Genomic DNA, 144179 nt, shown 5'->3' with positions numbered 1-144179 from the left:
TGAAACTGACCAAGCTAGACTGCCCCGCCCTCTAGCCTTTTAAAAAATGTATACTTTTGTACAACAGTAGTATCGATGGATTGCGCCATGGAGCAAAACTTGAAATTAAAAAAAGGTGGTACATATAGAGAGTGCTCGTCGCCAAATTATGCATATAGTACTATTAAAAAGGCTAGTCACAATAATGGTGTCCAGCACAACCCACCCCTCAAATAAAACTAAGAGGGTGCTTGGATATGTTTTAGTCCCATGACTAAAAGTAGTGGGACTAAAACATGCTAGCCTCACCCATGCTTGGATCCAAATACTAAAAAGGCTAAAATCAAGTTAATGAGCATTTATTATCCTCCAAACCCTCCAATCCAGAACTCTCCCGTGTTAAAGGAGAGGAGTTAAATGAGTAGAGAGAGGACTAATCCACATTTTAGTAGGGGTACCCCTGACTAAAAAAAATTAGTCTCAAGACTATTTTTAGCCCCTCTTTTAGTCAGGGGTGCTTGGAACTTTAGCCTCTTAAAGAGACTATTTTTAGTCAGACTAAAATAAGTCCCTTGGATCCAAGCACCCTCTAAGCATCCTGGAATTCTTTGACAACTAAACTGCTGGCTATATGATGTTGGCCATATATATTGTACGTATATAATGTGAAGAAACGAGTGGTAGTACTATACCAACTAAAAGATGAAATGTAAGAAATACTAGTATGTACGTACTGAAGAGTTAAAGTAACGAGAAGAAATATAACATAGTTCTGCTGGGGCTCAGCACAACACACCCCTAAAATTAAATTAAGCACACCTGAAATTAAACTTTGCAACTATTCCGGTAGTCACTGCATTAGAACCACCGTGAGCAACGACACTGCCACCTTACTCGGAATCCTCGTCCACGTCCTCGACTTCGTCCTTCTCCCTCTGCATCTTGGCCGATACTTCTTTGCTTGAATCGCACACTTGGTTGTTGCTCTTCATCCAACCCTTGTAGATATTAAAGCAAAGGTAGCCATCCATTGCAGTGTAGTGGATGTGGTCTATATCTAGTACATTCTGCTGCCATGCATGACGATGGAACGTGTATGGAGGTTTCTCCAGTTTACCGTACGAAGGATGAACCATGGATCCTGCCAGGGTCAGCATGGAAGGCTGATGAGAGGACACCAGCCGATTCTTCTGGAGGTCGAAGGGGTTGCCTACAAAGAAACCTATCCGACGCAGGACATCCTTGTCGTTCTTAAAGTCTACAGCAACAAATTTCACTGTTTTGTTCTTGAGGAAGTTCTTAAAATCCTGGCACTCAACATCGGCATGGCATATGTGGTAGACCAAGCAAACATTATGTACGCAAACCTGGATCACGGCGGGCTTCTTCCTCTCTTCGTCCTTTAGATCCTTCTCTGGTCCCAGGACTGTGGTGTACTCAACATCTAGCCCAGCGACCCACTCATCATCTGTGTTTTCGAACATGCGTCTGAAGCGAGAAAGGCATCCTTTCACCGTCGCGGAAGAACAGGTGTAGATGACGTCGAACTCATCGCCAGTGATGGTTCTAACCTTGTACTCACCGCCGATCGTGGAGATTTGGGACGCCATGGATTTGGGAGGAGGGTTAGGATTAGTGGAACTGCCGTAATGTGAATGGACGGGACGACTAGGAGTGAACCGCCGTAGTATTGAAGGACGTGCGGGGATGAGTAGGAGCGAACTACCAGCGTGCGAACGGTAGGGTAGTGGCTTTCCATTCTCCCATGATACGGGCTTCCGAGAGCCCTTGGATCTGAGATCGAACGGTTGCATGGTGTGATTCTAGACCTATGGGTGAATATCCTATCCTGGAGGGTTATTCTGCAAATTTTCAGCAACGTAGCATGCGACCGTTTGATCTTAGATCCAAGGGCTGCCAGCAGCCCATATCATGGTCGTGCCTACCACGACCATCGCATCGCTCGCGCAGTCGCGCCCATGGAGATTTAACACGCTGCGTTAGGCCATCTGATGTTGGCATGCCATACATAGTCATCACTTAGTCACTCATACTACAACAAGGTTGGCTATAAGGTTGGCTATAAGTGTATTTTTTTACTCCTCTCTATCTCTTTCTTCGTAATGGAGGTGGTCAGGAATCGGGAGACTCACGCCTGTCGTAGCGCCGCAGTTAAAATGATAATGGCAAGTCAAATCACGGGGCCCCACCTGTCCAGCAGTAACTCGCTGCCAAATCACACAGCCCTATGTTTGCAGCAGCCTACTCCATCTTCTTCTCGCGTCTCCGTCGAACCGACTAGGCGGAACTGTCCCGCCGCCTACCGCGCAGGAAAAGCCGCGCCCTCGACTTTTAAATAGTATACAGTATACTAATTTTGTATCCATGAATTGCACCCGCGCCATGGAGCAAAGCGTCTAGAAAACGGCGGTACACATGTATGGAGGATACAGCATGCCCGCCGCGTTTGCGTCGCACCCCAGACGGTCAGTCGGTCTAGCACGCTACTCTCCGAATGGAACGCGCGTCATATAGGCAGGAGCCTCCGCGCTTGCTTGCTAGTGTTGCTCTCTTCACACTGTCTCGGCCTCTCCAGATCTAAACACGACAGCGGTGGCCACACTCTCTCTCTCTCCTCACCGCTGGTCATAGATCCAGTCGGATCCTCTCCGCTGGGGAATGTGAGAAGGTGCAACGTTCACGCGGTCGTCCTTGGCGACGGCTCTTACCCACTTCTAGGCGTGTCCCGATCAGCTTGCCTTGCTGTTCTCTCCCAAGCACCGCTGGCGAGGGAGGGCCTCCGACCCCTTCTTCCTCACTGCCGTAGTGTGGGCAGATCCGGCCTCCCACCGCCCAGCTAGCGACATCCCGGCGACCATCAGGTATAACTTCCTTCGAAACCGGCCTTGCTCTACTTCCCGGCCTCCTGACATCGCTGCATTTGTATCTTTTACTATTTCTCAGTCCCCCTCGTAGATAGGATCGATCGGCTATCCAAAACCACCTAATATTTTTTACGTTTAAGAGGTAAAACTAGTTCAAGCACTCGAATCTAGTACTACTTGGTTCAAACAAGGAAGAAAGGGGGTGGGGGTGGGGGAGGATTTGTTACCTGAATCTAGGACTTGGTCGAAAGAGGAAATAATGGGGGTGAAAAGTAGCAGAGACTGGCTATCCAACTGGTCTCTAGGTCTAATAGGGAAATAAAGGGAAACACAGTACAAAATCAATATAAACCCGATCTATTGGTTGAAAAAGGAAAGAAAGTGGGGACTGGGGGACAAGTCAATAGAGTAAGTCCAGCACTAGATTTGCTAGCCTCACACAGTATAAGGTGGCTATACCGAACAAAAATGGGACCAACCCAGATATCCGTATCTGATGTTTGTTGCCCCGAGCCACTCTTATGTAATGCCACTGGTAAAATGTAGCAGTCGCACTGTTAAAAGTAAGGACACGTTAAACCAATGTTGTTTTCAATGTAATGCCTCCAGTAATATGAATCAATGGCACTACTTTACATGTCCTGCTAAAATTTCCCATTAAGATAAGTTGGTTCTTTTCGTTAGAAATGCAACTGTCCTGGTCCGCCTACTCTCCCGTGGCCAAAGTAATGTCGTATTTAACAGTTGTCACAGTTAATCCTAATGCCCACACTAATATCTAGCAATGCCAGTGCTTTAGAAATTGCTACTGTCCTTGTAGGATTGCCATTCAGATAAGGAACATGCTTCTTTTTATTTGGTGCATGTTTCATCACTTGTTAGTCACCCTCCTTTCCACCTTTTTTTGCAAACGGAGATATACATTTGACGCTCGATCTTAGTTGAACTGCACAAATGATATCCAAATTATAGTTGAGCATTCCAGGAGCTTCACAACCAACCTTGATGTTGCTCAATTTTATTGCAACTAATGAAGAAGAAGCTCTGTGGGTTTCGTTTTCTGATGGAAATGGAACCGGGGCTGGAGCCCTTTTCTTAAAAAAATTGAAGAAGAAGCTGCTAGCTCACGGGACATTGCTTCATTTTAGGTGAACTGCACCAAAAGGTCCCATGAATTGAATCATCCATGTTGGTGACTGAAAAAGCCAGCTTCAGCATCCCAGTCTAAGCACCCCCGGCCTCGATCCTTGCGACGCACGGTATACCTCGTTTGTCACCTGCTCGCCCCTAGTGTCACTGATAAAATGAAGTAATAATACAGTTAAAATAGAGCGAGTGTCATCTCTATCATTTCATTTCCAATGTAGATAAAGAAAGTGCTTCTCTTTGTTAATGTATGTTTCATCAACTAGTCCCATTGTTAATGTTTAAGCGTTTCTGCAAACTGGGGTGCTTAATTTTAGTTGATATGTACAAAAATAGAGATTTGAATGTCTCAAGGCGCCTCATTTTACTACCGATGTACACTGATGTTCATCACTGGAAGAAGGTGTATCTGGGAGACTTGGGACGATGTTCAGTATGAGGCATACCGTATGAGGCGTCGCAGGGCCCATCTCGCCCTCGTAGCATGGCATACTATGATACTATCGCAATATTTTCTTCTATTTATTTTGTGTGTTTCATCAACTAGTGCCACTATAATGTAATCACGCTTTTTCATTATCTGTGCAAACAGGGTTATTCAGCTGCATTTTGGTGGAACTGCACAAATGTATGTATGGAACCGGCATATATGCAGAGTGCGAGGTGGTTTTGCAATGGAGAAGATCAGAAGAGGGAGAGGCGAGACGGTGGTTATGGAATGGAGATGATGGAGAGGAGGGGAGGTGGTTTTGCAATGGAGAAGAGGGAGAGGAGCGTGCGGCAGCGATTTAGGATTGGACGAGAGGGTCGGTGCGCTTGACTGGATCAAAATCAAAATCAATTTACCCTTCAATTAAGAAAGCGACCCCACATTAACTAGTCTCCCTTTTATTATGGGTCATAATTGACCATGATTTTCGCACATAAAATATATGTTATACGTTGCAAAAATAATATAATTTGAAAGTACATTCAGATACGAACCAAACGATACAATTTTTGGTGACATGCATTCACATTTTGCTTGTCAAATACAGTACGTGGTCAAACTTTGACCCAAAATACGCAAAACAACAAAAAAATACATCCAAGACCAGCGCCGCTCTTCCGCTTTTCTCCTCTTAAACCACCGCCGCTTCTCTCCTGTTCCAATCTAAATGCAGCGCCGCTCCTCTCCTCTTCCATTTCAAAACCACCACCCCTCCTCTCCTGTTCCAGTCCGAAACCAGCGTCGCTCCTCTCCCGTTCTAATCCAAAACCAGCGCTGCTCCTCTCCTCTTCCATTCAAAAACCACCGCCGGCGAGTGAAGGTGCTGTGGAGAAGTAGATCGATGGAGGAGTACAACTGATACGTGAGGATCGCAGACGGCGACCCTGTGAAGCTAGCTAGGACGTTGGAGATACAGTCTTGGTTTGACAACAAGGACCAACTAGCAGCGACGGCGACATCCATAGCCAAATATCTGCAACAGAGCGAAAAGGCGGCGATACTCCCGGAGGGAGTCGCGCCGGAGTACATAGAGTTGCTCCTCTGGGCCATGGAGCAAACAAATTCACCCAATCCGATCATGAGGGAGCGGTGGTGGGAGTATCGATCCCAGATGGAGCATCCACCAGAGATTGAAGGATCGAGCATCTACAGTGTGCCGTATGTGAGGGTGTCCTGCCAGAGCGAGCCAGTGGAGTCTTCGTCGACTGAACCCAACTGCAAGAGGAGAAAAGTAGTTGGCCCGACGATGCTTCCCCGCCATCGTCTCCCTCGCCGTTCACATCGTCTCACAGGGCGGCTGTCTGCCGCCAAGGAATAGGAGGGGGCTGCCCCCCAGCCCAATAGTCGGGCAGGTTGTGAATTGTCAGGAGGAGCTTAGGGTTGTCAGTATTTGCAGGTTGTGAATTGTGTTTTGTGTTGTGTATTTTGATAGTACTTTCAGATATGAATGTCTTTTGAATTTCAGATTTGCAGTATTGAGCATATGAAGTATTTTATGAATTCTAGAGATCTATTTTTAGCACTTAAAAAATGTAGTTTCATAGGAGTATAAAAGTGCAGACAATGTGATTCTCAGAGAAGAAACTGCAAGTTTCAGTTTCAGATAAGAAACTGCAAGTTCAGTTTCAGATAAGAAACTGCAACTTTCAGAGGCAGAGCATTTATATTAACACAGCCTTTTCAAACAGGGTTAACATCATGTTGGAAGTTCTATTCATGGTCGAAAATGGAACTACCAGCCAGCTAACATCATGCTGATCAACATTCATGCATAGCACATCTTCATATGATGCACAGTCAAAATGCCCACACAATGTCGAGTGTGCGAAACACAGAGAAAACGAGGGACGAAGTTTTCGCAAGTGTTGGACGTGGTTTTGGGCTGCCCCATCTAGGCTTTCATTTTTAACATGCGCAGCCCACGACCTCGGATGGGAGGTCCATAGGCCTGTTTGTATTTTCTTAGGGCCATCATGTATCGACTGGCCTATGGACCTCCCATCCGAGGTTTTATTTTTGGCAGCCGAATTTATGTATATTTTTTGAAGAAAACGCAGAGGTCTGTTCTATTTTTCTATATAAGAATAGGAACGCCATGTCCAACTTATGTTTCCCTTCTAACTATATTATATATATTTAAATTATTTTATATGTTATTATATATTATTTTTATTGTCATCATATATTTAACAGATACTTACATATGTAAGAAAACAATATCCCACACCTTATTAACTTATAAAAATAATTTCTTAACAAATAAAATCCTAGATTGTTTTGGCACGAAAATCCTAGTGATTGTGTACAAAAGCTTGGTAAGATTTAAGGATGAATGTAATAATATCACTTATTATTTAAATATATTTATAACAAAATTCTCAGCCCCTTTTTATTTTTTGATAACATTGCTGGCCCAACCCAACATTATAATTAGAATCGGCCCAGTAAAATCGTGTATTTCGAGAAAGTGCAAATGGCCTGTAATTTTTTAGGAAATAAAATAAATGGGCCGCATGGACGCTACATTATTTGTTCACCCTTCCCAGCTAATGGCTGTAATTCAAAAAAAGATCAAATTGGCTATAAATTCTACCGCACAAAAAAGACTGTGAATTCTGAAAAAATGGGTTGAATACATGCCACATTTTTGGAGGCTGAAGTGTGGGCCAATAGGTCGAAGCCAACGCAAGTCGTTGTCAATTTAGTCAACAAATGATTCTGACATGTTAGTCGTTGGATTTACATCCAACGACCGGCGTCCATCTTCAATCTCTCGTCTTCTTCCTCCAGCGCCGCCGGGACCACCTCCTGCCTCCTGCTGCTAGCAGCTCTGCTTAGCACGCTTCGCTATGAAGCGCTACTCCACCGTTGGCCAGGCCATCCCTCCACCCCTCCACACCTCCTGTTCTTCTCCACCGACTGCCGAACCACACCGCACTAGAACCAGTTAACCCTCATACACCTCTTCGTCTGTGACTCTACTCCCGCGTCTTCCCATCTCCGGCTCATTGTTGTCCGGGGCCTCGCCGTCGTCCACCACCTTAGATGCGCTCGGCGTGGCGTGGTCAACGTGGTCAACGAACGACACCATCGGAAGTAGATTGTGCGTGGAGAGGCTGGCAGCTGGGTCCACGGCCGCACATAAGGAAATGCCTCGTTATTACGCGCAAAATAATGATTCCTCCACCTAACATCTTGGACCCATCGGAAGGGCCTCTGTATTTCGCGAAAATAATGTGCCCCCCGCTGACATGTCGGACCCTCCAGCTATCTTCGCACGCAAGGAAGTGCCTCCTTATTACGCACAAAAAAATGAATATTCCCCCTGCCAGCTGGAACCCAGCATAGTGGGAGGCTAACTTGTGGGCCTACCAAGTTGACGGGGACGGAGGGCTTTGTCAACTTAGTCAATATGAACGATTCTAGCTCCTGTTACCATACGATGTTCATCCAACGGCCGTAGTGCTTCTTCAACCTCTGGTCTTCTTGCTCCAGCCGCCCAAACCAGCGCCGATCATGCCGCGTGCTCCTGCCTCCCATGGCCGGTTGTGATGCCGCGGAGGCCTCACAGCCCCCTACGACTCCCACCGCTGGCCAGGACATCCCTCTACTCACCCACACCCCCTGTTATTCTGCGGCGACAACAACCTCACACCCCAGCCGAACCAGTGAACCCTCGTACTCCTCTTCGCGTGGGCATCCACTGCTGCGTCTTCCCCGGCTCCGAGTCGTCCCCTTCCTAGTCCTCACTGTCATCCACCGCCGTGGTGCTCTCGGTGCGGCGTGGTCAACGTGGTCAAGGAACGACTTCCATCGGACGTGGACTGTATGTGGAGAGGCTGACAGCTGGGTCCACGGCCGCAGCAAGGAAGTGCCTCCTTATTACGCGCAAAATAATGATTCCTCCAGCTGACAGCGGGGACCCACCGGATGGGCCACCGTATTTCGTGAAAAAACATTTCCCCCTGACTGCTGGGACCCACGAGCTACATCCTCGCACGCAAGGAAGTGCGTCCGGGCAAAAAAAAAAACAATTCGCCCCCCTGACTGCTGGGACCCACCAGCTACATCTTCGCATGCAAGGAAGTGCCTGATAGTCGGGACCCACCTGATCGAAGCGTACGTAGCATTGTCATTCTGGTCGTGAACGTGTACATACATATATACTGGTGGATGTAGAGGCGCGCACGTGTCGTAGTAGAGGCGCGCACGTAGCATGTACACGTACGTACAGCGGCCAGGGTGCAAGAAAGAAAATACGGCCACGTATGTGTACATACGGGCAGGGTCTCGAACGCCTACTCGCGCATATGTACGGCGAGGGCTCATGTACATGGCTGGGTCGGAATGGAGAAACAGCGTCGTCATCGTGTTCATGGGGAGGCAACGGAATGTGTCGTGTTCATGGGGAGGCAACAGAATGCGCCGTGTTCATGGGGAGGCAACGGAATGCGTCGTGTTCATCGGGAGGCAACGGAATGCGTCATGTTCATCGGGAGGCAACGGAATGCGTCGTGTTCATCGGGAGGCAACGGAACGCGTCGGAGCCAACCAGCTGGGTCGGAACGGAATGTGTGGTCGTGTTCATCGGGAGGGCTTGGACGGAAGAGGCGATGGAAACGAGGCCTGGCGTACTGCAGAACGGAGGAAACGGACCTCCTATGGTCGAAACGGGGGTCTTGTTGATCGGGAGGGGTGTGGCGTACCGCAAAGTGGAGGAAACAGACCTCCTACGGTCGAAACGCGGATCCTATTGATCGGTAGGGGTGTGGCGTACCGCAAAACGGATGAAACGGACCTCCTACGGTCGAAACAGGGGTCCTGTTCATTGGGAGGGGTGTGGCGTACCGCAAAACGAGACTCCATGGGATACTGTTCATCTCCACCGTCGACCTCCTCCAGCCTCCACGGGCTATCGTCGACCTTCCCCAGCCTCCACGGGCTCCTGTTCATCCAGCCTCCACCGCGCGCTACTCCACCGGCTACTGTTCAACCACCCCTCCACCGTCTACTGTTCATCCAGCCCTCCACACCACGGGGTCCTGTTCAACCACCCCTCCACAGGCACCCCTCCACCGTCTACTGTTCATCCAGTCCTCCACCACACCACGGGGTCCTGTTCATCCAGAGGCAACGCAACCGCTCACTGTTCATCCAAACCACCCCACAACGCTCACTGTTCATCCCACAGGCAGCATCGATCGGCTTCAGTTAGCAGCAGTAGCGAAGGAATCGCTCGATCGGGTCCAGTTAACAACCATCGATCGATCGCTCGGGTTCAGTAACGCGTAGCCTGCAGTGCAATCGCTCGGGTTCAGTTAGAGCCCAACGCCTCACTCGGGTTCACTTAGAGCCAACGCCTCGCACACACGCGCGTACGTGTACAAGAGAAACGCGCATCGCTCGGCCCCCGACCTCCAACCGTAACCGGGAACTCCTCGAAATTTTCCTCGCCGTCGCTTCTACCACGGTTTTTTCCGTCATGGACGGCCCAAAGAATGTCATGCAGCTGCGTCTCCAGCCCGCCCAGGACGAAAAGCCCATTTTCTGTCATGATTTTTTGTCATAGAAGTAGGAGCCCACCACATCTATGATGATACCGGGTTTTGTCATGATTATCGTCATAGGAGTGTCATATGTATGACAGAAAAAAATTTCGTTTGGCCCAAAATGTCACGGATGTGCCTTTATTTTGTAGTGGCAATAGTTGGTGAGACGACAATGATGCTACGATGGAGAGTAAGGTGTCAAGCCGGTGACGATGCTGATCATGACGGTCCTTTGGAGATGAAGATCAAAGGCACAAGATGATGATGGCCATATCATATCACTTATTTTGATTGCATGTTATGCTTATCCTTTATGCATCTTATTTTGCTTAGTACGACGGTAGCATTATAAGATGATCCCTCACTAATTTTCAAGGTATAAGTGTTCTCCCTGAGTATGCACCATTGCTACAGTTCGTCGTGCCAAGACACCACGTGATGATCGGGTGTGATAAGCTCTACATTCACATACAACGGGGGTAAGCTAGTTTTGCACATGCAGAATACTCAGGTTAAACTTGACGAGCCTAGCATATGCAGATATGGCCTCGGAACATTGAGACCGAAAGGTCGAACGTGAATCATATAGTAGATATGATCAACACAGTGATGTTCACCATTGAAATCTACTCCATCTCACGTGATGATCGGACATGGTTTAGTAGATATGGATCACGTGATCATTTAGATGACTAGAGGGATGTCTATACAAGTGGGAGTTCTTAATTAATATGATTAATTGAGCTTTAATTTATCATGAACTTAGTCCTGATAGTATTTTCATATCTATGTTGTAGATCAATAGCTTGCGATGTAGCTCCCCATTTATTTTTGATATGTTCCTAGAGAAATATAAGTTGAAAGATGATAGTAGCAATGATGCAGACTGGGTCCGTGATCTGAGGACTATCCTCATTGCTGCACAGAAGAATTATGTCCTTGATGCACCGCTAGGTGACAGACCTATTGCAGGAGCAGATGCAGACATCATGAACGTTTGGCAAGCTCGGTATGATGACTACTTGATAGTTTAGTGCACCATGCTTTACGGCTTATAACAGGAACTTCAAAAACATTTTGAACGCCATGGAGCATATAAGATGTTCCAAGAGCTGAAATTTGTATTTCAGACTCATGCCCGAGTCGAGAGGTATGAGACCTCTGACAAGTATTTTGCCTACAAGATGGAGGAGAATAGCTCAACCAGTGAGCATGTGCTCAGAATGTCTGAGTACTACAATCACTTGAATCAAGTGGGAGTTAATCTTGCAGATAAGATAGTGATTGACAGAGTTCTCTATTCACTATCACCAAGTTACTGGAACTTCGTGATGAACTATAATATGCAAGGGATGACGAAAACTATTCCCGATATCTTCGCTATGATGAAATCGGCGAAGGTAGAAATCAAGAAAAGCATCAAGTGTTGATGGTTGACAAGACCACTAGTTTCAAGTAAAAGGGCAAGGGAAGGAAGGGAACTTCAAGAAGAAAGGCAAGCAACTTGCCACTCCCATGAAGAAGCCCAAAGCTAGACCCAAGCCTGAAACTAAGTGCTTCTACTTCAAAGGAAATGGTCACCGAAAGTGGAACTGCCCCAAATACTCTGCGGATAAGAAGGATGGCAAAGTGAACAAAAGTATATATGATACACATGCTATTGATGTGTACTTTACTAGTGTTCATAGTAGCCCCTAGATACCGGTTCAGTTGCTATGATTAGTAACTCGAAAAAGGAGTTACAAAATGAATAAAGACTAGTTGAGGGCGAGCTGACGATGTGTGTTGTCAATGATTCCAAGGATGATAAGCTCACCATCACATACTCCCTCTACCTTCGTGATTAGTATTGGAACTAAATAATGTTATTTGGTGTTTGCGTTGAACATAAATATGATTGGATCATGTTTATTGCGATACGGTTATTCATTCAAGTCAGAGAATAATTGTTGTTCTATTTACATGAATAAAACCTTCTATGGTCTTACATCCAATGTAATCGTTTACTGAATCTCGATCATAGTGATACACATAATATTGATGCCAAAAGATGCAAAGTTAATAATGATAGTGCAACTTATTTGTGGCACTACCGTTTAGGTCATATTGGTGTAAAGTGCATGAAGAAACTCCATGCCAATGGGATTTTGGAATCATTTGATTATGAATCACTCGATGCTTGCGAACCATGCCTCATGGGAAGATGACTAAAACTCCATTCTCTGGAACAATGGAGCGAGCCACTGACTTATTGGAAATAATACATACTGATGTATGCGGTCCGATGAGTGTTGAGGCTCGCGGTGGGTATAATTATTTTATGACCTTCACAGATGATTTAAGCAGATATGGGTATATCTACTTAATGAAACACAAGTCTGAAACATTTGAAAAGTTCAAAGAAATTCAGAGTGAAGTTAAGAATCATCGTAACAAGAAAATAAAGTTTCTATGGTCTAATCGCGGAGGCAAATATTTGAGTTACGAGTTTGGCCTTCATTTAAAAACAATGTGGAATAGTTTCACAACTCATGCCACCTGGAACACCATGGAGTAACGGTGTGTCCAAACGTCCTAACCGTACTTTATTAGATATGGTGTGATCTATGATGTCTCTTACCGATTTACCACTATCATTTTGGGGTTATGCATTAGAGACGGTTGCATTCACGTTAAATAGGGCACCATCTAAATCCGTTGAGACGACACCATATGAACTGTGGTTTAGCAAGAAACCTAAGCTGTTGTTTCTTAAAGTTTGGGGTTGTGATGCTTATGTGAAAAAGCTTCAACCTGATAAGCTCGAACCCAAATCGAAGATATGCGTCTTCATTGGATACCCAAAGGAAAATATTGGGTACACCTTCTATCACAGAGCTGAATGGATCCTTCCTAGAGAAGAAGTTTCTCTCGAAAGAAGTGAGTGGGAGGAATGTAGAACTTGATGAGCTAATTGTACCTTCTCCCAAATTGGGAAGTAGTTCATCACAGAAATCAGTTCCAGTGATTCCTACACCAATTAGTGAGGAAGCTAATGATGATGATCATGAAACTTCAGATCAAGTTACTACCAAACCTCGTAGGTCAACCAGAGTATGGTCTACACCAGAGTGGTACGGTAATCCTATTCTAGAAGTCATATTACTAGACCATGATGAACATACGAACTATGAGGAAACGATGATGAGCCCAGATTCTGTGAAATGGCTTGAGGCCATGAAATCTGAGATGGGATCCATGTATGAGAACAAAGTATGGACTTTGATTGACTTGCTGGATGATCGGCGAGCCATTGAGAATAAATGGATCTTCAAGAGGAAGACGGACGCTGATAGTAGTGTTACTATCTACAAAGCTCAAATTGTCGCAGAAGGTTTTCGACGAGTTCAAGGTGTTGACTGTGATAAGATTTTCTTAGTCGTAGCGATGCTTATGTCTGTCCGAATCTTGTTAGCAATTGCCACATTTTATGAAATATGGCAAATGGATGTCAAAACTACATTCCTTAATGGATTTCTTAAAGAAGATTTGTATATGATGCAACAAAAAGGTTTTGACAATCCTAAAGGTGCTAACAAAGTGTGCAAGCTCCAGCGATCCATCTATGCACTAGTGCAAGCATCTCAGAGTTGGAATATACACTTTGATAAGGTGATCAAATCATATGGTTTTATACAGACTTTTGGTGAAGCCTATATTTACAGGAAAGTGAGTGGGAGCACTACATCCTTTCTGATAAGTATATGTGAATGACATATTATTGATCAGAAATGATGTAGAATTTTCTGGAAAGCATAAAGGAGTGTTTGAAAGGAGTTTTTCGAAGAAAGACCACGGTGAAGCTGCTTACATATTGAGCATCAAGATCTATAGATATAGATCAAGACGCTTGATAAGTTTTTTCAATGTGTACATACCTTGACAAGTTTTTGAAGTAGTTCAAAATTGAACAGTCAAAGAAGGAGTTCTTGCCTGTGTTGCAAGGTGTGAAGTTGAGTAAAGACTCAAAACCTGACCACGGCAGAAAATAGAAAGAGAATGAAAACTCATTTCCTATGCCTCAGTCATAGGTTCTATAAAGTATGCTATGCTATGTACCAGACCTATTGTGTACCTCACCATGAGTTTGTTAAGAGGGTACAATAGTTATCTAGGAGTGGATCACTGGACAACAGTCAAAATTATCCTTAGTGGAATAAGGGCATGTTTCTCGGTTATGGAGGTGATAAAAAGTTTGTAGGAAAGGGTTACGTCGATGCAAGCTTTGACACTGATCTGGACTCTAAGTCTCAATCTGGATACATATTGAAAGTAGGAGCAATTAGCTAGAGTAGCTCCGTGCAGAGCATTGTAGACGTCGAAAATTTGCAAAATACACACGGCTTTGAATGTGGCAGACCCGTTGACTAAACTTCTCTCACAAGCAAAACATGATCACTCTTTGGGTGTTAATCACATTGCGATGTGAACTAGATTATTGACTCTAGTAAACCCTTTGGGTGTTAGTCACATGGAGATGTGAACTAATCACATAAAGATGTGAACTATTGGTGTTAAATCACATGACGATGTGAACTAGATTATTGACTCTAGTGCAAGTGGGAGACTGAAGGAAATATGCCCTAGAGGCAATAATAAAGTTGTTTTTTATATTTCCTTATATCATGATAAATATCTACTATTCATGCTAGAATTGTATTAGCCGGAAACTTAGTACATGTGTGAATACATAGACAAAACAGAGTGTCCCTAGTATGCCTCTACTTGACTAGCTCATTCATCGAAGATGGTTAAGTTTCCTGACCATGGACATGTGTTGTCATTTGATGAACGGGATCACATCATTAGAAGAATGATGTGATGGACAAGACCCATCCGTTAGCTTATCATATAATGATTGTTTAGTTTTATTTCTATTGTTGTCTTCATGACTTATACATGTTCCTCTGACTATGAGATTATGCAACATCCGAATACCGGAGGAACACCTTGTGTGCTATAAAATGTCACAACGTAATTGGGCGATAATAAAGATGCTCTACAGGTGTCTTCGAAGGTGTTTGTTGAGTTTGCATAGATCGAGATTAGGATTTTTAACTCTGTGTATCGGAGAGGTATCTCTGGGCCCTCTCGGTAATGCACATCACTATAAGCCTCGCAATCATTGTGACTAATGAGTTAGTTGCGGGATGATGCATTACGAAACGAGTAAAGAGACTTGCCGGTAACGAGATTGAACTAGGTATGATGATACCGACGATCAAATCTCGGGCAAGTAACATACTGATGACAAAGGGAACAACATATGTTGTTATGCGGTTTGACCGATAAAGATCTTCGTAGAATATGTAAGAACCAATATGAGAATCCAGGTTCCGCTATTGGTTATTGACTAGAGATATGTCTCGGTCATGTCTACATAGTTCTCGAACCCGTAGGGTCTGCATGCTAAATGTTCGATGACGATTTGTATTATGAGTTATGTGATTTGATGACCAAAGTTTGTTCGGAGTCCCGAATGAGATCACGGACATGACGAGGAGTCCCAAAATGGTTGAGAGGTAAAGATTCATATATTGGAAGGCTATATTCGAATACTGAAAAGGTTCCGAGTGATTCGGGTATTTTTTGGAGTACCGGGGAGTTATGGGAATTCACCGGGAGAAGTAATGGGCCTTATTGGGCCATACGGGAAAAGAGGAGGCAGGCCAAGGGGAGGTGGCGCCCCCTGCCTTTTCCTACTCCCTCTCTCTTTCCCTCTTTCCTTCTCTCCAACTCCGAAAAGGAAAGGGATTCCTACTAGGACTTGGAAGTCCTAGTAGGACTCCATACACTTGGCGCGCCCCTAGGGGGTGGCCTCTCTACCTCCATCCTTTATATACGTGGGCAGGGGGCACCCCAAAGGCACACCAAGTCTTCTCTTAGTCGTGTGCGGTGCCTCCCTTGACAGTTGCACACCTCGGTCATATCGTCGTAGTGCTTAGGCGAAGCCCTACACGGTAACTTCATCATCACCGTCACCATGTCGTCGTGCTGACAGAGCTCTCCCTCATCCTCAACTGGATCAAGAGCTCGAGGGACGTCATCAGCTAAACGTGTGCTAAATATGGAGGTGTCGTATGTTCGGCACTTGGATCGGTTGAATCGCGAAGACGTTCGACTACATCAACCGTGTTACTAAACGCTTCCGCTTTAGGTCTATGAGGGTACATTGACACACTCTCCCCTCTCTTTGTTATGCATCTCCTAGATAGATCTTGCGTGATCATAGGAATTTTTTTGAAATACTGCGTTCCCCAACACAAGGTACGATAAAAGGCCTCAAACTCTGCCGGCCTAGGCTCAGCTAAGCTCCCATCAGAAGTGGTATCTGATGGGTTTCAGCATATAAATTAAACCGCACCTCAGGCGGATTATTCCTAGGAAGGAAAGTAAAATTTTGAACAAAGATGTTTGTGAGGAGATGATACTATTCGCATTCAACTACAATGAAGTCGGTGAGGCCGGCATTAGCAGCATATTGTGTGAACTCCTAAAGGATTCCAGACTCTTCCATGAATGGGGTGTGCAGCCATTCGCATGGCCGTACTTCCGCCAACCTCCGGGAATGGAGATCACTGTCAGACGACTCCCAAATAACTCCCTTGGAGTTCTTCTTGGAACCAAACTTCCTAAAGATATTCATGTTTTTCCTATGAACAAAAATTCTGTAATTTGTAGTGCACAAAATTTTCTCAACAAAACTTCACAAGAATGATACCAACTACTCATAGGGATACATAGAGGCCATAGCAAGCATTCAAACTACTTAGAACTCTAAGAATTCAACATGCAAGGTCATCTACAGCAGCACCAAGAGTTGCTAATTATTCAAAATATAAACCACTAAAACAAAAACTAATTGGACAAATGGTGGAGTCACATACCAAGCAACAATCCTCCGAAACAGTTTCAGAAATAGAGCTTCGAGCAAAGAGATCGAAATCCGCAGGTTTGAGAGCAAGAACACGGGACACATAGCAATGGAGAATTTTTCCTGGAGGTAAGTGATGATGTGGTGTGAAGAGATAAGTGAGGGGGCCCACATGGGCACCACCATCCACCCGGGTGCGCCTAGGGGTCCTGGCGCGCCCAGGTGGGTTGTGCCCACCTGGTGCACCTCCCTCTGGTATTATTTGCACCAGAAATTCTTAAATATTTCGAAAAAATCGTATTAAATTTTTAGAGCTTTTTGAGAACTTTTATTTTTGGGTCATTTTTTATTGCACGGGAAATTTAGAAAATAGGCAAAACATGGCATTTTATTTTATTTATCTAATAAAAATAGAAAACAAAAAGTAGGATGAAGGTAGTGCTTACTAAATTCATCAACTTCATACCGCTCAAAAATGATCCATTAATAAGGTTGATCAAGTCTTATTAACAACCACTTTCAATTAGCATGAAATCGAAGAACTATGTAAATTACTAAGTTACCTCAACGGGGATATGAATGTCCCCAACAATAAGCATTTCATATTTCTTTTTGACAGTAGGTAGAGGTATTTGAAAACTTCCAATAGTGATTGTCAAAGATTTTTCAATAACATTAATACCATTCACTTGGAATTGTTTCTTCGGAAAGTGCACCATATGCTCATTACCATTGATATGAGAAGTGACCTTGCTTTTATTGCAATCAATAACAGCCCTTGAGTATTCAATAAGGGTCTACCAAGGATAATCGACATGTTGTCGTCCTCGGGCATCTCAAGTATAACAAAGTCAGTCAAAATAGTAACATTAGTGATGATGTCTTTCATATACTTTACATAAGGAGGCATTTCCAAGATATCAGTCACGCGAGTACGCAAAATAACTGGCCTTAGCATTTCAACAAAGCGTTCAAATTCTTCATCATCTTTCTTTTTAGTTGACTTATGTAACACCCACGATGCGGCTATCTCCCACGTGTCGGAGCATGACTTAGAGGCATAACTGCATAGTAGGCATGTCGCAAGAGGGGTAATCTTTACACATCCCATGTACTGAATAAGAAAGAGGTACAGAGTTGGCTTACAATCGCCACTTCACACAATACATAAATATATCATTACATCATCAGATACAATCAAGGTCCGACTACGGAACCAAAATAAAAGAAGACCACCCCTAATGCTAGATCCCCGATCACCCCAACTGGGCTCCACTACTGATCAACTGGAAACGGAACAACACAATGAACAAGATCTTCATTGAGCTCCTCCTTGAGCTCGGTTGCGTCACCTGCAGGGTTTCGTCGGCACCTGCAAACTGGTTTTGGAAGTAATCTATGAGTCACGGGGACTCAGCAATCTCACACCCTCGCGATCAAGACTATTTAAGCTTATGGGTAGGAAACGGTAGTGAGGTGGAGCTGCAGCAAGCACTAGCATATATGGTGGCTAACTTACGCAAATGAGAGCGAGAAGAGAAGCAAAGCACGGTCGAGAATCTATGATCAAGAAGTGATCCTAGACTACTTACGTTCAAGCATAACTCCAACATCGTGTCCACTTCCCGGACTGCGCCGGAAAGAGACCATCACGGCTACACATGCGTTTGATGCATTTTAATTAAGTTAAGTGTCAAGTTCTCTACAACCGGACATTAACAAATTCCCATCTGCCCATAACCACGGGCACGGCTTTCGAAAGTTCAAAACCCTATAGGGGTGTCCCAACTTAGCCCATCACAAGCTCTCACGGTCAACGAAGGATATTCCTTCTCCCAGGAAGACCCGATCAGACTCAGAATCCCGGTTACAAGACATTTCGACAATGGTAAAACAAGACCAGCAAAGCCACCCGGATGTGCCGACAAATCCCGATAGGAGCTGCACATATCTCATTCTCAGGGCACACCGCATGAGGAAGACGTCGGGTTGGCACAAACCCTGGTTGCCCAGGGGACGCCGGACATCGCTCAGGTTGGACCAACACTTAGAGAAGCACTTGCCCGGGGGGTTAAAATAAAGATGACCCTTGAGTCTGCAGAACCCAAGGGAAAAAAGGCTAGGTGGCAATTGGTAAAACCAATGTTGGGCCTTGCTGGAGGAGTTTTATTCAAGGTGAACTGTCAAGGGGTTCCCATTATAACCCAACCGTGTAAGGAACGCAAAATCAAGGAACATAACACTGGTATGACGGAAACTAGGGCGGCAAGAGTGGAAAAAAACACCAGGCATAAGGCCGAGCCTTCCACCCTTTACCAACTGTATAGATGCATTAATTAAAATAAGAGGTATTGTGATATCCCAACAAATATCCATGTTCCAACATGGAACAAACTCCATCTTCACCTGCAACTAACACCGCTATAAGAGGGGTTGAGCAAAGCGGTAACATAGCAAAACAACAGTTTGCTAGGAAAGGTGGGTTAGAGGCTTGTCATGGCAATATGGGAGGCATGATAAAGAATGTGGTAGGTATCACAGCATAGGCATAGCAATAGAGCGAGCAACTAGCAAGCAAAGATAGAATTGATTTCGAGGGTATGGTCATCTTGCCTACAAAGTTCTCCAAGAAGACGAAAGTTTGATCCTCGTAAGCATACTCAACGGTTCCTCGAGCATGAACTCGTCTCTCGGCTCTACCCAAAGCAAGGACACAAGCAAAGGGAACGACAATCAACCACGGTGCAATGCGCAAGCAACATGATGCAAAACATGGCATGATATGCGGAATGTGATATGCAATGCATATGCGAGCTCCGGAAGGAAAAGATTGAACCAGGCCTCAACTTGGCAAACCAAGTGTGCCGCTGGAAAGATGAGTTGATTTCGGTCGAAATCGATATAAAGATCACCGGAATCAGATACACGGTTTGCAAATGGCAAGCAAAACAATAATGGCACAATTCTGCGATTAACAGCATGATGCCATCTAGAATGCAACAAGAAACTAAGCTACCGCATTCCAACATGGCAACAAAGCACATGGAAGTGATCCACTCAAGATGCTTGACAAAAGATGAACACTGAGCTACGGCTAAATCACGAAATAGCAGGTTCAAACAAGCATGGCAGAAGTGCAAAAGATATCAGGTTCACAGACTTAGTGAAAATAACAACATGCCAGGAATTAACATTAGGAAGCAATGTTTAGAGCAAGATAACAACATGCTACAGGATTAGATCATAGCAAAAAAAGGCATGGCATGAATCTACTCAAATCATATAACAAAAGTCCCTTAATGACCATAAGCCAAAAGGGACCAGAAGGTACAACGGCAACCATGTAAACATAGCAACTTTGGTTAACAGATTCAGACTTAGCAGAAAACTAGACATGGCATAAACAGAATTATGAAGGCATGTTCGCGAGCTCGATGCACTCACCACAAGGCATTGCATGACAAACTAAGCATACTACCAGCAAGAAGACATGATCAAGAAGCTAACCAAAGCAAGAACAATCTCATAGCAAGCATGGATCAACTAAAACAACCTCGGCAAAAAATGATTAACGTGTAAACTATTTGCCAGGAACATTTTATAGCAAAAGTAGAGCAAGATTGAGTCATGCTAGGGCACGCCATAATTGCAAACAAAGACATGGATGGATAGAGCATAACAATATCCCAAAATCATCCTTACTGAACATGCTCAAAAGAGGCATGGATCACTCTGTAGCGACATGAATACATGGCATAAAAATAACAACAGAGCAAAGACTTGGTGAAATTCTAAGTCCCTGAAATCAGCAACATCACGAGAGCTACTTTGCATGCTTGTGCTAGTCACCACATTGATCACAAAAATACATGGCATACACCCCTGTGAAGATGGCATGGCATATAACAAAACACATGTAGGGCTCATACTCATATGAAGCACACATTAATCATGGCAAAAATGACAAATGCTCATAAACTGATAAGAAACAACACCTAACATTACATAGCACTCTTTCAACAGCATTTAGGGCATCAAGATGGACTCAAATGAACATGGTGCAATAGAATGAAATGAAGTGCACATCCAGACGAACAATTTGATATGCTACACGCCCAAAACGGAGCTACGGATGGAAAGTTATGATACGATGAACATGGGCACATGAATCTGGAAACTTCAGGGACTTAGTGGAATTTTACCTCCGCGAAAATCAACGCGGGACGGAGAGAAGCGGGACGAAGAGATTCAGGATCGGGGCACCGTTTGGATCGGTGAGGTGGTGGATCTGATCCACCCGCGGTGGATCCGGCCGGGACGAGGCTCCGGCGAGGAGGGCGGCGAACTCCGGCGATGATTGGGGAGGTATGGTGGACGGCGGGGAAGCCGGGCGGCGGCCGGAGTAGCGCCAGCGAGCTATGGTAGCGCGGTAGAGTGCGGGCGAGGCGGCGGAGGAGCAGGCGACGACGAGGCGCGAAGGCGGCGTGGTGAGCGAGGCGGTGGGGCGTGGTGGCCGGCGACGGCGAACGCCGGCGAAGGGCGGCCTTGCGCACGGGCACGGGAGGCCTGGAGCCAGGCGGCGACAGGATGGGCCCCATGGGCCCGATCCGGGCCGCGCGCGCCGGCAGCGGGGACGGCAGGCGCGGGACACATGGCGCGATGCCACTAGTCAGGAGTCGCAGGAGGATTTTGTCTGGCGGGCGCGGACATGTCCGACGGCGTGCGGGGGGGATTTTAGGGTTTCATCTGCGGAAATCTCGGGGGAGAGGACATATATATAGGTAGAGGGAGCTAGGAGAGTCCAAATGAGGTGGGGTTTTCGGCCACGCGATCATGACCGAACGACCGAGAGGATAGAGGAGGTTTAGATGGGTTTTGGGCTACTTTGGAGGCGTGTTGGGCTGCAACACACACGAGGCCTTTACGGTTCCTCGGTTAACCGTTAGAGTATCAAACGAAGTCCAAATGGCACGAAACTTGACACGCGGTCTACCGGTAATAAACCAAGGCCGCTTGGAAAATCTTGGTCCAATCCGAGAACGTTTAACACCTGCACACGAAAAGAGGCAAAAGGAGGGTGCCGGAGGACATAGGAGCGCCGGATTGCAAAATGGAGAACGGGGAAAATGCTTGGATGCATGAGACGAACACGTATGCAAATGCGATGCACATGATGACATGATATGAGATGCATGACACGCAAGCAAATGACAAGGCAACAACAGCGAATAACTGGAAGACACCTGGCACATCGGTCTTGGGGCGTTACAACACTCCACCACTACGAGAGGATCTCGTCCCGAGATCTAGGATGGCACCGGAGGGGAAAACAGAAGAGAAAGAGAAGAGGTGAAACTAAGTTGCTTCTTTGACAACGAGTGAAAGCAAAGAACTTTGCGAGGTTGAACAACTAGAAAGAAAGAATACAACGGAGATGAACGAAGTTGAAAAACACTCCATCAGAAAAGAGGAATGAAGAAGAATAAATTTGTGTAGCACTCGGGTTGAAAAGTGAAAATGAAACTTGATAAGATGAAAAGTGCTTGAGCAGAGGGCACAACACTCCGGTTGAATGGATAAAATGAAAGAACACAATCCTCACCATTCGAGATGATGATAGAAGAGAGAAACATCACAATGTCTCCGTAAGAAGGAAGAATATAGATCATAGAAATGAAAGGATGGAGAAGAAAAGGTCAACTTATGCCACAAGTGAGCTTGAAGATCACCATTCCAAGCAAGTTAAAACGGAGTTGTTGGATTATCAACAGCAAAAGGATAAGCTTGATGTGGGCTTATGGAAGACATCTCAAAATTATGAGTTGAAATTCTGCCACTAACGAAAAACAATAGATTGGATTGATATGAGCAAGAAGACGAGAAACTATTTCCCCGGGAGGATAAAAGAAGAACTTGGGTCATTTATAAGCACCATAAATAGAAACAATCCTTCGGGAAAGCTCTAGGTGAAATATAACCCAAGTTAACTCCAATGAAGAGATTGATGGATTGAACAGATGTCTTGAACAAAGAGAAAATGATGGATTTAGATATGTCACTCTTGAAAACTTGTGAATCATGAGACACAAAGGGAAATTATCAACAATGACATAACACCAACTCAAAAGATAAGGTAGAAAGAATTGCACTTCGGAATGCAAGATGGAGAATGCTTAAGCTCCTCTGAAAAGAATCTTGATGAACTCTTCAAGAAGGAATTAAATCCTTGATGAACCAACATGTAGAACCTTCATGAAGAACTCCGGTAAGAAAAGAATGAACAAACGAAATGAAGGATGAAAAGAATAAGGTTGAAGCCTTGCAATGATTTAGATGGAGCTTCATGACGATATAAAGTGGAAACTTGGAATACCGGAAGAAAAGATAAAGCATCTCGAACCGAGAATGTGATATGATGAACCACTCCGGAAAGCAGGAATTAATCACTTGGATGAACAAAAATAAGAATTATGTTATGTGTATCCTTCACCCATTTAATTGATGACGAGCAAACGGATTTGGCATACTACTTATTTTCGTAGCAAGGATGAAGATAGATATAGCCCAACTTGAGAAGGTCTTCAACGAACCACCGGTAGGATTTGAAAGAATGAAAGAATTGATATGATAACAAGGTAAGAGAACATCTTGAACGAGCCACCATAATAATTAAAAAATGAAAGTGGCAAAGACACAAATCACCGGAAAGAATTGGAAAACGAATGACGATACTTGAGGGAATTTGATACTTGAGGACGAATAGATCGCGAACTTATTAGAGAATATTTGAATGACGCACCGGTAAGATTTGGAGGATGAGAGCTGAAAGCTGGAATGAATAATATTTGGAAAGATGGCCTTCGGAGGAAAGAAATGGAACCCACTCATGAAATGCTCCGGATGGGTGAAAAGAATTCTCATAATCAAAAACAATTATGAGAGGATGGTATCAAGCTTGAATGACGCATCTCTGAGAGAATGGAGCAAGATATGGAGGAGAACTCTTCTTCGGTCTTCAAATGTAGAGAATGACGATGAGAAACACCACCATGAATTGTTGAGATACTCCGGGATGAAAAATTAGAAAGGTTGAACCAATGATGAAAATAATTTGACCAATCTTGGAGAAAGACATATGACTGACGATAATTCATACTTACGTCAAACTTTGAATGAATTTGAAAATAACTCCGGGAAAATTAGAAGAGTTAGGTAAGATCCTGGGAAAAAACCTATGGGTTAGGGCCCAATCAAAAGAAACACCGTTGGAGAGATTGCTTGAAAGGGAGATTGCACCGGTTGAATTAAGTGACTTGAATGAGATAATAACCTCCAAATAGCTTGAACGGATCTTGAATGACAAGATGAGCCTTCTGAGATATCTTCGGCACTCCAGAACAATTGAATAGTGAGAGGTGAAAAATTTAAGAGGTGCAATGGAGTGAGAAAGCATTTGAAACAAGGAAAAGAATATGATCAACACTGAAACTTGAATTGAATCCACCGGAGAAGATAAGAAACAAAGAATGATAACTTGAAGCTCTGTTAGTATCTTCTTGAGAATCACCGGATAAGAACATTGACGGAAAGAATGGAGAGGCTTCCCATCAATAAAAGGATACTTGAATAAGAAATATGAGTCCTTGAAGAAACAAAGGGAGGGAGGGCGGGAAACAAAGACAATTTGGAATGGATGAAACGAACACCATTGAGAAAACTGAGATTGGATCTTGCAAATGTTAGAATGATCGGATCCACTTGAAGAGAAAGACATCGGTTGAAAAGGATTGACATGACAATCTCGATTATCATGAAGGATTAGTATTCACATAGGAGTATGAGAACATTGTTTAGGAAAGGTATGGAATCAACACTTGACTTCGAAGCAACTCGAATACCACAACTGAAAACAAAACAAAGGATTGGCTTGTAAAATAAGCCGGAACAAACATATGATAGAGATTTTGTCCGAAGTTTTCGTGGTGGGGCCCACACGGGCTCGATCGTACAGCACCATCATGTACAAGGCAGCGCACATGACATACGAAGCGTCCCCGAGTCAGCATAGCCAAGGACTCTTTAAGACACAACGAGACCACTCTAAAACCAACCGTGGATAGGCGGACCACTAGACGTCGAACCCCAATCTCATATCACACATCTATCGGAAAGATATCCTAAGACCTACTTGAATTCCCACTTATAAACTCCCGAAACTTTCCGGTTATGCAATCAGGTGTTGGGGATACAGGGGAAGCATAATATCTCACCCAAAACTAACAAATCCTACATCCAGCTGCATCCATCCTTCAACACATAACCAAGAAACCTTCGGAAATCATTTACCTCAACCTTCGAAAAGCATCCGTTATACGAGTTATGGAAATACTCCCGAACTCCCGCCCCAGTACTAGGTGGCATCGAGGTTATCTCACCAACAACTGCATAAAAGAGATTTTAGATGTCGACGAAACTCAGGTATTCCAGAACCGCAACGATAAAATTGTAACGATAACACCTCAGAGCTCAGCTCCCCGGGACACTGCCACAACCCCTAAATATCAGGAGGCACCAAGAACAATGTTCTCGTCACAAAACCATCGGAACGATTCCAAGATACCCGCGTGATCCTAAATTTTTTTTAGTGAAATTTGAGAAGAGAAGAGTCAAAACTCTACGTCAGGATGCCTCACCAGAGCGACGAAGGGACTGAGGAGTAAAAAGAATCCTACTCTCTGATATATATAATCCTAAAAGACTCAAAACATTTTTCTAGACTCAACAACGCCAGCGAATCGATCAAGCAGGTGGCTCCTAAGTTGGGGAAGGCTCTGATTACCAACTTGTAACACCCACGATGCGGCTATATCTCCCACGTGTTGGAGCACGACTTAGAGGCATAACCGCATAGTAGGCATGTCGCAAGAGGGGTAATCTTTACACATCCCATGTACTGAATAAGAAAGAGGTACAGAGTTGGCTTACAATCGCCACTTCACACAATACATAAATATAGCATTACATCATCAGATACAATCAAGGTCCGACTACGGAACCAAAATAAAAGAAGACCACCCCTAATGCTAGATTCCTGATCGCCCCAACTGGGCTCCACTACTGATCAACTGGAAACGGAACAACACAATGAACGAGATCTTCATCGAGCTCCTCCTTGAGCTCGGCTGCGTCACCTGCAGGGTTTCGTCGGCACCTGCAAACTGGTTTTGGAAGTAATCTGTGAGTCACAGGGACTCAGCAATCTCACACCCTCGCGATCAAGACTATTTAAGCTTATGGGTAGGAAAAGGTAATGAGGTGGAGCTGCAGCAAGCACTAGCATATATGGTGGCTAACTTACGCAAATGAGAGCGAGAAGAGAAGCAAAGCATGGTCGAGAATCTATGATCAAGAAGTGATCCTAGACTACTTACATTCAAGCATAACTCCAACACCGTGTCCACTTCCTGGACTCCGCCGGAAAGAGACCATCACGGCTACACACGCGTTTGATGCATTTTAATTAAGTTAAATGCCAAGTTCTCTACAACCGGACATTAACAAATTCCCATCTACCCATAACCGCGGGCACGGCTTTCAAAAGTTCAAAACCCTGCATGGGTGTCCCAACTTAGCCCATCACATGCTCTCACGGTCAACCAAGGATATTCCTTCTCCCAGGAAGACCTGATCAGACTCGGAATCCCGGTTACAAGACATTTTGACAATGGTAAAACAAGACCAGCAAACCCACCCGGATGTGCCGAGAAATCCTGATAGGAGCTACACATATCTCGTTCTCAGGGCACACCGGATGAGCAAGACGTTGGGTTGGCATAAACCCTGGTTGCCCAGGGGGCGGCGGACATCGCTCAGGTTGGACCAACACTTAGAGAAGCACTGGCCCGTGGGGTTAAAATAAAGATGACCCTTGAGTCTGTAGAACCCAAGGGAGAAAAAAAGGCTAGGTGGCAAATGGTAAAACCAATGTTGGGCCTTGCTGGAGGAGTTTTATTCAAGGGATTCCCATTATAACCCAATCGTGTAAGGAACGCAAAATCAAGGAACATAACACCGGTATGACAGAAACTAGGGCGGCAAGAGTGGAACAAAACACCAGGCATAAGGCCGAGCCTTCCACCCTTTACCAAGTGTATAGATGCATTAATTAAAATAAGAGGTATTGTGATATCCCAACAAATATCCATGTTCCAACATGGAACAAACTCCATCTTCACCTGCAACTAACAACGCTATAAGAGGGGCTGAGCAAAGCAGTAACATAGCCAAACAATGGTTTGCTAGGAAAGGTGGGTTAGAGGCTTGTCATGGCAATATGGGAGGCATGATAAAGCATGTGGTAGGTATCACAACATAGGCATAGAAATAGAGCGAGCGACTAGCAAGCAAAGATAGAAGTGATTTCGAGGGTATGGTCATCTTGCCTGCAAAGTTCTCCGAGAAGACGAAAGCTTGATCCTTGTAAGTGTACTCAATGGTTCCTCGAGCACGAACTCGTCTCCCGGCTCTACCCAAAGCAAGAACACAAGAAAAGGGAACGACAATCAACCACGGTGCAATGCGCAAGCAACATGATGCAAAACATGACATGATATGCGGGATGTGATATGCAATGCATATGCGAGCTCCAGAAGGAAAAGATTGAACCAGGCCTCAACTTGGCAAACCAAGCGTTCCGCTGGAAAGATGAGTTGATTTCGGTCTAAATTGATATAAAGAACATCGGAATCGGATGCACGGTTTGCAAATGGCAAGCAAAACAATAATGGCACAATTTTGCGATTAACAGCATGATGCCATCTAGAATGCAACAAGAAACTAAGCTACCGCATTCCAACATGGCAACAAAGCACATGGCAGTGATCCACTCAAGATGCTTGACAAAAGATGAACACTGAGCTACAGCTAAATCACGCAATAGCAGGTTCAAACAATCATGGCAAAAGTGCAAAAGATATCAGGTTCACAGACTTAGTGAAAATAACAACATGCCAGGAATTAACATCAGGAAGCAATGTTTAGAGCAAGATAACAACATGCTACAGGATCAGATCATAGCAAACAAAGGCATGGCATGAATCTACTCAAATCATATAACAAAAGTCCCTTAATGACCATAAGCCAAAAGGGATCAGAAGGTACAATGGCAACCATGTAAACATAGCAAGTTTCGTTAACAGATTCAGACTTAGCAGAAAACTGGACATGGCATAAATAGAATTATGACGGCATGTTTGCGAGCTCGATGCACTCACCACAAGGCATTGCATGACAAACTAAGCATACTACCAGCAAGAAGACATGATCAAGAAGCTAACCAAAGAAAGAACAATCTCATAGCAAGCATGGATCAACTACAATAACCTCGGCAAAATTGATTAACACGTAAAAAAATCTGCCAGGAAAATTTTATAGCAAAAGTAGAGCAAGATTTAGTCATGCTAGGGCACTCCATAATTGCAAACAAAGACATGGATGGATAGAGCATAACAATATCCCAAAATCATCCTCACTGAACATGCTCAAAAGAGGCATGGATCACTCTGTAGCAACATGAATACATGGCATAAAAATAACAACAGAGCAAAGACTTGGTGAAATTCTAAGTCCCTGAAATCAGCAACATCACGAGAGCTACTTTGCATGCTTGTGCTAGTCACCACATTGATCACAAAAATACATGGCATACACCCCTGTGAAGATGGCATGGCATATAAGAAAACACATGTAGGGCTCATACTCATATGCAGCACACATTAATCATGGCAAAAATGACAAATGCTCATAAACTAATAAGAAACAGCACCTAACATTACATCGCACTCTTGCAACAGCATTTAGGGCATCAAGATGGACTCAAACGAACATGGTGCAATGGAATGAAATGAAGTGCACATCCAGACGAACAATTTGATATGCTACACGCCCAAAACGGAGCTACGGATGCAAAGTTATGATACGATGAACATGGGCACATGAATCTGGAAACTTCGGGGACTTAGTAGAATTTTACCTCCGCGAAAGTCAACGCGGGACGGAGAGAAGCAGGACGAAGAGATCCGGGATCGGGGCACCGTTTGGATCGGTGAGGTGGTGGATCTGATCCACCCGCGGTTGATCCGGCTGGGACGAGGCTCCGGCGAGGAGGGCGGCGAACTCCGGCGATAAGCGGGGAGGTCCGGTGGACGTCGGGGAAGCCGGGCGGCGGCCAGAGTAGCGCCGGCGAGCTATGGAGGCGTGGCAGAGTGCGGGCGAGGCGGTGGAGGAGCAGGCGACGGTGAGGCGCGAAGGCAATGCGGTGAGCGAGGTGGCGGGGCACGGTGGCCGGAGACGGCGAGCGGCGATGCGGCGGCGAACGCCGGTGAAGGGCGGCGTGCGCACGGGCACGGGAGGCCTGGAGCCGGGCGGCAACGGGATGGGCCCCGAGGGCCCGATCCGTGCCGCGCGGGCCGGTGGCAGGGAATGCGGGCGTGGGACACGTGGCGCGATGCCACTGGTCAGGAGTGGCGGCGGGATTTCGTCCGGCGGGCGCAGACATGTCCGACGGCGTGCGGGGGGGGGGGTGATTTTAGGGTTTCATCTGCGGAAATCTCGAGGGAGAGGACATATATATAGGTAGAGGGAGCTAGGAGAGTCCAAATGAGGTGCGGTTTTTGGCCACGCGATCGTGATCGAACGACCGAGAGGATGGAGGAGGTTTAGATGGGTTTTGGGCCACTTTGGAGGCGTGTTGGGCTGCAACACACACGAGGCCTTTACGGTTCCTCGGTTAACCGTTGGAGTATCAAACGAAATCCAAATGGCACGAAACTTGACAGGCGGTCTACCGGTAGTAAACCAAGGCCACTTGGCAAATCTCGGTCCAATCCGAGAACGTTTAACACCCGCACACGAAAAGAGGCAAAAGTAGGGTGCCGGAGGACATAGGAGCGCCGGATTGCAAAACGGACAACGGGAAAAATGCTTGGATGCATGAGACGAACACATATGCAAATGTGATGCACATGATGACATGATATGAGATGCATGACATGCAAGCAAATGACAAGGCAACAACAGCGAATAACTAGAAGACACCTTGCACATCGGTCTCGGGGTGTTACAACATAGGTGGAAAAGGCATAGGGTTTTGAACCCATAGTTCTCTTTCTTTACCGTCTTTTCTAGCCACAAAGTCACTTTTATCATACCTTTTATTCTTAGGTTGTGGGTTATCAAGATCAACAGGTGGTTCTATCTCAGCATCATTGTCTTGTTCTTTTTCATTATTAGGTTGAGAGTCTTCATGAACATCAGCACTATCTTTTTCATTGTCAGAAGGTGAGTGTTCATTACCATACTAAGTTTCAGCATCAGAAATAGAAGTTTTATTATCATTATCAGGAGGTTTCTCAATTTCAGGTTCACTAGGAGCATGCAAAGTCCTATCAATTTTCTTTTTCTTTTTCTTTTTCCTTTTCTTTTTAGAAGAACTAGGTGCAGTGGTGTTGTTCCTTTGTGAATCCTGTTCAATTCTTTTTGGGTGTCCCTTAGGATAAAGTGGTTCCTGTGTCATTTTACCTCCTCTAGTTGCAACTCTAATAGCAAAGTCATGTGTATTATTATTCATTTCATCAAGCAATTCTCTTTGAGATTTAGCAACTTGTTCTAACTGAGTTTGAACCATAGAAGCATGCTTTCCAACACCTCTACCATCATTTGAGATTCTAAATAACAAGTCACTCAAGCGAGCAATCATATCAGAATTGTATTACAATTGTTTCATAACATTTGCATTGAAGTGATCTTGTTTTCTAATATAGTTTTCAAACTCATAAAGACATTGCTAGGGTGCATATTGTGAGGATTGTCATTGTCAGTGAACTTCATTAGAGAATTTACCTCTACAACCTTAGGCAGTGGTGGTGTATTAAGCCCATGTATTTCTTCAATAGGAGGTAAAAAATTTACATCCTCAACTTTAATACCTTTTTTCTTCATAGATTTCGTTGCCTCTTGCATATCTTCAGGACTGAGATATAATATACCCCTCTTCTTCGGAGTTGGTTTAGGCGGTGGTTCAGGAAGAGTCCAATCAACATAATTTTTCAATATATTATTCAATAATTCGTCAACTTGCCCAACAGTTCGTTCCCTGAAAACACAACCTGCACAACTATCTAGGAAATCCCTTGAAGCATCTGGGAGTCCATTATAGAAGATTTCAAGTATTTCATTTTTCTTAAGAGGATGACCAGGGAAAGCATTAAGTAACTGGAAAAGCCTCCCCCAAGCTTGTGGGAGACTCTCTTCTTTAATTTGCATAACATTTTCTCTAGATCATCTATATCCCTACAAGCAAGGATATTTCTAGTTATGTCATCATTCATAACATAACCTTCCGGTGCCTTAGGCAATTCATATCTAGGAAGGCTAGTTCTAGTAGGTGTTTCAGGAGTTTCAGTTTCAAGCTCATCATCAGATTCAGCAACATCATGTTGTATTACTCTAGCAATTTGTTCATCAAGAAAATCACCAAGTGGCACATCATTATCATCAAGCAAGGTACTGGCATCATCATAATTATCATTCATAGGAGAAGTACCATCATCAATAACTTGCGACATATGAGGATTAATAGCATGTGGTGGTGTTGCAAGTTTACTTATAACAGAAGGTGAATCTAAAGCAGAACTGGATGGCAGCTCCTTACCTCCCCTCATCTTAGAGGGAAAAATCTTAGTCTTAGCATCCTTCAGATTCGTCATAGTGATAAATTGATAATAATCCCAAGTGACACACCAAATATAGCTATGCTCCCCGGCAACAGCGCCAGAATTTATAGAGTATTTAACCCAAATTTATAGATTTGACACAAGGGGAGCCAAAGAATATTTAAAGGTATTAGCAGCTGAGGTGTCAATTCGACCACACCTGGAGATTAATTATCTGCAGCAACATGATCAGTTGAAAAGTAATATGATAGTTTTGATAATAGTGACAGTAGTAATAGTAACGGTAATAGTGATAGCAGTAGTTTTGTAGCAAGAACAACAGTAACAACAGTAGTAGTAACTTAGCAAAAACAATATAAGATAAATTCATAGGCATTGGATCAGTGACTTGTTGGATGATATTCATCATGAGACAGTTATAACCTAGGGTGATACGGCACTAGCTCCAGTTCATCAATATAATGTAGGCATGTATTCTGTAAATAGTCATACATGCTTATCGAAAGAACTTGCATGGCATCTTTTGTCCTACCCTCCTATGGCAGCGGGGTCCTATTGGAACCTAAGGGATTTTAAGGCCTCCTTTTAATAGAGAACCGGAACAAAGCATTAACACACGATGAATACGTGAACTCCTCAAACTACGGTCATCACCGGGAGTGGTCCTGACTATTGTCACTCTGGGGTTGCCGGATCATAACACGTAGTACGTGACTATAACTTGCAAGATCGGATCTATAACATGGATATAATGGTGATAACATAAACAATTCAGATCTGAAATCATGGCACCCGGGCCCAAAGTGACAAGCATTAAGCATGGCAAAGTCATAGCAACATCAATCTTAGACCATAGTGGATACTAGGGATCAGGCACTAATAAAACTAACTTGATTACATGATGAATCTCATACAACTCCTCACCGACCAGCGAGCCTACGAAGGAATTACTCACTCCCGGTGGGGAGCATCATGGAATTGGCCATGGAGAAGGGATGGTGATGACGAAGAACGAAGATCCCCCTCTCCGTTGCCCCAAACGGACTCCAGATCTGTCCTCCCAATGAAGAAGAGGAGATGACAGCGGCTCCGTCTCGTGGATCGCGATAATTCTTTCTCCCTGATTTTTGGAAAAATAGGATTTTATAGCGTCGGCTCAGGGTCTGCGGGGCCACCAGGTGGGGACAATCAACCTAGGCGTTCCAAGAGGGGCGTGCACCCTAGTGAGTTGTGCCCACCTAGGTGCCCCTCTCCGGTGGATCTTGGCTCCAGAAATTCTTATTTGTTGCATAAAAAATCCTCTCAAAGTTTCGTTTCATTCCAAGAACTTCTATTTCTGCACAAAAACAACACCATGGTAGTTCTGCCAAAAATAGCGTCAGTCCAGGGTTAGTTTCATTCTAATGATGCAAATTAGAGTCCAAAAAAGGAGGAAAAGCGTTAGGAAAAGTAGATACATTGGAGACGTATCAATGGGCTTCCTCAAATTGCCCTAGGTCTTCGTGAGCAAGCGAGTTGGATGCACACCCACTTAATTTCTTTTTGAGCTTGCATAAATTTATAACTCTAGGGCATCCGTTGCATGGCAATCCCTAATCCCTCACATTGATATCTATTGATGGGTATATCCATTGCCCACTGATACGCCTAGTTGATGTGAGAGTATCTCCATCTTTTTGTCTTCTCCACAGCCACCTTCTATTCCACCTATAGTGCTATGTCCATAGCTCACGCTCATGTATTGTGTGAAAGTTGAAAAAGTTTGAGAACATCAAAAGTATGAAACAATTGCTTGGCTTGTCATTGGGGTTGTGAATGATTTAAATATTTTGTGTGATGAAGATGGAGCATAGCCAGAATATAATATTTTGAAGGGATAAGCTTTCTTTGGCCATGTTATTTTGAGAAGACATAATTGCCTCATTAGTATGCTTGAAGTATTACTGTTTTTATGTCAATATTAAACTTTTGTTTTGAATCTTACAGATCTAAACATTCATGCCGCAATAGAGAAATTACATGGATAAATATGTTAGTTAGCATTCCACATAAAAAAAATTGTTTTTATCATTTACATACTCGAGGATGAGCAGGAATTAAGCTTGGGGATGCTTGATACGTCTCCAATGTATCTATAATTTTTTATTGTTCCATGTTATTATATTATCTATTTTGGACGTTTTATATGCATTAATATGCTATTTTATATTGTTTTTGGGACTAACCTATTAACCTAGAGCCCAGTGCCAGTTTCTGTTTTTGAGTTTAACAGAAAAGGAATACCAAATGGAATAAAACCTTCGCGATGATTTTTCTTGGACCAGAAGACAACCAGGAGACTTGGAGATGAAGTCGGAGGAGCCACGAGGTGGCCACAAGGACGGAGGGCGCGCCCCCACCCTTGTGGGCCCCTCGTGCACCTCCTGACCTAATTCTTGCACCTATATATTCCCATATATCCCTAAACCAATAGAGGCATCCACAATAACACTTTTCCACTGCCACAACCTTCTGTACATGTGAGATCCCATCTAGGGACCTTTTCGGGCACCCTGCCAGAGGGGGATTCGATCACGGAGGGCTTCTACATCAACTCTGTTGCCCTTCCGATGAAAAGTGAGTAGTTTACCTCAGACCTACTGGTCCATAGTGCACCTAGATGGATTCTTCTATCTCTTTGATTCTCAATACCATGTTCTTGGAGATCTATCCGATGTAATACTATTTTGCGGTGTGTTTGCCGAGATCTGATGAATTGTGGATTTATGATCAGCTTATCTATGAATATTATTTGAATCTTCTCTGAATTCTTTTATGCATGATTTGATATCTTTGTAATTCTCTTCAAACTATCAGTTTGGTTTGACCAACTAGATTGGTTTTTCTTGCAATGGGAAAGTGCTTAGCTTTGGGTTCAATCTTGCGGTGTCCTTTCCCAGTGACAGTAGGGGCAGCAAGGCACGTATTGTATTATTACCATCAGGGCTAAAAAGATGGGGTTTTCATCATATTACTTAAGTTAATTCCTCTGCATCATGTCATCTTGCTAATGCGTTACTCTGTTCTTTATGAACTCAATACTCTAGATGCATGTTGGATAGCGGTCGATTTCTGGAGTAATAGTAGTAGATGCAGAATCGTTTCGGTCTACTTGACACGGACGTGATGACTATATTCATGATCATTGCCTTAGATATCATCATAACTTTGTGCTTTTCTATCAATTGCTCGACAGTAATTTGTTCACCCACCGTATTACTTTCTATCTTGAGAGAAGCCTCTAGTGAAACCTATGGCCCATGGGTCTATTTTCCATCATATAAGTTTCTGATCTATAATATTAATTTCCAATCTACTATTTTTTTAATCTTTTACTTTCTGATCTATAAACCAAAAATACCAAAAATATTCACTTTACCGTTTGTTTACTTTTATCTATCTCTATTAGATCTCACTTTTGCAAGTAACCATGAAGGGATTGACAACCCCTTTATCGTGTTGGGTACAAGTTGTTTGATTGTTTGTGCGGGTATTCGGTGACTTGAGCATTGTCTCCTACTGGATTGAAACCTTGGTTCTCAAACTAAGGGAAATACTTATCTCTACTTTGCTGCATCACCCTTTCCTCTTCAGGGGAAAAACCAACTCAAGCTCAAGAAGTAGCAGGAAGAATTTCTCTGGTCACACAGGCGGGGGCAAAATAAGCTCGTGTGTGATCGGGCAAGGCATTGAAGCCCAATTGTTTCCGTCTGTATGTACATCCCACATAGTGAATCCCAGAAAAACATTTCCATTCGTACGTATATCACACATAGTTTTCTGTGTGCAAACGTTTGTGCAAGGTGGCCTAACGCCAACAGTACTTTGTCGAAAGCCGTGTGTGATTGTTAGTTGACCCGACATGCCTACTTTCTAGAAACCATGTGGGTTGTTTGAGTTCATCGCCCATGGTGTTGTCTGAGTAACCTATAGAAAACCCCAATAAGCAGGGTCATTAGCCTATTATTGATAATCCATGTAGTAATCAAATTGACATTTCTTATGAAGCACACCAGATATTTCATATCCATATAACAGCAACCAGGATTTCATAATCGAATTACATCAGATAGCTTCAGCACTCAGTTACACCAAAGAGGGATATAGGTAGCTACACTATTACACAACAGCACCAAGTTTCACATGCAACATCGAAAACATTTGCAAAAGTAGCATCATACACGGTAAATAGACAGATGAATCTCATCTAGGAAACTGCAGAAGCGGAAGGAGAATATTGAACCTTCAGTGATGTTGAACGTCCTTGCAACATTAGGCTAGTGGCTATCGATAATTGCCCGCCCAACCTTCATCCTCTTAAGGAAGACTTCAATGTGGGTGTTGATTGAATACCTTACTCGTCTCTTGACCATGTAGGTGGTTTGAGAGGTAATCATCGGTGAACTACTTTGAAAAGTACTGAAAACAAAGATATGCATAAATCACTGTTATAAATTTTGAAATGGCACAAGGGGTAAAAACAAGGTAAAAGAGCTAGTACCATCCTATAGTTGTGTGATGTCTTCTTCATTGTGAAAACAAAGATCTTGTTGTTATTTGTCGCAAGTTTCTTCATCCTAACAATCTTTCTGAGTTTCTTGACTTGACCGATATTCAAGGACATCTCATTTCCCCATATACAAAATGGGTCGAACAGTGGGTCTAAGCCTCTGACAGCAGGACCTACATGTGCAAGACCAAATTTTAAGAAACCTAAATATTAGAATGATTCCTGCAACTGCACAATAACGTGCTATTAGCGGAAGGACCATGCATGAGCACACCTCGATGGTAAACCACAATATCTCCCATTGTTTCGCTTCAACACATATAAGGATGATCTTGATCAGGTTAACTAAGAGTTGCCATACTATCAGTAGAATGTGTATTTAGTACATCCAAATTCGATTTATTTCTCACATGCATAACAATACAAAATTGTACCCACAACAAATGAAAATCAAATTGCAAAATTGAACCAAACAGTTAAATGGACAGTAGACCAAATAAACCAAAACAGTTAACTGAGCACGGCATTGTAGAATAGAAACATGTACTAGAAGATAAGATAGTTAACGAAACAAAGAATGCTTGAGAACGATATTACGAAATGTAGCAATTGTTGGACCAAACTGTCAACTGAACATTACATTTTAGAATATCAGATTGCATATTAACATTACAGAGGACAAATCACTAGAAGGCACTGGCGGTGGCATCGAGAAAACAGCACGAACTGTATTTTAAAGTAGAAAACCGCATGGCGGTGTCGACAGTGGCCTCGACGACGAGGTGCCACAACAAAAAAAGACACATCCATGACATTTTGGGCCAAACGTTTTTTTTCTGTCATGCTTATAACACTTCTATGATGATAATTGTGACAAAACCCGGTATCATCATAGATGTCGTGGGCTCCTACTTCTATGATAAAAAATCTTGATAGAAAATGGGCATTTTGTCCTGGGTGGGCCGAAGACGCAGCTGCATGACATTGTGTGGGCCGTCCATGACGGAAAAATGTGGTAGAAGTGAGGGCGAGGAAAATATCAGGGAGTTCCCAGTTACGGTGGGTGGTCGGGACCGAGCGATGCATGTAGGTTTGCACGTTTCTCTCGTACATGTACGCGCGTGCGAGGCGTTGCGCTCTAACTGAACCCGAGCGAGGCCCAATGCTCTAACTGAACCCGAGAGATTGCACCAGCTACGTTACTGAACCCCGATTGATCCCTTGCTGTTAACTAAACCCGAGTGATTCCTTCGCTAGAGCTGCTAACTGAAGTCGATCGATGCTACCTCTTGATGAACAGTGAGCTTTGTTGGGGGGTGGATGAATAGTACCCCATGGTAGTAGAGGCCATTGTCGCTAGATGAACAGGACCCCATGGAGGGCTAGATGAATAGGACCTCGTGGAGGACTGGTTGAACAGTAGCCAGTGGAGGGTTGGATTAATAGTAGTCCATGGAGGGGTGGTTGAAGAGGACCCCGTGGAGAGCGATGGCTAAACAGTACCAGGTGGAGGAGCGGTGGAGGTTGGATAAACAGGAGCCCGTGGATGAACAGTGGCTGGTGGACGCAGGAGGGGAGACGCCGTGGATGAATAGTCGCAGGTGGAGGCTGGAGGAGGTCGACGATGGACGAACAGTAGCCTGTGGAGGCAGTCAACGGTGGAGATGAACAGTATCCCGTGGAGTCCCGTTTTGCGGTACACCACACCCCTCCCGGTGAACAAGACCCCTATTTCGACCGTAGTGCTCCAACACAAGTCCGTTTCCTCCATTTTGTGGTACGCCACACCCCTCCCGATCAACAGGACCCCGTTTAGACCGTAGGAGGTCAAAGACAAATCTGTTTCCTCCATTTTATGATACGCCAGACCCCTCCCAATGAACAGGTGTAATGCCCCGAACACACCCACCGGTGGTCGTTACTCCTGGCGGGATTTAGATTGGACCCATAGATCAATACTAGTCTTTTCTGCGCACTTTGTCCTCACTCGAAAGCACCCGGGAGCAACTTCCCGGTCGGTCACCCATCCTGAAACTACTCCAAGATGAGCACGCTTAAATTTAGAGTTCTTTCCGAATGGGCTCCCGGAAAAGAAGGAATTCCTTATTGATATGAGTAGTCTACCATCCCTAATAAGCCAGGCTATCACAACAGGATCCCGTTTCGACCGTGGCCGGTCAAACACAAGGCCGTTTCCTCCGTTCTACGATACGCCAGGCCTCGTTTCGATCGGCTATTCCGTCCAAGCCGGTTGACTCCCGATGAACATGACGCATTCCGACCTAGTCGGTTGCCTCCCGATGACCAGGACGTTGTTTCTCCGTTCTGACCCAGCCGGTTCGCTGCCCGATGAACAGGACACCGTTGCTGCCGTCCGTTGCCTCTCCATCTATAAAATCCCTGGTCGTCTGTATATATATGCGGAGTACGTGATCGAGACACCGCCCGTATGTACGTATGTGGCCGTATTTTTTTCCCTGTGGATGTACGTACGTGTACAGGACTTAGACAGGACTGCGTGAACTGCTATGTTGGGTGCTCTACAACGACATGTGCCGCTACTTACTCGGCCACGGTTCATACTTGCAGAGAGACCGATCGACTAGTACGTACGTACACTGTTTGTTTATGTATTCACACATGTACTTAGTTTTCGATTAATACAATTCTAGCATGAATAATAAACATTTATCATGATATAAGGAAATATAAATAACAACTTTATTATTGCCTCTAGGGCATATTTCCTTCAATCCCCTCTTTCGTCTTCGTCTATCGGTAACTTTACCTGAGGCTATATTTTTATTCACCACATGATATGTGTTTTTCTTGGAGCGTCTTGTATGATTTGAGTCTTTGATTTTTAGTTTGCCACAATCATCCTTTCTGTGCACACCTTTTGAGAGAGACATGCATGAATCGTGATTTATTAGAATACTCTATGTGATTCACATATATCTTTTGAGCTAGGCAATTTTGCTCTAGTGCTTCACTTATATCTTTTTAGAGCATGGGAGTGGTTTTATTTTATAGAAATTGATGAACTCTCATGCCTCACTTATATTACTTTGAGAGTCTTAAAACAGCATTGCAATTTGCTTTGCTTATAAATTTAGTCCTAATATAATAGGCATCCAAGAGGGACATAATAAAAACTTTCATATAAAGTGCATTGAATACTATGAGAAGTTTGATTCCTTATGATTGTTTTGAGATATGAAGATGGTAATATTAGAGTCATGCTAGTGACTAATTGTGAGTTTGCGAAATACATGTGTTAAAGTTTGTGATTCCCGTAGCATGCACGTATGATGAACCGTTATGTGATGAAGTTGGAGCATGATTTATTTATTGATTGCCTTTCTTATGAGTGGCGGTCAGGGACGGGCGATGGTATTTTCCTACCGATCTACCCCCCTAGGAGCATGCACATAGTACTTCATTTCGATAACTAATAGATTTTTGCAATAAGTATGTGAGTTCTTTATGACTAATGTTGACTCCATGGATTATACGCACTGTCACCCTTCCACCATTTCTAGCCTCTCTAGTGTCGCACAACTTTCGCCGATACCATCAACCGACCATATACCTTCCTCAAAACAGTCACCAGACCTACCTATTATGGCATTTCCATATCCATTCCGAGATATATTGCATGCAACTTTCCACTGTTCCATTTATTATGACACGTTCCATCATTGTCATATTGCTTTGCATGATCATGTAGTTGACATTGTATTTGTGGCAAAGCCACCGTTCATAGTTTTTTCAAACATGTCACTCCTAATTCATTGCACATCCCGGTACACTTCCAGAGGCATTCATATAGAGTCATATTTTGTTCTAAGTATCGAGTTGTAATTCTTGAGTTGTAAGTAAATAAAAGTGTTATCATTTTCATTATTAGAGCATTGTTCCATGTGAGGAAAGGATGATGGAGACTATGATCCCCCCACAAGTCGGGATGAGACTCTACATGAAAAAGAAAAAGAAAAAGAAAAGAAAAAAAGAGGCCAAAAAATGAGACAAGGCCCAAATATAAAAAATGAGAGAAAAGAGAGAAGGGCAATGTTACTATCCTTTTACCACACTTGTACTTCAAAGTAGCACCATAATCTCCATGATAGAGAGTCTCATATGTTGAAACTTTCATATACTAGTGGGAATTTTTCATTATAAAATTTGGCTTGTATATTCCAATGATGGGTGATAACCCACAAGTATGGGAGATCGCAACAGTATTCGAGGGCAGAGTATTTTACCCAAATATATAGATTCGACACAAGGGGAGCCAAAGAATATTTGAAGGTATTAGCAGCTGAGTTGTCAATTCAACCACACCTGGAGATTAATTATTTGCAGAAATGTGATCAGTAGCAAAGTAATATGATAGTTTTGACAATAGTGATAGCAGTAACAGTAACGGTAACAGTGACATCAGTAGTTTTGTGGCAAGTGAAACAGTAACAATAGCAATAGTAACTTAGCAAGAACAATATAAGATAAATTCGTAGGCATTGGATCAGTGACTTGTTGGATGATATTCATCATGAGACAGTTATAAACTAGGGCGATACGGCACTAGCTCAGTTCATCAATATAATGTAGGCATGTATTCCGTAAATAGTCATACATGCTTATGGAAAGAACTTGCATGACATCTTTTGTCCTACCCTCCCGTGGCAGCGGGGTCCTATTGGAAACTAAGGGATATTAAGGCCTCCTTTCAATAGAGAACCGAAACAAAGCATTAACACATGGTGAATACATGAACTCCTCAAACTACGGTCATCATCGGGAGTGGTCCCGACTATTGTCATTCCGGGGTTGCCGGATCATAACGTGTAGTAGGTGACTATAACTTGCAAGATCGGATCTAGAACATGGATATAATGGTGATAACATAAACGGTTCAGACCTGAAATCATGGCACCGGGCCCCAAAGTGACAAGCATTAAGCATGGCAAAGTCATAGCAACATCAATCTTAGGCCATAGTTGATAGTAGGGATCAGGCCCTAACAAAACTAACGCGATTACATGATGAATCTCATCCAACTCCTCACCGACTAGGGAGCCTACGAAAGAATTACTCACTCCCAGTGGGGAGCATCATGGAATTGGCGATGGAGAAGGGTTGGTGATGACAAAGAATGAAGATCCCCCTCTCCGGAGCCCCAAACGAACTCCAGATCTGGCCTCCCGATGAAGAAGAGGAGGTAATGGTGGCTCCATCTCGTGGATCGTGATAATTCTTTCTCCCTGATTTTTTTCTAGAAAATAGGATTTTATAGTGTCGGTTTCAGGGTCTGTGGGGCCACTAGGTGGGGACAACCCACCTTGCGCGCCAGGAGGGGGCGTGCCCTCATGGGTTGTGCCCACCCAGGCGCCCCCCTCCGGTGGATCTTGGCTCCATAAATTCTTATTTATTGTATAAAAGTCCTCGCAAAGTTTCATTCGATTCCCAGAACTTTTATTTCTGCATAAAAACAACACCATGGTAGTTCTGCTGAAAACAACGTCAGTCCAGGGTTAGTTTCATTCAAATCATGCAAATTAGAGTCCAAAATAAGAGGAAAAGCATTAGGAAAAGTAGATACATTGCAGACGTATCAACTCCCCCAAGCTTAAACCATTGCTTGTCCTCAAGCAATTCAGTTGATAAACTGGAAGTGAAAAAGAAAAACTTTTACGAACTCGTTTGCTCTTTTTTGCATAAATGAGCTTAAACAGCACCCAGGTTTTCAGCCAACTTTATAACTAACCATGCCGACAATAACACTTAAAAATTATATGAACTCATATCAATAACATAATCATCTAGCGAGCAATAATAAAATATCTCAAACAGAAACACGTTGTCAAAACAACCATCATATAATATGACAATAGTGGTATCTCGCTAGCCCTTTCTAAGACCGCAAAACATAAATGTAGAGCACCTCCAAAGTCCAAGCAGCGACTAAACATTGTAATTCATGGTAGAAAAGATCCAGTCATGTTGCACCCAACATTAGCTACACACAATGCATAAGTCGTGATAGCAGTGCTCTCAGGTTCTGGCACTTGTTTTAGAAGGTGATGACACAACATAAAAGTAAATAGATAGTCCCTTCGCAGAGGGAAGTAGTGATTTGCAGATGTGCCAGAGCTCAAGTTTTTAAATAGAGGTAAATGATATTTTGAGACATGCACCCTTCTCATTTACTTCACGACCATCAGTTCTGAATATCTTCCATGCTAAGCATGCTAGTGGCGGTTCCCAAGTGATAAAAGTGAAGGTTTTGACTCCATTGGGAGTTTTTGTTTGATTATTTGTAAGGTTTTAATTTTTGCAGTTTGGGACTGGGCATCCCTATTACCGCCATTTTCTGGTGCGATGGCGAGTGAATAAACACTCGGCCTGAGAATAGCCCGCTTAGCATGGAAGATACCGACCACCTCATGTCGTTCCAAGAACGATCCAGTCACACAAAAAGGATATTTAATAGAAGCTTTTGGAGGTGGCACATGCAAATTTACTTAGGACGGCAGGGTAATACCGCATATAGGTAGGTATGGTGGACTCATCTAGAATAACTTTTGGGTTCAAGGTTTTTGATGTACAAGCAGAATTCCCACTTAGTACAAGCAAAGGCTAGCAAATATATTGAGAAGCGGCCAGCTAGAGAGCAACGACGGTCATGAACATGCATTATGCATAAGTAACATTGGACACTAGCATGAGTAGGATATGAACACCATGAACATAAATATCATAGAGGCTATGTTGGTTTTCATTCAATTACATGCATGAACATGTGCCAAGTCAAGCCACTCAAACATTCAGAGGAGCATACCATATCATCATACTACGTCACAATCATTTTAATGCAATGCTGATATCCAAGATATATCATTATCCACTCCTAGCTACTTATGCATGGCATGAGAAACTATAATCTCTAATTTTCATTGCAAACATGTTTAATCATAATGGGCTGAATCATGGATACTAGGTTAAACATATTTAAACAAACAGAACAAGTTGAGTTTATACTTGTTTCTCTCTACCACGGCCAGTTCATCGAATATCATCATTATTGTCTTTCACTTGCACGACCGAACGATGTGAAAATAATAATAGTGCAAGAGTGCCATGGACTAAGATGGAATCTGCGAACATTTTATTCAACAGGAGAAGACAAGGTAAAATGGGATCTTTATTAGATCAACAATTATTCATATGAGAGCCACTCAACGTGATGATCGGACATGGTTTAGTTGATATGGATCATGTGATCATTTAGATGACTAGAGGGATGTCTATCTAAGTGGGAGTTCTTAAGTAATATGATTAATTGAACTTTAATTTATGATGAACTTAGTCCTGATAGTATTTGCATATCTATGTTGTAGATCAATAGCTTGGGATGTAGCTCCCCGTTTATTTTTGATACGTTCCTAGAGAAATATAAGTTGAAAGATGATAGTAGAAATGATGTGGACTGGGTCCGTGATTTGAGGACTATCCTCATTGGTACACAAAAGAATTATGTCCTTGATGCACCGCTTGGTGACAGACCTATTGCAGGAGCAGATGCAGATGTTATGAACGTTTGGCAAGCTCGGTATGATGACTACTTGATAGTTTAGTGCACCATGCTTTACGGCTTAGAACCAGAACTTTAAAAACATTTTGAACGCCATGGAGCATATAAGATGTTCCAAGAGCTGAAATTGGTATTTTAGACTCATGCTCGAGTCAAGAGGTATGAGGCCTCTGACAAGTATTTTGCCTACAAGATGGAGGAGAATAGCTCAACCAGTGAGCATGTGCTCAGAATGTCTGAGTACTACAATCGCTTGAATCCACTGGGAGTTAATCTTCCAGATAAGATAGTGATCAACAGAGTTCTCTAGTCACTATCACAAAGTTACTGGAACTTCGTGATGAACTATAATATGCAAGGGATGATGAAAACTATTCCCGAGCTCTTCGCAATGATGAAATCGGCGAAGGTAAAAACCAAGAAAAGCATCAAGTGTTGATGGTTGACAAGACCACTAGTTTCAAATAAAAGGGCAAGGGAAGGAAGGGAACTTCAAGAAGAAAGGCAAGCAACTTGCCACTCCCATGAAGAAGCCCAAAGCTAGACCCAAGCCTGAAACTAAGTGCTTCTACTACAAAGGAAATGGTCACTGGAAGTGGAACTGCCCCAAATACTTGGCGGATAATAAGGATGGCAAAGTGAACAAAAGTATATATGATATACATGTTATTGATGTGTACTTTACTAGTGTTCATAGTAGCCCCTAGGTATTTGATACCGGTTCAATTGCTATGATTAGTAACTCGAAACAGGAGTTACAAAATGAACAAACACTAGTTGAGGGTGAGGTGACGATGTGTGTTGGAAATGATTCCAAGGTTGATAAGATCACCATCGCATACTCCCTCTACCTTCGTGATTAGTGTTGGAACTAAATAAATGTTATTTGGTGTTTGCGTTAAACATAAATATGATTGGATCATGTTTATTGCGAGACGGTTATTCATTTAAGTCAGAGAATAATTGTTGTTATGTTTACATGAATAAGACCATCTATGGCCTTACATCCAATGTAAATGGTTTACTGAATCTCGATCATAGTGATACACATAATATTGATGCCAAAAGATGCAAAGTTAATAATGATAGTGCAACTTATTTGTGGCACTGCCGTTTATGTCATATTGGTGTAAAGCGCATGAAGAAACTCCATGCTGATGGGCTTTTGGAATCATTTGATTATGAATCACTTGATGCTTGCGAACCATGCCTCATGGGAAGATGACTAAAACTCTATTCTCCGGAACAATGGAGCGAGCCACTGACTTATTGGAAATAATACATACTGATGTACGCGGTCCGATGAGTGTTGAGGCTTGCGGTGGGTATCATTATTTTTTGACCTTCATAGATGATTTAAGCAGATATGGGTATATCTACTTAATGAAACACAAGTTTGAAACATTTGAAAAGTTCAAAGAAATTCAGAGTGAAGTTAAGAATTATCGTAACAAGAAAATAAAGTTTCTACTATCTAATCGCGGAGGCAAATATTTGAGTTATGAGTTTGGCCTTCATTTAAGAGCAATGTGGAATAGTTTCACAACTCATGCCACATGGTACACCACGGAGTAATGGTGTTTCCGAACGTCATAATCGTACTTTATTAGATATGGTGTGATCTATGATGTCTCTTACCAATTTACCACTATCGTTTTGGGGTTATGCATTAGAGACGCTTGCATTCACGTTAAATAGGGCACCATCTAAATCCGTTGAGACGACAACACATGAACTGTGGTTTAGCAAGAAACCTAAGCTGTCGTTTCTTAAAGTTTGGGGTTGTGATGCTTATGTGAAAAAGCTTCAACCTGATAAGCTCGAACCCAAATCAGAGAAATGTTTCTTCATTGGATACCCAAAGGAAAATGTTGGGTAAACCTTCTATCACAGTGCCGAATGGATCCTTCCTAGAGAAGAAGTTTCTCTCGAAAGAAGTGAGTGGGAGGAATGTAGAACTTGATGAGGTATTTGTACCTTCTCCCGAATTGGGAAGTAGTTAATCACAGAAATCAGTTCAAGTGATTCCTACACCAATTAGTGAGAAAGCTAATGATGATGATCATGAAACTTCATATCAAGTTACTACCAAACCTCGTAGGTCAACCAGAGTACGGTCCGCACCAGAGTGGTACGGTAATCCTGTTCTGGAAGTCATATTACTAGACCATGACGAACCTATGAACTATGAGGAAGCGATGATGAGCACAGATTCCGCGAAATGTCTTGAGGCCATGAAATCTGAGATGTCATCCATGTATGAGAACAAAGTATGGACTCTGATAGACTTGCCCGATGATCGGCAAGCCATTGAGAATAAATGGATCTTCAAGAGGAAGATGGACGCTGATAGTAGTGTTACCATCTACAAAGCTTGAATTGTCGCAAAAGGTTTTCGACGAGTTCAAGGTGTTGACTATGATAAGATTTTCTCAGTCGTAGCGATGCTTAAGTCTGTCCGAATCATGTTAGCAATTGCCACATTTTATGAAATATGGCAAATGGATGTCAAAACTACATTCCTTAATGGATTTCTTAAAGAAGATTTTTATATGATGCAACAAAAAGGTTTTGACAATCCTAAAGGTGCTAACAAAGTGTGCAAGCTCCAGTGATCCATCTATGGACTGGTGCAAGCATCTCGGAGTTGGAATATACGCTTTGATAAGGTGATCAAATCATATGGTTTTATACACACTTTTGGTGAAGCCTGTATTTAAAGGAAAGTGAGTGGGAGCACTACAACCTTTCTGATAAGTATATGTGAATGACATATTGTTGATCAGAAATGATGTAGAATTTTTTGGGAAGCATAAAGGAGTGTTTGAAAGGAGTTTTTTCGAAGGAAGACCTCGGTGAAGCTGCTTACATATTGAGCATCAAGATCTATAGATATAGATCAAGTCACTTGATAAGTTTTTTCAATGTGTAAATACCTTGACAAGTTTTTGAAGTAGTTCAAAATGGAACAAGCAAAGAAGGAGTTCTTGCATGTGTTGCAAGGTGTGAAGTTGAGTAAAGACTCAAAACCCGTCCATGGCAGAAAATAGAAAGAGAATGAAAAGTCATTTCCTATGCCTCGGTCATAGGTTCTATAAAGTATGCTATGCTATGTACCGGACCTATTGTGTACCTGACCATGAGTTTGGCAAGAGGGTACAATAGTTATCCAGGAGTGGATCACTGGACAACGGTCAAAATTATCCTTAGTGGAATAAGGACATGTTTCTTGGTTATGGAGGTGATGAAAAGTTCGTCGTAAAGGGTTACGTCGATGCAAGCTTTGACACTGATCCAGATGACCCTAAGCTCAATCTGGATACATATTGAAAGTAGGAGCAATTAGCTAGAGTAGCTCCGTGCAGAGCATTGTAGACGTAGAAAAGTTGCAAAATACATACGGCTCTGAATGTGGCAGACCCGTTGACTAAACTTCTCTCACAAGCAAAACATGATCACTCTTTGGGTGTTAATCACATTGCGATGTGAACTAGATTATTGACTCTAGTAAACCCTTTGGGTGTTAGTCACATAAAGATGTGAACTCTTGGTGTTAAATCACAAGACGATGTGAACTAGATTATTGACTCTAGTGCAAGTGGGAGACTGAAGGAAATATGCCCTAGAGGCAATAATAAAGTTGATATTTATATTTCCTTATATCATGATAAATATCTATTACTCATGCTAGAATTGTATTAGCCAGAAACTTAGCACATGTGTGATTACATAGACAAAACAGAGTGTCCCTAGTATGCCTCCACTTGACTAGCTCATTCATCGAAGATGGTTAAGTTTCCTGACCATGGACACGTGTTGTCATTTGATGAACAAGATCACATCATTAGACCCATCTGTTAGCTTAGCATAGTGATCGTTTAGTTTTATTGCTATTGCTTTCTTCAAGACTTATACATGTGTGACGCCCCCAATTCGACCGTACACTAATCATACATGCAAACGTGTACGATCAAGATCAGGGACTCACGGGAAGATATCACATCACAACTCTACAAATAAAATAAGTCATACAAGCATCATATTACAAGCCAGGGGGCCTCGAGGGCTCGAATACAAGTGCTCGATCATAGACGAGTCAGCGGAAGCAACAATATCTGAGTACAGACATAAGTAAACAAGTTTGCCTTAAGAAGGCTAGCACAAACTGGGATACAGATCGAAAGAGGCGCATGCCTCCTGCCTAGGATCCTCCTAAACTACTCTTGGTCATCGTCAGCGGGCTGCACGTAGTTGTAGGCACCTCCCAAGTAGTAGGAGTCCTCGTCGACAGTGGCGTCTGGCTCCTGGGCTCCATCGTCTGGTCACAACAATCGGGTATAGAAAGGGGGAAAAGATGGAGCAAAGCAACCGTGAGTACTCATCCAAAGTACTCGCAAGCAAGGAGCTACACTACATATGTATGCATTGGTATCAAATGGAATAAGGGTATCATATGTGGACTGAACTGCAGAATGTCGGAATAAGAGGGGGATGGCTAGTCCTTATCGAAGACTACGCTTCTGGCCACCTCCATCTTGCAGCATGTAGAAGAGAGCAGAAATAAGACCACCAAGTAGCATCGCATAGCATAATCCTAACCGATGATCCTCCCCTCGCCGCCCTATGAGAGAGCGATCACCGGTTGTATCTGGCACTTGGAAGGGTGTGTTTTATTAAGTATACGGTTCTAGTTGTCATAAGGTTAAGGTACAACTCCAAGTCATCCTGTTACCGAAGATCACGGCTATTCGAATAGATTAACTTCCCTGCAGGGGTGCACCACATTTCCCCCATTGTCCGGACACACTTTTCTGGGTCATGCCCGGCCTTAGAAGATCAACGCGTCGCAGGCCTACCTAGGCACAACAGAGAGGTCAGCACGCCGGTCTAAATCCTATCGCGCAGGGGTCTGGGCCCATCGCCCATTGCACACCTGCACGTTGCGTATGCGGCCGGTGAGCAGACCTAGCCTCCCTTATACAAGAGCAGGCGTTCCAGTCCAACCCGACGCACGTCGCTCAGTCGCTGACGTCACGAAGGCTTCGGCTGATACCATGACGTCGAGTGCCCATAACTGTCCCTGCGTAGATGGTTAGTGCGTATAGGCCAGTGGCCAGACTCAGATCAAATACCAAGATCTCGTTAAACGTGTTATCTTGAAATAACCGCGAACGCCGACCAGGGCCAGGCCCACCTCTCTCCTAGGTGGTCTCAACCTGCCCTGTCGCTTTGCCACAAAGATCCACACTGAGGGCCGTCGCAAAGTATGTCCTTCCAGCCCCCAATTCGTGAATCAACCACGGGTACTCCTCTAGCCAACCCAACTTTAGTCATCACATGTATCATGTATAAAGTATATAGTATATACCCGTGATCACCTCCCGAGTGATCACGGGCCAATAGTATAACATGGCAGATGGACAAGAATGTAGGGCCACTGATGATAAACTAGCATCCTATACTAAGCATTAAGATTGCAGGTAAAGGTAACAACAGTAGTAGCAAGGACATGCTATGCATCAGATAAAATTAACGGAAAGCAGTAACATGATACACTACTCTAATGCAAGCAGTAGAGAGAAGAATAGGCGATATCTGGTGATCAAAGGGGGGCTTGCCTGGTTGCTCTGGCAAGAGAGAGGGGTCGTCAACACCGTAGTCGAACTGGGGGTCACCGACAATCTCGGGGTTTACTGGAAAGAAGTAACGGAGGGGGGACACAATAAATAATAGAGCAATCAAAGCATCACAAAGTGTAACATGGCATTACGCGGCGCTAGAGGTGACCTAATGTAATAGTAGGTGCTACTGGCGAAGGGGGAAAACATCCGAGAAAGTATCCCCGGTGTTTCGCGTTTTCGGACAGATGAACCAGACGTGAAATGTTTCAGGTTCGATATGCTAGGGATGTGTGGCGGACGAACAGACTACGTATACGGATTCGTCTTGTCGTTCTGAGCAACTTTCATGTATAAAACTTTTTCATCTGAGGTATGCATTATTTTCTACGAATTTTCAAAGATTTAAATAATATTCTGAAATTAATATTAATTCGAAAATAAACAGGAGATTGCTAGGTGCACCCGGTGCAGTGCACCCAGCAGTGCACCAGAGGATGACAGTGGGTCCAGGGGGGTCCCAGTTGACCTAGTCAACAGTCAACAATTGACTAGATCAAAATTACAGATGGGCCCAGGTGTCATTCACACACATTCAATATTTTCTTTCTTTTAGGTGATAATTATAATTAAAAGGGAGGGTCCACCTATCATAGACTGGTATTTTAATAGATTTATTTAACTTAGCTAAGTTAGCAGTGGAGACCCACACGTAATAGACTAATTAGAGGAGGTTAGTCTAATGAGGATTAGCACCTAAGCTAATCAAGGGCCGGCCCGTATGGGAACTGGCATTGGGCCATTGCTGGGGCGTGCACGCGCGGGGCATAAAGGCCATGACCAGGCGAGCGAGGCAGCAACGGAGGCCGCGGGCGCGCGTGATGCAGGAGCAGCAAGTGGCGGGCGGAGCCGGCGAGGCTGTGCGGCAGCAGCAAGCAGCAGCCGCGCTCACGACAGCAGCAGTGAGCAGGCAAGGGTGGAGGTGCACGGGGCGGCGCGGTCGCAGCCGCGGGCAGTGCTAGCGGCAATAGGCGGCTGCGGCAGCAGCTGCAGAAGGCATCGCGGGTGGCGCATGCCAGCGGGGCACGAGCGGGAGCGCCGGATGGGCACGGGGCACGGCAGAGAGCCACGGCGGGCGCGGACAGGAGCAACAGCAGCAGTACGCGGGCGCGCGCGGACATGCACAGGCGACCGTGGCGCTTTCAGGAGGCCTGCGAGCGTGCGTAGGCGCACGGGGGAGCAGAGCTCCGAGCGCGGCCGGCGCGGGGTGAGCGCGAGCGTGTGCAGGCGCACGGGGGAGCAGAGCTCCGAGCACGGCCATGGGAGGATGCGGGAGATGGCTACATCGACGAACCGAGGCGAAAATCAATGGGGAATGGAGGAGGAGCTCACAATGAACACAAAGGCGAGGTCGGGGAGGCCGGGGCTGGATCGGAGCAGCGGCAAACGACGACGGATGACGTAGATGTACGTGGTGAAGATGGCGGCGTTCGCGGGCGTACGAGCTGCCCCAACTCAGTTTTGTGCTCGGGAAGGACGAAGTGGACCGTGGCGGTTCTTCTGGGCATCTTCTTGCGGCGCGAGGAGCGCGGTGGCCGCGGCATCGACGACGACATGGTGATGACCGAGCTCGGGATCGAGTGGATCGAGCGTGGAGAAGGGGAGGAGTGAGCTAGGGTTGTGTAGGGTGTCGGGGTGTCGGCCTTGTCCTCTCCCAGACTCCCTGTAGCGCCAGACGTCGAACATCGGCGGCCATGGCGCCATGGATGGCTGCCACGCCATGGGTCTGTCTCCTCTGTACATGAAACTGAAGAAAAGGTTCACGTGGTGGGTTGGGTTGTTAACTGTAGACATAGAGCCCAAGTGTACAGTGGTGTTTAGCATTTTCCCTTTTTCTTTTTTTTGTTTTCTACTTTAACTATTGTTTTGTATTTAGTTTAGGTACTAAATGATTTTAGTTAAATGTCCAAAGTATCACATAAATTCTAGACAATATTTTCGGCTAGTCCAATAAGTTTCAACTATTTCTGAATATTTTACCTATTTATTTAAATCACATTATTTCAATAAAAAGCTTATGGGCCAGTTTCAAAAATCTTTATGGGCACTTATATATTTTGGAAAATGTTAACTCTTACATTAAAATTAGCTAGTAAATATTTTCAACCAACCTACATTTTTATTTTACCTTCTTAAAATTTTAATTATTTGACTTTACTTTAAACTTGAATTTGAATCGGGTTAGGATCAAAGTGAGGTTTAGAAAAATTAAATATGATGACATGGCACCATTAGTGTGTGATTACTGTAGATTGACTACCGGGGTGTTACAAATCTCCTCCACTACAAGAAATCTCGTCCCGAGATTTAAGAGGTGGAAAACGGGGGACAGGTCTGGTTACGAAATTCTAACGAATCTTCTCGGTCTTGGTTGCTCTTCTCGAAGAGGTTGATCCATAGCATTGATGTCTCCATTCCTATGCATCAATGCATCATGATGAAGTTGTCATCCTTCCTTCAGGATCTTCACCGTGCTTGTGAAAGGATAAGAGGGGAAAAACTCTATAAGGACAGACTCTAATAAAATTGAGCATCAGACGGTTAACTCAGGGGAAGAAGCATAAGTATCTCTTCAATTGAAACTTAAGAAGATATCGAGAGCAAAGTAAGAAGGTACCATGAGAAGTTTCAAGCGGGTAGGCAATCTTTCGATGCCTGAAACAGAGTGTGAAAGGGGTTCGGAGCAACGGGAATAAGTATTGTGTTTCATACCAGAATTGATGATCTCTCGGAAGGTGGATCGTGACTTTCATACAAAGCTAAGCGTGAGGAAAAACTTTGGAAATAGGTGGTGTACAGGAGAGTCAGGTTTCGATCCTGGGACCTGTGGGTTATGGGCCCACCATGTGAGTTAATGGTAGGAAGGGTGGTGACATCTTGTACGATCATGTAGGCAAGACATGTCATAGGATAGCCTGTCATTTATGTTGGCAACAATGTTGGTACCAATGGCGAGGGACGAAGAGAACCATCTTCCTGCTCGTTGAACAAGGCAGACCAATAAGCAAAGTTCTCGTCCATCGGTGGTTACCGAAATGTCATCAACAAAAGCAATAGGGTCTTACTGACAGAATTGCACACCGAGGTGTTTACATAAGCAGGAGAATATTACTGCTTAGATCATATAGACCACAAGAAAGGTTAAACCAAACAATGGAAAGGAAAATGTGATTATCAAATTAAACAAAACAATGGAAAGGAAAATGTGTTTAAACACATATTCCAAGGGTATATCCTTCCCAAGGATAAACAGAGCATGATATCCATGACAGGATATAATGTAGAAAACTCTTTAGGCAAGGGGGGAGAAATTTCATGACATTACCCATACAGCGGTGTTTGGATAATTGAGGAGGAAACATTTAGCATTGGGCTTCAAATGTTCTTGTTGAAAATCAGAGTGCCACCGACATGCATCGAGATAGCATTGACATGGTCTTTAGGTAAAGATCAGGCTATGGATACACAAAGGATCCATCAGGAACAACTTATAGAATAAGTCTTACAATTTCCTCATGGGAGAATGGATAACCTTGCCAAAAAAGGATAATATAACAATAGGTCCTCCGCCCAGGTGTGCTAGGCATGACATCACCTTACCGGGTTTTAACTCTTGGAAAAATGTTCCAACCATCAAATCTGACCGAGATTCAGATCTGATTGGTGTCAGGATACCTCAGACTCAATATGCATGAGAAGAGAAGTGCAACACAAATTGACGAGACGACATTGTAAGATCCTCGGGAAATGAAGTACGGAAGTGAATCCCGAAACAAGAGTTCATCATTAAATCAAGGAGAGGGTGAGGAGGTGGCTGATGGACTCAGCGCCAATTCATTGAGATTTCCAAAAAGATGGATTTCCACAATTACATGAACAAGGACATAACATTTGCCAGATCAAATGATATAATGATGTATGCTTGAGGAAAACAAACACAATTAACATTGGTTGAAAGTTGCACCCGAAATATGGGTTAGGTACCAGAATCAATGTTAGAATGGTGATTCAATAATCAATGGCCTAAGGATGTAATGTTGACCATCAACTCCAAAGCAATAGGGTTGATAGAAGGACAGAATCCAAACAACACCGTTCACCTGTTGGTATCCCGGTTAGAAATAACACAACAAAGAATGGTGATGGTGAGAAGTATCACTATACCAAGAATTCTCAAGAGGTGGAGCAATTCTCACAACATCCTTGATATAAAAGGTGGTAATATTCCAAGGTAAGGAAGAACAACTGCTGGTTAGCAAGGATCCCAAGGTATAACACAAAACACGAACAATTTTGTGTTGAACGGAAGGCAATAAAGTGGTCGATGATAACACGAATCATCGAGGGGTAAGGATGGTATTACCCATCAAGAATTCGATATACATAAATCTTGTAAGAGCTTAGGATGTTGATGATGATCACGACACAATTGTGGAGAGATTTCATGAAGATGTAATCGGTCGGCGATGACATCAGGTCAAATGATGATGAAGCGAAAGGTTATGGGAACCAAGGGTATGACATAAACTCGAAATCAAGTTTGATGTTCAAGGAGAAATGATATGACGAGGAAATTCTACGTAAGATTAGCTCATTGTCGAAAATTATGCTTCGAGAAGAAGGACCTGGTAGCACAGTTAAAATTTAACACGATAATGATATAGCTGATCAGGCTGGGAATGACTTGAAGGATTATTAAACTCATAGGCAACAAAATTACCTAGAGTTATTGAATCGGAGTGCGGAATCGATTCACTTATAGGTCTTCTCAATTGACAAACAACCCAGAACCCATGAAGTGACAATAACAGGGAAAGGTTCATAAGATGTAGTGTAATGGCATGATATCCTCTAGATACCGGGGTAATACCCGAAGGTAGATCATAATAGAGGTTGGTCAGGCTTATTGATCTTCAAAAGACAAGGGCTTTAACTTGTCTGGGAAATGAAAACAGGGGAGAACAATATGGTTGGAACCACAACTGCGAATGACTAGATCAAAGATATAAGATGAACTTATCTCAAGGGGGTAATTATTTTTATGAGAAGCTTTCATGAAAAGATCAACATCGTGTCCATGGGCATGAACGCATGTTTAAGATTGACTCCCACTTCTTCAATGTATAACCTTCCATTCACTTCTCGTGTTCGATGAAGTTGTAGTGTTGAAATTTTATCTCGCAAAATACCCTAAGAGTACGACTCGTGAAAACTTTCGAGTTCACATTAAGGAAGGCATAGGTTCAACCCATCAGGGCATCGTGGAAACATATACTACAAGCTTCAATAGTAAATAACATTAGCTCGAAAGTAGGGCATGGTTGATAAAGCAGAGGATACAATTTACCAAAGGTATTATATATCTGTGGAAAGGCTCACAAGGTTATTGAATATGAAGAACGCTGTCGGATGAAATCCAACAAAGGATCTGGGGGGTCCACAAGGGATCAGATGTGAGCATCGATACTCAACAAGAAGAAGAAGAATGTAAGGAGATCAGATGATAGAAACAACTGACTAATTCAAAGCTCAATTGCAAAGGAATTATGAATTCCAAGTCAAGGGATCAGAAGCAACGCTCTGATTAGGGATGGATAAGTTGAATAGCCTTAGGGGTACAATCGGCGGCAATTTGATTGGTCGAGAATCAGCTCCTATTCAAACGGCGTCTGAGCTGGAAGGATGAATTCTAGGATCTGATTGAGGATTGCGAGCATTCGAAACATATTGAATCAACGGACTCAAAATGATAATGACAAAGGATGAGAATAAGATTACTAGACTTATGGTTTTAACCATAATGCAAGCAAGCAAGAATTTCAAGAGAATAAGTGCTAAGGACTTTCGGAAGATCGAATATTACTTCGAAGACCTTAGTGAAACACATAAACAACTGGGGAAGGGCGAATACTCCGTAAGTGTGAGGAATTATCTGTAGGGGTATTCAGGTGGCTTAGAACTGCAAGGCAGTAGGCACAAAGTATTCTCGGAACAATAGAGAGAATTTTAGGCGTATCTTGTAATAACAAGATCAATGGGATTTGAAAGGGCAAGTGTATGTAGTTATCCATAATGATAAAATAGTGGTAGGGAATTTGCAAAGGCGGTGGGCACAACTGTCCTGAGAGAACATCAGAGATTATCTTCGGAATATTCTGGTGTAGCAGACGATCATCGGTAATAAAGTGCTCTCTGGGTGAAAGTGGTCACGAGATCCTAATGTTAGATTTAGCAAAATTCATTTAACCCGAATAGAAGAGTCATACAAGCATCATATTACAAGCCGGGGGGCCTCGAGGGATCGAATACAAGTGCTCGATCATAGACGAGTCAGCGGAAGCAACAATATCTGAGTACAGACATAAGTAAACAAGTTTACCTTAAGAAGGCTAGCACAAACTGGGATACAGATCAAAAGAGGCGCAGGCCTCCTGCCTGGGATCCTCCTAAACTACTCTTGGTCGTCGTCAGCGGGCTGCACATAGTAGTAGGCACCTCCCGAGTAGTAGGAGTCGTCGTCGACAGTGGCGTCTGGCTCCTTGGCTCCATCGTCTGGTCACAGCAATCGGGTATAGAAAGGGGGAAAAGATGGAGCAAAGCAACCGTGATTACTCATCCAAAGTACTCGCAAGCAAGGAGCTACACTACATATGTATGCATTGGTATCAAATGGAATAAGGGTATCATATGTGGACTGAACTGCAGAATGCCGGAATAAGAGGGGGATAGCTAGTCCTTATCGAAGACTACGCTTCTGGCCACCTCCATCTTGCAGCATGTAGAAGAGAGCAGAAGGTAAGCCCACCAAGTAGCATCGCATAGCATAATCCTAACCGATGATCCTCCCCTCGCCGCCCTGTGAGAGAGCGATCACCAGTTGTATCTGGCACTTGGAAGGGTGTGTTTTATTAAGTATCCGGTTCTAGTTGTCATGAGGTCAAGGTACAACTCCAAGTCGTCCTGTTACCGAAGATCATGGCTATTCGAATAGATTAACTTCCCTGCAGGGGTGCACCACATTTCCCAACACGCTCGATCCCCATTGTCCGGACAAACTTTTCTGGGTCATGCCCGGCCTTGGAAGATCAACACGTCGCAGCCCTACCTAGGCACAACAGAGGTCAGCACGCCGGTCTAAATCCTATGGCGCAGGGGTCTGGCCCATCGCCCATTGCACACCTGCACATTGCGTACGCGGCCGGTGAGCAGACCTAGACTCCCTTATACAAGAGCAGGCGTTCCAGTCCAACCCGGTGCACGCCGCTCAGTCGCTGACGTCACGAAGGCTTCGGCTGATACCACGACGTCGAGTGCCCATAACTGTCCCCGCGTAGATGGTTAGTGCGTATAGGCCAGTGGCTAGACTCGGATCAAATACCAAGATCTCGTTAAACGTGTTATCTTGAAATAACTGCGAACGCCGACCAGGGCCAGGCCCACCTCTCTCCTAGGTGGTCTCAACCTGCCCTGTCGCTTCGCCACAAAGATCCACACAGAGGGCCGTCGGGAAAGTATGTCCTTCCAGCCCCCAATTCGTGAATCAACCACGGGTACTCCTCGAGCCAACCCGACTTTAGTCATCACATGTATCATATATAAAGTATATAGTATATACCCGTGATCACCTCCCGAGTGATCACGGGCCGATAGTATAGCATGGCAGACGGATAAGAATGTAGGGCCACTGATGATAAACTAGCATCCTAAGCATTAGGATTGCAAGTAAAGGTAACAACAGTAATAGCAAGGACACGCTATGCATCAGGATAGGATTAACGGAAAGCAGTAACATGCTACACTACTCTAACGCAAGCAGTAGAGAGAAAAATAGGCGATATCTGGTGATCAAAGGGGGGGCTTGCCTGGTTGCTCTAGCAATAGAGAGGGGTCGTCAACACCGTAGTCGAACTGGGGGTCGCCGGCAATCTCAGGGTTTACCGGAAAGAAGTAACGGAGGAGGACACAATAAATAAGAGAGAAATCAAAGCATCACAAAGTGTAACATGGCATTACGCGGCGCTAGAGGTGACCTAACGTAGTAGTAGGTGCTACTGGCGAAGGGGGAAAACATCCGGGAAAGTATCCCCGGTGTTTCGCGTTTTCGAACAGATGAACCAGAGGTGAATTGTTGCAGGTTCGATATGCTAGGGATGTGTGGCAGACAAACAGACTATGTATTCGGACTCGTCTCGTCGTTCTGAGCAACTTTCATGTATAAAACCTTTTCATCCGAGGTACGGATTATTTTCAATGAATTTTCAAAGATTTAAATAATATTCTGAAATTAATATTAATTCGAAAATAAACAGGAGATTGCTAGGTGCACCCGGTGCAGTGCACCCAGCAGTGCACCAGAGGATGACAGTGGGTCCAGGGGGGTCCCAGTTGACCTAGTCAACAGTCAACTATTGACTAGGTCAAAACTACAGATGGGGCCCAGGTGTCATTCACACATATTCAACATTTTCTTTCTTTTAGGTGATAATTATAATTAAAAGGGAGGGTCCACCTATCATAGACTAGTATTTTAATAGATTTATTTAACTTAGCTAAGTTAGAAGTGAATACCCACACGTAATAGACTAATTAGAGGAGGTTAGTCTAATGAGGATTAGCACCTAAGCTAATCAAGGGCCGGCCTGTACGGGAACTGGCATTGGGCTATTGTTGGGGCGTGCACACGCGGGGCACAAAGGCCATGGCCAGGCGAGCGAGGCAGCAACGGAGGCCGCGGGCGCGCGTGATGCAGGAGCAGCAAGTGGCGGGCGGAGCCGGCGAGGCTGTGCGGCGGCAGCAAGCAGCAGTCGTGCTCACGACAGCAGCAGTGAGCAGGCAAGGGCGGAGGTGCATGAGGCGGCGCAGTGGCAGCCACGGGCAGTGCTAGCGGCAATAGGCGGCTGCGGCAGCAGCTGCAGAAGGCATCGCGGGCGGCGCAGGCCAGCGAGGCACGAGCGGGAGCGCCGGATGGGCGCGGGGCACGGCAGATAGCCACGGCGGGCACGGACAGGAGCAACAGCAGCAGTACGCGGGCGTGCGCGGACACGCACAGGCGACCGTGGTGCTGTCAGGAAGCCTGCGAGGCACGGCCGACGCGGGGTGAGTGCGAGCGTGCGCAGGCGCACGGGGGAGCAGAGCTCCGATGCGGGAGATGGCTACGTCGACGAATCGAGGCGAAAATCAGTGCGGAATGGAGGAGGAGCTCACAATGAACACAAAGGCGAGGTCGGGGAGGCCGGGGCTGGACCGGAGCGGCGGCAAACGACGACGGACGACGTAGATGTACGTGGTGAAGATGGCGACGTTGGCGGGCGTACGAGCTGCCCCGACCCGGTTTTCTGCTCGGGAAGGACGAAGTGGACCATAGCGGTTCTTCTGGGCATCTTCTTGCGGCACGATGGCCGCGGCATCGACGACGACATGGTGACGACCGAGCTCGGGATCGAGTGGATCGAGCGTGGAGAAGGGGAGGAGTGAGATAGGGTTGTCTAGGGTGTCGGGGTGTCGGCCTTATCCTCTCCCAGACTCCCTGTAGCGCCAGACGTCGAGCATTGGCAGCCATGGCGCCGTGGATGGCTGCCACACCCTGGCTCTGTCCCCTCTGTACATGAAGCTGAAGAAAAGGTTCACGTGGTGGGCTGGGTTGTTAACTATAGACATTGAGCCCAAGTGTACAGTGGTGTTTAGCATTTTCCCTTTTTCTTTTTTTTTGTTTTCTACTTCAACTATTGTTTTGTATTTAGTTTAGGTACTAAATGATTTGAGTTAAATGTGCAAAGTATCACATAAATTGTAGACAACATTTTGGGCTAGTCCAACAAGTTTCAACTATTTTTGAATATTTTACCTATTTATTTAAATCACATTATTTCAATAAAAAGCTTATGGGTTAGTTTCAAAAATCTTTAGGGGCACTTATATATTTTGGAAAATGTTAAATCTTACATTAAAATTAGCTAGTAAATATTTTCAACCCAACCTACATTTTTATTTTACCTTTTCAAAATTTTAATTATTTGACTTTACTTTAAACTTGAATTTGAATCGGGTTAGGATCAAAGTGAGGTTTAGAAAAATTAAATATGATGACATGGCACCATTAGTGTGTGATTACTGTAGATTGACTACCGGGGTGTTACAACATGTTCCTCTGACTATGAGATTATGCAACTCCCGAATACCGGAGGAACACCTTGTGTGCTATAAAATGTCACCACATAACTGGGTGATAATAAAGATGCTCTACAGATGTCTCCGAAGGTGTTTGTTGAGTTGGCATAGATCGAGATTAGGATTTGTCACTTCGTGTATCGGAGAGGTATCTCTGGGCTCTCTCGGTAATTTACATCACTATAATCCTTGCAATCATTGTGATTAATGAGTTAGTTGCGGGATGATGCATTACGAAACGAGTAAAGAGACTTGGCGGTAACGAGATTGAACTAGGTATGATGATACCGACGATCGAATCTCGGGCAAGTAACACACCGATGACAAAGGGAACAACATATGTTGTTATGCGGTTTGAACGATAAAGATCTTCGTAGAATATGTAAGAACCAATATGAGCATCCAGGTTCCTCTATTGGTTATTGACCATAGATATGTCTCGGTCATGTCTACATAGTTCTCAAACCCATAGGGTCCGCGCGCTTAACCTCCCTCCTTTATATACGTGGGCAGGGGGCACCCCAAAGGCACACCAAGTCTTCTCTTAGACATGTGCGGTGCCTCCCTCGACAGTTACACACCTCGATCATATCATCGTAGTGCTTAGGCGAAGCCCTGCACCGGTAACTTCATCGTCACCGTCACCACGCCGTCGTGCTGACGGAGCTCTCCCTCATCCTCAACTGGATCAAGAGCTCGAGGGACGTCATCAGCTGAATGTGTGCTAAATATGGAGGTGCCGTACGTTCGGTACTTGGATCGGTTGAATCGCGAAGACGTTCAACTACATCTACCGTATTACTAAATGCTCCCGCTTTAGGTCTACGAGGGTACATGGACACACTCTCCCCTCTCGTTGCTATGCACCTCCTAGATAGATCTAGCGTGATCGTAGGAATTTTTTGAAATACTGTGTTCCCCAACACAAGGTACGATAAAAGGCCTCAAAACTCTACCAGCCTAGGCTCGGCTAAGCTCCCATCATAAGGGATCATGCATATGTTACAAAATTTAGTAAGTGGTATCTGATGGGGTTCAGCATATAAATTAAACCGCACCTCAGGCGGATTATTCCTAGGAAGGAAAGTAAAACTTTGAGCAAAGATGTTTGTGAGGAGATGATACTATTCGCGTTCAACTGCGATGAAGTCGGTGAGGCCGGCATTAGCAGCATGTTGTGTGAACTCCTGAAGGATTCCAGCCTCTTCCATGAACGGGGTGTGCGGCCATTCGCACGGCCGTACTTCCGCCAACCTCCGGGGACGGAGATCACTAACAGACGACTCCCAAATAACTCCCTTGGAGTTCTTCTTGGAACCAAACTTCCTAAAGATATTCATGTTTTTCCTATGAAAAAAAATTCTGAAATTTGTAGTGCACAAAATTTTCTCAACAAAACTTCACAAAAATGATACCAACTACTCATAGGGATACATAGAGGCCATAGCAAGCATTCAAACTACTTAGAACTCTAAGAATTCAACATGCAAGCTCATATACAGCAGCACCAATAGTATCTAATTATTCAAAATATAAAGCACTAAAACAAAAACTAAAGACGGTGGAGTCACATACCAAGCAACAATCCTCCAAAACAGTTTCAGAAACGGAGCTTCGAGAAAAGAGATCGAAATCCATAGGTTTGAGAGCAAGAACACGGGAGAGAGAGAGAGAGACAGAGAGCAATGGAGAATTTTTTCTAGAGGTAAGTGATGATGTGGTGTGAAGAGATAAGTGAGGGGGCCCATGTGGGCACCACAATCCACCAGGGCGCGCCTGGGGGTCCTGGCGCGCCCAGGTGGGTTGTGCCCACCTGGTGTACCTCACTTTGATATTATTTGCACCAGAAATTCTTAAATATTCATAAAAAAATTGTATTAAATTTTTAGAACTTTCTAAGAACTTTTATTTTTGGGTCATTTTTTATTGCATGGGAAATTTAGAAAACAGACAAAACATGGCATTTTATTTTATTTATCTAATAAAAATAGAAAACAAAAAGTAGGGATAGAAGGTAGTGCTTACTAAATTCATCAACTTCATACCGCCCAAAAATGATCCATTAATAAGGTTGATCAAGTCTTATTAACAACCACTTTCAATTAGCATGAAACCGAAGAACTATGTAAATCACTAAGTTACCTCAACGGGGATATGAATGTCCCCAACAATAAGCATTTCATATTTCTTTTTGACAGTAGGTAGAGGTATTTGAAAACTTCCAATAGTGATTGTCGAAGATTTTTCAATAACATTAATACCATTCACTTGGAATTGTTTCTTCAGAAAGTGCATCGTATGCTCATTACCATTGATATGAAAAGTGACCTTGCTTTTATTGCAATCAATAACAGCCCTGCAGTATTCAAGAAGGGTCTACCAAGGATAATCGACATGTTGTCGTCCTCGAGCATCTCAAGTATAACAAAGTCAGTCAAAATAGTAACATTAGCAACAACAACGGGCACATCCTCACAAACACCGATAGGCATGGCAGTTGATTTATCAGCCATTTGCAAAGATATTTCAGTAGGTGTAAGTTTATTCAAATCAAGTCTTTTATATAAAGAGAAAGGCATAACACTAACACCAGCACCTAAATCACACAAAGCAGTTTTCACATAATTCTTTTTGATGGATCAAGGTATAGTTGGTATTCCCGGATCTCCATGTTTTTTAGGTACTCCATCTTTAAAAGTATAATTAGCAAGCATAGTGGAGATTTTAGCTTCCAGTATTTTTCTCTTATTAGTGATGATGTCTTTCATATACTTTGCATAAGGAGGCATTTTCAAGATATCAGTCAAGCGAGTACGCAAAAAAACCTGGCCTCAGCATTTCAAAAAAGTGTTCAAATTCTTCATCATCTTTCTTTTTAGTTGACTTAGGTGGAAAAGGCATAGGGTTTTGAACCCACGGTTCTCTTTCTTTACCGTGTTTTCTAGCCACAAAGTAACTTTTATCATACCTTTTATTCTTAGGTTGTGGGTTATCAAGATCAACAGGTGGTTCTATCTCAACATCATTGTCTTGTTCTTTTTAATTATTAGGTTGAGAGTCTTCATGAACATCAGCGTTATCTTTTTCATTGTCAGAAGGTGAGTGTTCATTACCAGACTGAGTTTCAGCATCAGAGATAGAAGTTTCATTATCATTATCAGGAGGTTTCTCAATTTCAGGTTCACTAGGAGCATGCAAAGTCCTATCAATTTTCTTTTTATTTTTATTTTTAGAAGAACTAGGTGCAGTGGTGTTGTTCCTTTGTGAATCCTGTTCAATTCTTTTTGGGTGTCCCTCAGGATAAAGTGGTTCCTGAGTCATTTTACCTCCTCTAGTTGCAACTCTAATAGCAAAGTCATGTATATTATTATTCATTTGATCAAGCAATTCTCTTTGAGATTTAGCAACTTGTTCTAACTGAGTTTGAACAATAGAAGCATGCTTTCCAACACCTCTAATATCATTTGAGATTCTAAATAACAAGTCACTCGAGCGAGCAATCATATAAAAATTGTATTTCAATTGTTTCATAACATTTGCAATGAAGTGATGTTGTTTTCTAATATAGTTTTCAAACTCATAAAGACATTGGCTAGGGTGCATATTGTGAGGATTGTCATTATCAGTGAACTTCATTAGAGAATTTACCTCTACCACCTTAGGTAGTGGTGGTGTATTAAGCCCAATTATTTCTTCAATAGGAGGAAAATTTTGACATCCTCAGCTTTAATACATTTTTCCTTCATAGATTTCTTTGCCTCTGGCATATCTTCAGTACTGAGATATAATATACCCCTCTTCTTCGGAGTGGGTTTAGGCGGTGGTTCAGGAAGAGTCCAATCATCATAATTTTTCAATATATTACTCAATAATTCGTCAACTTGCCCAACAATTTGTTCCCTGAAAACACAACTAGCACAACTATCTAGGAAATCCCTAGAAGCATCAGTTAGTCCATTATAGAAGATATCAAGTATTTCATATTTCTTAAGAGGATGATCAGGCAAAGCATTAAGTAACTGACAAAGCCTCCCCCAAGCTTGTGGTAGACTCTCTTCTTTAATTTGCATAATAATTTCTCCAGATCATCTCTATCCCTACAAGCAAGAATATTTCTAGTTATGTCATCATTCATAACATAACCTTCCGATACCTTAGGAAATTCATATCTAGGAAGGCTAGTTCTAGCAGGTGTTTCAGGAGTTTCAGTTTCAAGCTCATCATTAGATTCAATAACATCATGTTGTATTACTCTAGCAATTTGTTCATCAAGAAAATCACCAAGTGGCACATCATTATCATCAAGCAAGGTATTGGCATCATCATAATTATCATTCATAGGAGAAGTAGCATCATCAATAACTTGCGACATATCAGGATTAATAGCATGTGGTGGTGTTGCAAGTTTACTTATAACAGAAGGTGAATCTAAAGCAGAACTGGATGGCAGCTCCTTACCTCCCCTCATCTTAGAGGAAAAAATCTTAGTCTTAGCATCCTTCAGATTCTTCATAGTGATAAATTGATAATAATCCCAAGTGACACAACAAATATAGCTATGCTCCCCGACAACGGCGCCAGAAAAAGGTCTTGATAACCCACAAGTATAGGGGATCGCAATAGTTTTCGAGGGTAGAGTATTGAACCCAAATTTATAGATTCAACACAAGGGGAACCAAAGAATATTTAAAGGTATTAGCAGCTGAGTTGTCAATTCAACCACACCTGGAGATTAATTATCTGCAACAACATGATCAGTAGCAAAGTAATATGATAGTTTTGATAATAGTGACAGCAGTAACAGTAACGGTAATAGTGATATCGGTAGTTTTGTAGCAAGAACAACAGTAACAACATCAGTAGTAACTTAGCAAGAACAATATAAGATAAATTCATAGGCATTGGATCAGTGACTTGCTGGATGATATTCATCATGAGACAGTTATAACCTAGGGCGATACGGCACTAGCTCCAGTTCATCAATATAATGTAGGCATGTATTCCGTAAATAGTCATACGTGCTTATCGAAAGAACTTGCATGAGATCTTTTGTTCTACCCTCCCATGGCAGTGGGGTCCTATTGGAAACTAAGTGATATTAAGGCCTCATTTTAATAGAGAACCGGAACAAAGCATTAACACAGGGTGAATACGTGAACTCCTCAAACTACGGTCATCACCGGGAGTGGTCCTGACTATTGTCACTTCGGGGTTGCCGGATCATAACACGTAGTAGGTGACTATAACTTGCAAGATCGGATCAAGAACATGGATATAAAGGTGATAACATAAACGGTTCAGATCTGAAATCATGGCATGCGGGCCCAAAGTGACAAGCATTAAGCATGGAAAAGTCATAGCAACATCAATCTTAGACCATAGTGGATACTATGGACCAGGCACTAACAAAACTAACTCGATTACATGATGAATCTCATCCAACTCCTCACCGACCAGCGAGCCTACGAAGGAATTACTCACTCCCGGTGGGTAACATCATGGAATTGGCGATGAAGAAGGGTTGGTTATGACAAAGAATGAAGATCCCCCTCTCCGGAGCCCCAAACGGACTCCAGATCTGGCCTCCCGATGAAGAAGAGGAGATGACAGCGGCTCCATCTTGTGGATCGCGATAATTCTTTCTCCCTGATTTTTTTTGGAAAACTAGGATTTTATATCATCGGCTCAGGGTCTGCGGGGCCACCAGGTGGGGACAATCCACCTGGGCGTGCCAGGAGGGGGCGTGCCCTGGTGGGTTGTGCCCACCCAGGTGCCCTGCTCTGGTGGATCTTGGCTCCAGAAATTCTTATTTATTGTATAAAAAATCCTCTCAAAGTTTCGTTCCATTCCAAGAACTTTTATTTCTGAACAAAAACAACACCATGGTAGTTCTGCTGAAAATAGCGTCAGTCCGGGGTTAGTTTCATTCAAATGATGCAAATTAGAGTCCAAAACAAGAGGAAAAGCATTAGGAAAAGTAGATATGTTGGAGACGTATCAATGGGCTTCCTCAAATTGCCCTAGGTCTTCGTGAGCCAGCGAGTGGGATGCACACCCACTTAGTTTTTTTAGAGCTTGCATAAATTTATAACTCTAGTGCATCTGTTGCATGGCAATCCCTACTCACTCACATTGATATCTATTGATGGGCATCTCCATAGCCCTTTGATACGCCTAGTTGATGTGAGACTATCTCCGTCTTTTTTTCTTCTCCACAACCACCTTCTATTCCACCTATAGTGCTATGTCCATGGCTCACGCTCATGTATTGCGTGAAAGTTGAAAAAGTTTGAGAACATCAAAAGTATGAAACAATTGCTTGGCTTGTCATCGGGGTTGTGAATGATTTAAATATTTTGTGTGGTGAAGATGGAGCATAGCCAGAATATATTATTTTGAAGGGATAAGATTTCTTTGGCCATGTTATTTTGAGAAGACATAATTGCCTCGTTAGTATGCTTGAAGTATTACTATTTTTATGTCAATATTAAACTTTTGTTTTGAATCTTACGGGTCTAAACATTCATGTCACAATAGAGAAATTACATGGATAAATATGTTAGGTAGCATTACACATCAAAAATTCTATTTTTATCATTTACCTACTCGAGGACGAGCAGGAATTAAGCTTGGGGATGCTTGATACATCTCCAACGTATCTATAATTTTTTATTGTTCCATGTTATTATATTATCTATTTTGGACGTTTTATTTGCATTAATATGATATTTTATATTACTTTTGGGACTAACCTATTAACCTAGAGCCCAGTACCAGTTCCTGTTTTTTCCCTGTTTTTGAGTTTAACAGAAAAGGAATACCAAACGAAATAAAACCTTCGCGATGAATTTTCTTGGACCAGAAGACAACCAAGAGACTTGGAGATGAAGTCAGAGGAGCCATGAGGTGGCCACAAGGATGGAGGGCGCGCCCCCACCCTTGTGGGCCCCTCGTGCACCTCCTGACCTAATTCTTGTGCCTATATATTCCCATATATCCCCAAACCAATAGAGGCATCCACAAAAACACTTTTCCACTGCCGCAACCTTCTGTACCTGTGATATCCCATCTAGGGACCTTTTCTGGCACCCTGCCGGGGGCGATTCGATCACGGAGGGCTTCTACATCAACTCTGTTGCCCTTCCGATGAAGCATGAGTAGTTTACCTTAGACCTACGGGTCCATAGCTAGTACCTAGATGACTTCTTCCATCTCTTTGATTCTTAATACCATGTTCTCCTCGATGTTCTTGGAGATCTATCCGATGTAATACTATTTTACGGTGTGTTTGCCGAGATCTGATGAATTATGGATTTATGATCAACTTATCTATGAATATGATTTGAATCTTGTCTGAATTCTTTTATGCATGATTTGATATCTTTGTAATTATCTTCAAACTATCGGTTTGGTTTGACCAACTAGATTGGTTTTTCTTGCAATGGGAAAGTGCTTAGCTTTGGGTTCAATCTTGTGGTGTCCTTTCCTAGTGACAGTAGGGGCAGCAAGGCACGTATTGTATTATTGCCATCAGGGATAAAAAGATGGAGTTTTCATCATATTACTTATGTTAATTCCTCTACATCATGTATTATTCCCATCAGGGATAAAAAGATGGGGCAGTGATTTGTTCACCCACCTTATTATTTTCTATCTTGAGAGAAGCCTCTAGTGAAACCTATGGCCCCCGGGTCTATTTTCCATCATATAAGTTTCTGATCTACAATATTTGTTTCTGATCTACTATTTTTTTAATCTTTTACTTTCCGATCTATAAACCAAAAATACCAAAAATATTTACTTTACCGTTTGTTTACTTTTATCTATCTCTATCAGATCTCACTTTTGCAAGTAACCGTGAAGGGATTGACAACCCCTTTATCGCGTTGGGTACAAGTTGTTTGATTGTTTGTGCAGGTATTCAGTGACTTGAGCATTATCTCCTACTGGATTGAAACCTTGGTTCTCAAACTGAGGGAAATACTTATCTCTACTTTGGTGCATCACCCTTTCCTCTTCAAGGGAAAAACCAACGCAAGCTCAAGAAGTAGCAGGAAGAATTTCTCCGGTCACACAGGCGGGGGCAAAATAAGATTGTGTGTGATCGGGAAAGGCATTGAGGCCCAATTGTTTCCGTTCATATGTACATCCCACACATTGAATCCCAGAAAAACATTTCCATTCGTATGTATATCACACATAGTTTTCTGTGTGCAAACATTTGTGCAAGGTGGCCTCACGTGAATAGTTCTTTGCCGAAAGTAGTGTGTGATTTTTAGTTGATCCAACATGCCTACTTTCTAGAAACTGTGTGGGTTGTTTGAGTAAATCGCCCACGGTGTTGTCTGAGTAACCGTCTACTATAGAAAACCCCAATAAACAGGGTCATTAGCCTATTATAGATAATCCATGTAGTAATCAAATTGACATTTCTTATGAAACACACTAGATATTTCATATCCATATAACGACAACCAGGATTTCATAATCGAATTACATCAGATAGCTTCAGCACTCAGTTACACCAAAGAGGGATATAGCTAGCTACACTATTACACAACAACACCAAGTTTCACATGCAACATCGAAAACATTTGGAAAAGTAGCATCATACACGGTAAGTAGACAGATGAATCTCATCTAGGAAACTGCACAAGCGGAAGGCGAATATTGAACCTTCAGTGATGTTGAACGTCCTTGCAACTTTAAGCCAGTGGCTATGGATAATGGCTCGCCCAACCTTCGTCCTCTTCAGGAAGACTTCAATATCGTACCATGGGTGTTGATTGAATACCTTCCTCACCTCTTGACCATGCACGTGGTTTGAGAGGTAATCATCGGTGAACTGCTTTGAAAAGTACTGAAAACAAAGATATGCACAAATCACTTTTATAAATTTGAAATGGCACAAGGGGTAAAACACAAGGTAAAAGAGTTAGTACCATCCTATAGTTGTCTGATGTCTTCTTCATTGTGCAAACAAAGATCTTGTTGTTATTTGTCACAAGTTTCTTCATCCTAACAATCTTTCTGAGTTTCTTGACTTGACTGATATTCAAGGACATCTCATTTCCCCATATGCAAAATGGGTCAAACAGTGGGTCTAAGCCTCTGACAGCAGGGCCTACATGTGCAAGACCAAATTGTAAGAAACCTAAATATTAGAATGATTCCTGCAACTGCACAATAACGTGTTATTAGCGAAAGGACCATGCATGAGCACACCTCGATGGTAAACTGTAGTATCTCCCATTTGTTTTGCTGCAACACATATAAGGAAGATCTTGATCAGGTTAACTGAGAGTTGCCATACTATCAGTAGAATGTGTATTGAGTACAGCCAAATTCGATTTATTTCTCACATGCATAACAATACAAAATTGTACCCACAACAAATGAAAATCAAATTGTAGAATTGAACCAAACAGTTAAATGGACAGTAGACCAAATGAACCAAAACAGTTAACTGAGCACGACATTGCAGAATAGAAACATGTACTAGAAGATAAGACAGTTAACGAAACAAAGAATGCTTCAGAGTAGTATTACGAAATGTAGCAATTGTTGGACTAAACTGTCAACTGAACATTACATTTTAGAATATCAGATTGCATATTAACATTACAGAGGACAAATCACTAGAAGGCACTGGTGATGGCCTCGAGAAAACAGCACGAACTGTATTTTAAAGTAGACAACTGCGTGGCGGTGTCGACGGTGGCCTCGAAGACGAGGTGCCACCACAAAAAAAAGACACATCCATGACATTTTGGGCCAAATGAAATTTTTTCTGTCATGCTTATGACACTTCTATGATGATAATTGTGACAAAACCGGGTATCATCATAGATGTGGTGGGCTCCTACTTATATGACAAAAAATCATGAGAGAAAATGGGCTTTTTATCCTGGGCGGGCCAGAGATGCAACTGCATGACATTGTTTGGGCCATCCATGACGGAAAAAATGTGGTAGAAGCGGGGGCGAGAAAAATATCAGGGAGTTTCCAGTTACGGTGGGTGGTCGGGACCGAGCGATGCACGGAGGTTTGCATGTTTCTCTCGTACACGTACGCGCGTGTGTGCGAGGCGTTGTGCTCTAACTGAACCCAAGCGAGGCCCAAAGCTCTAACTGAACCCAAGCGATTGCACTAGCTAAGTTACTGAACCCCGATCGATCCCTTGCTGTTAACTGAACCCAAGTGATTCCTTCGCTACAACTACTAACTTAAGTCGATCGATGCTACCTCTTGATGAATAGTGAGCTTTGTTGGGGGGGGGGTTGGATGAATAGTTCTCGATGGGGGTGGATGAACAGGACCCTGTGGTAGTAGAGGCCATTGGCACTGGATGAACAGGACCCCGATCGAGCCGGTTTGGGGGTGGATGAACAGGACCCCGTGGAGGGCTGGATGAACAGGACCCCGTGGAGGACTGGTTGAATAGTAGCCAGTGGAGGGCTCGATGAACAGTAGCCCATGGAGGGGTGGTTGAAGAGGACCCCGTGGAGAGGGCTGGTTGAATAGTTGCAGGTGGAGGAGCAGTGGAGGCTGGATGAACAGGAGCCCGTGGATGAACAGTGGCTGGTGGACGTAGGAGGGGAGATGCTGTGGATGAACAGTCGTAGGTGGAGGCTGGAGGAGGTCGACGGTGGACGAACAGTAGCCCGTGGAGGCAGTCGACGGTGGAGATGAACAGTATCCTGTGGAGTCCCGTTTTGCAGTACACCACACCCCTCCCAATGAACAGGACCCCCGTTTCGACCGTAGTGCTCCAACACAAGTCCGTTTCCTCCGTTTTGCGGTACTCCACAACCCTCCCGATCAACAGGACCCCGTTTCGACCGTAGGAGGTCCAAGAGAAGTCTGTTTCCTCCATTTTACGGTTTGCCATACCCCTCCCAACGAACAGGATTCCGTTTCGACCGTGGCCGGTCGAACACAAGGCTGTTTTCTCCATTCTGCGGTACGCCAGGCCTCATTTCGATCGGTTGTTCCGTCCATGCTGGTTGACTCTCGATGAACACAACGCATTCCGACCTAGTCGGTTGCCTCCCGATGAACAGGATGTTGTTTCTCCGTTCTGACCCAGCCGGTTCGCTGCCCGATGAACAAGACACTGTTGCTGCCGTCCGTTGCCTCTCCATCTACAAAAGCCTTGGCCGTCTATATATATATACGCGCGAGTACACGATCGAGACACCGCCCGTATGTACGTACGTGGCCGTATTTTTGCGTTGTGGTTGTACGTACGTGTACATGACTTAGACAGGACTACGTGAACTGCTATGTTAGGTGCTCTACAATGACATGTGCCGCTACTTACTCGGCCACGGTTCATACTTACAGAGAGACCGATCGACTAGTATGTACGTACACGTTCACGACCAGATAGACAACGCTACGTACGCTTTGACCGGGTAAGTCCTAGAGGTCAGGGAGGAGGACGCACTTCCTTGCGTGCAAAGATATAGCTGCTCAGTCCCACCTGTCAGGGGGAGGAATTGTTTTTATTTTGCGAGTAATAAGGAGGCACTTCCTTGTGTTCGAAGATGTAGCTGTTGGGTCCAGCTGTCAGCCTCACAGCCTAAAGTCCTCTTTTGATGGCTGTCCTCCGTTGACCACGTTGATCATGCCGCGCTAAGAGCACCAAGGCGGTGGACGACGGCGAGGCTTATGAAGGGAATAACGCAGAGGCGGGGAAGACGCCGTAGTGGATGCCCACGCGGAGGGGAGTACATGGGTTGACTGCTTGGGCTGCGGTGTTAGGCTGCCGTCGCCGGTGAATAACAGTAGGTGTGGGTGAGTATAGAGGAATGGCATGGCCAGTGGTGGCAGCACAGCCGGACACGGGAGGCAGGAGCAGGCGGCATGACTGGCGCTGGTTTGGGCGGCTAGATCAAGAAAACCAGAGGTTGAAGAAGCACAACGGACGTTGGATGGACATCGTACGGTCACTGCAGCTAGAATTGTTTATATTCAGTAAGCTGATAAAGCCCATGATATGCGTCAACTTAGTAGGCCCATAGGCCAGCCTCCAAAATGGTGCACCCCAGATGTCAAGGGGAGAAATTATTTTTTGGGTTGCTGAAGCAAGAATATCCGAGATTGAAGAAGAAGCACGACATCCGTTCGATGGACATCCAACGGCCACTGCTGCTAGAACTGTGTGTTGATTATAAGTTGACAAAGCCTTGTATACGCGTCAACTTAGTTTTTTTAGTGGATGCGTCAACTTTGTAGGCCCACAAGTGTATGGCAGAGAACATATAGCCCATTTGCGATTTGTAAGAATGTACAACCCATTTTTGAATTCTAATTGAATTTACTACAACCCATTTATAGTTTGTTAAAAGTACAACCCATTTTCTAGCTAGGACAACGATTAATAATTTCAACCAACCGCTCAAAACAGAATTCAATAAAATTTCCCACATTTTGATGGGATCCGAAATATTTTTATCCTAGAATTTCCAGTCAGATTAAAAATAATTTCAAAATAAAATTGTATTATGTAAAAATGCAATGAAATAATGCGCGTGCAACAATTAATGAAATTAAAATTTTCAAAATCTAAAAATATATTTTTAAACTAATTACGTGTTTGGTGCATTTTGTTATAGTTACAGCCCAGATTTTATAATTACATCCCATTTATTATTTCTTAAAGCCCATTTTCTTGTTAAGCCTAATGCATCCCTCCTAGGAAAGATTTGCAGCCCAGCGGGGCAGAGAATAACAAGTTGACCTTGCCTGGGTATTCCTGGAAAAAAGTATAGTTGGGCTAGCCATTTTCAGCTTGAAAAAATTAATATCTGGGCTGGATATCTGTCCTTGGCTAGACGGGCCACAGCCCGCCCAGTTAATACCATGATCTCCTCTGAAACAACAACAAAAACATCGCTCAAGAAAAACTCAAGAACACAAATGCTGCTCGAGATGCTTGGTCCTAGCTGTTGGACGCTCCTTGTGCAATTCTCTCGTTGATTGACTATATAGATTGACAATGGTGTGGGACCGTGAGGTCAGGAAACCAAGAGGAAGCAAAAACATATATTTGTATATAATAAGGAGGCACTTGCGTATGTGCGGCTATGGCCCTGGTGGGTCCCTACTGTCATCCTCTCCAAGTAAAGTCATATCCTCATTCCTCATGTCCGTTGACCATGTTGACAACGCGAGATGGCGGCGCCACCATGAGCGCAACAACTCGAAGGACGAAGGAGAGGGCCTCGCGGGCCCTACGGATGGTCTGATACATCGCCCACTGCTCATTCAGGAAGCCAGGATCATAGGGCCACATATCCGCGACGGCATTGTCGTTCGCTTGTTCGCCAGTGGTCATTGAGGAGACGGAGGTTGTAGCACATGTCCTCCTGTGCTGGTAGCTCTTCCGCCATTAGGGCGCCGAAGTGCGGCTGCACCTGCTCTATGGTGAACATGGTATGAACTGGCTTGGACAGCGGCGCCGGCTCCTGGTCGGAAGCTACGTCCATCGTCTGATTGTCGTCGCTCAGCTCGGCGAGCTCGCTGGTGAGCCAGCATGTCCGACTGCTGGACCGACCTACTGCCAAGCACGAGTCTGACCGCCCTGGCCCACGCAGACCGCCTTCCTCACCCGCGCGTGCTTTGCGCCCTAAACGGTTAGCGCCGCACGCGCCGCTTCCTAGTGCAGGCGATTGCTCTGTGCTCAAATGACACAAGTGTCGTCCGTCCATCCGTTCGTCTGCCGCGCACATTAATGATACGCGGTTGCCGAGGCAGCTACTCCGGCACCACCCATTCGTCCCTCCGCCACCCACCATTGCTATATAAACTATTGCGCCGGCCATACGCAGTCATCTGCCTCTGTTCCCTTTCTCATTTCCACACCACTACTGCCCACCATGGCTTCCTCGCGCTCTAGCGCTCTTTAGGACAGGCAGACAACGGACCACAAGGAGATGGCAGTCATTGCTGCCGACTGGCTGGCCGGTAGGCAGCCGGAGGATGATGATGTCCCAATGGAGAACATGGTAGTCGACGATCCGGCGCCAACCCCCTCCTCCACGCCATCCGCACTGGTGTATTGCACCATGACCATCGGCGAGGCCCGTGCCCAATACATGGACACGGTGAGGCAGAAGCGACAGGAGCAGTTCCGGGAGGTGCAGGCCGACGCCGCCTACAGCCACCATCTTCTCCAGGAGCACCTGCAGGCGGAGGAGTAGATCGCCGCGGAGCGGGCGGAGCAGGAGGCGCTGCTCGACTCGTATCGCTCCGCTCGCGAGAGCCTCCTCGAGCGCTGGTGGTATCACATGCGGGTGGCGGAGGCTGCAACCGCCTACAAAGAGGGCGATGAAGCGGGTGAGGCCCTGTTTGGCGAGACCGAGGACGAGGCAGAGGACAATGCCGGCTCTGACGAGCCCCCGCTCCGCTGGCGTCGACGAGGCCATTCTCTGCCGAGGCCCCGTAGCGCCAACAACAAGGCAGAGGACATCATCGGCTCCGCCGATGCCCCACCCCGCTGGTACCGAGGCAAAGTATTACACCGGCTTTCGTGAGGCCCTGCTCCGCCGAGGCCCCGCCGCGCCAACAACAAGGCAGAGGACATCGTCGGGTCCACCGAGGCCCCGCCCCGCCGGCACCGAGGCGGAGGACCTCGCCAGCTTCGGCGAGGCCCTACTCTGCCGAGGCCCCGCCCCGCCAACAATGAGGCAGAGGACATCGCAGCTCAGCCGAGGCCCCGCCCTGCCGGCAACGAGGGGGAGGATTTCCCCTGCTTCGCCGAGGCGCCGCCCCACCGGCAACGAGACAGAGGACGTCCCCATCTCCGTCGAGGCCCCTCCCCGTTGCCAACGAGGTCGCGCCACACAGAAAATGAGGAAGAGTAGAACACGGTAGGTCGCAGCCACTCAGGTCCAAGTAAGGCCACCACTGCTACCCTTCGGTTGACCATTGACGGCCGATTAGCTTCTTGGCGGTGTCATGGAGTCGGAGAGCTGCGCTAGAGAAGAAGCTTCTGTTCATCTCAGTCGAACACGGGTGGGTAGCTTCGGTTAATTAATTGTACCTCCAACGCACCCCTTTTTAGTTGAATAATGTATGAAATGTAATGAAATCCGGCATGTTTATATGAAATCCGACCGTGTATGAATGAATTTAGTTTGATTTGTTCGAATTCTAGTATCACTGGCATTGGATGAACATGCAAAACAATACGTACTAGCATTATTCCCAGGGTGATCACCTCATTTGCAGCAGTTTCACATGTACTCCCTCGGGTCCTTTTTAGTCTGCATATAAGTTTTGTCTGAAGTCAAAGTATCTCTACTTTGACCAATCTTATAGAAAAAAGTATGAACATTCACAATGTAAAATCAACTGACTTGAAAGAAATCTAATATGCGAAGTAGAAAGGAACAGAGGGAGTACAAAGAGTTTGAGCAGCTTTTTAGTGTTCCTGTACATTGCAATCAAACACACGGGCCTGGAAATTTATAGGGAACATTCAAAACAATCGATGATTATGCATCTCAGTGATTCACATGTTAGATCCAATATTTACTTCACAATTAAAGAATAAAGAAAAATCGATCGATGTTGCTGACAACAAAGGGTGTCACATTCGAAAATATCAAACGCATGTCTTGTTGCTAACATCAATGAGCAAAATTTGACAAGGTTGTCCCATTCCGAAATATCAAATGCCTATGATTGTGGAATGGTCAGGGTTTGCCATCAGTTCAGACATTGACATGGCACCTCGTGCTAAATAAACCAGTTGTTCTCTTTGTGCAGTTCCACCAAAATCAACCAAATTCGCGCATAGTTTGTATGATTTCGTCTGTATATGTTGCAACGCCTTGGACTTATCGGCACCTCCTTTCTTGTGGTCGAAATGAATGATTCTATGTATTCATGAAAATTTTGTGCAGTTCCCATTGAAATCAATCTGAGCACCACTGTTTGCACAAATACAAAAAGAGTTATTAGTATAAAGCAAACTGTACTATGAATTGATAGTTTAAATAGGCAACCTACATGATCCAATGCAGAGCACACATTTAAAAAGTTGGAACTCAAGGGAAGGAATCCTAACACAACATTGTATTGGCCATCACAGCAACAAAGATGGAGATTTGTGAGTCCTTCTGAACTGAAGTTAGTTTGTTCTTGTTGGCAATAATGTAACCATCCTTCAACTGCTCCCTTCTTAAGAAGAGAGGCTTGGCTTCTTTATCCTAGCATAATCGGAACTAGGCACTGCACGTACTCCGATCCAAATTCTTCTTCAGATGAGGATGATCCTATTGTGCAAAGACAAGAGGGAAACTAAATGGTAGCATCATTGTTTGCTCGAAAAAAGGAAAGGGAATATTTAAAACAGCACAGATGAAGCAGTTCTCAAGGACAATACCACTTTCTCATGACAGTATCTAAATAGTAGCACAACACCAATAGAGATGACAAAGCTCAATCATATGGATGAAATCCGTGGGCGAGTACCAACCTTTGTTAGGAGGCTTATTGTGTAGAGCATACAGATCAAGCACTTCTCCGGAACCATCTGTTGTTATGTCTAGTGGTTTCCATGCTTACTATATACTCCTCGATTAGTTTAATGTTTCCAACATCTTCTTGTGCAGTTCCACTAAAATATATGTTATCTTCAAAGAAGATCCCTGTTTGCACAAGTAGAGATAATTACATATTACAGTAAGAGTGGCATCAAATCAGTGGCAAAACAATTGCTCATTCCAGCCATAGCAATAAATTAAGATGCAAGATTATATCATTACTTGTGTCATGACAGTTCCGGTGCTTGATTACAGCACCGGGAGTTGATTTTTGTTTTTCTTCCGCTTGTTCTTCCCCTTCATCACTTGGTTCAATAACATACAAGCTTCGCCTTCAATGTAAGATTTGGCATGTCAATTAGGGAGCACAAGTAAAGCACAACGACATTAATTTTCTGATGAAAGTGGCAAAATACAAGCCAACGGTTGTGAAATATCCTTATCTTACCTCAATGGGATATTACGGTGCACATATAGATTGGAAGTCTTGTCTCCATTTGTGCAGTTCACTAAAATCTAGCAACATTACAGTATAAGTATCACAACATATGAAAGCACACTGCACAAGCATGTGAAAGAAGGCTAGTACTAACCTCACATGACGCAGAATTCAAACAACTCACACGGATAGGAAGTCAGATCTCCTCTTGTGCAGTTCCACTAAGATCAAGCAATCAAGCAACATTGTCGACATGACATTTTGGTTGAACTGCACAAAACACTTAAAACAAAAGTGTTTTGTGCAGTGCAACAAAAGGTCACAATAGCAACAAGGTGAAGTAGATAACCCTGTTTACACAGAGGTGCAAAGGAAACAACTAGTGTTCAATAACGGTGGATGACATAGAAGCCAACAAAAAGAAGCATCTAACTTATCTAAATGGGAAAGAAAGCAAGAAAATAACATTTCTCAAATGGTGGCATTGATTCATATTAATAGAGAGATTATATTAACAATAAAATTCGTTAAACATGTAATTTGCTTTTAACTGTGGGGTTGCATCAATTTTCTAGCGGCATTACTAGAGGATGTTTGTTTGCAGGGACTTTTTGGAGTAGGGACTAAAAAAAGTCCCTTTCAGTCCCATCTAAACCAAACAGGAGGGACTTTTAGGGACTAAAAGTGGGCATTTGAGACTAAAGAAACAAGACCCTAAGGGATAGTCTTTCTAGGACTTTTTCCAACAGTTGCCCCTGCCCCGCATCGCACCTTATCTCTATTAGTTCATTACTTGGGGTAACATGGTCTTTTAGCATGTCATTTAATAACCTCTAGTCCATGTTTAGTCCCTGGAACCAAGCAGGTAGGGACTAGGGACTTTTTAATTGGGACTAAAAAAGCCCTAGGACTTTTTAACCAAACAGGGCCTTAGATTAACAACAACTAAAGAGTTGCATGGGACAGTGGACGCACCAGCACCATGTGCATCTACTGATGTATAAAGGGGTGATGCTCAGTCTATTGCAACAAAGAACAAACATCCAAGGAGCATATTTCTATTGGTCCCAGTTTTGTTATCTTTAGACACCTTTCCCTATGTGAGGGCAGCAAATCTAGTCCTGCTCAAACTCTACAGCCTTGTCCCCTGAAACAAAAAGATCAATTTGTTACAGATGTGCGTACTATGTTTGTCATTGTTTTCCCTTTTCGACCAACGTAGGTGCTGGATAGCCAGTCTGTACTAGTACTTTCCCCCTTCCTTTCCTCTTTGAACCCCGTCCTAGAATCATGTTATACAACTTTCCCCACTACTTTCCCCCTTCCTTTCCTCTTCGAACCACGTCCTATATTCATGCTATACAACTTTCCCCCTTCCTTTCCTCCTTGAACCACATCCTAGATTCATGCTATACAACTTTCCCCACTACTTTCCTGTTTGATCCAACACCTAGATTCGAGTGCAGAAGCAGAAAAAGTGCACATGCAGCTAGAGCAATGCATGTGGAATAAGTAAATTATACCTTAAGGTTCTTGGGATGTGGTTCGATGGGCGATCGGAGGCCGTTCTACCCACACTATGTACGGCCACGAGGAAGAAGGGGTCGGAGGCCCTCCCACGCTGCCGCTGGGTGAAAGAGAATAGTTGCGTCGGCAGTGGATTCCCTCCCTTGCCAACAGTGACAACGTTAAGCCTCCTTCCCTTCCCGGTGGACTGATCATGCTGGCTCTTTGACTAGCAGTGAGGGGAGAGAGAGAGGGGGGGGGAGAGGCCAGCGAAGTCTTGTTTAGATTCGAAGAAGGTGAGAGAGTGTGAAGAGAGAAACTACAAGCGTTGAGGCTCCAGCGTGTATATATATAGTGGAGAGAGAGTATGAAGAGTGCAAACCCTAGAAAACAAGCGCCGAGGCTGCAGCGTATACATGATGAGGTGATTATATGATCACTACGAGATCATATAGCTCCATATCCATCCATTTTGAACAGTCAAAGAATCCTCCTGGCACCACCCCAGATCACTTTCTGTCTCTGTCATGCGGGGCCTACCTATCATTGGGTGGAAGAAAGAAGTCGAACAAAAACAAAATTATGCCCAAGTGCCGTTATCGAACCCGAGACCTCAAGTTTGATGAGCGAACAGGCTAACAAGCTAGACCACCCTCACATTATGTTTAACGAGAGGAAAATAACCTTTTATACCTTCTTGCATTTGTGTGACAAGCATGCCGTTTTTTTGCGTGGGAGTCATTGGGATTTAAATCATATTCGTGTCACGTGGCTTTGGTGGTAAGGTCTTTTGGGATTTCAAGCAGTGTTGGTAGTACAGAAATAATGCAGCCTTAGCCACCTTACCTCTCTCCATGTAGTATGTTGGGTCCCACCAGTCAGAGGGTGAAACAAACAAATTAATAAGAAAAATTAAAAGTGCCAGTGGTGTATCTTACCTCACACATCTCGCTACTGCTCGTGAACACTGTCTAATTGATCCCTCTGTTCGCTCACGTACTATTTTAAGTGAATCCTTATTATAACATGCACACAATACACATGCATGCACTCACACACTAGCACACAACGGGCAGACACACACTAGTTAGCACACAGCACGCACACATCGGCGACCGGCGACGAAGTTGAGGCCGCAGGGTCATACTTCGGCAGCCGCATGGCAATCGTGAGCACAAGTTAAGTAGAGCGACCTAGTGTGGGTGTCATCATAATCATCATTGATGGCCATGTCATCTCATGCAGATGGAGTTCGTACGTGTTACACCACAAGCAGCAAGAGCTTGGACTTGGCGTAGTGGTAGAGCAACGGGTCGACGACCTCAGGTGGCAGGGTCAACAACAGGAACGGTGAACAACAGGCAAGGTACTGCACGAACTTGCAGCAATAGAGGGCAGCGTGCGACTTGAGTCTGTGCTAGTGCGGGTGCATGCACTGCAAGCTGCGCGCTGCATGCGTGTGCCGCTACTAAAGGTAGAAAACAATATTTGCCACTAGTTAATCACAACTGGAGGTTGGTGTAGCTGGTTATCCTGTTTGCCCGTATAAAGCATGAGGTCTAGGGTTCGGACCACGCCTCGTGCTTATTTTTATTTTCGTTCAACTTATTTCTTCCACCCAATGACAGGTAGGACCCGCATGATAGACAGACAAAACTGATCTGACAAGGCGCCAGGAGGATTCTTTGTCTGGTCAAAATGGATGAATACAGAGCTATATGACCTCGCAGTGACCGTATAATCACCTCATCATGTATATAGTGACCGTATCGACCGTATTCTTGAGTATAGTGACCAAAGTGAACTTATACGATAAGTTCAATGACCAACAGTGCATTTTACTCTTTTAATTATTTAGTTTGTACACTTTGCTCTCTTCCAATAATTTTGGGCACTTGTATTCGACCTAAGTTAGTGTGCCACCGTATCTTGTGCTACTCCCCCCGTCTAGGTGTAATTCACGTTAGAAGGTGCAGCGGGACTAAGGTGCAAGCAGATTGGAGGGGGAGAAACTTGACCGGTCCATCCTCCAATCAAAGCCCTGATTTCTATCTCTAAATGCAACAATTAATCACAACAATTAAGAGATGTCGTTTTAGCTACCGTGCATGGCCACATATTAACTCACATGCAAGCCGACTTTGATTTCTTGACTGATCGACGCATAGTTGCGCTCCATGCATTGGGTTTCCGGGAGAGATAACAAGGCAGAGTAAGGGAGCGTTTGGTTACATTGCTTTGTAAGGAAATTGCTTGGCTAGCCCAGCTAGCCAGCTTTCACTTTGACTACCTTGCCTGGTCAAACGGTTTAGTTCTTTTTCTTACCAGCCTTGCCCCATGAAAATCATTGTCATGAGTGGGTCGCCAATTTTTCCGTGCGTGAAGTTTGCCGTCGGAAGCGAGCCGATTTGGCTCTCCTGAGCTAGCAAGGGTTTTCTAGACCACCCAAGCCCACAAAAGCTAACATATTTTAACAGTTCCAAACGCCTAACCTTGCCCGGCTAGGCTATAACTTTTCTTGCTAAGGATCCAAATGCTCCCTAAGTAACAACGCCCGCTAGCAACAAGGCCAAGAGGGGATTGAGATGCGAAGTTAATGGGTGAGGCCTAAACATTTTGGGAATATCTGATTTTTGTAAGATGACTTAGCACCTAGATGGAGGGAGTACTACTCCTCAGTCTATGTTTGATGGAATATTCGTCCCCTCTTCTCTTCTTGTACGTACTCCATTTGTATCTCACTTCCTGTGGCTTCGCACTCGCACGATATTCCTATTTTATGAACATGTGTGTGTGTGTGTGTGTGTGTGTTTGTGTGTGTGTGTGTGTTTAACAGCATGTGTGTGTTAGAGAGAGCGTCACATTGACCTACTCCTACAGAGAGCTGGTGTGTAGCGTACGATTTAGCCGCGAGAGTCAATGCACCCTCTCATTTCTGGCATCCGGTCGGGATAGCTGCCACGCCCGCTCCTGACTAGCCTGGGCCACCCAAAGCCCCTCCATCGCCCACGTGCGCTTCTTGCCCGAAATGGTCAGCGTCGCTCCAAAGAATCGGTGCCGCATTCATGCCCGGGCAGAGCGAACACGACCTCTCATAGGCGCCTGTGTTGAAGGGAGAGGCGGATTCAAGAGTGATGGTTGCTTCATCCGTCCAACTTACTACTGGGTCTATGTGATTTGACCGCTCATTGGTCATTATTACTAAGGTGGTACGACTGCTGGATGTCCCACGCTTCGGCAAAAGGACGTACTAGATTACAATTTTCTCCATTCTTACAGCGGAGGAGTGCGAAAGCAGTGAAAACACGCAGGCTCAGTGATTACATGGCCCACCTCACACCATCACCATATTTTCTGGACACCGTGCAACACCTAACTCTTTACATAGTACTAGTATAGTACGTACTGTAATTTCTCAGCGAGATAAATTTGTACAATGCTATGAAGCTTCTAGCTTCTGTTTCATGTATCTTGCGTCCAAGGTTGCCACGTTGCAACATTTCATCAAATACAAAAGGAGACTAACATGCATGCTATTGCATCTCAATGATTGACAGATCATAGCCAATATGTACTCCTCTGTTCCAAAATAAGTGTCTCAACTTTATGCAAACTTTAGTACAAAGTTGTACTACTACTAAAGTTGACACTTATTTTGGAACAAAGACAGCTAAAGAAAAAAATGATCCATGCAGTCCCAAGCCTTTGAACCGTAAACCATAACCAGGCTTTAATTTGTTGGCAACATTTAAGCTTCCAAAGAAATGAAGTTTGCAACCCTTTGGCCATCAGATCATTTTGTGCAGTTTCACCAAAATCAAGATGAGCATCCCTGTGGCAAAGAAATTGAAGAAGCGTGATGAGAATAAGATTACTGGGACTAGTTGATGAGACATAAACTCATCACAAATATAGTACGTAGAAGCTAGTAGAGGTATGTGCGGGGCAAAGAAGTAGAGAAATATCCATATGGAGTGATGTGGGCAGCTGGGGCAGTGGCGCAAGCTGGTTGTAAGGAAGTTGTACCTGAGGGATGTCGAGACGTAGCTCAACCTAGAGGAGGGCGGCGGGAGGCGACAATTGCCCACGTCGCGGTAGTGAACAAGGGACGAAGGCAACCTCACCGGCTTTGTGAGAGAGAACGGCGGGTACCCCTGATCGACACATGCCGACAGTGGGTTTTCGTCGTGGGCGACGGCGACCGCATCTAAACTAAGAATCCACCCCTTCCCCTGGCGGACATGATCTGCCCGGATGTTAGAGATGTGGCCACAATCGTTTTGTGCGAGAAAGTGTGAAGAGAGCAACCCCAGCAAGCAACCATGTAGGCTCGTCCCGGCTATGTATATAGTGGAGCGGTTTCCTTTTCTTTCCATATGAACATATTTATATTGCGTATGTGCCACTGAAGAAAAAAACTTTATTTATAAATGACGCGGCACCGTTCATGCGTGGTTCCCAACCCTCCATTATTTATAAGTGAGTAACTACTACTAGATGCATCAAATTATCACGTGGGCTGCATCATCTTATGGAAATGAGCTCCACCATGTCAAGTGTGTGGTTGGGGAAGACGCAAAAGACGCAAAGAGTGCTACTAGTACACTACGTGCATGGGTGCGTGCACCTCTTCTCTTCGAGCATGGTTATTAAAAGTATAGCCCACTATTGTACTACCACGCAGTTATTATATATGGGCAAAAACTAATAATGACTAATAAGCCGTGAAATCACGAGGTCCACCTTTCTCTATGTTTGACCGAGGAAGCATCCGTCATTTCACTCCTCGTTGAATATCCATCCGCTGCTACCTCCGCGAATAAATAAAAATCCGCTTCTACCTCCGTAGCATGGTTAATAATATAGCCATGTCAATCACGACATAGAAATATCATTCACGGATACAATACGGCTAGATCTAAGGCTGGAGATTTTTTACTTTGTCTCTTTCTCTTTTTGTCTCATTAACTCATTTTACATAGGAGCAAGTGTAGAGGATGGCTATTCCTTTCGATGGGACTTCTTCATGGGGTTTAAGACTAAGCAGCTCTGAATATGCCCGCTGCCCACCACTCTGAATCGTGCCATCTATGATAGGGAGTAGTCTCATTGCAACAATGAAGTCCACTAGGTCTAGCACGTCATGTAAGAAGAGATTGTCACACAAAACATACATCTTGTTGCCTTCTTCCTCGTACAGTACGTACCACTGGTACGTACTACTAGTACTACTACTCATTATCCTTTAAACCTTGCACTTGGCATCTCCAAAATATTAACCTTGCGCTTGGCTCTCCGCCTGTTCGTGAAGTCGAGCAATAATGGTACTGCAGTGCATATCGTTGTGGCTAGCTGAGATAGAATGAATTGCTACACGTCCACCACGTGGGTGAGGGTTGAGCGAGGGGCGAGGGCGAGGGGCGAGGGAGAGTGCGTACTATGACGTCTGTTTCAATGCGGAGCAAAATGAGTGAATCTACACTCTAAAATACGTCTATATACATCAGTGTTTGGAGTATGTACTAGTAGTTCATATTGAAATCTACTAAAGGACATATATTTCAAACAATATGATAATATTTCTAACCAAGGTAGGGACGAGGAGTAAACGGAGGGAGTAGTAAAATTTTCTCCTCGTCATGCGAGCCACCACGCGTGTGGGAGAAGTACCAAGCTTTAGCGTCACCCTTTAATGAGAACAAAAATAATTTGAGAATAAAGTAATACTCCCTCCTTCCATCTATATAGGGCCTAATCGTTTTTCGAGGCTAACTTTGACCAAGTGTTATAGCAATAATATATGACATGCAAGTTACACAAAGCATACCATCAAATTCGTACGTGAAAGGAGCTTCCAATGATATAATTTTCACATTATACATCTCATGTATTATTAGTCTTAACAATAGTCAAAGGCGGTCTTGAAAAACACATTAGGCCCTATATAGATGGAAGGAGGGAGTAGCAAGTTTTCTCATCATGGGTAAAAAGGGTGGCTATGTCATTCAACTTAGTAAGATGTGCCACAACAGTTTCAGTTTCATAACCATGGAAAGGATCAGATTCAACCAAAGTAATTAACTCTGGGTTGACAGAGAATTCATAATCCTTATCATAAATAAAGATAGGTGAAGTATCAAACTTAGGATCACATTTGATTCTAGCATTTAGAGATTTTTCTTTATACTTGCATAATAATTTCTCTAGATCATCTCTATCTCTGCAAGCAAGAATATCTCTAGTTGTTTCCTCACTCATAACATAACCTTTTGGTACCTTAGGCAATTCATATCTAGGATGGCTAGTTCTAGTAGGTGTTCAGGAGATTCAGTTTCAAGCTCGTCATCAGATTCAACAACATCATGCTGTATAACTCTAGCAATTTGTTCATCAAGAAATTGACCAAGTGGCACATCATCATTAACAAGCAAGGTACTAGCATCATCCTAAGAATCATTCATAGTAGAAGTAGCATCATCAATAACTTGTGACATATTAGAATTGATAGCATGTGGTGGTGTTGCCAGTTTACTCATAACAGAAGGTGAATCTAAAGCAGAACTGGATGGCAGTTCCTGACCTCCCCTCGTCTTTGAGGGAAATATCTTAGTCTTAGGATCCTTCAGATTCTTCATAGTGATAATATGATAATAATCCCAAGTGACTCAAGAAATATAGCTATGCTCCCCGGCAACGGCGCCAGAAAAAGGTCTTGATAACCCATGAGTATAGGGGATCACAACAGTTTTGAGGGTAGAGTATTCAACCCAAATTTATAGATTCGACATAAGGGGAGCCAAAAAATATTTGAAGGTATTAGCAGTTGAGTTGTCAATTCAACCACACCTGGGGATTAATTATCTGCATCAAGTAATTAGTAGCAAAGTAGTTTGATATTTTTGATAGTAGTGACAGCAGCAATAGTAACAGTAACAGTGATAGCAGTAATTTTGTAGCAAGTGTAACAGTGATGATAGAGTTAGTAACTTAGCAAAAACAATATGGAAACATTCGTAGGCATAGGATCGGTGACTTGTTGGATGATATTCATCATGACATAGTTATAACCTAGGGCGATACAACACTAGCTCCAGTTCAGCGATATAATGTAGGCATGTATTCCGTAAAAAGTCATACGTGCTTTATTAAAAGAACTTGCATGACATCTTTTGTCCTACCCTCCCGTGGTAGCAGGGTACATATTGGAAACTAAGGGATATTAAGGCCTCCTTTTAATAGAGAACTGGAACAAAGCATTAACACATAGTGAATACATGAACTCCTCAAACTACGATAATCACCGGAAGAACTCCCGGTTATTGTCACTCCGGGGTTACCAGATCATAACACGTAGTAGGTGACTTTAACTTGCAAGATCGGATCTAGAACATGAATATAAAGGTGATAACATAAATAGTTTAGATCTGAAATCATGGCACCCGGGCCCAAAGTGACAAGCATTAAGCATGGCAAAGTCATAGCAATATCAATCTAAGAACATAGTGGATACTAGGGATCAAGCCCTAACAAAACTAACTTGATTACAAGATGAATATCATCCAACTCCTTGATGACCCACAAGTATAGGGGATCTATCGTAGTCCTTTCGATAAGTAGGAGTGTCGAACCCAACGAGGAGCAGAAGGAAATGATAAGCAGTTTTCAGTAAGGTATTCTCTGCAAGTACTGAAATTATCGGTAACAGATAGTTTTGTGATAAGGTAATTTGTAATGGGTAACAAGTAATAAAAGTAAATAAGGTGCAGCAAGATGGCCCAATCCTTTTTGTAGCAAAGGACAATCCTGGACAAACTCTTATATGAAGGAAAGTGCTGCCGAGGACACATGGGAATTATCGTCAAGCTAGTTTTCATCACGTTCATATGATTCGCGTTCGGTACTTTGATAATTTGATATGTGGGTGCACCGGTTCTTGGGTACTGCCCTTACTTGGACAAGCATCCCACTTATGATTAACCCCTCTTGCAAGCATCCGCAGCTACAAAAGAAGTATTAAGGTAAACTTAACCATAGCATGAAACATATGGATCCAAATCAGCCCCTTACAAAGCAACACATAAACTATGGTTTAAGCTTCTGTCACTCTAGCAACCCATCATCTACTTATTACTTCCCAATGCCTTCCTCTGGGCCCAAACAATGGTGAAGTGTCATGTAGTCAATGTTCACATAACACCACTAGAGGAGAGACAACATACATTTCATCAAAATATCAAATGAATACCAAATTCACGTGTCTATTTATAGCAAGACTTCTCCCATGTCCTCAGGAAAAAATGTAACTACTCACAAATCATATTCATATTCAAAATCAGAGGTCTATTGATATGCATAAAGGATCTGAATATATGGTCTTCCACCAAATAAACCAACTAGCATCAACTACAAGGACTAATCAACACTACTAGCAACGCACAGGTGCCAATCTGAGGTTTTGGGACAAAGATTGGATACAAGAGATGAACTAGGGTTTGATATGAGATGGTGTTGGTGAAGATGTTGATGGAGATTGACCCCCTCCCGATGAGAGGATCAATGGTGATGACGATGGTTATGATTTCCCCCTCTTGAAGGGATGCTTCCCCGGCAGAACAACTCCGCCGGAGCCCTAGATTGGTTCCGCCAAGGTTCCGCCTCATGGCGGCGGTGCTTCTTCCCGAAAGCTTGCTTATGATTTTTTTTCCGGGGCGACAGACTTCATATAGCCAAAGATGGGCACCGGAGGCCTGTCAGGGGGCCACGAGACAGGGGCCGCGCCCAGGGGGTAGGGCGCGCCCCCACCCTTGTGGATTGTGGGTGGCCCCCCTCTGGTGCTTTCTTTGCCCAATATTTTTTATTCCAAAATTGAATTCCGTGGAGTTTCAGGACTTTTGGAGTTTTGCAGAATAGGTCTATAATATTTGCTCCTTTTCTAGCCCAGAATTCCAGTTGTCGGCATTTTCCCTCTTCGTGAAAACCTTGTAAAATAAGAGAGAATAGGCATAAGTATTGTGACATAATGTGTAATAACAGCCCATAATGTAATAAATATCGATATAAAAGCATGATGCAAAATGGACGTATCAACTCCCCCAAGCTTAGACCTCACTTGTCCTCAAGCGGAAGCCGATATCAAAAAATATGTCCACATGTTTAGAGATGGAGGTGTCGATAAAATAAAATACAGACATGAGGGCGTCATGATCATTCTTATAACAGCAACATATATATATATATATATATATATACATATATATATATATATATATATAGGGTCGCGCTATTCGTCACCCTGGGTGAGGAATAGTTATTCTTCACCCCCTTCTATTTTACCATCAATGCACCGTAATTTTACGTTCCGTAAGTTTTGTCTTATTTCCGACGCAAAAAGAGACCGTAAGAAAATATATAATTGCCGTAAAAAATATTTTATGTTATGTAAAATTACAAACGTAAAAACATACCCTAAAATACACATAAACTGTAAATTTTCTTGTCTTATGACCTATATTTTTATTTTCTTATATCAAATTTTATGTAGTGAATCAATAGGAATGTAACTATTTGAATTCCAAATGTAATTTAATTATGAAATGATCGTAAGATTACCTCGGGTGAAGAATAACTTATTCTGTACCCTGGGTGATGAATAGTAACACTATATATATATATTGTCATATGATTTCTTATGATAAAATAAAAATTCATTCACAATTTCAAGTATGAATCAGAAACTTCATTGAAAACTAACAAACTATAATCTTAGTCATTAAAGCAATTGCAATTTATCATAACATCGGAAAGAGTCAATATAAGAGCTTTTCAGTAAGTCCACATACTCAACTATCACTTAGTCTTTCACAATTGCTAACACTCATGCAATACTTATGGGTATGAAGCTTTAATCGTACACAGAGAAAGATAGGGGCTTATAGTTTTGCCTCCCAACCTTTTACCTCAAGGGTATCGTCAACAATAATAGTTTATGAAAACCCACATCCAATTAGCTATATATATCAGGATCTTTCCAACACACAGTGCTTGCCAAATGATAAAATGTAAAAAGGAAAGGTGAAGATCACCATGACTCTTGTATAAGGTATAAGACAAAAATAAAAGTGTGACGCCCCGAGACCGTTGTGCCAGGTGTCCTCCAGTTATTTCGCTGCCGTTGCCATGTCATTCGCTTGCGTGTTGCATCTTGTCATGTCATCATGTGAATTGCATCATCATGTTTTCAAAACTTGCATTCGTCCGGGTCTCCCAGTTCCTTCCAGGGTCCGTTCTGAGGCCAGACTCACTTGCACGCGCCCGCGGCACGTCCGAAATATTATTTTCTAAGAGGCCGGAAAATGTTCTCAGAATGGGATGAGAGTTGGCGTGCGGTCTTGTTATAGTGTAGGTAGACCGCCTGCCAAGTTTCATCGCCATCGGAGTTTGTTTGACGCCGCAACGATTAACTATAGCGGCAGTATAGTCGGTCTAACGTCGGACGTTTTAGGTCTCCGGAAATAGTCGCCGGGCCTCCCTCTCTTCTCTTCTCTCAGCTCGAGACCGTCTACGTATCCCATGACCTACCGCCAGGTCCAACCTCACCTCTCTCGTCAGCCCGCGACCCTCCTCGCGCGCACGCCCGAAAGCTGTCCCGGACCCGACCCGGGCAGTCGTCACCATTGGGTCCGAAACATCCCCAAACATCTGCAGAACGTCACCGTTTTCTTATTTGGACTTCCTACCTATTTTATTCGTGTTCATCCGATTACGATCGGAGGGATGGATTAGCCCCTAACCTTACCTACTCGCTATATATATTAGTCTAACCGAGACCAAATCCCTAGTTTCTAGGGATCCTCCTAGCTGCCGCCACGACTCCTCTTGTCTCCTCCCACCTCGGGTTCTTCCCCGATCCAAATCCTCCTCGTTTTCTCCACCCAACCAACCCAGATCATTCCCTGGATCCCCTCGCAGTCAACCTAAGCCAGGCACTTCTTGATTCCCTGCGCCGCCAGCCACGCTCGGGAGGAGCCCGATGCCCTCTGCGCCTCGTCCCGCAGCTCGCCGAGAGCCACTCAAGGGCAAGCCATGGCGCCCATCAGACCTCTCCACCAGCGCTATTGCTCGAAGGTCGCCGGATCCGTCGCCAGATGCCTTCTTCAACCGGATCCGCGACCCCAGTGAACTCCCGCTCGCGCAGCCGCCGTCCCTTTCATCGTCCGCACCAAGCCATGCGCCGCTGTTGGCCTCGTCCTGGACCTCCTCTATAGTGAACCCGAATCAGGCGCCCATGTTGACCCCACCTTCGGCCACACATCTGGTGAGGAACGGCCGCCCCTCGCCCAAAACCGGCCGCCCAGCTCGCCTGCTGCCGTCCCGCTGCGAAGTGCCCACTGTCAAGCACCGCGCCTGCAGCCTCGTCATATGCGCCGTCTTGCCTCCACTCAGCAGCAGCAGGAGCAGCCATGGGCGCCATGTCCGCAAGCAGCAGTCGCCGCCATCTTCCCCTGCCTCGCCTCGGATCCTACCTGGTACGCCGTCTAGCGCCCGGATCCGCGCCGCTCCGCTGCCCCGTCTCGGCCCCGCTCGCCGGAGCCGCACCTTCCTGTGCCTCGCATCCCTCGCCCTCTCGCTCCTCTGTTTTGTTCGAACAGAGGAGGACGAGCAGCGCCCGCAACCCCTGCCCCGTCTCAATCTCAAGGCCCAATCCCTTCCGAGCCGGCCCCCTCTCCACGTCGCCCGCGCCCTTGGCCTCAAGCCAGCCAACCCTCTTGGGCCTCCTCCACCGACCAGCCCATGAGGCATGGTGAGATGCCCCCAGCTCCTATTCCTGCTAGGCCAGCCAGTCTCGGCCCATGTCACTTTTTTTTTCATTCTACGAATTTTTCTTTTATCCAGAGTACTACATATTTATAGAAAACCCCTTAAGTTTCATGCATATAATAACTCATTAACCGAGCATCGTATTAAAATGATTTATATATGGTATGTGACTAGAATTTCATCTAGTTTAATAATCTCCAACTTTCAATCATGTTTGACATGTTTAAAATGATGTTTGCCTTAATTTGCTTTAATAACATGCTAAAATGCTTTTATTCATAACTAAATAACTGTAACTCGGAATCTAATAAACTTCATATGTAAATGGGATAGAAAAATGCCTAGATTATCATGATGGCTTTACTTTGCATGTTTAACAACTCTAAAATTGTGTTTACGACAGAACAGTACCGAACCTAATATATGCATATGGGGATTTACCGGAATTGTTATTCATTCCTTCTGGCCTCATTTAACCTTGACTAGGTAGTTAGTTTTACTTTGCTTCACCCTCTTGCCATGTTTAACAACATTTAATATTGTTGGGTACATAAACGAGATCGAACAAAATAACTTGTCGTGGTGTTTCGTCCATATGCAACTTGTTGCATATTGAGCTCCACTTAATTTGTAGGGTTGCTTGTGCACTTTGCCATGCCATGCTTCATTAAACCGGACATGCATCATACTTGATTGTGCATCATGCCATGTTCATGTCGTGGTTGTTTACTATGTTGTGTGCTTCTTTCCGGTGTTGCTTCTTCGGGTTGGTTCCGTTAACGTCGTGTTTGTGAGGAACAGTTCGACTACGTTCGTTTGTCTTCTTCATGGACTCGTTCTTCTTCCTTGCGGGACTCGGGCAAGATGACCATACCCTCGAAATCACTTCTATCTTTGCTTGCTAGTTGATCGCTCTTTTGCTATGCCTATGCTGCGATACCTACCACTTGCTTATCATGCCTCCCATATTGTTGAACCAAGCCTCTAACCCACCTTGTCCTAGCAAACCGTTGTTTGCCTATGTTACCGCTTTGCTCATCCCCTCTTATAGCGTTGTTAGTCGCAGGTGAAGATTGAAGTTTGTTCCTTGTTGGAACATGGAGATGTTGTTCCTTGTTGGAACATGTTTACTTGTTAGGATATCACAATATCTTTTATTTAATTAATGCATCCATATACTTGGTAAAGGGTGGAAGGCTCGGCCTTATGCCTGGTGTTTTGTTCCACTCTTGCCGCCCTAGTTTCCGTCATATCGGTGTTATGTTCCCGGATTTTGTGTTCCTTACACGGTTGGGTTATAATGGGAACCCCTTGACAGTTCGCCTTGAATAAAACTCCTCCAGCAATGCCCAACATTGGTTTTACCATTCGCCACCTAGCCTTTTATTTCCCTTGGGTAGGCCTGCCCAAGGGTCATCTTTATTTTAACCCCCCCAGGCCAGTGCTCCTCTGAGTGTTGGTCCGATCGAGTAGACTGCGGGGCCACCTCGGGGCAACTTGAGGGTTGGTTTTATTCGTAGGATGTCTCATCTGAGTGTGCCCTGAGAACGAGATATGTGTAGCTCCTATCGGGATTTGTCGGCACATTCGGGCGGTGTTGCTGGTCTTGTTTTACCATTGTCGAAATGTCTTGTAACCGGGATTCCGAGCCTGATTGGGCCTTCCCGCTAGAAGGAATATTCTTCGTTGACTGTGAGAGCTTGTGATGGGCTAAGTTGGGACACCCCTGCAGGGATTTGAACTTTCGAAAGCCGTGCCCACGGTTATGGGCAGATGGGAATTTGTTAATATCCGATTGTAGAAAACCTAAAGTTGATCTTAATTAAAATACATCAACCACGTGTGTAACCGTGATGGTCTCTTCTCGGCGGAGTCCAGGAAGTGAACACGGTGTTGGAGTAATGCTTGATGTAGGTTGTTCTAGGATCACTTCTTGATCATAGTTGTTCGATCGAGCTTTTGTCTTCTCTTCTCGCTCTCATTTGCGTATGTTAGCCACCATATATGCTAGTCGCTTGCTGCAGCTCCACATCATACCTTTTTGCCCTACCTATAAGCTTAAATAGTCTTGATCACGAGGGTGTGAGATTGCTGAGTCCCCGTGACTCACAGATACTTCCAAAACCAGTTTGCAGGTGCCGATGTTACCGAGCAGGTGACGCAACCAAGCTCAAGGAGGAGCTCGTTGAAGATCTTGTCCTTTATGTCGTTTCGTTCTAGTTGATCAGTAGTGGAGCCCAGTTGGGGTCGATCGGGGATCTGTGTAGCATTTGGGGTAGTCTTCTTTTATTTTGGTTCCGTAGTCGGAACTTGATTGTATTTGGATGATGTAATGCTTTATTCATGTATTGTGTGAAGTGGCGATTGTAAGCCAACTATGTATCTCTTTCCCTTTTGTATTACATGGATTGTGTGAAGATTACCTCACTTGCGACATTGCTTTCAATGCGGTTATGCCTCTAAGTCATGCTTCGACACGTGGGAGAGATAGCCGCATCGAGGGCGTTACAAGTTGGTATCAGAGCCTTCCCCGACCTTAGGAGCCCCCTGCTTGATCGAATAGCTGGCATTGTTGAGTCTAGAAAAAATGTTTTGAGTCATTTAGGGATTATATATATCGGAGACTTAGGAATTCCTTTTACTCCTGAGTCCCTTCGTTGCTCTGGGGAGGCATACTGACATAGAGTTTTGACTCTTCTCTTCTAAAATTTCACTAAAACTTTTTTTAGGATCACGCAGGTATCTTGGAATCGTTTCGATGGTTTTGTGACAAGAACATTGTTCTTGGTGCCTCCTGTCATTTAGGGGTTGTGGCAGTGTCCCGGGGAGTTGAGCTCCGAGGTGTTGTCGTCACAATTTTATCGTTGCAGTTCTGGAATACCTGAGATTAGTTTCGCCGACATCGAAAATCTATTTTATGCAGTTGTTGGTGAGATAACCTCGACACCACCCAATACTGGGGCGGGAGTTCGGGAGTATTGCCATAACTCGTATAACAGATGCTTTTCGAAGGTTGAGGTAGACGATTTCCGAAGGTTTCTTGGTTATGTGTTGAAGGATGGATACAGCTGGATGTAGGATTTGCTAGTTTTGGATGAGATATTATGCTTCCCATGTATCCCCAACACCTGATTGCATAAGCGGGAAAATTTCGGGAGTTCATAAGTGGGAATTCAAGTAGCTCCTAGGATATCTTTCCAACAGATGTATGATATGAAATTGGGGTTCGACGTCTAGTGGTCCGCCTATTCACGGTTGGTTTTACAGTGGTCTCGTTGTGTCTTAAAGAGTCCTTGGCTATGCCGACTCAGGGACGCTTCGTATGTCATGTGCACTGCCTTGTACATGATGGTACTGTACGATCGAGCCCGTGTAGGTCCCACCACGAAAACTTCGGACGAAATCTCTATCATATGTTTTGTTCCAGCTTATTTTGCAAGCCAATCCTTTGTTTTGTTTTTGAGTTGTGGTATTCAAGTTGCTTCAATGTCAAGTGTTGATTCCATACTTTTCCTAAGCGGTGTTCTCATACTCCGATGTGAATACCAATCCCTCATGATAATCGAGATTGTCATGTCAATCCTTTTCAACCGGCGTGTTTCTCTTCAAGTGAATTCGATCGTTTTCAACATCCGCAAGATCCAAACTCAGCTTTTCTCAACGGTGTTTGTTTCATCCTTCCCAAGTTGCCTTTGTTTTTCCACCCACCCACCCTTTTTCTTCAAGGAATCCGATGTCTTAATCAAGTATATTTTTATGGAGGTAAAGTTTCTTCGTTCTCTCCGTCAATATTCTTATCCGGTGATTCTCAAGAAGATTTTAACGGAGCCTCAAGTTAATCATTATTTGTTCTGTTTCTTCCCCGGTGAATTCAAATCAAGCTTTGGTGTTGATCATATCCTTTTTCCTTGTTTCAATTACCTTCTCATGCCGGTGCACCTCTTAATCATTTCCCGCAGGTTGTTCATTGTTCCGGAGTGCTAAAGATATCTCAGAAGGCTCGTATTCTCATTCAAGATCCATTCAACCTATTTCGAGGGTGTTATCTCATTCAAACCATTTAATTCAACCGGTGAATTCTCCTTTTCAAGTAATCGTTCTATGGTGTTTCTTTTGAGTGGGCCCTAACCCATAGATCTTTTTCCAGGATCTTACCTGACTCTTCTTATTTTCCCGGAGGTATTCTCAAATTCCTTTCGAAGTTTGACGTAACAATGATTTATCATCAGTCAAATGTCTTCTCCAAGATCTGTCAAAATCTTTTCATCATTGGCTCAACCTCTCCTCTTTTAATCATTCCGGAGTGTCTCAACATTTATTGTTGGTGTTTCTCGTCGCCATTCTCAGGTTTTGAAGACCAAAGAAGATTTTTCCTTCATATCTTATCCGTTCTCTCAAGATTCGTGATTCTAGCTTGCTGCCATCTTCTCATAATTGTTTTGATTGCGAGAATTCTTTTCACCCATCTAGAGTAATTCAAGATTCTTCTTAGTTTGATTATCTAGAGCCCATCATCTCAGGATTATTCATTCCAGCTTTCAGCTCTCGTTATCCAAATCTTACTGGTGCATCGTTCAAGTGATCTATAATCAGTTCGTGATCCCTTCGTTCTCATGTATCTAGATTGTCTCAAGTATCTTCGTTTTTTTATAATTCTACCCGGTGTTTCATTATCCTTTCTTCGTTCATTTTCCAATTCTTATGGTGGTTCTTCCATGATTCTCTTCCGCTGTTATCATATCAATTCATTCGTTGTTCCAATCCTACTGGTGGTTCGTTGAAGACCGTCTTAAGTTTGCTCCATAGCTATCTTAATCCTTTCTACAAGAATAAGTAGTGTGCGGAATCCGTGCTTGTCATCAATTTAATTGGTGAAGGATAAGCATAATGTAATTCTTATTATTGTTTCATCAAGTGAATTCAATACCTTACTCCGGAGGTTCATCATATCACATTCTCAGTTCGAGATGCTTCATCTTTCTTTTCCGGATTTCGTAGCTTTTCTGCATTATCTCGTCGCGAAGCTCTTTCTAATCTTTACAAGGTTTCACCTTGAGTTTTCAACTTCTCTTTCTTTTCATTATCCTTTTGTTTACCGGAGTTCTTCATGGAGGTTCTACATGATGGTTCTTTAAGGATCTAATTCCTTCTCCAAGTTTTTCATCAACATTCTTTTCTAAGGAGCTCAAGTATTCTTCTTCGTGCAGTCCGGAGTGCAATTCTTTTTACCATATTATTGGAGGTGGTATTATGTCATTCTTGATAATTTGAGTTCATGGCTCATGATTCACATGTTGTTAAGAATGGGGTATTTTAAATCCATCAACCTCTTCATTGGAGTCATCTTGGGTTATATTCCACCTAAAGCCTTCCCTAAGGATTGTTGCTAATTATGGTGCTTATAAGTGACCCAAGTTCTTCATCTATCCTTCCGGTGAAATATTTTCTCCTCTCCTTGGTCATATCAATCCAATCAAATCTTTTCCGTGAGTGGCAAGTTGTCACCTCATAATGTTGAGATGCCTTCTATAATCCCACTTCAAGCTTGTCCTTCCGTTGTTAGTTTTCCAACAAATCCGTTCGACCCTTCTCCTAAAAGATGCCTTGTCAAGCTCTTTTGTGGCAGAAGTTGGCTTTTCTTCTCCATTATGCTATTTCAATTATCTATCTTCTATTCTTTTGTTCCGGAGGCATTGTCATGTTGCTCTTTTAAACCCATCATCTCGTTTTGTCAAACATCATGTTATTTTCATGCCTATCCATTTAACCGGAGTGTTGTGCCCTTTTGCTCAAGTTCTTTTCGCCTTATCAAGCCTTGCATCTCTTTTCAACCGGAGTGCTGTCTGAGATCTTTCTTACCCCTTGCTCCATCATTCAATAGTTCCGGAGGCAGTGTGTTGTGATTTCTTCAAGTATCTTCTCATCTTATCAAGTTCTTATTCAATTCATTTTCTTTTCAATCGGAGTGCTGTCCAAATTTGTTCTTCCTTGTTCCTCTTTCCTAACGGAGTGCTTTCAACTTCATTCATCTCCATTGTATTCTTTTCTCAAGATGGCTTAACCTTTTCAAGGTTCTTTGGTTTCACTCGTTTGTCAAAGAAGCAACTTAGTTTTACCTCTTCTCTTTCTCTTCTGTTTTCTCTCTGGTGCCATTCTAGATCTCGGGACGAGATCCTCTCGTAGTGGTGGAGTGTTGTGACGCCCCGAGACCGTTGTGCCAGGTGTCCTCCAGTTATTTCGCTGCCGTTGACATGTCATTCGCTTGCATGTTGCATCTTGTCATGTCATCATGTGCATTGCATCATCATGTTTTCAAAACTTGCATTCGTCCGGGTCTCCCAGTTCCTTCCGTGGTCCGTTCTTAGGCCAGACTCACTTGCACGCGCCCGCGGCACATCCAAAATATTATTTTATAAGTGGCCGGAAAATGTTCTCGGAATGGGATGAGAGTTGGCGTGTGGTCTTGTTATAGTGTAGGTAGACCGCCAGCCAAGTTTCATCGCAACCGGAGTTCGTTTGACGCCCCAACGATTAACTATAGCAACAGTATAGCCGGTCAAACGTCGGACGTTTTCGGTCTCCGGAAACAGTCGCTGGGCCTCCCTCTCTTCACTTCTCTCAGCTCGAGACCATCTACACAGCCCATGACCTACCGCTAGGTCCAACCTAACCTCTCTTGTCAGCCCGCGACCCTCCTCGCGCGCGCGCCCGAAAGCTGTCCCGGACCCGACCCGGGCAGTCGTCACCGTTGGGTCCGGAACATTCCCAAACATCTGCAAAACGTCACCATTTTCTTATTTGGACTTCCTACCTATTTTATTCGCGTTCATCCGATTACGATCGGAGGGACGGATTAGCCCCTAACCTTACCTACTCGCTATATATATTAGTCTAACCGAGACCAAATCCCTAGTTTCTAGGGATCCTCCTAGCTGCCGCCGCCACTCTTCTTGTCTCCTCCCACCTCGGGTTCTTCCGCGATCCAAATCCTCCTCGTTTTCTCCACCCAACCAACCTAGCTCATTCCCTGGATCCCCTCGCAGTCAACCTAAGCTAGCCACTTCTCGATTCCCTGCGCCGCCAGCCACGCTCGGGAGGAGCCCGATGCCCTCCGCGCCTCGTCCCGCAGCTCGCCGAGAGCCACTCAAGGGCAAGCCATGGCGCCCATTGGACCTCTCCACCAGCGCTGTCGCTCGAAGGTCGCCGGATCCGTCGCCAGATGCCTTCTTCAACTGGATCCGCGACCCCAGTGAACTCCCGCTCGTGCAGCCAACGCCCCTTTCATCGTCCGCACCAAGCCATGCACCGCTGTTGGCCTCGTCCTGGACCTCCTCTGCAGTGAACCCGAATCAGGCGCCCGTGTTGACCCCGCCTTCGGCCACGCATCTGGTGAGGAACGGCCGCCCCTCGCCCAAAACCGGCCGCCCAGCTCGCCTGCTGCCGTCCCGCTGCGAAGTGCCCGCTGTCAAGCACCGCGCCTGGAGCCTCGTCACACGCGCAGCCTTGCCTCCACTCAGCAGCTGCAGGAGCAGCCATGGGCGCCATGTCCGCAAGCAGCAGTCGCCGCCATCTTCCCCTGCCTCGCCTCGGATCCTACCTGGTACGCCATCTAGCGCCCGAATCCGCGCCGCTCCACTGCCCCGTCTCCGGCCCCGCTCGCCGGAGCCGCACCTCCTTGTGCCTCGCATCCCTCGGCGTCTCGCTCCTCTGTTTTGTTCGAACAGAGGAGGACGAGCAGCGCCCGCAACCCCTGCCCCGTCCCGATCTCAAGGCCCAATCCCTTCCGAGCCGGCCCCCTCTCCATGTCGCCCGCGCCCTTGGCCTCAAGCCAGCCGGCCCTCTCGGGCCTCCTCCACCGACCAGCCCATGAGCCATGGTGAGATGCCCCCAGCTCCTATTCCTGCTAGGCTAGCCAGTCTCGGCCCATGTCACTTTTTTCCGTTCTACGAATTTGTCTTTTATCCAGAGTATTGCATATTTATAGAAAACCCCTTAAGTTTCATGCATATAATAACTCATTAACCGAGCATCGTATTAAAATGATTTATATATGGTATGTGACTAGAATTTCATCTAGTTTAATAATCTCCAACTTTCAATAATGTTTGACATGTTTAAAATGATGTTTGCCTTAATTTGCTTTAATAACATGCTAAAATGCTTTTATTCATAACTAAATAACCGTAACTCGGAATCTAATAAACTTTATATGTAAATGGGGTAGAAAAATGCCTAGATTATCATGATGGCTTTACTTTGCATGTTTAGCAACTCTAAAATTGTGATTAGGGCAGAACAGTACCGAACCTAATATATGCATATGGGGATTTACCGGAATTGTTGTTCGTTGCTTCCGACCTCATTTAACATTGACTAGATAGGTAGTTTTACTTTGCTTCACCCTCTTGCCATGTTTAACAACATTTAATACTGTTGGGTACATAAACGAGATCGAACTAAATAACTTGTCGTGGTGTTTCGTTAATATGCAACTTGTTGCATATTGAGCTCCACTTAATTTGTAGGGTTGCTTGTGCACTTTGCCATGCCATGCTTCATTAAACCGGACATGCATCATACTTGATTGTGCATCATGCCATGTTCATGTCGTGGTTGTTTACTATGTTGTGTGCTTCTTTCCGGTGTTGCTTCTTCGGGTTGGTTCCGTCAACGTCGCGTTTGTGAGGAACCGTTGGACTACGTCCATTTGTCTTCTTCATGGACTCGTTCTTCTTCCTTGCGGGATCTCAGGCAAGATGACCATACCCTCGAAATCACTTCTATCTTTGCTTGATAGTTGCTCACTCTTTTGCTATGCCTATGCTGCGATACCTACCACTTGCTTATCATGCCTCCCATATTGTTGAACCAAGCCTCTAACCCACCTTGTCCTAGCAAACTGTTGTTTGGATATGTTACCGCTTTGCGCAGCCCCTCTTATAGCGTTGTTAGTTGCAGGTGAAGATTGAAGTTTGTTCCATGTTGGAACATGGAGATGTTGTTCCTTGCTGGAACATGTTTACTTGTTGGGATATCACAATATCTTTTATTTAATTAATGCATCTATATACTTCGTAAAGGGTGGAAGGCTCGGCCTTATGCCTGGTGTTTTGTTCCACTCTTGCCGCCCTAGTTTCCGTCATATCGGTGTTATGTTCCCGGATTTTGCGTTCCTTACGCGGTTGGGTTATAATGGGAACCCCTTGACAGTTCGCCTTGAATAAAACTCCTCCAGCAATGCCCAACATTGATTTTACCATTCGCCACCTAGCCTTTTCTTTCCCTTGGGTAGGCCCGCCCAAGGGTCATCTTTATTTTAACCCCCCCCCAGGCCAGTGCTCCTCTGAGTGTTGGTCCGACCTTGTAGACCGCGGGGCCTCCTCGGGGCAACTTGAGGGTTGGTTTTACTCGTAGGATGTCTCATCTGAGTGTGCCCTGAGAACGAGATATGTGCAGCTCCTATCGAGATTTGTCGGCACATTCGGGTGGTGTTGCTGGTCTTGTTTTACCATTGTCGAAATGTTTTGTAACCGGGATTCCGAGCCTGATCGGGCCTTCCCGCTAGAAGGAATATTCTTCGTTGACCGTGAGAGCTTGTGATGGGCTAAGTTGGGACACCCCTGCAGGGATTTGAACTTTCGAAAGCCGTGCCCACGGTTATGGGCAGATGGGAATTTGTTAATGTCCGGTTGCAGAAAACCTGAAGTTGATCTTAATTAAAATACATCAACCGCGTGTGTAACCATGATGGTCTCTTCTCGGCGGAGTCCGGGAAGTGAACACGGTGTTGGAGTAATGCTTGACATAGGTTGTTCTAGGATCACTTCTTGATCATAGTTGTTCGACCGTGCTTTTATCTTCTCTTCTCGCTCTCATTTGTGTATGTTAGCCACCATATATGCTAGTCTCTTGCTGCAGCTCCACATCATACCTTTTTGCCCTACCTATAAGCTTAAATAGTCTTGATCGCGAGGGTGTGAGATTGCTGAGTCCCCGTGACTCACAGATACTTCCAAAACCAGTTTGCAGGTGCCGATGTTACCGAGCAGGTGACGCAACGAAGCTCAAGGAGGAGCTCATTGAAGATCTTGTTCTTTGTGTCGTTTCGTTCTAGTTGATCAGTAGTGGAGCCCAGTTGGGGTCGATCGGGGATCTGTGTAGCATTTGGGGTTGTCTTCTTTTATTTTGGTTCCGTAGTCGGACCTTGATTGTATTTGGATGATGTAATGCTTTATTCATGTATTGTGTGAAGTGGCGATTGTAAGCCAACTATGTATCTCTTTCCCTTATGTATTACATGGGTTGTGTGAAGATTACCTCACTTGCGACATTGCTTTCAATGCGGTTATGCCTCTAAGTCGTGCTTGGACACGTGGGAGATATAGCCGCATCGTGGGCGTTACAAAAAGATAGGCCCTTCGCAGAGGGAAGCAGAGGTTGTCCGCGAGCCAGGGGGCCACGAGACCGGGGGTGCGCCCAGGGGGGTAGGGCGCGCCCCCACCCTCGTGGATGGTGGGTGGCCCCCCTCTTGTGCTTTCTTCGCCCAATATTTTTTATATATTCCAAAACTGACTTCCGTGGAGTTTTAGGACTTTTGGAGTTGTGCGGAATAGGTCTCTAATATTTGCTCCTTCTCCAGCCCAGAATTCCAGCTGCCGGCATTCTCCCTCTTCGTGCAAACCTTGTAAAATAAGATAGAATAGGCATAAGTATTGTGACATAATGTGTAATAACAGCGCATAATGTAATAAATATCGATATAAAAGCATGATGCAAAATCGACGTATCAACTCGCCCAAGCTTAGACCTCACTTGTCCTCAAGCAGAAGTCGATATCAAATAATATGTCCACATGTTTAGAGATGGAGGTGTCGATAAAATAAAATACAGACATGAGGGCATCATGATCATTCTTATAACAATATATATATATATATATATATATATATATATATATATATATATATATATATATTGTCATATGATTTCTTATGCTAACATAACAATTCATTCACAATTTCAAGTATGAATCAGAAACTTCATTGAAAACTAACAAACTATAATCTTAGTAATTGAAGCAATTGCAATTTATCATAACATCGAAGAAAGTCAATATAAGAGATTTTCAGCAAGTCCACATACTCAACTATCATTTAGTCTTTCACAGTTGCTAACACTCACGCAATACTTATGGGTATGAAGCTTTAATCGAACACAGAGAAAGATAGGGGCTTATAATTTTGCCTCCCAACCTTTTACCTCAAGGGTAACGTCAACAATAATAGTTTATGAAAACCCACATCCAATTAGCTATATATATCAGTATCTTTCCAACACACAGTGCTTGCAAAATGATAAAATGTAAAAAGGAAAGGTGAAGATCACCATGACTCTTGTATAAGGTATAAGACAAAAATAAAAGATAGGCCCTTCGCAGAGGGAAGCAGAGGTTGTCCGTGAGCCAGGGGGGCACGAGACAGGGGGCGCGCCCAAGGGGTAGGGTGTGCCCCCACCCTCGTGGATGGTGGGTAGCCCCCCTCTGGTGCTTTCTTCGCCCAATATTTTTTATATATTCCAAAACTGACTTCCGTGGAGTTTTAGGACTTTTGGAGTTGTGCGGAATAGGTCTCTAATATTTGCTCCTTCTCCAGCCCAGAATTCCAGCTACCTGCATTCTCCCTTTTTGTGTGCAAACCTTGTAAAATAAGATAGAATAGGCATAAGTATTGTGACATAATGTGTAATAACAGCCCATAATGTAATACATATCGATATAAAAGCATGATGCAAAATGGACGTATCAACTCGCCCAAGCTTAGACCTCACTTGTTCTCAAGCAGAAGCCGATATCAAATAATATGTCCACATGTTTAGAGATGGAGGTGTCGATAAAATAAAATTTAGACATGAGGGCATCATGATCATTCTTATAACAGCAACATATATATATATATATATATATATATATTGTCATATGATTTCTTATGCTAATGTAACAATTCATTCACAATTTCAAGTATGAATCAGAAACTTCATTGAAAACTAACAAACTATGATCTTAGTCATTGAAGCAATTACAATTTATCACGAAAAGAGTCAATATAAGAACTTTTCAGCAAGTCCACATACTCAACTATCATTTAGTCTTTCACAATTGCTAACACTCACGCAATACTTATGGGTATCAAGCTTTAATCGAACATAGAGAAAGATAGGGGCTTATAGTTTTGCCTCCCAATCTTTTACCTCAAGGGTAATGTCAACAATAATAGTTTATGAAAACCCACATCCAATTAGCTATATATATCAGGATCTTTCTAACACACGGTGCTTGCCAAAGGATAAAATGTAAAAAGGAAAGGTGAAGATCACCATGACTCTTGTATAAGGTATAGGACAAAAATAAAAGATCGGCCCTTCGCAGAGGGAAGCAGAGGTTGTCATGTGTTTTTATGGTTGGATGCACGAAATCTTAATGCAAAAGAACGTCACTTTATATTGCCACTTGTGATATGGACCTTTATTATGCAGTCCGTTGCTTTTATTTCTTCCACATCACAAGATCGTATAAAGCTTATTTTCTCCAAACTAATAAATCATACATATTTAGAGAGAAATTTTTATTGCTTGCAACAATGACAACTTACTTGAAGGATCTTACTCAATCCATAGGTAGATTTGGTCTACGCTCATGGCAAAACTGGGATTAAGGATATTTGGAAGCACAAGTAGTATCTCTACTTGGTGCAAAGAATTTGTCTAGAATGAGGGGGAAAGGCAAGCTCAACATGTTGGATGATCCATGACAATATAATTTATTTCGGATGTAAGGAAACATAACCCATCACGTTGTCTTCCTTGTCCAACATCAACTTTTTAGCATGTCATATTTTGATGAGTGCTCACAATCATAAAAGATGTCCAAGATAGTATATTTATATGTGAAAACCTCTCTTTCTTTATTACTTCCTATTAATTGCAATGATGACCAAAATTATGTTTGTCAACTCTCAACAACTTTTATTCATCATACTCTTTATATGTGAAGTCATTACTCTCCATAAGATCAATATGATCTCTTTATTTTTTATTCTTTCTCTTATTTTTCTCAAGATCATAGCAAGATAACAAAGCCCTTGACTCACAACTAATATTTATTATATATAGCTCACGTACTCGATTACATAGAAGGATCATAAAGCAAAACTCCAAACTAGATCATACTAAACTTTATTCTACTAGATCAAGATACTACCAAAATGATCGAACTAAGAAAAAAGGTAAAGATAAATGTGTGATGGTGATACGATACCGGGGCACTCCCCCAATCTTGGCAGTTTCCAAGGGGAGTGCCCATACCCATGTATTTATGTCTCTTTCTTCGGAGGTGAAGGAGATGGTGATGATGATGACAATTGTGCCTTCAGCTTTTTCATATTGTAAGTGAGAAGAGCGATCTCCTCCTTTAAATCATCGACATCCGATTCCAGCTTCAAGATCTTGTCACATAAATCTCCTTTCCTTTTCTGCCGAAAACAAGAAGGAGTAGATCAGTTGTTAGATAGTCTAGCCCTCTTAAGGAGACTAGACTTCTTGAACTTCACGTGGATATCCCTAGGTTGAGGTAGAGGAACATCCTCCTCCTCTGAACTTGAATCATTGATCCTCCTCAAATGAGCATCCTCCTCATCATCCGTAGTTCGACCACAAGGAGATAGGTCCCCATAGGTCTTTGGGTCAGCAATGAGATGTGAGACATAGCTCTCTCCATTGGAGTCTTGAGATGACATCTTGCTCTGAATCTACGACAGAAACAGCTTGAAAAAACAAAAGATATTTGCATGGTACGGTTGTCAAAACCTTCGGGAGATTATATAATGAATTTTTACTGACCAAAATAAGTATCGTGCAAGAAATCAGAGTCCGGAGGGCACACGAGGTGCCCATGAGGCAGGGGGCGCACCCAGGGGGTAGGGCGCGCCCTCCACCCTCGTGGACGCCTCGTGTCCTTTCCGGACTGCTTCTAATTTTCCTATTTTCTTAAATATTCCAAACGGAGAAAAATTGCTACTAGAACTGTTTTGGAGTTGGTTTACTTACCGTACCACATACCTCTTCCTTTTCGGAGGCTGAAACGTTCTGGAAGGTGTCCCTTATATACTCCTCCGGGTTATTGTTTCAATAACATTAGTTTCAACATTTATAGTTTTGCCTGAGATATAATGTTTGATTCTTTGACCGTTCACCACCCTCGGATTTGTGCCTTCGAAGTTGTTGATTTTTATGGCACCGGAACGATAGACCTCCTCGATAACGTAAGGACCTTCCCATTTAGAGAGGAGTTTTTCTGCAAAAAAAATCTTAAACGAGAGTTGTATAACAATACATAATCACCTACATGAAACTCGCGTTTTTGTATCCTTTTGTCATGCCATCTTTTAACTTTTTCTTTAAACAGTTTGGCATTCTCATAGGCCTAGGTTCTCCACTCATTAAGTGAGCTAATGTCAAATAATCTCTTCTTACCGGCAAGTTTGAAATCATAACTGAGCTCTTTAGTGGCCCAATATGCCTTATGTTCTAGTTCGAGAGGTAAATGACATGTTTTTCCATAAACCATCTTATACGGAGACATACCCATAGGATTTTTATATGCAGTTCTATAGACCCATAATGCATCATCAAGTTTCTTTGACCAATTCTTTCTAGATCTATTAATAGTCTTTTGCAAAATTAATTTAAGCTCTCTATTACTCAGTTCTACTTGACCACTAGACTGTGAATGATATGGAGATGCAATTCTATGATTAACATCATACTTAGCAAGCATTTCACGAAAAGCACCATGAATAAAAATGTGAACCACCATCAGTCATTAAGTATCTAGGGACTCCAAACTTCGGAAAAATAACTTCTTTAAGCATATTAATAGAGGTGTTATGATCAGCACCACTAGTTGGAATAGCTTCTACCCACTTAGTAACATAATCAACAACAACTAAAATATGTGTATACCCATTAGAGGAAGGAAACGGTCCCATATAATAAAAGCCCCAAACATCAAATGGTTCAATAACAAGTGAATAATTCATAGGAATTTCTTGACGTCTACTAATATTACCAATTCTTTAACATTCATCACAAGACAAGACAAACTTACGGGCATCCTTGAAGAGAGTAGGCCAATAAAAACCGGATTGCAATACCTTATGTGCAGTTCTATCTTCAGCATGGTGTCCTCCATAAGCCTCGGAGTGACACTTGCGTAGGATCTGTTCCTGTTCATGCTCAGGTACACAACGTCTAATAACACCATCTACTCCTTCTTTATAAAGGTGTGGGTCATCCCAGAAGTAATGTCTTAAATCATAGAAAAACTTTTTCTTTTGCTGGTATGTGAAACTAGGTGGTATAAATTTAGCAATAATGTAATTAGCATAATCAGCATACCATGGAGCAGTACGAGAAGCATTTATGACATCTAATTGTTCATCGGGAAAGCTATCATCAAGAGGTAGTGGGTCCTTAAGCACATTCTCTAACCTAGACAAGTTGTCTGGAACGGGGTTCTCAGCTCCTTTTCTATCAATGATATGCAAATCAAATTCTTGTAGTAGGAGAACCCATCTAATAAGTCTAGGTTTAGCATCTTTCTTTTCCATAAGGTATTTAATAGCAGCATGATCAGTGTGAACAGTTACTTTGGAAACAACAATATAAGGTCTGAACTTATCACAAGCAATACAACTGCTAAAAATTCTGTAACATCCCAAAATTATAAATTTTGGAATGTTATATTAAATAAATATTTATGCTTGTTTGTTTGATTGTGGTGTGGTTTCTTGTGTGAAATTGAGTGAAATTTGATATTTTTTGAAAGTTGAATGAGATGGAATGAAATGACTTTCCCAAAACTTTCACTTTGCATTTTGATCCCCATGAATTCAAATTCATTTCATTACAAAACCCTAGAGTGAAGATGATATGACTTCTTCCATTTAAATAAATGAAAAGGGTTTTGAAGAGATTTGAATTCCATCCGGAAATATTTCAAATTCGAAACTTTATGCAACTCAATGATTTTCACGAGAGAAGATAAAATGAATTCTTCAATTATATGAAATATGAGTTGGAAGTTACAAAGAATCCAATTTAAAGTCATTTGGAAGTATGTTGAAACTCCCTTCCAATTTGGAATTATTTGGATTTTAATTTTAATTTTTTTCTCTCCTAAAAACAAATAAATGGAAATAAGGGTAAAATAATTCCCTTCAATGGAAAATTAAGAGAAAATAAATTTGAAATCATTTTGGTATTTTAAAAATGATTTTTGTGGGGTTTTAATGGAAGAGTAGCACTATTTGCTTTATTTGAATTTTTGTAGATTTTATTTGCCTCTGAAAATGTGTTCTTGTTTTAGAAATTATTTTTCTCAAACTTTTGATATATAATATGCCTATATAATAGTTTTTTATTGCTCTTTATTCCAGTTTTCCTTCTCTATTTTCAAAAAGACTGGGCGAAGCCCAGCCGCACTAGGCCCGGCCCCCTCCACGACCCAACAGGTCGTCTTCCTCCTACAATAGTTCGTGCACCTACAGGAGCAGAACACACGCACGCACCCAACCCCACGCCCCACTCCCTTCCCTCCTTCCCCTTCCCCAAGAATCCTCTGAATGGATCCACCTCCTTCCCCTACACCTCCTTCTCCAAGTAAAAGGCCATTAATGCCCCGGATTTTCTCGCCGGAGATCCGCACTTGCCTTTTTTTTCCTCGCCATGGCTGCACGCATTTGGACACCCCCTCGCCCTATAAATACCTCCCTCGTGTTGCCCTCTTTCCCCTCGCCCAAATCCCTCTCCTATGGGAGCTTATCCCCCTCACTATCCCGCATAATTTCTCATCGGAGTTCATAAACTCCGGCGGCTTCTCCATCGCCGCTCGAGGCTCGGTTGGTACTTCCTCGGCCTCCCCCGAGGTTGCATAGATCTCCTATGCACCGTCCCGTGCTCTCCTTCCTCTAGGAGCCCCTACAACCTCGGATTCGATCTTCTTCCCCAACTCCGGCGACTACTCCGGTGAGATCAAAGAAATCCCGTAATTTCTTCTTTTCAGAAAAGTAGCGATCTTAGAAAATTCATATCTATTAGTATACATATCCAAATTGAGTGATTCCAATTGTGTTAGATCACAAATTTTGTAAAGTTTCTGAATAGGTAAATAGTTTTTAGGTTTGACTATTTAAATTTGAACTTGATCAATTTCTCTTAAATCCTTGTATTTGATCTAACTTGAGTTTAGAAATAGATTTTTGATTGATTCTTTTTGCTACTATTTTGTTATTGTTTTGTTTATCCAGTAGCATATAGTTATTTATTTTTAGTTTAGTTTAAATTAGGTTTGTTGCAAAAACAGTACTGTTTTGCTTATGCAGTTGTTTTAGTCATATAATTAGTGTTTTTAATTATTTTTAGTTAATTATTTTTGTAGATTTTTGCATGTTGTCATATGTTTCTGTTAGACTACGGTAGATAAATTTTTGTTGTTATTTATTAGTGTTTAGCTATTGTTTTTGTATTTGTTTGTTTAGTTCATAGTGATAGTTGATACAAATAGTTTTATTAGTTTTAATGTATTTCTTTTTGCCACTTCAATATATGTTGTTATTGGTTATGTTAATTTAGAAGTAAAATAAGTTTTCCTAAATTATTTTAGAATTTTTTACTATTGTCTTAGTGTTTTCTAGTTGTTATGGTTTTTCTAGTGTTAACTAGATAGTTATAATAGTTTTTATACTAGTTCTTTTTGCTAGTAACTGCTTTAGTAAATTATTTTGTTGTTGTTTTATTAGAATTAGATTTTCCATGCTGTATAAAAGTTATTAGAGTAATTTAGTTTTAATAATAAGGTATTGATTGTTATTGTGTGAGTTGGTTTCTCCCTTGTTTTTGTGAAGTTTTCTTTGGAATTCTATTTGGTTTTCTTTGACTTCATTATTGTTTTATTTATGGCTTTTTGATTGATATTTTGATTGCTAGTATTGTTTGCTAAGATTATTGCTTATGTGAATATAATGTTTGACTATATAGATTTTCTCGGAGTGACGAATAGTTTATCAAAGATTCTGAGAGCGTTATTATCTTCATCAAGTAATACCAGGCAAGTTCACTTTGACCATGTTTTCCATACCTATGTTTTATTTGCATGTAGTAGCACCCTTTCAACAATCCCTCCAGTAGTGTTATTTAATCTTGTAGTTGAGTAGAATGCATGAGGTAGAAACCCATCTCCCTGTTACCAAGCCCGGGACGTTATATAGTTTTAGTGCTACGCTATAGTAGACGAGGTTTGGTATGAGTGCACGAGAGTGGTGTGAAGAATGAGGACTCTACGTCAATGGCGACAACTTCATGATGGCATTGGCAAGGACTGCATCTTCAGGACTCCAAGGCCTCAAGATTTCAAGACTTGAGACAAGAATTCAATACACACTACTGGGTGAAGGACGGTTGACGGGCACCCTGGAGGAACCAGTGGATGGCCGAGGTGCATGGAGAAGCGCCATGACATGTTGCGGAAAGCTTCACCCAGACTCAAAGGGACGGAAGAATACTTCATGCCCGGAAGCTTACCTGTGCAACTGCAAGTCACTATGGGGTCTGGCTTGGTTGACCCTAGTGGTGACTCTCGCTGGGACGGTGCTAGCAGATGTAGAGCTATGGTAGGATTGGATGAGCACCGGACAGTGGTCAGGGGAACTCTTCGGAAGACCATGTTTCGGTCATCTTGTTCTCAAACAACCTGAAGTGCGAGAACGTAAAAAGAGGGATCGAATCTTGTGGGTAAAGTGTACAAACCTCTGCAGAGGGTTAAAACCTAATCGATTAGCTGTGCCCCCGGTTATGGACAAATTGAGCATCTGGACTTGGATCTATCTCAGAACTCTCAACACCGGACTCATAATTTAATTGTGGGCAACTTATGATGATTTGGGTATGAGACATCGGTTGGCGGAACTATGTCATGATAGAAAACTCCATAGTATAGACTCCTGATATTCCTTTGTTGTAGGGAAAATAAAACCAGCTTTTATGCAAAAACATCAGACACAAAGCCACAAAACCATATTGCATATAGAATAGTATTATCATCTTCTTTCTTATGTTGTGATCTTGCCGGTACATTCAATGTACTGACCTACACGGCTGCAACGTCTCATGTTGCAGATATGTTCCTTCCAACGAGTAAGAGTACGGTACAGGGTTACGGTCTACACTCAACCTGCCGATGGCGTTGATGGGACTCCACACCCGATTGTTTGTTTCCGCTGAGACTTATGAGGTATATATCAGTTTTACGTTATTGCACTTTGATATATACATTGATGTACTGTGTGTGCCAGCATACTGATCCAGGGATGGCACAAATACAGAGGCTTGACCGTCTGAGGTCGGGTCGCTACAAATTCCTTTTCAGTAGTGCATAATTTCTCTGGGCACTGTCTAGAGTTTTACTAGCATATTGGATAACATTTAATTTCTTATCAACTCTTTGTCCTAACACAACACCTACAGCATAATCACTAGCATCACGCATAATTTCAAAGGGTAAATTCCAATCAGGAGGCTGAATAATAGGTGCATAAATCAAGGCTTTCTTAAGTATTTCAAGTGCTTCTACACAATCATCATCAAAGACAAAAGGAACATCTTTTTGTAAGAGATTAGTCAGAGGCCTGGAAATTTTTGAGAAGTCTTTAATGAACCTCCTAAAAACGGCATGACCAAGGACTTCTTATACCTTTAATGTCCTTTGGACACGGAATCTTTTCAATACCATCAACTTTAGCTTTATCAACTTCAATACCTCTTTCAGAAATTTTATGCCCCAAGACAATACCTTCATTAACAATAAAGTGGCCCTTCTCCCAATTCAAGACAAGATTAGTTTATTCACATCTCTGCAAAACTCGATCGAGGTTGCTTAAGCAATCATCAAAAGAAGTTCCATATACGGAAAAATCATCCATGAAAACCTCAACAATATTTTCAAAAAAGTCAGAGAATATCGTAGTCATACATCTTTGAAAGGTAGCAGGTGCATTACATAAACCAAAAGGCATACGTCTATAAGCAAAGGTACCGAAAGGGCAAGTAAAAGTGGTCTTTTCCTGATCCTGTTTCGACACAGGTATTTGAGAGAAATCAGAATAACCATCTAGAAAGCAATAATGTCTATGTTTAGATAATCTTTATAGCATTTGATCAATAAAAGGTAAAGGGTAATGATCCTTTTTAGTAGCTTTATTTAGTTTGTGGAAATCAATTACCATTCTATAACATGTAACAATTCTTTGTGGGGTCAATTCATCTTTATCATTAGGAACAACAGTAATACCTCCCTTCTTAGGGACACAATGGACAGGACTTACCCACTGACTATCAGCAACGAGATAAATTATGCCTGCCTCCAGAAGCTTTAGTATTTCTTTTCTTACCACTTCTTTCATCTTAGGATTTAACCGTCGTTGGTGATCAACAAACGGTTTAGCGACTTTCTCCAATTTTATTTTGTGATGGCATAGAGTGGGACTAATGCCCTTAAGATCATCAAGAGTATATCCAATAGCAGCACGGTGCTTCTTCAGAGTTTTCAATAATTTCTCTTCTTCCTGCTCTGAAAGTTTAGCACTAATAATAACAGGATATATCTTCTTTTCATCAAGATAAGCATACTTAAGAGTAGCAGGTAATGGATTAAGCTCAAACACAGGATCACCCTTGGGTGGAGGAGGATCCCCTAGAATTTCAACAGCTAAGTTGTGTTTCAAAATAGGTCCCTGTTTAAAGAATACTTCATCTATTTCCCTTCTTTCATTCATAAATATATCAATTTCATGGTCTAGCAAATATTTTTCTAAAGGATCATTAGGAGGCACGACAATAGAATCAAGACCAATAATTTCATCTTTACTAGGCAATTCTTTATCATGGGGTTGTCTACGAAATTTAGCCAAATTAAAATCATGAGACATATCCCCTAAACCAACAGAAACAATATCATTTTTGCAGTCTATATTAGCATTAACAGTATTCAAGAAGGGTCTACCAAATATAATGGGACAAAAGTCATCTTGTGGGAAACCACGAACAAGAAAATCAGAAGGATATTTAACTTTCCCACACAAAACTTCAACATCTCTAACAATCCCAACTCATGAAATAGTATCTCTATTTACAAGCTTAATTGTAACATCAATACCTTCTAACTCAGCAGGTGCAATATCATGCATAATTTCTTCATATAAAGAATGAGGTATTGCACTCACACTAGAACCCATATCACATAAGCCATGATAGAAATGATCTCCTATTTTAACAGAAATAATAGGCATGCCTACAACAGGTCTATGTTTATTTTTAGTATCGGGTCTATCAATTCTAGCAGCTTCATCACAAAATTAAATAACATGCCCATCAATATTATCGGACAAGAGATCTTTAACCATAGCAATACTAGGTTCAACTTTAATTTGCTCAGAGGATGTAGGTGTTCTAGTATTACTCTTGCGAACCACAGTTGAATCTTTAGCATGATCCTTTATTCTAGCAGGGAAAGGTGGTTTCTCAATATAAGCGCTGGGGATAATATGATCAACATTATAAGTGATAGTCTTTTCTTCAACTTTAATAGGTTCAACTACTTTTACTTCAATGAGAGAATGATATTTAAGACACTTCTCCTTAGGGAGATCAACATGAGTAGCAAAGGATTCACAAAAAGAAGCTACTATCTCAGAGTCAAGTCCATATTTACTGCTAAATTCACGGAAAGCATCGATATCCATAAAAGATTTAACACGATCAAACTTAGGTGTTATACCTGACTCCTTACCTTCGTCGAGTTCCCAATCTTCAGAGTTGCGTTCAATTCTTTCCAATAAATCCCATCTGAATACAATAGCTTCATCATACAAGATCTAGTACAAGAAGTATCGAGCATGGAGCGATTATTGAGAGAAAGCCGAGCATAAAAGTTTTGAATAATAATTTCTCTTGAGAGCTCATGATTGGGGCATAAATATAACATTGACTTAAGCCTCCCCCAAGCTTGAGCGATGCTTTCTCCTTCACGAAGCCAAATATATATATATATATATATATATATATATATATAATTACGATCACGATGAACCAGATGCATGGGATTAAACTTCTGATGAAATTCCAATTTCAATCAGTTGTAGTTCCATGATCCAATATCATCACATAGCCTAAACCATGTCAATGACTTTCCCTTCAAAGATAAAGGGAAGACCTTCTTCTTGATAACATCCTTGGGCATACCTGCAAGCTTAAATAATCTACAAACTTCATCCACATAGATTAGGTGCAAACTGGGATGCAATCTTCCATCTCCTGTAAAAGGATTAGCTAGCAGTTTCTCTATCATACCCGAAGGAATTTCAAAATAAACATTTTTAGTAGGTTCAGTAGGTTGAGGAGCAACTCCTTTCTCTACTGGTCGAGGTGAAGATACCCCGAACAAGCCCCTCAAAGGATTACTTTCCATAGTAACTAGTGACAGTAAATTTTAGCACACTATATAAATTTTTCCTTACCAAATTCCACCTACCAAAGGCGCTTTACTCCCCGGCAACGGCGCCAGAAAAGAGTCTTGATGAACTGGAAGTATAGGGGATCTATCGTAGTCCTTTAGATAAGTAAGATTTTCGAACCCAACGAGGAGCAGAAGGAAATGATAAGCAGTTTTCAGTAAGGTATTCTCTGCAAGCACTGAAATTATCGGTAACAGATAGTTTTGTGGTAGGGTAATTTGTAACGGGTAACAAGTAATAAAAGTAAATAAGGTGCAGCAAGATGGCCCAATCCTTTTTGTAGCAAAGGACAAGCCTGGACAAACTCTTATATAAAGGAAAGCGCTCCTGAGGACACATGGGAATTATCGTCAAGCTAGTTTTCATCACGTTTATATGATTCACGTTCGGTACTTTGATTATTTGATATGTGGGTGGACCGGTGCTTGTGTACTGCCCTTACATGGACAAGCGTCCCACTTATGATTAACCCCTCTTGCAAGCATCCGCAACTACAAAAGAAGTATTAAGGTAAACCAAACCATAGCATGAAACATATGGATCCAAATCAGCCCCTTACGAAGCAACACATAAACTAGGGTTTAAGCTTCTGTCACCCTAGCAACCAATCATCTACTTATTACTTCCCAATGCCTTCCCCTAGGCCCAAACAATGGTGAAGTGTCATGTAGTCGATGTTCACATGACACCACTAGAGGAGATACAACATACATGTCATCAAAATATCGAAGGAATACCAAATTCACATGACTACTTATAGCAAGACTTCTCCCATGTCCTCAGGAACAAACGTAACTACTCACAAATCATATTCATGTTCATAATCAAAGGGGTATTAATATGCATACATGATCTGAACATATGGTTTTCCACCAAATAAACCAACTAGCATCAACTACAAGGAGTAATCAACACTACTAGCAACCACATGTACCAATCTGAGGTTTTGGGACAAAGATTGGATACAAGAGATGAACTAGGGTTTGAGATGAGATGGTGCTGGTGAAAACGTTGATGGAGATTAACCCCATCCCGATGAGAGGATCGATGGTGATGACGATGGTGATGATTTCCCCCTCCCAAAGGGATGCTTCCCCAGCAGAACAGCTCCGCCGGAGCCCTAGATTGGTTCCGCCAAGGTTCAGCCTCGTGGCGGCGGTGCTTCTCCCAAAAGCTTGCTTATGATTTTTTCCAGGGACAAAGACTCCATATAGTCAAAGATGGGCACCGGAGGCCTGCCAGGGGGCCCACGAGACAGGGGGGCGCACCCAGGGGGTTTGGCGCACCCCCGCCCTTGTGGATGGTGGGTGCCCTCCCTTGATAACCCACAAGTATAGGGGATCGCAACAGCTTTCGAGGGTAGAGTATTCAACACAAATTTATTGATTCGACACAAGGGGAGCCAAAGAATATTCTCAAGTATTAGCAGCTCAGTTGTCAATTCAACCACACCTGGAAACTTAGTATCTGCAGCAAAGTGTTTAGTATCAAAGTAACATGATAGTGGTTGTAGCGGCAACAAAAGTAAAGACAACAAAAGTAATGTTTTTGGTATTTTGTAGTGATTGTAATAGTAGCAGCGGGAAAGTAAATAAGCGTAAACCAGTATATGGAAAACTCGTAGGCATCGGATCAGTGATGGATAATTATGCCAGATGCGGTTCATCATGTAACAGTCATAACATAGGGTGACACAGAACTAGCTCCAATTCATCAATGTAATATAGGCATGTATTCCGTATATAGTCATACGTGCTTATGGAAAAGAACTTGCATGACATCTTTTGTCCTACCCTCCCGTGGCAGCGGGGTCATATTGGAAACTAAGGGATATTAAGGCCTCCTTTTAATAGAGAACCAGAACAAAGCATTAGCACATAGTGAGTACATGAACTCCTCAAACTATGGTCATCACCGGGAGTGGTCCCAATTATTGTCACTTCGGGGTTGCCGGATCATAACACATAGTAGGTGACTATAGACTTGCAAGATCGTTTCAAGAACTCACATATATTCATGAAAACATAATAGGTTCAGATCTGAAATCATGGCACTCGGGCTCTAGTGACAAGCATTAAGCATAGCAAAGTCATAGCAACATCAATCTCAGAACATAATGGATACTAGGGATCAAACCCTAACAAAACTAACTCGATTACATGATAAATCTCATCCAACCCATCACCGTCTAGCAACCCTACGATGGAATTACTCACGCACGGCGGTGAGCATCATGAAATTGGTGATGGAGGATGGTTGATGATGACGACGGTGACGAATCCCCCTCTCCGGAGCCCCGAACGGACTCCAGATCAGCCCTCCCGAGAGGTTTTAGGGCTTGGCAGCGGCTCCATATCGCAAAACGCAATGATTTCTTCTCTCCGTTTTTTTTTCTCTGAAAGCAAATATATAGAGTTGGAGTTGGCGTCGGAGGGTTTCCAAGGGGGCCACAAGGTAGGGGGTGCGCCCCCCACCCTCGTGAGAAGGGTGTGGGCCCCCTGGTCTTCATCTTTGGCGAGGATTTTTTTATTGTTTTTTCTAAGATGTTCCGTGGAGTTTCAGGTCATTCCGAGAATATTTATTTTCTGCACATAAAACAACACCATGGCAATTCTGCTGAAAACAACGTCAGTCCGGGTTAGTTCCGTTCAAATCATACAAGTTAGAGGCCAAAACAAGGGCAAAAGTGTTTGGAAAAGTAGATACGACGGAGATGTGTCAACACCCCCAAGCTTAAACCCTTGCTTGTCCTCAAGCAATTCAGTTGACAAACTGAAAGAAATAAAGAAAAACTTTTACAAACTCTGTTTGCTCTTGTTGTTGTAACTATGTCAAGCCAGCATTCAAGTTTTCAGCATAGATCATAACTAACCACATTTGCAATAATTCTCAGGTCTCATAATTACTCGCATCAATAGCATAATCAACTAGCAAGCCATAATAATAAATCTTGGATGACAACACTTTCTCAAAACAATCATAATATGATATAACAAGATGGTATCTCGCTAGCCCTTTCTGAGACCGCAAAACATAAATGCAGAGCACATTTAAAGATCAAGGACTGACTAGACATTGTAATTCATGGTAAAAGAGATCCAATCATAGTTATACCCAATATAAATTAACAGTGATGAATGCAAATGATGTTGGCGAATGTAGTAATTTCAAAAAAAATCCTATGCACACGCAAGATCATGGTGATGCATAGCAACGAGAGGGAGAGTGTTGTCTACGTACCCTCATAGACCGGAAGCGGAAGCGTTGACACAATGTAGAGGAAGTAGTCGTACGTCTTCCCGATTAAGTACCGAACGTACGGCACCTCCGAGTTCTGCACACGTTCAACTCGGTGACGTCCCTCGAGCTCCGATCCAGGAAAACATTGAGGGAGAGTTTCGTCAGCACGACAGCGTGATGACGGTGATGATGTTCTACCGACACAGGGCTTCGCCTAAGCACTCCTACGATATGACCGAGGTGGAATATGGTGGAAGGGGGCACCGCACACGGCTAAGGAACGATCACGAAGATCAACTTGTGTGTTATGGGGTGCCCCCTTCCCCTCGTATATAAAGGAGGGAGAGGGGGAGGTGCGGCCGGCCCTAGGGGTGCACCTGGAGGAGTCCTACTCCCACCGGGAGTAGGACTCCCCCTCTTGCCTTGTTGGAAAAGGAAGGGGGAAGGGAGAAAGAGGAAAGGGGGGCGCCGCCCCCGCCCCCCTTCCTTGTCCTATTAGGACTAGGGGGAGGGGGCGCGTGGCCTGCCCTAGCCGTCCCTCCTCTTCTCCCTTATGGCCCATGTAGGCCCAATAACCCCCGGGGGGTTCCGGTAACCCCCCCAGTACTCCCGTAAAATCCCGATTTCACCCGGAACGTTTCCGATATCCAAATATAGGCTTCCAATATATCAATCTTTATGTCTCGACCATTTCGAGACTCCTCGTCATGTCCGTGATCACATCCGGGACTCCGAACAACCTTCGGTACATCAAAACACAAAAACCCTAATTATGATCGTCACCGAACTTTAAGCGTGCGGACCCTACGGGTTCGAGAACTATGTAGACATGACCGAGACACGTCTCCGGTCAATAACCAATAGCGGAACCTGGATGCTCATATTGGCTCCTACATATTCTACGAGGATCTTTATCGGTTAGACCGCATAACAACATATGTTGTTCCCTTTGTCATCGGTATGTTACTTGCCCGAGATTCGATCGTCGGTATCTTAATACTTAGTTCAATCTCTTTACCGGCAAGTCTCTTTACTCGTTCCGTAATACATCACCCTGCAAGTAACTTATTAGTTGCAATGCTTGCAAGGCTTGAGTGATGTGCATTACCGAGAGGGCCCAGAGATACCTCTCCGACAATCGGAGTGACAAATCCTAATCTCGAAATACGCCAACCCAACAAGTAACTTCGGAGACACCTGTAGAGCACCTTTATAATCACCCAGTTACGTTGTGACGTTTGGTAGCACACAAAGTGTTCCTCCGGTAAACAGGAGTTGCATAATCTCATAGTCATAGGAACATGTATAAGTTATGAAGAAAGCAATAGCAACAAACTAAACGATCAAGTGCTAAGCTAACGGAATGGGTCAAGTTAATCACATCATTCTCCTAATGATGTGATCCCGTTAATCAAATGACAACTCATGTCTATGGTTAGGAAACATAACCATCTTCGATCAACGAGCTAGTCAAGTAGAGGCATACTAGTGACACTCTGTTTGTCTATGTATTCACACATGTATTATGTTTCCGGTTAATACAATTCTAGCATGCATAATAAACATTTATCATGATATAAGGAAATAAATAATAACTTTATTATTGCCTCTAGGGCATATTTCCTTCAAATGACAGCTGTGCTCTCCAGCTAGTGCTTTTTAATAAGAGGGTGATGACTCAACATAAAAGTAAATGGATAGGCCCTTCGCAGAGGGAAGCAGGGATTTGTAGAGGTGCCAGAGCTCGGTTTTGAAATAGAGATAAATTGTATTTTGAGCGGTATACTTTCATTGTCAACGTAACAACTAAGAGATGGCGATATCTTCCATGCTAAACACATTATAGGCGGTTCCCAAATGGAATGGTAAAGTTTATACTCCCCCTCCACCAACAGGCATCAATCAATGGCTTGCTCGAACATACATCAGGTCCCAGGGGGAGTTTTGTTTGCAATTAATTTTGATTTAGTTTGCATAAAGCATGGGACTGGGCATCCCGGTGACCAGCCATTTTCTCGTGAGTGAGGAGCAGAGTCCACTCCTCTTGAGAATAACCCGCCTAACACGGAAGATAAGGACAGCCTTGGTTGATACATGAGCTATTCGAGCATACAAAACAGAATGTTTATTCGAAGGTTTAGAGTTTGGCGCATACAAATTTACTTGGAACGACAGGTAGATACCGCATATAGGAAGGTATGGTGGACTCATCTGGAATAACTTTGGGATTTAAGGGATTGGATGCACAAGCAGTATTCCCGCTTAGTACAAGTGAAGGCTAGCAAAAGACTGGGAAGCGACCAACTAGAGAGCGACAACAGTCATGTACATGCATTAAAATTAATAAACATTGGATGCAAGCATGAGTAGGATATAATCTACCATGAACATAAATATCGTGAAGGCTATGTTGATTTTGTTTCAACTACATGCGTGAACATGTGCCAAGTCAAGTCACTTAAATCATTCAAAGGAGGATACCACCCCATCATACCACATCATAATCATCTCAATAGCATGTTGGCACACAAGGTAAACCATTATAACTCATAGCTAATCAAGCATGGCACAAGCAACTATGATCTCTAATTGTCATTGCAAACATGTTTATTCATAATAAGCTGAATCAAGAACGAGGGACTCATCATATTTACAAAAACAAAAGAGGTCGAGTTCATACCAGCTTTTCTCATCTCAGTCCATCATATATCATCATAATTTCCTTTCACTTGCACGATCGAATGGTGTGAATAATAATAAGAGTGTACGTGCATTGGACTAAGATGGAATCTTCGAGCATTCAATAAACAGGAGAAGACAAGGCAATAAGGGCTCTTGGTTAAATCAACAATAATGCAGATAAGAGCCACTTCAACAATTTAATTATGGTCTTCTCCTACTGACCCCAAAGAAAAGAAAAGAAATAAAACTATTTACACGGGAAAGCTCCCAACAAGCAAAAGAAGAACGGGAAGAATTTTTGGGTTTTCTTTTTAATTATTACTACTACAGCAGAAAAATAAACTACTACTATTTTTTTTGTTTTTCTTAAGGTTTAACAAACACACAAGAAGAAAGCAGGAAAAAGAAAATAAACTAGCATGGATATTACAGTGAAAAAGTATGAGCACCGACATCTAGCAATGAGTGTGTGTGAACATAAATGTAATGTCGGTGAGAAATACGTACTCCCCCAAGCTTAGGCTTTTGGCCTAAGTTGGTTTATGGCCATGGCTGGCCTGGCAGATATCCATAATATTAGTTGTTGGGGTCGTACTGTGATGAGGAAGAAGAAGGCTACGATTGCCACTGGATGGCAATCATCTCCGGATCCCACTAATAGTTAGACTGCCGTGCAGGATCAAATTGTGGTTCCGGTTCTAGCTCCTCGGCTGGTGTAGGGTTCCGGTAGGCGTGAATAGCCGTCAACGAAACAAGGTACATGCCTACATTCAAATCAAACAAAGAAGGAGCAGGCAGGGTAATAGTCTCAGGGTGATGTTTGTTAAAGAACAATTGATATTTAAGCTCTCCTGCCCTATTCTTAACAATAAAATCATGTGCCACCATACTTTTATGACCTAGATAAACACGGGGCAGCACCTTTTCTTCCTTCTCAGCATGCCTAATAGGTATGTTAAAATGTGTAGCTAGGCGTGTAGCATAGATGCCTCCAAAGATGGGACCCTTAGTACGGTTCATACTTAACCATCTAGCAATAATACCGCCCATACTAAAAGTGTTATCACTGTATAAACCGTGGTGCAGAATAATTATATCAGGGATACTAAGGTTTCCAGAGTTTCCGCGTCCAATTAAACAACGACTAGCAAATAATGCAAAGTAACGTAAAACAGAAAAATGTATGCTAGTGATTCGTGCATCGGAAACCTTCCTAGTTTCGCCTACAGTGATAGTATCAATAAACCCAGCCACATCATCATGATGTGGTTCTTCTGTCTTGCCCCCAAAAGGGACTAAACAAATTCGACAGAAATCATAAAGTGACATCTCTTTATGCTCATCATATAAATGAAACTCCACTGTAGGTGGTGAGTTCCTAGAATGAAAATGAAAGTTTTGCACAAAAGTATTTGTGAGTAAGAGATGATGATCGCATTGGTCGTGGAGGAAAGCGGTGAGGCCTGCATTGTGAGCCAATTCATGAAAATCTTCATAGATACCGGTTGCTCTCAAGAAATCATCAGAAGGCCATTCACACGCCCGAATCTCCGCGGTGCGCGACAAATTATACTTAGGCTTCGGTGCCTTTTCCTTTGAGCTTTGGCTCGATGAGCCCCTCAAAAATCTCCTCATTATTTTTCTGAAATAATCTGAAACTTTTAGTAACTTCAAACAAAAGTGAACCAACTTCAATAAAACTGATAGCAACTACTCCTACAAGTGCCTAGAGCCTATATCAAGCATTAGAACTACTTGGAACCATATAAATTTGACATGCAAGCTCAAGAACATGGTCACCTATGCAACACAAATTTGCAAAGAATAAAGCACTAGAACAAAAACTAATTGGACCAATGGAGGAGTCACATACTAAGGAACAATCTCCCCAAGCAGTTTTGCGAGAGGTGCTTTGAGCAAGGAGATCGAAAATCATAGCAAAAGAGGCTGGAACTCGTGCTTGAGTTGGTTTTTCGGGTTTGTGGGAGACAGAGGAAGAAGATGGGTGCTGGGATAAGTGGAGGAGGGCCATCATGGGCCCACGAGGCAGGGGGCGCGCCGACCACCCTCGTGGCCAGGTGGCAGCTCCTCCCGCGGTAATTTTTGCACAGTAAATCCTCAAATATTCCCGAAAAAATCTTATTAAATTGGCATGGCATTCTGAGGACTTTTATTTTCGGGATATTTTTATATTGCACGGGTAAGTCAGGAAACAGACAGAAAAATACTATTTTTACTTTATTTGATATAAATAACAGAAAGTATAGAGAGGATACAGAAGGTAGTGCTTCTAGTTTCATCCATCTCATGCCCATCAAAAAGAATCCACTAACAAGGTTGATCAAGTCTTGTTAACAAACTTATTCCGATAATCATGAAACCGGAGAAATTTCGAATAACACTAAGTTACCTCAACGAGGATATGCACATCCCCAATAATAAGAATATCATATTTCTTCTTGACAGTAGGAAGAGGAAATTCAAAACCTCCAAATATAATCTATGGAATTTTTCCAATGGAGTTGATACTATGAACTTGAGGTTGTTTCCTCGGAAAGTGTACCATATGCTCATTACCATTAACATGAAAAGTGACATTGCCTGTGTTGCAATCAATAACAGCCCCTGCAGTATTAAGAAAAGGTCTTCCAAGAATAATAGACATACTATCATCCTCGGGAATATCAAGTATAACAAAGTCCGTTAAAATAGTAACGTTTGCAACCACAACAGGCACATCCTCACAAATATCGACAGGTATAGCAGTTGATTTATCAGCCATTTGCAAAGATATTTCAGTAGGTGTCAGCTTATTCAAGTCAAGTCTACGATATAAAGAGAGAGGCATAACACTAACACCGGCTCCAAGATCACATAAAGTAGTTTTAATATAATCTCTTTTAATGGAGCAAGGTATAGTGGGTACTCCGGGGTCTCCAAGTTTCTTTGGTATTCCACCCTTAAAAGTATAATTAGCAAGCATATTGGAAATCTCAGCTTCCGGTATCTTTCTTTTATTAGTAATGATATCCTTCATATATTTAGCATAAGGATTTGTTTTGGCCACATCAGTTAATCGCATACGCAAAAAGATAGGCCTAATCATTTCAGCAAATCACTCAAAATCCTCGTCATCCTTTTTCTTGGATGGTTTTGGAGGAAAGGGCATGGGTTTCTGAACCCAAGGTTCCCTTTCTTTACCATGTTTCCTAGCAACAAAGTCTCTTTTATCATAACGTTGATTCTTTGATTGTGGGTTATCAAGATCAACAGCAGGTTCAATTTCTACATCATTATCATTACTAGGTTGAGCATTATCATGAACATCATCATTAATATTTTTACTAGGTTCATGTTCATTACCAGATTGTGTTTCAGCATCAGACATAGAAATATCATTAGGATTATCAGGTGGTTTAGCAATAGGTTCACTAGAAGTTTGCACAGTTCTATCATTTTTCTTCTTCTTCTTTTTAGAAGAACTAGGAACACCAATATTATTTCTTTGATAATCTTGCTCGATTCTCTTAGGGTGGCCTTTAGGATACAAAGGTTCCTGAGTCATTCTATCAGTTCTAGTAGCCACTCTAACAGCATAATCATTTTTCTTACTATTCATTTCATCAAGCACTTCTTTTTGAGCCTTAAGTACTTGTTCTACTTGAGTGGTAACCATAGAAGCATGTTTGCTAACAAGTTTAAGTTCACCTTTAATATTAGCCATATATTCACCAAGCGTGTAATCATATAAGCATTTTCTTTTAATTGTCTACCAAAATAAGCATTGAAGTCGTCTTGCTTAAACATAAAGTTATCAAACTCATCCAAGCACTTACTAGCAATTTTAGTAGGAGGGACTTCAGCTTTATCATATCTATAGAGAGAATTTACCTTTACTACCTGTGTCGGAATATCGGGATCAAGAGGTTCTTTAGTAAATAAATAATTGAGATCATATGTTTCTTCAACAGGCGGTGAATTAAGACCATGTATTTCTTCAATAGGAGGTAAATTCTTAACGTCTTCATCTTTAATACCTTTTTCTTTCATAGATTTCTTTGCCTCTTGCATATCTTCGGCACTGAGAAATAGAACACCTCTCTTCTTCGGAGTTGGTTTAGGAATAAGCTCAGTAATTGGAGCAGGAGTTGGCTCAGGAGCTGGCTCAGAAGGTGCCCAATTATTTTCATTTGTCAATATATTATTCAATAGGATTTCAGCTTCATCCGGTGTTCTTTCCCTGAAAAGAGAACCAGCACAACTATCCAGTTAATCTCTGGAAGCATCGGTTAGTCCATTATAAAAGATATCAAGTATTTCGGGTTTCTTAAGAGGATGATCAGGCAAAGCATTAAGTAGCTTGAGAAGCCTCCCCCAAGCTTGAGGGAGACTCTCTTCTTTAATTTGCACGAAGTTGTATATTTCCCTCAAAGCAGCTTGTTTCTTATGAGCAGGGAAATATTTAGCAGAGAAGTAATAAATCATATCCTGGGGACTACGCACACAACCAGGATCAAGAGAATTAAACTATATCTTGGCATCACCCTTTAATGAGAACGGAAATATTTTGAGTATATAAAAGTAACGCGATCTCTCATCATTAGTAAACAGGGCAGCTATATCATTTAATTTAGTAAGATGTGCCACAACAGTTTCAGATTCATAGCCATAAAATGGATCAGATTCAACCAAAGTAATTATATCAGGATCAACAGAGAATTCATAATCCTTATCAGGAACACATATGGGTGAAGTAGCAAAAGCAGGGTCAAGTTTCATTTTATCTCTAAGTGATTCTTTCTTCCATTTAATTAATAACCTCTTAAGCTCATATCTATCTTTGCAAGCTAAAATAGAGGCAGAAGATTCCATATCAAAAAGATAGCCCTCAGGAATAACAAGCATATTTTCATCATCACTGTCATCATCGTATTCAGATTCAATAATTTCTTTTTCTCTAGCCCTAGCAATTTGTTCATCAAGAAATTCACTAAGGGGCACAGTAGTATCAGGCATAGAAGCAGTTTCATCATAAGTATCATGCATAGCAGAAGTGGTATCATCAATAACATGCGACATATCAGAATGAATAGCAGAAGCAGGTGTAGGTGTCGCAAACTTACTCATAACAGAAGGTGAATCAAGTGCAGAGCTAGATGGCAGTTCCTTACCTCCCCTCGTAGTTGAGGGATAGATCTTGGTTTTTGGATCTCTCAAGTTCTTCATAGTGTCCAGCAGATATAAATCCCAAGTGACTCAAAGAATAGATCTATGCTCCCCATCAACGGCGCCAGAAATTAGTCTTGATAACCCACAAGTATAGGGGATCGCAACAGCTTTCGAGGGTAGAGTATTCAACCCAAATTTATTGATTCGACACAAGGGGAGCCAAAGAATATTCTCAAGTATTAGCAGCTGAGTTGTCAATTCAACCACACCTGGAAACTTAGTATCTGCAGCAAAGTGTTTAGTAGCAAAGTAATATGATAGTGGTGGTAGCGGCAACAAAAGTAAAGACAGCAAAAGTAATGTTTTTGGTATTTTGTAGTGATTGTAATAGTTGCAGCGGGAAAGTAAATAAGCGTAAACCAGTATATGGAAAACTCGTAGGCACCGGATCAGTGATGGATAATTATGCCGGATGCGGTTCATCATGTAACAGTCATAACATAGGGTGACACAGAAGTAGCTCCAATTCATCAATGTAATGTAGGCATGTATTCCGTATAGAGTCATACGTGCTTATGGAAAAAACTTGCATGACATCTTTTGTCCTACCCTCCAGTGGCAGCGGGGTCCTATTGGAAACTAAGGGATATTAAGGCCTCCTTTGAATAGAGAACTAGAACAAAGAATTAGCACATAGTGAATACATGAACTCCTCAAACTATGGTCACCGTCGAGAGTGGTCCCGATTATTGTCACTTCGGGGTTGCCGGATCATAACACATAGTAGGTGACTATAGACTTGCAAGATCGGATCAAGAACTCACATATATTCAGGAAAACATAATAGGTTCAGATCTGAAATCATGGCACTCGGGCCCTAGTGACAAGCATTAAGCATAGCAAAGTCATAGCAACATCAATCTCGGAACATAATGGATACTAGGGATCAAACCCTAACAAAACTAATTCGATTACATGATAAATCTCATCCAACCCATCACCGTCCAGCAAGCCTACGATGGAATTACTCACGCACGGCGGTGAGCATCATGGAATTGGTGATGGAGGATGGTTGATCATGACGACGGCGACGAATCCCCCTCGCCGGAGCCCCGAACGGACTCCAGATCAGCACTCCCAAGAGGTTTTAGGGCTTGGCAGTGGCTCTGTATCATAAAACGTGACGATTTCTTCTCTCCGATTTTTTCTCTCCGAAAGCAAATATATAGAGTTGGAGTTGGCGTCGGAGGGTTTCCAGGGGGCCCATGAGGTAGGGGGCGCGCCATAGGGGGGTGCACCTCCACCCTCGTGAGAAGGGTGTGGGCCCCCTGGTCTTCATCTTTCGCGAGGATTTTTTATTGTTTTTTCTAAGATGTTCCGTGGAGTTTCAGGTCATTCCGAGAATATTTGTTTTCTGCACATAAAACAACACCATGGCAATTCTGCTGAAAACAACATCAGTCCGGGTTAGTTCCATTCAAATCATACAAGTTAGAGTCCAAAACAAGGGCAAATGTGTTTGGAAAAGTAGATACGATGGATACGTATCACCCCTCTCGTGCTTTCTTGCCCAATATTTTTATATATTCCAAAACTGACTTCCGTGGAGTTTCAGGACTTTTGGAGTTGTGCAGAATAGGTCTATAATATTTTCTCCTTTTCCTTCCCAGAATTCTAGCTACCGACATTCTCCCTCTTCATGCAAACCTTGTAAAATAAGAGAGAATAGGCATAAGTATTGTGACATAATGTGTGATAACAGCCCATAATGCAATAAATATCGATATAAAAGCATGATGCAAAATGGACGTATCACTCCTCACTGACCAGCGAGCCTACGGAGGAATTACTCACTCCCGGTGGGGAGCATCATGGAATTGGCGATGGAGAAGGGTTGGTGATGACGAAGAACGAAGATCCCCCTCTCCAGAGCCCAGAACAAACTCCAGATCTGCCCTCCCGAGGAAGGACAGGGCTTGGTGGTGGCTCCATCTCGTGGATCGCGATAATTCTTTCTCCCTCATTTTTATAGCATTGGTTTCAGGGTCTGCGGGGCCACTAGGTGGGGACAACCCACCTGGGCATGCCAGGAGAGGGGGCGCGCCCTAGTGGGTTGTGCCCACCAAGGGCCCCCTCTCTGATAGGTCTTGGCTCCAGAAATTCTTATATATTATATAAAAATTCCTCGCAAAGTATCATTCCATTCCAAGAACTTTTATTTCTGCACTAAAACAACACCATGGTAATTCTGCGGAAAACAGTGTCAGTCCGGGGTTAGTTTCATTCAAATCATGAAAATTAGAGTCCAAAACAAGAGGAAAAGCGTTAGGAAAAGTAGATACGTTGGATACGTATCAGAGTCCTCATGGACGGAGGCCGCAACCTCAACCTGATTTACTCAGATACAGTGAGGAAGAAGGGCATTGACCCGTCAGGGATCAAACTCAGCAACACTACCTTTAAAGGAATAATCCCAGGCATCAAGGCACGCTGCATGGGAACCGTCACTTTGGAGGTTGTCTTCGGCTCGCCCGCCAACTTCTGTAGCGAGGATTTGATCCTCGACATCATCCCTTTCTGCAGCGGTTACCACACACTCCTCGGCCGAATAGCATTTGCTTGTTTCAACGTTGTTCCCCACTACACATATCTGAAGCTCAAGATGCCCGGGCCAAAGGGTGTCATCACCGTCAATGGCAACATCGAGCTCTCACTCCAAACCGAGGAGCACATAGCAGCTCTTGCAGCCGAAGTCCAGGTCGGCAATGAGGCGCCGAAGTCCCAGTCTGCCGTCGGCACAACAGGTGAGCAAATGAGCCAGAGCCCTATTGTCAGTGTCAAAACCGGCGGATCTCGGGTAGGGGGTCCCGAACTGTGCGTCTAAGGTTGATGGTAACTAGAGACAGGGGACACGAAGTTTTACCCAGGTTCGGGCCCTCTTGATGAAGGTAATACCCTACGTCTTGCTTGATTGATATTGATGAGTATGGGTGTTACAAGAGTTGATCTACCACGAGATCATAATGGCTAAAACCCTAGAGGTCCAGCCTGTATAATTATGATTGCCCCTATGGACTAAACCCTTCGGTTTATATAGACACATGAGGGGACTAGGGTTGTACAAAGTCTGTTACAAAGAAAGGAATCTTCATATCCGAACGCCAGGCTTGCCATCTACGCCAAGGAGAGTCGCCTCCGGACACGGGAGAGAGTCTTCTGTCTTGTATCTTCATAGCCCATTAGTTCGGCCCATGTCACACAAGTCGGATGCCCAAGGACCCCTTAATCCAGGACTCCCTCAGTAGCCCCCGTACCAGGCTTCAATGACGAGGTATCCGACGCGCAGATTGTCTTCGGCATTGCAAGGGGGGTTCCTCCTCCGATCACTTCAAAGTACTTGACTTAAAGAGTTGTATTCGGCCCTCCATTTAATGTCGCACCCATCGGCTTCTGTGCCCCCACACCTTCTGCTTCCATGTGTCGAGCGAATGCGAGCACCCTCTATTTAAAGGGATTGGATCTCAGATCCATTCCACACCCAGCGGAAAATCCTCAGAGTCTTGCCAGACGAAACCATTCGACATGGCTAGCATCCCTAGTTCCTCCTCCCGCCCTCACGGCTCTGAAAAAGGCGATTGGGAGAGATGCTTTGTATCCCATGAGCAGTTGGTTAAGCTCCAAACACAGGGATTCCTTCCCCCCGTTGATCTGGTCCCTATTCGAGCAAGATTGACCTCCTTCACAGGCGAAGTTCTGGCAGAAAATTTCCCCAATCCAACCTGGGGGTGCTACCTCTTGAGCACTGCGTTGGTTTTCCCTTGAAGAGGAAAAGGTGGTGCAGTAAAGCAGCTTAAGTATTTCCCTCAGTTTTTGAGAACCAAGGTATCATTCCAGTAGGAGACCACACGCGAGTCACCTTGCACCTACACAAACAAATAAGAACCTCGTAACCAACGCGATAAAGTGGTTGTCAATCCCTTCACGGCCACTTGCAAGAGTGAGATCTGATAGAGATGATAATAATAAGATAAGTATTTTTGGTATTTTTATGATATAGATTGAAAATAAAGATTGCAAAATAATATAGATTGGAAACTTGTATGATGGAAAATAGACCTAGGGGCCATAGGTTTCAATAGTGGCTTCTCTCAAGATAGCATAAGTATTACGGTGGGTGAACAAATTACTGTCAAGCAATTGATAGAAAACGAATAATTATGAGAATATCTAGGTATGATCATGTATATAGGCATCACGTCCGTGACAAGTAGACCGACTCCTTCCTGCATCTACTACTATTACTCCACACATCGATCGCTATCCAGCATGCATCTAGAGTATTAAGTTCATAAGAACAGAGTAACGCCTTAAGCAAGATGACATGATGTAGAGGGATAAACTCATGCAATATGATGTAAACCCCATCTTTTTATCATCGATGGCAACAATACAATATGTGTCATTTCCCTTTTTGTCACTGGGATCGAGCACCGCAAGATTGAACCCAAAGCTAAGCACTTCTCCCATTACAAGAAAGATCATTCTAGAAGGCCAAACCAAACTGATAATTCAAAGAGACTTGCAAAGATAAACCAATTATACATAAAAGAATTCAGAGAAGATTCAAATATTGTTCATAGATAATCTGGATCATAAACCCACAATTCATCGATTCTCGACAAACACACCACAAAAGAAGATTACATCGAATAGATCTCCAAGAGAATCAAGGAGAACTTTGTATTTGTAACATCCCAAATTTCCAATTTGGAATGTTATACATTAGATCATCAATGCATATCATATTTTTTTTGCATTTTGGTTGATCCTAGAAATTCTACGCAACTCAATGACCCACGGAGAGAGTTGGGGATTTCGTTATTTTCATATTTGAGTTTTCTCAAATTTTGAGGATAGGATCATTGATTTTATTTATTTTATCATCAATTATTTCTACTACAAAAATATGAGAGAGGGAATAAAATGACTTTCCCAAAATAAATAAATATTGAGTATTTAATAATAAAATCAAATAAGATTTTATTTTGGAGTTTTTCGGTGTTTTATTTGAATTTAGGAAAAATGTGTGTTTTTCAAAATTGCATTTAGGTCCCAAATAAATGTCCACCTTGTGCGGTTTGATTTTAGAAGCCCGCGAAAATTTATTTCCGAATTTTTGGAGTCCGTTTAGTATTTCTTTTTATTTTTCTTCCGAGCGGAATAAAAAAATGAACTGACCTACGGGCCATGTCCGACTAGGACTCCGGCCCGAGGGGGCCTTTATAAGCCGAGGCCCAGCCCCGGGGAAACCATAGCCGCCCCAGCCCCAAGCCCCGCCACCCGGTCCCGCCGCCGCCCGCTGCCGCGCCACCCGGCGCCGCCGTCGTCGGACACCACCGCCGCCGCCGAGGTTCGCCGCGCCTCGACTTCCGTGCCAATGTTTTAAAAAAATCAGTTTTCATCGATTTTTTTAGATTCGGTTTTTTTAAATAGATAAGTTTTTCCGGTTTATTTATTTGTCCGTTCGTTCGTTCTAGCGAGCGTTCGTCGTTTTTCTTTTTCTCGGATTAAATCTGTGATTTTTCTGATCGCGATTCCTGATCCAATTTTCGTTTTAGTATAACTTTTCGCTCGTTTATCGGAATCAGGCGATTCAAGCGCCTAGAGTTTCGTCTCGAAACCATCTACCTGTTTAACCAACTTAAACAAGATTTTTCTACTGTCAAATTTGCCTTTGATCCAGATTATTAGAACGAAGTTGTTTTCTTTCACCATTTGACTTTCGTTGCTTCGTTCGATTTGATTCTTTTTGCCAACCGGAGTTCTTAAGTTGAACCTTATGGTTAGATCTCTTATTTGAGTTTTATCTGTGCATTAGATGAGTACTTATTGTATGCTTGTTTGTTTGTCTGCGATAGAATACCCGGAGTGCGCCGCTTGTTACTTCGAATCGTTAGGTTTCGCGGATCATTAGCAAGGCAAGTAACACTTTGATCATACCTTTCTACTACCTAGTTTTATTGCATTAGATCAATCCTCACACATTGCATGATTAGGATCTAATTAAATTGTGGGATGGGAAGTAGATGAGGTAGTACCTATTACCTGTTATTATCAATCCTTTGGGAGTTACTTCTGCGTTTGCTTATTATGCCATGCTATGCTAGTAGACGTGGATTGGGTGAGTGATATCCATGACAGATGTGAGATTGTTAATTAATGGTTTATCTAAGGTGGCAACTTAAACACACATCTGGGTGGATTGAGGCACCTGGGTATTCCAGGACTTGCCTGTTTTCTTTTGGACCGCCACCCAGGCTCAAAGGGATCATGAGACTATTCATACTAGAAACTTCCGTGTGCAGCCACAAGCTATTATGGGCTCTAGCATAGTTGACTAAGTCGTGCGAACTCTTACAGTGGTAGACTAGCAGATGTAGGGGATGTAGGTGGTACGGTCTACCCGATCGTAAGGTGCTAGCGCTTCTGAAAGACTATGTCTCGGTCATCCGTCTTCTCAAACACCATGTAGTGCGAGAAACCAAACGGAGGCGATCGAGTCTTGTGGGGAAAAGTGCGCAAACCTCTGCAGAGTGTAATAAACTAATCATGGTTAGCCGTGTCCCCGGTTATGGACATCTTGAGTATCTAGTACTTGGATTTTCATGTGAATCTCAACATGTTACTCTAAATTAATTTTGTTGGGTTATGTTAATGATGATGCTTAATTGGGATTGAGAATGCTGTCAACCATTCTCAATGTTTAACAACTACCATGATAGTTAAATAAATTTATTCCTTTGAAGTAGGGAAAAATTGGCTTTACGCAAAACTGTAACCATAGAGCTTTCCACCAGCCAAATATGCATATAGTATAGCTATTTCATTCCATTACTCTCTATGTGTTACATTGCCAGCATATTCCATGTGCTGACCCGTTTCGGGCTGCAACGTTAATGTTGCAGACTTGTCAGACGATGATTAAGGAGTTTTTAGGTCGTGGTTCTATACTCAGTGATGCCGTTGGAGTTGATGGACTCACTTATCTTCCAAGCCTTCCGCTGTTAACGTTATTAGATGGCCTTAAGCCATATTTATTGTAATAAGTTCTCTTTTGAGACACTCGATGTAATAAGTGTGTGATTGCTACTCTGCTATAAATCCTCCGAGTACTGTGTGGTGTCAGCATTACTGATCCAGGGATGACACCGGAGCACAGAGATCAGACCGTTTGAGGTCTGGTCGCTACAGAGATGGTATCAGAGCACACGCTGACTGTAGGACACGACCACTAAGTTAGAGACCTAGATCACTATTCACTCTCTTCTCTTCTGACCTCTCATCTTTTCTACTCTTTAGGATGGCGGATGCAAGGAACAAGTTCACACAACCGGATGAAGATACACCCTTTGGACGACACTTGAAGGAAGTCACTAGATACCTGAACATAGGAGTACCAAGCTTCACGGGAACCTACAACGCCACTTTACCTGAAGAAGAGCGCTGGATGATTCAAGTTCAAGTTCCAGGAAGGACGTTCATGCCAGTCACTGAGCCCATAGAGTTTTCTTTTGATGCACCAACTTGGAGTCTAGGAAAGAGCATGGCAGCTCACATCGCCATGGGACGCATTGGAGAAGTCTACCGCAAGGATCTCAAGGATACTATCTACCAGATTTGTGGGCGCCGAGATGAGCACTGGGAGATGATCAGCACCAGGAAGGATAGGTCAATCGCAGCTTTTATCCAGGAGTTAAATCAGCACATTCGACGACAGGAGAACCAGATGTGCGCCGACATGATAGATCTGAAGAAGGCTAAGACTAGAATCAAGGAACTGGAGGAAGAACTCAAGGCTACACGTGAAGATTATGAAGAGGAAATTGAAGTACTGGTGGAGAAGAATGACGACCTGATCAAGAAGATTGGAATATTTATGGGAGGCCCTACGCCAGTAGATGAAGACGAAGAACCCAAGGAGATTAGCCCGGAAGACTACATCATCATCGACGGCACCAACTCGGAACCAGATAGTAGGGGTGATGACTATGTTGATGAAGCTGGAGCAGATATCATGGAGTCTGCAACCGAAGAATATTTCTAGTAGACCACCTCATTAGTAGTAGTAGACCACCATGTAAATATAGTAGTCCGAGCACTTTTGCAATAGTTAGATCGATTGTATGCCTTTGTTTGATTGATTGAAGTGAATTGTTTGCTTTTGCCTCATGTGCATATGGGTAGTGTTTTCTCTTTAGACCCCCTCTATTCTTATATCTCATCTTTTCTAAACCCCCGGATGCCTCCGAGACGTGACCCCGGATTTGCCTTTCCACCGGAGCTCACCCAGTTGATCCAGCAGCAGAACACGTTGATGCAGTTGCTAATCCAGAATCAGAACCAGGGGAACAACAACAACAACCCACAACCACCACCACCTGTTGACCACTTAGCCTGTTTTCTTAGGCTGAATCCGCCGGTGTTTTCCAGTAGCACCGAGCTGATATTAGCAGATGATTGGATCCACAAGATAGCTAGGGATTTGATCACAGCAGGATGTACAGATGCGGAGAAGGTGAAGTTTGCCGCACATCAGCTAGAAGGACCCGCATCATCATGGTGGGAGAATTTCACAGCCACTTTCCCTGTCGACACTGTCACATGGGACCAGTTTCAGCAGGCTTTTCGTACTGCACATGTTTCAGCAGGAGCTATGGCCATGAAGAAGCGTGAGTTTCGCAACTTGCGCCAAGGAGGACGGACAGTTGGCCAGTATGTGGAGGAATTTAGTAAGCTAGCACGTTATGCCCCAAATGACGTCACTACGGATGCAGCTAAGCAGGAGAAGTTTCTGGAAGGACTGAATGATGAGTTGAGCATGCAGTTGATGGTAGCAACCTTCAACAACTACCAGGAGTTGGTAGATCGTGCTCTTATGATTGAAGGGAAGCAACAGCAGATTGAGAACCGCAAGAGGAAGTATGGACAAGGAAAGTACAATTCAGGAGCTCAGCAGAAGCCACGTTTTACCCCTAGACCGGGAGGACATTTTCAGCATACCCATGGAGGAGGTAGCTCGCACAATCACAATGGCACCAAGAATGGTAATGGCAATGGAGGAAGCAACGGCCAGAACCGCACCAACCCCTCAACCCCAACCAAGAAGGACCTGAGCCAAGTCACTTGTTTTAAGTGTCAGAAGACCGGACATTATGCCAATGAATGTCCTGAAGGCCAAAATGGCAATGGAAGTTCTGGGAAGAAGCCGAACCCTTTCAACAGGGGACAGGTGAACCACGTTAGCGTGGAGGAGGTTGAAGCTCAGCCCGATGCAGTAATAGGTAAGTTTTTGGTTAAGTCATTTACTGCACTCGTTCTTTTTGATACTGGTGCATCGCATTCATACATCTCAAGGGGATTTGTGGATAAGTATAACCTACCAACCCAAGCCCTTAGGTCACCCATGTTAGTAACCTCGCCCGGAGCAGAGTATGTGGCTAGTCTATGGTGTGATCGGTTACCATTAAGGATTGGTAACTATGTTTTTCCCTCAGACCTAATAGTATTGGAATCTCAAGGATTGGATGTGATATTAGGCATGGATTGGTTATCAAAGTATGAAGGGAATATAGAATGTGCTAGTAAGTCAATTTTGCTTACCACCCCAGAAGGGAGAAGGATCAAGTATGTATCCCGGCATGTGCCAAAGAGGACTCAAGTAAATTGCCTAACAGGAGTTGTGCAGGAGGAAGTACCAGTGGTAAGGGATTTCCCTGATGTATTTCCAGAGGAGTTGCCAGGCATGCCACCGGATAGAGATATTGAGTTTTTGATTGAGCTATTGCCAGGCACAGGGCCAATATCAAAGAGACCATATAGGATGCCAGCAAAGGATTTGGTGGAAATTAAGAAGCAGATTAAGGAGTTACTGGATAAGGGATATATTCGCCCAAGTTCTTCGCCTTGGGGATCGCCAGTACTTCTAGTGGAGAAGAAGGATGGATCGTTAAGGATGGTTGTTGATTATCGAGGATTGAATGAAGTAACGATCAAGAACAAGTACCCACTACCAATGATCAACGATCTGTTTGATCGATTGCAAGGAGCTAAGGTATTTTCCAAGATCGATCTGCGATCAGGATACCACCAGTTGAAGATTCGAGAACAGGATATTCCGAAGACAGCTTTTACCACCAGGTATGGGCTGTACGAGTATACCGTTATGTCATTTGGTCTGACTAACGCACCTGCCTATTTTATGAACATGATGAACAAAGTGTTTATGGAGTTTTTGGATAAGTTCGTCGTAGTGTTCATTGATGATATCCTGGTTTATTCGAAGAATGAAGAGGAGCATAAGGAGCATTTGCGTTTGGTACTTGGAAAGCTCAGAGAACATCAATTATATGCCAAGTTCAGCAAATGTGAGTTTTGGTTGAAGGAAGTAGGATTCCTCGGACACGTTATATCTGGAGAAGGTATAGCAGTTGATCCCACTAAAGTTGAAACCGTGACCAAGTGGGAAGCCCCAACAACAGTTGGAGAGATCCGGAGTTTTCTTGGACTCGCAGGATACTACCGGAGATTTATTGAAAATTTCTCAAAGATTGCGAAGCCTATGACTGAGTTGTTAAAGAAGGATACCAAGTTCATATGGACAGAGGAATGTGAGGCTAGTTTCCAGGAGTTGAAGAAACGCTTAGTTACCTCACCAGTATTGATTTTGCCAGACCAGACCAAAGATTATGAGGTGTATTGCGATGCTTCACGTCGAGGACTTGGAGCAGTGCTTATGCAGGAAGGGAGAGTTGTTTCATATGCCTCAAGACAACTGAAGCCTCATGAGTTGAATTATGCTACGCATGATTTGGAGTTAGCAGCCGTAGTGCATGCTTTGAAAACATGGAGACATTTTCTCATTGGAAATCATTGTGAGGTGTACACGGATCATAAGAGTTTGAAGTACATTTTCACCCAGAAGGAGTTGAATCTCAGACAAAGGAGATGGTTGGAGCTTATCAAGGATTATGATATGAAATTGCATTATCATCCCGGAAAGGCTAATGTAGTAGCTGGCGCATTAAGCCGTAAGAGTCAGGTCAATACGTTAATGATGGGAGAAATACCCAAAGAGTTAGCAGAAAATCTTCATGAACTATGTTTGGAAATAGTTCCGAGAGGCTATGTAGCAGCATTGGAGATTCAGTCAACTTGATGGATAGAATCAGAGAAGCTCAGAAGACTGACAAAGAGATTGCCGCTATAAAGGAGAAACTGAGCAAAGGAAAAGCTAAAGGATTTCGTGAGGATGAGCACGACACCCTATGGTTTGAAGACCGCGTTTACGTGCCCAATGACCCGGAGATCAGGAAGTTGATTTTGCAAGAGGCACACGATTCACCATATTCAATTCACCCAGGAAATACCAAGATGTATTTGGATTTGAAGGATATTTTCTGGTGGACCGGAATGAAGAAGGATATTGCGGAGTATGTAGCAGTTTGTGATGTATGTCAGAGAGTAAAGGCAGAGCATCAGAAGCCAGCAGGATTGTTACAACCATTGCCGATACCCGAATGGAAGTGGGATAAGCTAGGCATGGATTTTATCACGGGATTGCCCAGGACTCGTTCAGGCTATGACTCGATTTGGGTTGTAGTCGATCGATTGACGAAAGTAGCTCATTTCATCCCAGTAAAGACCACTTACACCAGTGCTAAGTTGGCAAAGATATACATGACCAGGATCGTATGTTTGCATGGAGTTCCAAGGAGTATCGTATCAGATAGAGGAACCCAGTTTACCTCAAAGTTCTGGAAGCAGTTGCACGAAACTTTGGGTACCAGGCTAGAATTCAGTACAGCTTTTCATCCACAGACAGATGGACAGACCGAGAGAGTCAATCAGATTTTGGAGGATATGCTGAGAGCTTGTGCGCTAGATTACGGATCTAGTTGGGACGATAATTTGCCATATGCAGAGTTCTCTTACAACAACAGTTACCAAACCAGTTTAAAGATGGCCCCTTTCGAAGCTTTGTACGGAAGGAGGTGCAGGACACCGTTGTCATGGGACGAAGTTGGAGACCGCCAGTTGTTTGGTCCTGACTTGATTAAAGAGTCTGAACAGAAGGTGAAGTTGATTCGCGATAGGCTCAAGGATAGCCCAGTCCAGACAGAAAAGTTATGCAGATTCTAAACGCAAGGAGACAGTTTACGAAGTCGGAGATAGAGCTTATCTTCGAGTATCTCCACTTCGGGAACAAAGCGTTTTGGAGTTAAAGGGAAGTTAGCGCCACGATTTGTAGGACCATATCGAGTTTTGGAGCGTATGGGAGAAGTGGCCTACAAGTTGGAATTGCCCGAAGGATTGTCAGGAGTTCATGATGTGTTCCACGTTTCTCAGTTAAAGAATGTCACGCGGAGATGGCTGACATACCGTTGAGAGACACAGTGCCCTTGGAAACTATTCAGTTGGATAACGATTTGACCTACGAGGAGAAACCAGTTAAGATTCTCGAGTTTGCCAGCCGAGTTACCCGCAGCAAGGTTATCAAGTTTTGCAAAGTTCAGTGGAGCCACCACACAAAGGATGAAGCCACCTGGGAGCGAGAGGAAGATTTGCTCAAGGACCACCCTCACCTATTTTCTAGCCAACCCGAATCTCGAGGGCGAGATTCATCTTAAGGGGGGTAGGTTTGTAACATCCCAAATTTTCAATTTGGAATGTTATACATTAGATCATCAATGCATATCATATTTTATTTTGCATTTTGGTTGATCCTAGAAATTCTACGCAACTCAATGACCCACGGAGAGAGTTGGGGATTTCGTTATTTTCATATTTGAGTTTTCTCAAATTTTGAGAATAGGATCATTTGATTTTATTTATTTTATCATCAATTATTTCTACTACAAAAATATGAGAGAGGGAATAAAATGACTTTCCCAAAATAAAGAAATATTGAGGATTTAATAATAAAATCAAATAAGATTTTATTTCGGAGTTTTTCGGTGTTTTATTTGAATTTAGGAAAAATGTGCATTTTTCAAAATTGCATTTAGGTCCCAAATAAATGTTCACCTTGTGCGGCTTGATTTTAGAAGCCCGTGTTTCGGAATTTTTGGAGTCCTTTTAGTATTTCTTTTTATTTTTCTTCCGAGCGGAATAAAAAAACAAACCGACCTACGGGCCGTGTCCGACTAGGACTCCGGCCCGAGGGGGCCTTTATAAGCCGAGGCCCAGCCCCGGGGAAACCCTAGCCGCCCCAGCCCCAAGCCACCGCCGCTGCCACCCGATCCCGCCGTCGCCGCCCGCCAACGGGCCGCCCCGCGCCGCCGTCACCGGACGCCACCGCCGCCGCCGAGGTTCGCCGCGCCTCGACTTCCGTGCCAACGTTTAAAAAAAATCAGTTTTCGTCGGTTTTTTTAGATTCGGTTTTTTTAATAGATCGGTTTTTCTGTTTATTTAAATAGCGAGCGTTCGTCCGTTCGTTCGTTCTTGCGAGCATTCGTCGTTTTTCTTTTTCTCGGATTAAATCGTGATTTTTTCTGATCGCGATTCTGATCCGATTTTCGTTTTAGTATAACTTTCCGCTCGTTTATCGGAATCAGGCAATTCAAGCGCCTAGAGTTTCGTCTCGAAACCCTCTACCCGTTTGACCAACTTAAACAAGATTTTGCTACTGTAAATTTTGCCTTAGATCCAGATTACTAGAACGAAGTTGTTTTCTTTCGCCGTTTGACTTTCGTTGCTTCGTTCGATTTGATTCTTTTTGCCAACCGGAGTTCTTAAGTTGAACCTTCTGGTTAGATCTCTTATTTGAGTTTTACCTGTGCATTAGATGAGTACTTATTGTATGCTTGTTTGTTTGTCTGCGATAGAATACCCAGAGTGCGCCGCTTGTTACTTTGAATCGTTAGGTTTCGCGGATCATCAGCAAGGCAAGTAACACTTTGATCATACCTTTCTACTACCCAGTTTTATTGCATTAGATCAATCCTCACACATTGCATGATTAGGATCTAATTAAATTGTGGGATGGGAAGTAGATGAGGTAGTACCTATTACCTGTTATTATCAAACCTTTGGGAGTTACTTCTGCGTTTGCTTATTATGACATGCTATGCTAGTAGACGTGGATTGGGTGAGTGATATCCATGACAGATGTGAGATTGTTAATTAATGGTTTATCTAAGGTGGAAACTTAAACACACATCTGGGTGGATTGAGGCACCTGGGTATTCCAGGATTTGCCTGTTTTCTTTTGGACCGCCACCCAGGCTCAAAGGGATCATGAGACTATTCATACTAGAAACTTCCGTGTGCAGCCACAAGCTATTATGGGCTCTAGCATAGTTGACTAAGTCGTGCGAACTCTTACAGTGGTAGACTAGCACATGTAGGGGATGTAGGTGGTACGGTCTACCCGATCGTAAGGTGCTAGTGCTTCTGAAAGACTATGTCTCGGTCATCCTTCTTCTCAAACACCATGTAGTGCGAGAAACCAAACGGAGGCGATCGAGTCTTGTGGGGAAAAGTGCGCAAACCTCTGCAGAGTGTAATAAACTAATCATGGTTAGTCGTGTCCCCGGTTATGGACATCTTTAGTATCTAGTACCTGGATTTTCATGTGAATCTCAACATGTTACTTTAATTAATATTGTTGGGTTTTAATGTTGATGCTTAATTAGGATTGAGAATGCTGTCAACCATTCTCAGTGTTTAACAACTACCATGATAGTTAAATAAATTTATTCCTTTGAAGTAGGGAAAAATTGGCTTTACGCAAAACTGTAACCATAGAGATTTCCACCAGCCAAATATGCATATAGTATAGCTATTTCATTCCATTACCCTCTATGTGTTACATTGCCAGCATATTCCATGTGCTGACCCGTTTTGGGCTGCAACGTTAATGTCGCAGACTTTTCAGATGACGATTAAGGAGTTTTTAGGTCATGGTTCTATACTCGGTGATGCCGTTGGAGTTGATGGACTCACTTATCTTCCAAGCCTTCCGCTGTTAACATTATTAGATGGCCTTAAGCCATATTTATTGTAATAAGTTCTCTTTTGAGACATTCGATGTAATAAGTGTGTGATTGCTACTCTGCTATAAATCCTCCGAGTAATGTGTGGTGTCAGCATTACTGATCCAGGGATGACACCGGAGCACAGAGATCAGACCGTTTGAGGTCTGGTCGCTACAGTATTGAGATCCAAAGAGAGAGAAGAAACCATCTAGCTACTAGCTATGGACCCGAAGGTCTGAGGCAAACTACTCACACATCATTGGAGGGGCCATGGAGTTGATGTAGAGGCCCTCCATGATCAATGCCCCCTCCGGCGGAGCTCCAGAAAAGCCCCCAAGATGGGATCTCTTGGGTACAGAAGATTGCGGTGGTGGAAATAGGGTTTCGTGGTGCTCCTGGATGTTTGCGGGGCATGTGAACATATATAGGAGGAAGAAGTAGGTCGGTGGAGCTATGAGGGGCCCACGAGGGGGGAGGGCGCGCCCCCTGCCTCATGGCCGCCTCGTTGATTGCTTGACGTCCACTCCAAGTCCTCTGGATCATGTTTGTTCCAAAAATCATGTTCCTAGAGGTTTCATTCCGTTTGGACTCCATTTGATATTCCTTTTCTACGAAACACTGAAATAGGCAAAAAAATAGCAATTTGGGCTGGGCCTCCGGTGAATAGGTTAGTCCCAAAATTAATATAAAAGTGTAAAATAAAACCCATTAACATCCAAAACAGATAATATAACTGTAGCGACCAGACCTCAAACGGTCCAATCTCTGTGCTCTGGTGTCATCCCCGGATCAGTAATGCTGACACCACACAATACTTGAAGGATTTATAACAGAGTAGCAATCACACACTTATTACATCGAGTGTCTCAAAAGAGAACTTATTACAATAAATATGGCTTAAGGCCATCTAATAACGATAACAGCGGAAGGCTTGGAAGATAAGTGAGTCCATGAACTCCAACGGCATCACTGAGTATAGAACCACGACCTAAAACTCCTTAATCGTCGTCTGAAAAGTCTGCAACATTAACTTGCAGCCCGAAACGGGTCAGCACATGGAATATGCTGGCAATGTAACACATAGAGAATAATGGGATGAAATAGCTATTCTATATGCATATTTGGCTGGTGAAGGCTCTATGGTTACAGTTGTGCATAAAGCCAATTTTTCCCTACTGCAAAGGAATAAATTTATTTAACTATCAGGGTGGTTGTTAAACATTGAGAATGGTTGACAGCATTCTCAATCCCAATTAAGCATCATCATTAAACAAACCCAACAAAATTAATTTTATAGTAACATGTTGAGATTCACATGATAATCCAGGTACTAGATACTCAAGATGTCCATAACTGGGGACACGACTAACCATGATTAGTTTATACACTCTGCATAGGTTTGCGCACTTTTCCCCACAAGTCTCGATCTCCTCTGTTGGATTTCTCGCACTACACGGTGTTTGAGAAATGGATGACCCAGACATAGTCTTTTAGAAGCGCTAGCAACTTACGATGGGTAGACCGTACCACCTACATCCCCTACATCTGCTAGTCTACCACTGTAAGAGTTCGCACGACTTAGTCAACTATGCTAGAGCCCATAATAGCTTGTGGCTGCACACCGAAGTTTCTAGCATGAACAATCTCATGATCCCTTTGAGCCTGGGTGGCGGTCCAAAAAAATAGGCAATCCTGGAATACCCAGGTACCTCAATCCAACCAGATGTGTGTTTAAGTTGCCACCTTAAATAAACCATTAATTAACAATCTCACATCTGTCATGGATACACTCACCCAATCCACGTCTACTAGCATAGCATGGCATAATAAGCAAACGTAGAAGTAACTCCCAAAGGTTTGATAATAAACAGGTAATAGGTACTACCTCAACTACTTCCCAAACCCACAATTTTAATTAGATCCTAATCATGCAATGTGTGAGGATTGATCTAATACAATAAAACTGGGTAGTAGGAGGTATGATCAAAGTGTTACTTGCCTTCTTGATGATCCGGGAAACCTAGCGATTCGAAGTAACAAGCGGCGCACTCCGGGTACTCTACCACAAACAAACAAGCATACAATAAGTACTCAACTAATGCACGGGTAAAACTCGAATAAGAGATCTAACAAGAAAGTTCTACTTAAGAACTCCGGTTGGCAAAAAGAATCAAATCGAACGAAGCAACGAAAGACAAATGGCAAAAGAAACATGCTTCGTTTACTATTCTGGATCTAAGGCAATTTTTACAATGGCAAAAACTTGTTTGAGTTGGTTAAATGGAAAGAGAGTTTCGAGACGAAACTCCAGGCGCTTGAATCGCCTGATTCCGATTAACGAGGGAAAAGTTAGACTAAAACGAAAATCGGATCAGAGATCGCGATCAGAAAAATCGCGGATTTAATCTGAGAAAAAGAAAAACGACGAACGTTCGTTAAAAAAACGAACGGACGAACGCTCACTATTTAAATAAACCGGAAAAAACCAATCTATTAAAAAAATCGAAACTAAAAAACGAACAAAACCGTCGGAAAAATCGAACGGTTTTTCGAAAAAAACCGGGGCGAAAAGAAAAAAAAAACTACCTCCGGCAGTCCGGCGAGGCGGCGGCAGGGCGGCGCGGGGCGGCGGCGGTGCGGCAAAGGCGGCGGCGGCGCGGGGCTAGGGTTTGGGGGGGTCCGGCTGGGCCTCCCCGGCTTATAAAGCCGGACGGGCCTAGTGTCCGGGTGGGACACGGCCCGTTGGTCGGTTGCGTTTTTTTAAAATAAAGTTACGCTCAGAAAAAAGACAAAAGGAATACTAAACGGACTCCAAAAATCCTGAAATAAATTTTCCCCGGCTTCTAAAATCAAGCCGCACAGGATGAACATTTATTTGGGGCCTGAATGCAATTTTGAAAAACGCGCATTTTTCCTAAATTCAAATAAAATAGCAAATAAAACCAAATAAAATCTTATTTGATTTTTTTATTAAATCCTCAATATTTATTTATTTTGGGAAAGTCATTTTATTCCCTCTCTCATAATTTTTATAATAGAAATAATTGAAGATAAAATAAATAAAATCAAAAGATCCTATTTTCAAAATTTGAGACATCTCAAATATGAAAATAACGAAATCCCCAACTCTCTCCGAGGGTCCTTGAGTTGCGTGAAATTTCTAGGATCAACCAAAATGCAATAAATATGATATGCAATGATGATCTAGCGTATAACATTCCAAATTGAAAATTTGGGATGTTACAAACCTACCCCCCTTAAGATGAATCTCACCCTCAAGATTTAGGTTGGCTAGAAAATAGGTGAGGGTGGTCCTTCAGCAAATCTTCCTCTCGTTCCCAGGTGGCTTCATCCTCCGTGTGGTGGCTCCACTGAACCTTGCAAAACTTGATAACCTTGCTGCGGGTGACTCGGCTGGCATACTCTAGAATCTTAACTGGTTTCTCCTGATAGGTCAAATCACTATCCAACTGAATCGCTTCCAGTGGTACCATATCTCTCAGCGGTATGTCAGCCATCTCAGCGTGGCACTTCTTCAACTGGGATACATGGAACACGTCGTGAACTCCTGGCAATCCTTCGGGCAATTCCAACTTATAGGCAACTTCTCCCATACGCTCCAAAACTTTGTATGGGCCAACAAAACATGGCGCTAACTTTCCCTTAACTCCAAAACGCTTAACTCCTCGAAGTCGTGATACTCGAAGATAAACTCGGTCTCCGACTTCGTAAACTGTCTCCTTGCGTTTAGAATCTGCATAACTCTTCTGCCTGGATTGAGATACCTTCAGCCTGTCGTGAATTAATTTCACTTTCTGTTCAGATTCCTTTATCAGATTCGGTCCAAACAACTAGCGGTCTCCAACTTCATCCCAGGACAATGGGGTCCTGCACCTCCTTCCGTACAAGGCTTCGAAAGGGGCCATCTTCAAACTGGATTGATAGCTGTTGTTGTAAGAGAAATCTACATACGACAAATTCTCGTCCCAACTAGATCCGTAATCTAGCGCACAATCTCTTAGCATATCCTCCAAAATCTGATTGACTCCCTCAGTCTGTACATCTGTCTGCGGATGAAAACCTGTGCTAAACTCCACTCTAGTTCCCAAAGTATCATGCAACTGATTCCAGAACTTTGAGGTAAACTGGGTTCCTCTGTCTGATACAATGCTCCTTGGAACTCCATGCAGACATACGATCCTGGTCATGTATATCTTTGCCAACTTTGCACTGGTATAGGTAGTCTTCACTGGAATGAAATGAGCTACCTTTGACAAACGATCGACTACAACCCATATCGAGTCATAGCCTGAACGTGTTCTGGGCAATCCTGTAATAAAATCCATGCCTAGCTTATCCCACTTCCATTAGGGTATCGGCAATGGTTGTAGCAATCCTGCTGGCTTCTAATGCTCTGCCTTTACTCTTTGACATACATCACAAACTGCTACATACTCCGCAATATCCTTCTTCATTCTGGTCCACCAGAAAATATCCTTCAAATCCAAATACATCATTGTATTTCCTGGGTGAATCAAATATGGTGAATCATGGGCCTCTTGTAAAATTAACTTCCTGATCTCTGGATCATTTGGCACATAAACACGGTCTTCAAACCATAGGGTGTCATGCTCATCCTCACGAAATCCCTTAGCTTTTCCTTTGCTCATTTTCTCCTTAATAGAAGCAATCTCCTTGTCAGTCCTTTGAGCTTCGCTGATCTTATCCATCAAAGCAGACTGAATCTCCAATGCTGCTACATAGCCTCTCGGGACTATTTCCAAACATAGTGCTCGAAGATTTTTGGCTAACTCCCTTGGTAAATCTCCCGTCATTAAGGTGTTGACGTGCCTCTTACGGCTTAACGCGTCAGCTAGTAAGTTAGCCTTTCCAGGGTGATAATGCAATCTCATATCATAATCCTTGATGAGCTCCAACCATCTCCTTTGTCTGAGGTTCAACTCCTTCTGTGTGAAAATATACTTCAATCTCTTGTGATCCGTGTACACCTCGCAATGATTTCCAATCAGAAAATGTCTCCAAGTCTTCAATGCATGCACTATGGCTGCTAACTCCAAATCATGCGTAGCATAATTCAACTCATGAGGCTTAAGCTGTCGTGAGGCATATGAAACAACTCTTCCTTCCTGCATAAGCACTGCTCCAAGTCCTCGACGTGAAGCGTCACAATACACCTCATAATCCTTGGTCTGATCCGGTAAAACAACACTGGTGAGGTAACCAAACGTTTCTTCAACTCCTGAAAACTAGCCTCACATTCCTCAGTCCATATGAACTTGGTATCCTTCTTCAAAAACTCCGTCACAGGCTTCACAATCTTTGAGAAATTCTCAATAAACATCCGGTAGTATACTGGGAGTCCAAGAAAACTCCGGATCTCTCCAACTGTGGTTGGCGCTTCCCACTTGGTCAC

This window comes from Triticum aestivum, chromosome 7A (genome assembly GCF_018294505.1).
Source record: "Triticum aestivum cultivar Chinese Spring chromosome 7A, IWGSC CS RefSeq v2.1, whole genome shotgun sequence".
Lineage (NCBI taxonomy): Eukaryota > Viridiplantae > Streptophyta > Magnoliopsida > Poales > Poaceae > Triticum > Triticum aestivum.
The sequence above is the reverse complement of the archived record's forward strand: the minus strand, read 5'-3'. Positions refer to the sequence as shown.